The 144,179-nt window shown below is 35.6% G+C and overlaps 1 protein-coding gene and 1 long non-coding RNA gene across 6 annotated transcripts; one reads left to right on the top strand and one right to left on the bottom strand.

The window, feature by feature from the left end:
• Positions 1 to 28,752: 28,752 nt before the first annotated feature.
• Positions 28,753 to 95,043, bottom strand: LOC131504287 (uncharacterized). 2 transcript variants are annotated; one of them, XR_009257903.1, is made up of 4 exons: positions 94,933 to 95,043; positions 87,672 to 87,799; positions 29,899 to 29,951; positions 28,753 to 28,842 (listed from the first exon to the last, which is right to left on the bottom strand). It is a non-coding gene; the product is annotated as an uncharacterized LOC131504287 (long non-coding RNA). The 2 variants fall into 2 exon arrangements; XR_009257904.1 differs by lacking the exons at positions 28,753 to 28,842; positions 29,899 to 29,951 and adding an exon at positions 80,173 to 80,515.
• Positions 94,979 to 128,344, top strand: RNPC3 (RNA binding region (RNP1, RRM) containing 3). Of its 4 annotated transcripts, XR_009257902.1 has the most exons (17): positions 95,098 to 95,395; positions 97,053 to 97,100; positions 100,856 to 100,974; positions 102,186 to 102,269; positions 102,935 to 103,046; positions 104,363 to 104,431; positions 106,102 to 106,244; positions 109,898 to 110,020; positions 111,049 to 111,200; positions 114,403 to 114,564; positions 115,854 to 115,948; positions 116,037 to 116,095; positions 118,472 to 118,604; positions 119,521 to 119,592; positions 120,618 to 120,661; positions 121,334 to 121,412; positions 122,196 to 128,344. XR_009257902.1 is itself a non-coding variant. In XM_058716366.1 (16 exons), the coding sequence occupies exons 2-15, from the start codon at positions 95,201 to 95,203 to the stop codon at positions 119,578 to 119,580; spliced, it is 1,554 nt and encodes a 517-aa protein (XP_058572349.1). In that variant the 5' UTR covers positions 94,979 to 95,069; positions 95,187 to 95,200; the 3' UTR covers positions 119,581 to 119,592; positions 120,618 to 120,665. The 4 variants fall into 4 exon arrangements, 3 of the variants coding, with proteins under 3 accessions (XP_058572349.1, XP_058572351.1, XP_058572350.1); XM_058716366.1 differs by lacking the exons at positions 121,334 to 121,412; positions 122,196 to 128,344 and adding an exon at positions 94,979 to 95,069 and having other exon boundaries at positions 95,187 to 95,395; positions 120,618 to 120,665; XM_058716368.1 differs by lacking the exons at positions 121,334 to 121,412; positions 122,196 to 128,344 and having other exon boundaries at positions 95,097 to 95,395; positions 111,052 to 111,200; positions 120,618 to 120,665.
• The last annotated feature ends 15,835 nt before the right edge of the window (positions 128,345 to 144,179 follow it).

The following is a 144,179-nucleotide window of genomic DNA, read 5'->3' as shown; positions in this document are numbered from 1 at the left end:
TTGATTCACTAGAATCAAGACGAGACTACAGATTATTTATTACCTTAATTTCTAAAGTTGAATGTCTCAGTAAATAAATACAAGATTGAAAACAATAAAATAGAGCATGTAAATTAATACCAGGAGAATTGTAAAACTATATTTTATATTACCCCAGAGAAGAAAGACTGCCTATATTTTTTGAAGAAGCATGGCAAATAGGATTTAGCTAACTCTGCATCTGTGAGACTTCAAAAGTGGATCTCATCTGAGGACAACCTCAACCATAAAAAGTAATCAATCCTGTGTTCTTAGTATGGCCAGGAAAATCATACACATCCTAGGCAACCAAAAGAATTAATAATAAAAAAAAACCATGGGACTAGACTTCTAAAAATGGATTTTCACCCCTTCTTGACCCAGAAGAAATAGCACTGGTAATCTCATATATAATAGAGAAGATAATCAATGTCAGGGATTATCATTGTTTTCCTTCTCATGCACGGCACAGAAATATAGTTGTTCTAGTTTGATTAATTGCATTACTATTCTTATTACTTTGTGCATAATAGTGATGAGAATGAAATGTAGTAATTACATAAAGTTTCTCTTATTTTTTTATTGACTTCTTACTTATTTTTCAGCAAACCAAAAAAATTAAGACTTTTGCTTTGTTTGCCATAGCAATTCCAATGATCTGACTCCATCTACATTTTTTCAGTTGGTTTCTTTCATTTTCTGAGGTTAACTTTGCAGTGGTTTTTCAAGTTTCTGTTTCTACTTAAGAGTGCTTAGTGTTTTTAGGCAGTTCTAAAATTCTTAAAAACATATTTGATTTACCATATATGACCAAATTTTCATCTATGTGAATGTGTACAAACACACACACATAGCATGGACAAAGAAATAAGGAGAAGAAAGGAGAAGAGAAGGAAAGATAAAACTTATCTTAGAGTTCTAATTTGAGTTAAGAGGCCCAATTATTCATATGAGTGCTTTAGTTCACTTTGAGTTTATATTAATTTTGCTAATAACTTTTGCTAAGTTATTTCGCAGTAATAACTTAGCTTAAAATCTTAGTGGCTTACAAAAACAAAGGTTTATTTCTAGCTCTTATTTCTTGTCTTTCACAGTTCACTGTGCTTTGCTTCATATTGTTTTCATTGCAGAACCCACACTGAAAGAATAGCCCTATCTTGCTTTCATGGCAGAGAGTAAGAATAATGTTGGAACCATGAAAATGTTCTTCTAGTTTCCAGCCAATAGTCTTACATATCACATTTACTCATCTTCCACTGGTCAGAGCCTCTTGCATAATCAATGGGCCATGAAACAGCAGTACAATCCTCTCTCAGGGATGGATGTTGCAGGTCACATGGCAATGGGCAATAACGCATTCACACTCTCTCGGTAAACAATTAGAAATAACAAAGCATCTACTATAGAGTCTGTGTCAATATTTCTTCTTGATAGATTCTATTATAATTGTATTCTAGAGTGACTGGGAATGGGCCTAACCTGGAATTGGTTTTATTCATTATAAGCATATTGTTGGGGCCTCCTCGCTCTCTGTCTGGTTACTTCTGACTCAACAAAAGAACATTAGAAAATGAAAGGAAGATTAGATCAATATCCAAAGTTTTAGTTAGAGAACTTGCATTTAAAAACCAGGCTGCTCCTGGTATACGTTTGTCATGAATTGTCAGAACGTACTGAATGAAATCGTCAATATTACCTGCATAGGTGGATTAACACATAGCAGGAGGATAACTCAATCGAATTGTTTTCCTCTCTTCCTACTAGTTTAACAGGGTCTAATGGAGGTACTCCAGGGAACAGACTTTAAACTAAATGGGCCTCTGGACTTGAAAATCTCTGTATGTAAAAAGAGGTGTTGTTGGGTATCCCTCAGATATGTCAGAGAATCACCAGTCATCATCAGTAACATCTATTGCTTGTCACCTGCACCAAACACTAGTTGGGGAAAAAGCAATTTTATCAGCACTGACTTCATTCCAGTTAAGCAGCTAACTGGAAATAAAAAAAATTAAAAAATTAAAAAAAAAAATTCTTACCAATCTATGCTTGAGGAGTGTGGACATTTCTTAGCTTTTAGGGAACAATCAAGGTCAGTGTTCCCTTTTGCTTCTATAAGGGTAAGACCTAAACAGAAGGTAGGAAGAGAGAAGGATGACATTTCCCCCAACGTATGAAGAGAAGCAGTAAGTGTATGAGGATCAGCACTGCTGAGTCAGGCTACAGACTTGAAATGCTCCCAAGCTTTTCTCCTTCTAAACTTGTACTTCTATGAACCATGCCTTCTCAGGTTTTGTACTTCTTTTTTTTTCTTATAATGTTTATTTATTTTTGAGAGAAAGAGAGAGAGAGAGAGAGAGTGCAAGTGGGGGAAGTTCAGAGAGAGAGAGGGAGACACAGAATCTGAAGGAGGCTTCAGGGTTTGAGCTGTCAACACAGACCCTGACACCGGGCTCAAACTCATGAACCATGCATGAGATCGTGACCTGACCCAAAGTTGGATGCTCAACCAACTGAGTCACCCAGGAACCCCAGGTTTTGTACTTCTTTTCCCCATGGGTTTGCAAGGATGATGGCTGTGGTGGATAAAATTAATTTTATTTTCTCCTTACTCTGTCAACATAAAAGCACACAAAAAATAACATGTTATATTACTTTATAGTATTTAGACTAGAATTTTGTCAGAAAAAAAAGATTAAAGTAATGGAGTATCAGACACACTACCTACAACAAAGCTCAAAAACTATTACTTTCTTGCATCTATAACATTTGTTAATATGATAGGTATTAAATCTACCTTAATTAAAATATTACGAGGGCACCTGGGTGACTCAGTTGGTTACATGTCCCACTTCTGCTCGGGTCATGATCTCATGGTTTGTGAGTTGGAGCCTCGCATCAGGTTCTGTGCTGACAGCTCAGAGCCCGGAGCCTGCTTTGGATTCTGTGTCTCCCTCTCTCTCTACCCCTCCCCTGCTTGCGCTCTGTCTCTCTCTCACTCAAAAATAAAATAGACATTAAACATATGTTTTAAATATTACGCTCCCTTTCAACACCATAACTTTTTAGAGCTCTAATTATATGGTATATCTTTAATATGGCTCAATTTTTAGATAAGTCTTAGTTAACATCAAATAGAACATAAAAATAGTCATCAATTTTCTTCTGCTTTATATAAATAGCATTCCAATATCTTTAATTCTGTAAGCTTATTTTAAACAGTAAAATGGCACTTAATAATGTCATCATTTTGATTAAGTACCATATCATACCTTTGGATGAAAAATGTAAAACTTTAAGACTATTGCTGGAAGACTCTACATTATTTAATTTAATATTCATTCATTAACACTGGATAAAATCTAATTTCTCTAGGTTTCATTTTACTACAAAATAACCAAAAAATTGTTGCAGTGATTCCCATATTTTACAGTTCCCTAAGTCGTGAGAAAGTTTACACTGAGATCTCTGGGTAATTCCAAAGAAGGTAATGCCAAGGGAGTAGAAGAAGCATGGCCTAGCAGTTTAAGATTTAGATACTGCTTCTTGCAGAAAGAATACAGAAGAGCATAAGAGAAATGCAGGCCATCTCTATTTTAACAGTGCTGTTTAAGAGCACATTTACCCAAAATATAAAATATATGATGAGCCATAAAGAAAAGTATTCTTACAAATCAAATGTTAATGATCCTTAAAATTACATAATAGATTTGCTTGTTTTGTTTGCATTCTACTTTTCTTCTAAACCACTATTTTTCAATGTTTCCTCAAGAAATTAAACTTTGTCCCATAATAGTACCATCATGGATACCACCACATTGATGTCACTAGATTCATAATTGCCCAACAGGCTTTTATAGATAAAAATGAATAGTTACCAGGACTTCCTCTTTTTTTGCCAAAAAAAAACCCCAAAAACTACATCTAGACATATATTTTCCAAACTACAGAAGATTGAAGATTTAAAAAAAAAAAATCCTGAAAAAATCCAGGGGTGGGGGTGATATCTTACTTAAAGAGATGCAAAGAAAAGATTTACATCCAACTTCTGAGAAGCCACGTGCCACAGACTGAATGTCTCCCACTGAAAAATTCATATGTTGAAATCCTAACCCCTGATGTGATATAGTATTTGGAGATGAGGGTCTTTGAGAGGTGATTAGATCATGAGTGTGGAGCACTAATAAATAGGATTAGTGTCCCTATAAAAGAGACCCCATAGAATTCCCTCACCCTTTCCACCATGTTAGGACACAGTAAAGAGATGGCTGTCTGTGAACCAGGAGGTGGGTCATCATCACCAGACACCAAGTCTGTTGGTCCTTTCATCTTGGACTTCCCAGCCTCCAGAACTGTGAGAAAAATAGCTATTGTTTATGAGCCACCCAGTTTATGATATTTTGTTATGGCAGTCTGAAAGGACCTAAACACCATGCAAGCAAGAAGAGAATGGAGTAAAATATTTAAAGTATTGACAGCGAGAAAACAAAGTGAAATTACTCCTCAAAAATGAAGGAAAACTAAAGGCTGTCAGAAAAACAAAAATTGAAGGAATTTGTTGTTAGTAGATCTGCCTCGCAAGAAATATTTAGAAGATGTTTTTTAAAGAGAAGGAAAATGATGTATGTCAGAAACTCAGATCTATATTAAAAGAGTAAGAGCATTAACAAATGTATAAGAAAGGGAGGAAAATTATATCTTATTATAGTTTTAATTTGTATTCCTCTGAATAGAATTAAAGGTAAATATTTCTTTTTCCAAGTTAAAAAAATATATTCACTGGTAGCTTTTTTAACCTTTTAAAATTAATCTTCCTACAGCGAAAAGGTATACATTTTAGCAAATGATGTTGCAGCAATTAGACAACCATGGCCAAAATAAATACACAAGCCTTGATGTAAAACCTTACACTTATAGAAAAATTAACTCAAAATGTATTATAAATTTCATTAAAAGATAAAAGATTATAAAATTTTTAGAAGAAAATAGAGGAAAAAAGTCTAGGCAAAGGGTTCCTAGACACGACAGCAAAAAGCACAATCACTAAAAGAATTAATTTTTTCTACAAAAGACTCTGTCAAGTGTGTGAAAAACAATTTCAAAATTGGGTTAAAATATTTGCAAACTGCATATTTAGCAAGACTAACAAATCACAAAGGATTCAATTGGAAAATAGGCAAAAGATATTCACAGACCAAAGAAAATGTACAGATGGCAAAAAGCATGTCCAAAATCATTGAGCATTAAGGAAATACAAATTAAACGATAATGGAATATCACTATGTACCTTTTAAAATGGTTACAATTACAAAATAGTAATAATATCAAATGCTGATAAGGATGCAAGGAAACTAGCATCCTTTATACATTGCTGATGGGGAAATAAAATGGTACAGCCACTCTGAAATATCCTGTGGTAGTTTCTGGTAATACTGTATACACTTACCATATGATCCAACAATTGCACTTCTGCACGTTTATCTCAGAGAAATGAAAACTTAATTTCACATAAAAGCTTGTACATAAATCTTCATAGCAGTTTTATTGTCAATAACCAAAAACTGAAAAAAAAATCCTTCAATGGGAAAATGGTTAAAAAATGTGGTACATTCATGCAGTGGCATACTATTCAGAAATACAAAGAAACAAACGACTTATACATGCAACAATTTGAATGTATCTTAAGGGCACTAAAAAAAATAAATAAATAAACGGCCAATATCGAAATGTTATATAGTATATTATTCCATTTACATTACATTTTTCAGATGGCAAAATGGAATACCTTGAAAATGATGAACTTTTAGAGAAGACAGATTAATGATTGCCATCACTATCTTCTGGCAATCACTAATGTGTTGTTGCATGTATAACTAGTTTGTTTCTTTGTATTTCTGAATAGTATGCCACTGTATGAATGTACTACAGTTAGGTAGAAGAATGTAAACGTTGGAGAAGCTAGGTATAAGGTACATGGGATTCTCTTTACTATTTTAGCAACTTCCTACGATTCTATAATTATTTCAAGTTAAAAGCTTTAAAAATGTAAAATTTAACAAATTAAATTTTCCCAAACATTTATATATTGATGTAAATGTGTTTAATCAAATTCTTACATTGATTTATTTCTCATTTAATATATCAGATTATTTAAAATATTTCAGCCCTGTAAGAATTGGAACTTTCAGTGTCTGTTTAGTATGTAGTCAGGGGAAAAGAGTGTTGTGCCTCACAGTCATGAAATCAAGCCCTGGTCGTGGGGCCCCATGCTGAGCATGGAGCCTGCTTAAGATTCTCTCTCCCTCTGCCCCTTCCCTGCTTGTTCTCTCTCTCAAAACAAAACAAAACACCAACTAAAGCCCTAGGAAAAGAAGATGCATGCCCATTTCCAGGTGCCAATAATATTTATTTCAGCCACTACTTGGCTACAGATTATGTCTTTGTATGGTAAACACACACATTAAATGGACTAATTCCTTTTTCTAGGTACATAGGATAAAGTAAGTTTAATTCAAGGGAAGCATGCTAGTATATTATGGAACAAGCCATTCGTGAAATCCGAATACATCCCCAAAGTCACTCTGTAATAGGTAGGAAGAGATACACCAGTCTAGAACATATATAGAGTCATAGGATGTGGTAGAAATGAGATCAATAGCTAATTAGATCCAGGGGCGCCTGGGTGGCTTAGTCGGTTAAGTGTCCAACTTCGGCTCAGGTCATGATCTCACACTTCATGAGTTCGAACCCCGGGTCGGGCTCTGTGCTGACAGATTCTGTGTCTCCCTCTCTTTCCACCCCTCCCCCACCTCACCCTCCCTTCTGCTCACGCTTTGTTTCTCCCTCAGAAATAAATAAATATTAAAAAAAACTATTAAAAATAATTAGATCCAACATTATGGAAGGCCTTATATACCAAATAGAAGAGTTTGAATTTGATACAGAACTAGGTTCTCCTCAAACTGTTCTGCCTAACTGTCTCTAATAAGAGAGAGGAACATAAATATATGTGTCTCAGGATTCTGGAAGTTTGTTGAAGCTACCTGACATTTGCTAAAATTACTTTGAAGTCTCATGTGTTATCTTTAAAATTCAGCAGAAATTTATATGCTAATAATGAATATAAAATATATTTATTACTTATCAAAGTATTAAAATGCTGCACAAGTATTCATGAGGTATTGACAGTGTATAAAAGTATGTTGTGCTTATCCCGTGACACTATAGCATGTCATAATGTATACCCTAAAGCATAAACACCACAGTTTCAAAAGCCTGGCAGAGGCAATAGGTAGCCTTTTCTACATTCTTAAACAGAGGTGAAAGTGCACTTTTAAAAAGATTTACCTGAAAACTAATACCACAGACTTCATTTTTGGCAAAGTACATTCATATCTGACCCTTACATTAACCTATGGCAGTATGGCAGAGAAAGTATATTCATGTCCATTTATAAATAGATGAGGAAATTGAGACAGAGAATTTTAATTGCAGTTAGTTAGCAGCAGAGCCAAGAGAACCCATTTTGTGACTCTGAATCCAATGCCAATTCTATAATTCCTGATCACCCTAGAGCAAAATATAGGATAAAATCAATTTCGGGGCGCCTGGGTGGCGCAGTCGGTTAAGCGTCCGACTTCAGCCAGGTCACGATCTCGCGGTCCGTGAGTTCGAGCCCCGCGTCAGGCTCTGGGCTGATGGCTGGGAGCCTGGAGCCTGTTTCCGGTTCTGTGTCTCCCTCTCTCTCTGCCCCTCCCCCGTTCATGCTATGTCTCTCTCTGTCCCAAAAATAAATAAAAAACGTTGAAAAAAAAAATTTTAAATTAAAATCAATTTCTCTTGGATCACATTCAAGAGAATTTAGTTGTGCCAGTACTATAAGGTAGATTTTCCCCTTATAGGTCACCCTAACATATACTCTGAGGACAGCATTATGTAAGTTCTCTGGTATAGTAAGTTTTCATTTGCTACGTGCTATCTGCTACTGACACTGACGTCTTTTTCTAAGTGAAGAAATGTTATTGATTGTACTTAAAAGAATAAAATTGACCTGCTCAAATTTACTTGAAGGAAGGAAGGAAGGAAGGAAGGAAGGAAGGAAGGAAGGAAGGAAAGAAGGAAGAAAAAGAAAAATGTTCCCCCTCCCAAACCTCATTGAAAGTGGTCACTACGTCAGGGAGACACTTTTTTATAAATGATTTGGGAATTCTCACTGCTATATCCTTAATTTTTAAAACTTTAGTGAGCAATTACTCTGAATAACCCACCAGAAACAAATAAGGACTCAGTTACCTTCCTGTTCTGAGGTTGGCTATTTGTAAGATAACTAACCTACTCTACTTGCACTCACTGAATACTATGGTCATAGCTACCAACTTCTGGCTCTTTCAGAGGGTCCTCCTGCCTGGAGCCATTAAGAAAGTTGTTTATTTTTATTATTGTTTTTTTTTTAAACACACTTACCCTTTTGACTAGAGCCAAAAGCTTTGAAGTTAGTTGTTGATAACGAACCTGTACCTGATGGGCAACCTGGACACTCGACTGAATTTTCCACTAGGACTACCTCAAAAGCATTATCATACTAGTCTCTGGTTCCAGAAAAGGCAGACTTCCTGGAGTTTTCTGAATTGGATTCTCTTGGCCTACTGGGCACAGAAAATCCTGCCAAATTAGACCTGGGTTCCTGGACTCCTGATTTACGAAAAGTATAGCATGGCATATTTGATATCCATGACCTTCTTTCATATCCACTGATAGCAAAAGTTTCTTGTTTTCCTCTAATCTTATTAGCAAAATATCCTTTGAAAAAACAGAAAAGGAGTAGAGATGATAATAAGAGAATGAGATAAGTAGCTAACTTTGAAAGCAGTTTCTAAAAGAAATAAACAGGGATTTTTGCCTAGGAAAAAAGCTTTTTTCATGAATTGTATTTTTGTTTTTGTTTTTATTTTTATTGACAACTAGGTAGACCAAAATTAAGAACCTAAGAATTTAATCACTATTCTCATAGGGAGTATAACTGCCAATTTATTTTTTAAAAATTTCTGGCATACATGATTACACTGATAAAATCTACTAATTACGTTTAATCTTAGTTTCTATGTTCAGGGATAACATTCACTACTGTAAATAAAATTAATGGTAAGAAATTAGTTATAATATGTGTTAATGGTGCCTTAGAAACTTCTTCTGAAAAGAAAGAAATGTCAGGCTAAATTGTGATTAAAAGAACTAGTAGTTTCCAGGGCTCCTGGCTGGCTCAGTCAGTTAAGCATCCAACTTCGGCTCAGGTCATGATCCCGTGGTCCGTGAGTTCGAGGCCTACGTCGGGCTCTGTGCTGACAGCTCAGAGCCCGGAGCCTGCTTCAGATTCTGTGTCTCCCTCTGTCTCTCTTTCTCTCTGCCCCTCCACCACCTCTCTCTCTTCTCTCAAAAATAAATAAACATTAAAAAAAAAAAAGACCAGTAGTTTCCAAACTTTGCTCAATATTGTAATCACCTGAGAATCTTTATTATTTTTTTATCTTTTAAAAAAATTTTTTTTAACGTTTATTTATTTTTGAGACAGAGAGAGACAGAGCATGAACAGGAGAGGGGCAGAGAGAGAGGGAGACACAGAATCTGATACAGGCTCCAGGCTCTGAGCTGTCAGCACAGAGCCTGACGCGGGGCTCGAACTCATGGACTGTGAGATCATGACCTGAGCCGAAGTCGGACGCTTAACCGACCAAGCCACCCAGGCGCCCCTCACCTGAGAATCTTCAAAAAGTACTGATGGCTGACTCCCACCCTCACATTCTTATTTAATCCCTATGAAGTCCAATCTGAACATCAAGATTATTAAAAGTTCTCCAGTTCAACAGTTTATCTAGTGGAACCAAAAGTACACCACTAGAAGTCGGAAGTCCTTAGTTCAAATCCAGTCTCTTGCTTATTGAGACTGTAGAATCATTCAACTCAGATGACCTTTGCAAGGCTTTTTTTTTCTTATCTGTAAAAGAAGGATATTGATAATTCACTTTCTATCTTTATTATAGGGATTTTGTGGAGATTAAATAAGAAACTATACAGGAAGTCACTTTATAAATTATTATCAAGTAAAAGATGAAATGGTACATAAACATGAATTATATATATTATATTATATATAAATATACACATATACAAAGAAATTTATTATAAGGAATTGGCTTACAGGATTATGGAGGCCAGCAAATCTACTATTGACAGGGTAGGCTCGCAGGCCAGACACCCAAGAGAACCAATGTTCCAGTTCGTTTGAAGGCCATCTCCACAGAATTATGTTTTGCTCCTGGTAGGGGAGTGGGTAAGGAGGAATGTGGTGTTTTTGTTCTATTCAGGACTTCACATGATTGGATGAGATCCACTCACATTATGAAAGACAATCTTCTTTACTCAAAGTCTACCAATTTAAATGTTAATCTCATCCAATAATACCCTCACAGAAACAAATAATGTTTGACCAAATATGTGGTCATTCCCTAGCCCAGCCAAATTGACACATGTAATTATTCAACACAGTATTACTGTAACCATTTTTAACAGGTAACTGAAAAAAAAAATCCCATCGAAGAACTAGACCAATTAAAAATGTAGGTTTATCACTACTGAGTTGTATTCTTGGCCCTCATGTTCACCTCAACTTTGTCCCAAATATGTTGACAAATATGTTGTGAGTTGAAGGACAACAAACAGAACTTCTCTCAAATCCTCAGAGGAAAATCATTTTAAGAAAAAGGTTTTCAGCTATAAGTGATTTTTCCACCCTTAACCCCAGAGTTACACCTAGGGAAAAAAATGTCTCAGATTCCAGTGGCACCCAAGACTGGCCATATGAGTAGGTGGTATGATCTGAGAAATACCAAGAGGCCGCACCTGCCAAATATACCTTCCCTTAGGGACATTCCTGGAATTCTCATCATTAAAGACAAAACAGAAAGACCCTTTTAAAATGCATAGAAGTGCTAGGATACCATGGATTGATTTACCAGGTTGACTAGAACATGAATAAAAATAGCTTTTTAAGATGGAAAAAGTGCGTACTCTCTCATCTTTTCCCTGGCAAAACTATTTTTCTTTACCAGATAAAATTCAGCATCTCTAAATTAATGTACTTCTTTACCTGAACTCAGATAGAACATATACTTTATTGGCTATTATGGCTTTATTACCTGATTCCTTGCTACCTTGTCCATATATTTCTAGGTGGCCACATTGCCACATTTGGTTCTCCACAATAGGACCTACAATAAGCTTAAAAGAGATTTTTTTTTTTTTTAATTTTCTTAGTAAACACTGGTGGAGTTTGGGGGTTCCTTATCTTTATTGTTTAGAGAAAGCATAAAGTTCAGATTTTTAACCTTAAAAAATGTATATGAATTGCAAATAGAGAGCCATCAAAACAGTTGGAATATAATAATATTTGCAATTAAAACTCTAACATGAGGGGCGCCTGGGTGGCGCAGTTGGTTAAGCGTCCGACTTCAGCCAGGTCACGATCTCGCGGTCTGTGAGTTCGAGCCCCGCGTCAGGCTCTGGGCTGATGGCTCGGAGCCTGGAGCCTGTTTCCGATTCTGTGTCTCCCTCTCTCTCTGCCCCTCCCCTGTTCATGCTCTGTCTCTCTCTGTCCCAAAAATAAAAAAATAAATAAATAAATAAATAAATAAAAAATAAAACTCTAACATGAATAAGAGGTTTTTTTGAGGAATACATATATGATTTTTTTTATTGTTTACTTTTTTTTTGAGGGAGAGAGAGAGAGCTCATAAGCAGAGGAAGGGGCAGAGATGGAGAGGGAGACAAAGAATCCCAAGCAGGCTCCAGGCTCCAAGCTGTCAGCACAGAGCCTGATTCAGGGCTTGAACTCACTAACTGTGAGATCATGACCTGTGCGGAAATCTGACGCTTAACCAACTGAACAACCCAAGCACCCCAGGAAAATTATTTCCTGTGCTTATGAATACATATCTTATATTCCATGCAATCTGGGTAATCAAGAGTAAGGTTCACTTCCATCGTTAGCTCTTGAACCTAATCCTAAGTATTAGTCTTTGATGTTTTTTTTTTTTTTTTTTTTTTTTTTAATTTATTTTTGGGACAGAGAGAGACAGAGCATGAACGGGGGAGGGGCAGAGAGAGAGGGAGACACAGAATCGGAAACAGGCTCCAGGCTCCGAGCCATCAGCCCAGAGCCCGACGCGGGGCTCGAACTCACGGACCGCGAGATCGTGACCTGGCTGAAGTCGGACGCTTAACCGACTGCGCCACCCAGGTGCCCCCTAAGTATTAGTCTTTGAAACTCCCTGGGTAAAATCACCTGAGTCCAATTTAAAAAATAAGGATATTTTGTCTCCACCCACAGATATATGTCTCTTCCAAGAGACTGCTTTCTATACTTCTTGACCTCCTCTAAAACTACATTTCTTCTCTAACTTCACTGTGACCTTGGCTAATGCTGCTGTGCATTTATCACTTCTTTCTACAATTCACAGCCTACCACCATCACCTCCAAAGGTGACTCAAGAATCTAGTACTTCTCTGAGTGATAGACTTCTGCATCATGGGCATCCTAACATTATTAAATACATGAAACACATGGTGGGTTGTAAAAGTCCTGATGGTTGGACAACTCTGTAAATATACTAAAAACTACTGACTTATACACATTAAACGGATGGATTTTGCAGCAAAATAAATGAATAAATAAATAAATAAATAAAATTAAAAGTTAAAAAAAAAAACCTTAATGTGTGCAAATGAAACAAAAATGATATAGAGAATCTAGGGATCCCAGAATTGAAAGCAGAATGTTACAAAAGAATCTAAATATATTATAAATGTATGAGGCAACCATACTGAAGGAGGAGAGAAAAAAGCATTAATCTAAGATTTTTGAGAGTGAAGACTTAAAGGATAAAGGACTGTACATAAGCATTGTGTTCTACATTACATAGTTGTTGCTGATAAGGGTACAAATTAACAATTCTGAAACCACACATGTATATTGCCATTGAACAACTAAGCAAATAAATGGCAAATAATGGGAGCCAAGTTTCTCACTATTGAAGTAGGAGATTATATAGATAGTCAAAGAAAGGAAACTACAGTGACCCATGTAATAATGGACTAAAATTGGAGACATCAATATAAACTTAATATACAGACATACAGTTATATATAGATTTATAGACATGCGACTATACAAACATATTCCTCACTCTGACAGTTGAGAAGGTCTAGAAGCATTGACACGCCAATAACAACAACCCCTCTTAGTGCCTAGATCCAGGGTTCCAATACCATTCTCCAATAAAAGTAACCTGAGATCCTTAAAGAAATGGCTACCTGGGACAGAAAATATATAAGATGGTTCTGGAGCATCTTGTAGTGACACTATACTGTAGTACAGAAAATGTTTAAAAATCAAAACCTTACAGTGACAAGTGGTATGACAGATATAGAAGCCAACTAAAGAGCTCCCAAAGGCCAAATCCTTGAAAAATTTGAGCATTAAAATTAAATAGTATTGGATTATAATCCAAAGTAAAAATAGGATGCGTGAGTCCATGCTAATACAAATAAATAATTAAAGAAATTTAAAAATGAAGAGAAATACTCTCCCATAGGGAATATTGTATATATATGTGTGTGTATATATATATATATATATATATATATATATATATAATGTAGTTTTTCTATATAGTGATTATATATTACATTTAAATATAAAAATATATAGTAACATATTTTATACCATATTATTACATATTGATTTAAAAAGCTTTTTGATATTCCACACTCAAAGAGGAGGTATACAACTCCCATTTTTAGGAATGGACTGTGTATAGTGACTGCTTCCAAAGAGTACAACAAAAACAATTCTAACTAAAGAAATTCCACAAAATACCAATATTTCTTAAAACTGTTAGGGTCATCAAAAATAAAGTCTGAGGGGAGCCTGGATGGCTCAGTCGGTTAAGCGTCCGACTTCACTTTGACTCAGGTCATGATCGCGCTGTTTGTTAAGTTTTAGCCCCACATTGGGCTCTGTGCTGACAGCTCAGAGCCTGGAGCCTGCTTCAGATTCTGTGTCTCCCTCTCTCTCTCTGCCCCTCCCCAGCTTGTGCTCTGTCTCTCTCTGTCTCTCAAAAATGAATAAATGTAAAAAAAAAATTTTTTTTTAAGTGCATAAAAAATTAAAATTTAAAGAAAAAAAGTCTGAGAGGGGCGCCTGGGTGGCTCAGTCGGTTGAGCTTCCCACTTTGGCTCAGGTCATGATCTCACAGTTCATGAGTTTGAGCCTATGTCAGGCTCTGTGCTGACAGCTCAGATCCTGGAGGCTGCTTCAAATTCTGTTTCCCTCTCTCTCTGCCCCTCTCCTGCTTGCACTCTGTCTCTCTCTCTCTCTCTCAAAAATAAACAAACATTAAATAAATAAATAAATAAATAAATAAATAAATAAATAAATAAAGCTTGAGAAGCTATCACAGCAAAGAGGAGCCTATGGAGACATGGCAATTAAATGTAATGTAGTATCCCAGACAGGACTCTGGATCAGAAAAAGAACATTAGGGGAAAAGTGAATAAAGTATGAAATTTGGGTAATAATAATGTATTATTATTGATTAATTAATTATGATAAATGTACCATAGTAATATAAAATCTGAAATAGGGAAAAATGGGTTTAGGGTTGTATGGGAATTCTCTGTACTATCTTTGCAATAATTCTGTAAATCTAAAACTGTTCTAAAGTAAAAGCTTCTTGCACCTGACTCACTCAGTTGGTAAACCATGAGACTCTTGATCCCAAGATCAAGAGAGGAGAGTTTGAGCCCCACATTTGGTGTAAATATTACTTAAAAGTAAAGTCTTAAAAAAGCAAATAAAATGTATTAAATATACATTTATATTACTAAATTTTAAAATAATATTTTAAGGGGGTTAACTTATATGTAAGCATGTTGTGGTTGACATTTATTGTCACTTTAGCCCATCTATCATCATTGTTTCCTAGAATAAGACAAAAGAATATTTATAATACTTTAAATGAAAACAAACTATCCCCACAATAGCACTATAATATAAGTAGCATTATTATACCCCTTTTATAGAGACTAACATAGATAGTAATTGGTATATATGAGTAAGACCCAAATCCAGGTACCTCTGACTCTAAATTGTGTATTTTAAACTATCCTATCATACATACCTCTTCCCCAAACCATACACATGTGGTTAAAAGAATGGAAGAAAAAAGAAAGAAAGAAAAGAAAGAAAGAAAGAAAGAAAGAAAGAAAGAAAGAAAGAAAGAAAGAAAGAAGGAAAAGAAAGAAGAAAGAAAAAAGAAAAGAGAAGAAAAACTATCAAAGACATGTATTCAAAGAGAGTAATTTCTTCCTTGATGAATATGTGCATAATATTTTACATGCCAAAAATTGATAGTATCTATTACGTTGTGTCACATTTGAGCATAATATTTATGAAGTTCAATAGCCTTTACTTACTCTTTTCAAGATTAAGAAATAAGTTTGCACTTCTTTTTTGCAAAGAAATAATTTGTTTATTATATTCGAATGAAATTGTTCACTGTTTTTTGTATATACTTTATAATGCATAGATTGGTAGAAATAATTTTTTTAAATTAAACATTTTTTAAAAATATGTATTATATAGAAGCTCAAGAATAATCTGTAATATTATTTTACTGATTTTACTGACATAAAGAGCTATTTAGCTTTTAGCTAATATTTGGAGTAGATATGGCTAGATATTTAATATTTTTTCCCTGAACTGTATAGAATACAGTGTACCTTGTATTTTATGTTTTCTAAATTTCTGTACTTATTTAAATAAAATGCTACCAAGCCAAGTAAAACATTAGTTTGGTAAAGTTCAGTTCCAGCAAATGAACAAGAACCAGTTCTACAAATGAAAGGGGTCTGGTAAGATTCTAAGCCTTATTTTTCTCTTTATACAACTACTAATTAGGGGCAGAGACTGTAAAACAAAACCTAAAACTGTTCAGTAGAGAAATTTAATTAAGATTTCAACTTTATTCTTCTAAGAATAAATATGCTCAAAATACCTTATTTGATTCTTAATAAGCATGAAAAATCTGACTGACCCATTAACCCAGACTGACCCACTTTACAAATACAGTTGCAAATTTCAAATTTCTCCTGCTCACTTTATTATACTATGTTAAAATAAAAGTTAATAAAATAAAATAAAATAAAATAAAATGTAATCTCTTTTTTTAGATTATAATCCACGTGAAGACACAAATCTATTAAACTTGCTGGAACTCAAAATCTGCACTAATGTAATAACCAGAAACGACAATGAAAATCCCTTCCTGAACTGTGGTGGTCATTCTCTAAATGGCCCCAGTTGTGTTCAAAATAACCTAATCAAATAACTGGGGACCAACTACCTTCCTCTTTCTTTCAGAAAACAATTTGACCCAAGGTTAAATGAGGTTTTAATATGCTGTCATCCACAGAGAGAGGCTGAGATAATTTCTCTTTCAGTTATCAACAGTTCTAATCTCTCTCTATTTCTCTAGAGTCATTGCCATGCCCCTAAAAAATAAGGAAAATAATTTGTAAATGGGTCGAACTTTCAAAACTATTTCACAATTATTAACTATCAGGACCAATGGGATAGTAGGAAAAATCAGTACAAATAACAAGCACCGATGATCCACAGGGTCTCAGGGTCTTTCTAAGGCACATATAAGTACAAATTCCATGTGGCTATTTTTATCTGAGCTGTTGCCTTCAAATATTTTTAACAAGGCCCAAACCTATTTTAGTGTCCCTAATAATTGTTTGTATAATGTTGAAAAGAAATATTTATTGTCATTTGTCAAATGAAGGCATTGAAACAATGTAAATCCAACTTTGTGTTTAAAGTTACATAGATCTAGATCTTTCCTTATTCTTCGCCAAAACAGAATTTGTCATAATGGCAGAGAAGCAATATGATATTGCATGGTACATCGAATAACAAGGGTTGGTCTGGGTAATGACAGAATTTGACTCCAGCCATGGCTTTTTTACCCGTGCTTGCTAATTACTTAATCTCTGTGTTCCTCAGTATACTTATATTTAAAATAAAGGTACTGTGCTAAATGACTTCTAAAATGTCCAATAGGGTCACCTTGGTGGTTCAGGTCACGATCTCACAGTTTGTTAGTTCAAACCCTGCATTCTGGCTCACTGCTGTTAGTGCAGAGCCTGCTTGGGATCCTCTGTTGCCCTCTATGACCCTCCCCCACGTGTGCATTCATTCTCTCTCTCTCTCTCTCTCTCTCTCTCTCTCTCTGTCTCTGTCTCTCAAAAATGAATAAACAAACGGGGTGCCTGTTTGTTAAGCTCAGTCGGTTAAGCTTCTGACTTTGGACCAGGTCATGATCTTACAGTTTGTGAGTTCAAGCCCCGTGGTCTCCACGCTGACAGCGCAGAGCCTGGAGCCGGCTCCCTCTTTCTGCCCCTCCCCTGCTCACACTCTGTCTCTGTCTCTTTCTCCCTCAAAAACAAATAAACATTATTTTTTAAATGAATAAACATTAAAACTTTCTATACCAGTGGGGTTTTTTTAAAAAAAAATAAAAATAAAAGTAAATGTCCAATAGTTCTGGAGTTTTCAATGGAGTAGAAAGATCATAGTAAATGTAACTCCTAAGTAGGCTAAAAGAATTCCTAAAAAAAAGTCATCAAAGGCAAGATAAGAAAAAATGCTGTACTTCTTTTGTTAATATTATAAGGAAAAAAATCAATAAATAGAAAAGAATAAATTAGCAAATTTCAAAAACTTGAAATTTTTACTAATAAGGCAGTTTTTCTAGGATAGTGTATATTTAGTTAAGAAAATTCTTGTTTACAGGTGCCTGGATGCCTCAGTCAGTTGTGTCCAACTTGGCTCAGGTCATGCTCTCATGGTTCACGAGTTCGAGCCCCATATGGGGCTCTGTGCTGACAGCTCAGAGCCTGGAACCTGCTTCAGATTCTGTGTCTCCCTCTCTCTCTCTGGCCCTCCTCCCTCTCTCTCTGGACCTCAAGCTTGGTCTCTCTCTCTCTCTCTCTCTCTCACTCTCTCTCTCTCTTTCTCTCTCAATAAATAAAAACATTAAAATATTTTTTAAGAAAATTCTTGTTTCTCTAGTCTAAACTATAAGTTCCTAGAGGACAGGTACATTTTCTCTTCTTTTCGTTTTTATCATCCAAGTCAACTTCATTGTATAAGGTTGCTGTCAGTCTGTTTCTCACCATTTACTCTGAAATATTGGCACAAGCACAAAGCCACCATGTCATTCTCCCCTGAAACCTAAAAAAGTGTAACAAGTTCCCTGCTTGATAACTCCTGTTGAATGTCTAATAGGCATTTTGAATCTAATATGCCCCAATTGGAAACCTTGCTTGCCAACTTCATTAGTTTTTTGTTGCTATGTAACAAATCACAATAAACTTAGTTACTTAAAACAACACCCATTTGGGGCTCCTGAGTTGCTCAGTTGGTTAAGCATCTGACTCTTGATTCTGGCTCAAGTCATGATTCCAGGGTTGTGAGATCGAGCCCAGGGCAGGGCTCCATGCTGAGTGTGAAGCTTGCTTGATATTCAATCTCTCTCTCCCCCCTGCCCGCCCTTCTCCCCTACCTGCATGACTCTCTCTCTAAAGTAAATAAAAAAATAAAATTAAAATAAAACAAAAAAACAATACCCATTTACCATCTCACAGTTTCTATAGGCTAGAAGCTTAAACTTCTCAGGAGTAGCTGAATTCTCTGTTCAGGATCATGTAGGGCCAAAATCAAGGTGTTGGCTGGAGCTATGGTCTCACATAAATCTTGGGGTACCCATCCAAGCTCATTTATATTGTTGACAGATTCAGTTCCTTGTAGATGTATTATTACTGAGGTCCCTATTTTCTTGGTGACTATCATCCAGGAACAACTATCAGCTAGTTGTTCAGCCTAGAGGCTCCCTCAGGTCTTTGCTATGAGATCTTTTCCTGTCTCAGTTATCTCAGTTTGCTGCTTCTTTGAGGTCAGCAGAAAAGCATCTCTCTGACATTTCACTTTCCTTTAAAGGGCTCACCTGGTTAAGTTAGGCCCACATGCAATAATATCCCTTTTTATTAATGGAATATGAACTGATTTGTAACTTAGTTATGGGAGTGATATTCTATCATATTTATGATCCCTGCTCACTCTCAAGGAAAAGAGTTTACACAAGACATGTATACAAGAAAGCAGGGATCTTGGGACCAATCTTAGTATTCTGCTCACCATACCAACTTACTTCCAAACTTCTCTTATGCAGGTCTTCTTCCAATGACTAAACTGTTCTAGCCAAAAGTCTAAGAGTCTTATTTAATCCTTCTTTACCTAACAACCTATAATCAAGATATCATGAAATTCTGTGAGCTCTACCTCCAAAGCATATGTTTGTCTCCTTCTCTCCATTAATTTCCTCTATAATCTTTTCTCCATGAAAAGTGGAATGACTTTTAAATTTTACTTTTTAAATTTTTAAAATTTTATTTATTTTTAAACATTTTTTAAATATTTTTTAAACTTTATTTTTTATTTTTTTTTAATGTTTACTTATTTTTGATAGAGACAGACAGATCAAGCGGATGAGGGGCAGAGAAAGAGGGAGACACAGAATCCAAGGCAGGCTCCAGGCTCTGAGATGTTCACACAGAGCCTGATGTGGGGCTCGAACTCACGAACTGTGAGATCATGACCTGAGCCGAAGTTGGACACCTAACTGACTGAGCCACCCAAGAGCCCCTATTTTTTAAATTAAAAAATTTTTTTAATGTTTATTTAGTTTTGAGAGAGAGGGACAGAGTGTGAGTCGGGGAGAGACAGACAGAGACAGAAACACAGAATCTGAAGCAGGTTTCAGGCTCCCAGCTGTCAGCACAGAGCCTGACACTGGGGCTCATAGTCATGAAGCCTGAGACCATGACCTGACCTGAAGTCAGTCACTCAACCAACTGGGCCATCCAGGAGCCCTGGAATGACTTTTATTAAAAAATACTACTCCTCTCTCTGTGCTGATGTTGCCTTCAAGCCCTCTCCCAGCCTGATCCTTCTCCAGAAGAGTGGATCTTAACTCTCCTATTGTGTCCTCCTAACCTTTAACCCCTCCTCCATTTTGTGGGCTAAATTACCTATATTTTATAGAGGAAACTCTAAATTTATAGAGATGAAAGGCCCAGGATGGGCCTGTGCCTGTGTATAAATTGTGCAGACTGTGAAGAAAAAAAAATTAATCACACCATGCTATCCTTCTTTGACTTCATTTCCCATTTTGACTAAAAGTCAGAATCCTAAACAAGGCCTACTAGGCCCTATGTGAAGGCTTGTTTGAGGGGATTCTATTTAACATTTAAATGACTGACTAATGGAGAGAGCCTTGTGACCATCATAGGAAAGAATATGTCTGGCAGAGAAGGTGGTTAATCCAGAAATCCTGAGGCAGAGATAAACTTGACATGTTTGAGGAACTGAAAGAAGGGTAGTAGGACAGACCACTTGCAGCGGGAAGGAAGTAAGGTAACCATAGTTTCTGACTCTTCTAGGAAAAATAAGTGTCAGGAAAGATAATATGTAACTTGTACCAATGTAATTTAGCATTGGTTTCCTCTGTCCGTGTTTAAACTGCTGCTACATGGGGGTGCTTTGTGGGTTCTTTGGAAATCTCTGATCACTGTGGTCTTACACCAATATCTCCCTTGATGAGAGTAAATACATTCCCATTGGGTGGTTGATTTTGATACCTCTCCTTATTATCTCTTTCTCTTACAGTAGTTGCCTTTTAGACAGGACTCTTAGAGTAAGTCTAAGGCAGCTCCAAGGCTCTTTATAAATGTCCCACATCTGGAGCAGAGGAAACATGCAATCCTAATACACTTTTGGTAGGAATGGAGTTACTTCCTACCTGCATCCTTTAATATGTTGCCACAAGCTGCTTCAGCCAGATTTTGTTGTTTAGATTTCTTGCATCTCTGTCCCAAGTTGCAAAGGGCATTTATGCAGTTCTGCTTGTATTCTATTCTTCTTAATGTACCTCTCACTTGACTTGAGGTAAGTGAGAAGCAATCCACTACCATTCATGGGAGACTAACACTCTTACAATTATTTTCAATTTCCTACTTTCTGCTTAATTACTGATCTTCACTTATATAAACACTGACCTTTCCAAAGCTGATTTTTAATGATGTGCTTTGTAATTCTAACATGGGTTGTTCTGTAGTTCTCTTTAGATGCTGGCAATAGGAATATACTTAACAGAACATACACTGGTACTATTATGCTGGGGTGTAGCTCCTGGCTTTATTATTCACCATAAATGTGACCCTGGTTAAGTTACTTAAACTTTCTGTGCCTTAGTTCCTTCATCTGAAAAATACAGAAAATAATAGCATAAATCTCACAGGGTTATTAAGAAAATTAAAGTAACTATATACACAGGCTTATATACAGTCATATACATATCCAGCTATGTAAACACATTTACACACAAATATACACACAGCTGAGCATGTATATGCTTGTGTATATATATATATATATACACACACACACACATATATATATACATATATATTTATATACACATAGATACATATATATACATATATATACACATATATGTTTGTATATATTATTTATCAGCATATACTTGTATATATTTTACACCAGTATTTATGTACAAGTATATATATGTATTTATATTCACTAATAAATATTAGACGTGCTTATCACCTATTATTTTATTGTCAATCTTTGTAGGCCTTAAAATTGAGACAAAAAATCTCATTTTGAGATTCTGTCAAAAAACAGGAAGAAATAAAATGATAAATTTTCATGATAAATCACAAGTAAAGGATGTGTGTGTACTACACACATTGTTTCAAAGTGTTTCACAGTGTTGCAAAAATGTCTGAAATGCATATGAACATAAACATTCAAATTTATTTATTTTTTTATTTTTAGTTTTTTTTTTACATTTATTTTTGAGAAACAGAGTGAGACAAAGTGTGAGCGGGGGAGGGGCAGAGAGAGAAGGAGACACAGAATCTGAAGCAGGCTCCAGGTTCTGAGCAAGCGGCAGCACAGAGCCTGATGCGGGGCTCGAGCCCACAAACTGTGAGATCATGACCTGAGCCGAAGTCAGATGCTCAACCGACTGAGCCACCCAGGTGCCCCAAACATTCAAATTTTTTTTAAAAAAACTAAAAAACCAAAAATCTTTCCTTTAACAAAATAGCTTGAGTTCATAAAATGCCCTAAGAGAGTGGCCATTATTATTTTTAACAATATAATACTATATATGTATTGCACTTAAGTGTTCAAAATGTATTGATTACATTATCACATTTGATTTATATTAGCTCATTTGAAGCAAAAGCCATTTTACATAGCATTATTACATTTTTATTTATTCTTACATGAAAAAAAACTGAAATTAAGAAACATTGTGATGTAAGGTGACCCAGTAAATAAAGGTAATAGAGCTAAATATAAAACAACGCTCCAGCAAGTCCTTGTTTATACTGCCGGACAATGCTCCCTATCCAAGTACAGGAGTAATTTACCCACTATTTATTTGTGATTGCACAGTATTTTGTGCATTATTTGTAAGATATATAATTAGTATACTGAAGATAAGACTTATAGAATAAAGTAACAATTCTGTTTTATCTTCAATACTTCCTTAAAATTTATTCAATGTGGGAAATCTTCCCTGCCCTTGGATGTAAAATTGGCTAGGTCTCATTACTTTACAGCTTACTCTTAGGTAGTAAGCAGTCCTATGATCCCTTAAGACCCAAAACATTGTCTCACTTCAAAAATCATAATATATACAATCCAGATTATTAATCAGTGTTTCAATAGCTATTCAAATTGAGACTTCTTCTCCTTCCCAAGGCCAAGGTCTATAGTTGGCTGCCTCAAAATAATTAGAATGCTTGATTGTCCTTTGCTCTTTTTCCTCATATGCCTTCCTCCTTCCTCACTGGCTAGCAGCTTTTTCAGATTCTTCCAGGGCCAAATAAAGCAGGAAATATAAAAGAACAAATGTTTTTTCCTTGGCTGATTGTGCCATATTCTCTGTGCTTGATATGTAGTTAAAGCCCTAATTTCTGATGGGATGATTGCATAGATACTTTGGAGGTTTCCAGGAGCTGTGGTGTTTCATTCTCCTGGCTGAATACTCTTTATCCAGTCTCTAATTTCCCTGGAGACTCCCTCCCACAATCTCACACTATTGGAGTCCCTTCAACAATCCAGGCTGGTCCTCTTTAGCAGCCCTTAAATGGCTTCGACCCAGCTCTCTTTCCTAAGGGCCCATGACTGGTCCATTCACATATCCTTTGCCATAGCAGGTTCTAGGAGAATATGCTAGTCTCAAAGCAATAGCAATAATCTCCTGCCTCTACACCAAGCAGCTAGTCAGCCTTTTTTCATCCTCTAAGGTGAGCATCTGCCTCCAGGCTTGGGGCACCACTAGATAGCTGGACGTTCTAATGTGAGTTCAAATAAGGTTGTAGGACAATAAGGATAAATGAAGCAATGAAAAATAAAAGCAGTGAACTTAGATGTCCTTCTTTGAATTTTGTTCTTTATAATAAGTGCAGAGGGTCTGACTTCTAATCCTTAAAATTCAAGTGTGCAAAAGTACTAACTTTATTTTTCTATACATAAACAATTTCTATTCTGTGCCCCCCTCCCCCCTGTTTTGCTGGGTAGTAAAAATAATCTTGGTCAATTTAGAGTAATCTCAATCATTTTAGTTACTTACCTTTGTACCTACAAACCCTTCACTGAGGTTACATCTAAGTTGCAAAGCTCTTAGTATCACACAATTAGAAAGTTTTATATGGTTCTTAATGGTCACTTCACACTAATTTCCATCATGGGGTACTTTTTTTCTCTTCTATATTTTCTGTCATTTGCCCTTGTGTATGACAGCTGCATCTTCCTCAAAATAACCCCTCCTACCGTCTGTTGGTTCCTTGCTCCCTCCCTGTGCTGCTCTCAACTTAATGGAAAAACATACTTTTGCTCTCTAGACTATATTAAAGAAGCAAGAGATTCTAAGAGGCTATCTTAGAGCTGTGTCTTGAATACTCCATCCATCTGTACTCTTTTGTTCCTCTCCATGCAAGGGGGAGAGTGTATAGATGAGGGTAGAGGAAGAGTAGGGTAGATACAAAGTATACAGCTTGACACTCTCTAAACTCCACTTGAGAAATATCAGGTCTCTTAGAATCCCAAATTTTTGAGATTGATCTATTGTTAATTCCCATTAACCCAAGAGTTGGGGAAACAAGGTACATAGACTCTCTTATCAAGTGATCCACCAATATCAAAATGTTCTTTATCCTCTGCTTTTGTCCTCTTCTCCAACAAAAAATTTTTCTTGGTGGGTTGGGAAAACTAGTTTTGATTGGTATAGTTAGTTTATTTTTGCACCTTGGCTTTTTTCTCCTATTATTTGCTTTGTGTGTGTGTTTTAAAAATTCCTTTTTATTTTTGCATTTGAAAGTCAAACACCAATACTTTCATTTTATTGTTGTTATTCTATTGTTTCATCCCTTTTCTAGGATATAAGCTCAGAACACTCTGGTTGCTGCTAGAATTGGGGCCAGGGTTGAGAGGGGAGCATAGGGTGGGGGAGTATACACCATATAATAACCAAAATATCAGGAAAAATGTTTCAAAATATTATATTGTTACATAATGACCAGGTTAATTAGGTTTATTAGAAAAGAACTATATAATTTAGAGTGACAATTTCATAAAATGTTCTATTATTTATTCTTAAGTAAAAATCAATTATTTTCTGAGTCTTAAGTAATTTATGTCTAAAATAAGTCTTCTGTTAAATACTGGGTGCATTATCAATCTTGAGGCAGTTATTAAGGATTATTAAAACAAATACAAATGGAAAAGTTCAGTTTCTTGCAGAAAGGAGTGCCTAATAAAATGTATTTTATTAATGATAAATATCACAATCTGAACTTTTATTATTTTCTCACCCATGTAACTGAATACTAAAACCCTCAGTTTGGGGTGCCTGGGTGGCTCAGTCAGTTAAGCGTTGGACTTCAGCTCAGGTCATGATCCCATGGTTCATGGGTTCCAGCCCCATGTTGTGCTCTGTGCTGACAGCTCAGAGCCTGGAGCCTGCTTCTGATGGTGTCTCCTTCTTTCTCTGCCCCTTGCACACTTGCACTCTCTCTCTCTCTCAAAAATAAATAAACATTAAAAAAAGATTTTTTTTAACCCTCAGTTTATCTCACTCAATCACTGAAAGGTCTAGTCAAATAAGTTTCCATAAAACCTATGAAATACATCTGATATTAATTGTACTTCTTAAGTGTGGTGATCAATATGCCCAAATTCTTTCAAATTGGATGTTGTCTATACTTTCATATGGGATTCCAAAATTATCTGAACATTTCTGAATTTTTAAATTATTCAATTATAATATAATTAGGCCTAATTGAAAACCATTTTGGAAAGGATACAAGGTAAAATTATTACATATATATGTAATTATATATATTTCTGTAACTGTATGTAATATTTTTACCCTGCATGTTTTCCAAAATCACACAGACGCCCCAGCAACTTAATCTTTTTTTAAATAATTTCTAATGTTAGTTCCTAATTAAGGAAAAACTTGAATACTGCTCTTCCTTAACACATGTTACAAAATAAAACCCCATTTCAGTGATTCTGTAGTCTGCTCTTAAGAAAATCTAGAAAAAGAGTTGCAATGTGAGTCAAAGACAGAACACTGAAATTGATTCATATTTCACAGAGATCTGCAAAACTGTGGATCTAGATTGCAGCTCTTAGCCACTAGCCAGCTTTGCCTGCATTTCCATGATAGGCTCTGTCTTCACTTTTTAAAATACTAACAGGCTTCTTGTGGGTGGGATCAAATGACTGCCCCTCTCCCTTCACCTGTGAAATTTCAGAGCCTATTTGAAAAGGGCCATTGTTTCCCAGGAATGCCAGGCCTAGTCCAGGAAAGAAAGTCTTCATTTCAACAGGAATTTGGAGGCTGCCTGAGAAGGCCAGCCAGTTTACTTGGTGAAAACCAGCAATTCATTTAAGTTCTGAACAGTTACTATCCTGGCCTTACTCTCTTACTCTTAACTCTTAAGCTTTATGACAAATGTGGGTTTTTCCCCCTAAATTATAGGTGCGTGCGTGTGTGTGTGTGTGTGTGTGTTTGTGTGTGTCACAGCAGAAAGAAATAAGTGTGTACGCAGTGCAGCATGCGCATAGGCAGTGAGCTGATGAAGGAAACCTCTCTCATCAGTGAGCTGCAGCCATGAGTATGAGACATAGGTTCCTCTGTTCCAATTTCTGCCCCTACAGTTACAGCACTCGACTACATTAATGTGACTAAGCTCATATGTTTAACAAGCATTTTGAAATAGGTTCCCAATAAAATATATTTGCACAAGAATACAAAACAAAGATATAATACTTGCATTCAAGACCTGGACAGAAAGCTCCTGTCTGAAGCATATCAAAAATAATTTCTAAAGTAAAATTAGGACCAGAAGCCAAAATAATACATTGTTTTAAAACAAACAAACAAACAACAACAAAAACAAAACATCTCATACAGAGATACAGAGTCACATCTTTCTTATTACAGTCTACAGGGACTGACTAAGAATTTACTACCTAAAATTCCTACTGTTTAGAGTTCTCTGACATTTTCTACAAAATGACTTGGACATTTTCCAAGATTTGTTCATTCTACTAATCAGATATTTAAGTTCACAGAATCCTTATTAAGAAAATCTACTGCTGCCCCTCAATAATTTCAAAACATCACTCAAGCATTCAAATTGACTAAAATGTAAAAAAAAAATTAAAAACAGTAATAATGTCAATGAACTTGAAAGCAAAACACTCACCCTTATGTGTGTTTATTAGCAGAGAAGGAAGTAGTGATGCCAATACAGCCTCAGGATAGGATTTTGGAAATATTTTTTCAAGGCGAGGGCAAGAAGTGTTAAATATGAACTTACATTAATTTCTTCATTCACAACCTTCATTATGGAAAGCTTTTTATTTTATTTTTATTTTATGATTCTTGACACAACCCAGGTTTAATCTCTCATTTAACAATAAAGTACCATTAGTTTGTGATAAATTACCATGTAATTATTTCCAAAAAGAATGTTCTAATATTAGAAACAGAGTTAAACAAAGGCTAATCAAGTCAAACAACATTTTTTTCTTTGCTTCTCCTTCGTCAGATGTTTCCTGTGATCTTGTGAAAAACCTGATGTTGTAACATTATTAGTCATTGGACTTTAGGAAAGATGGGGCACAAAAGGAAGCTTGTCCTTTTGAGACCTGGTTTTGAATCGGTTACAGACGACAGAAAAATACTCTTTTGTGGCTGCTAAAGTTCAGGAATGAATTCTGGCAGTCTTACCCAATTCCCTAAAGCAGAGTCCACATTACCAACATCTAATTGGCAGGCTTCGCTTGTAACTCCCACTAGGGGCCAGGGTAATGAATGGATTTAGCGAAGGTGTCCTGAGTCATCTGTAGAGTGGCTGGTCTGGACACTGAGGCTCTTCCTTATAAACTCCCCAGACATGTCACTCAAGGAAAAGAGAGAGGCCTAGGAGTTTGTATAACAGTGACAGCCTCGGCAGTTTTATTGAATTGTATTCCTAAAATGCTTATTTTCTTTATTTGATCTAGAAAAGCAAAGGAAATTTTAGGAAAGAAAACATTCTTGTTGGATCACTTCATTCCTATATTTCCACTCCAAAATCTTTTATATTTGACTTGAATATGACTATAGTTGAATGTGACTTCCCCTAGGCCTATGACAAGTTATTTTTTAGGTAGTCAGGGAAGAAATTTGGCCTATTTTTGCCTAGAAAGCAAAAGATTAAGGGTGACCCAAAAGTCAGATTCCTACTCTGACAAGGTGAGGTTCTAAGAATAACATTATGTAATTTCTTTTTTAGTCCTTAGGCTTGCTCTATGAGGATTTACTTTCATGCATTAAGTAACTTTTATTACTATATTATTTGTTTACTCCCTCTAGTTCTATATATATCAATAGCATTAAATATTTAATATTGATTCATTTTTATCTTGTTAAGTCTTTAAATCATTTATGCCAAATTCTATCTGAAATATCTTTATATCTGCCTCTTTAGCAAAGTTCCAACAGTCTCCCAAATCTGGCAATCAAGACTAAATACTGACTACACTTCAGTGGTAATACTACTGTCTAGTTGAAATTAGAGAAGTAGGGAGAGTTGAGAACAAAAACAAAATGGCAGTCATGCCAAAAATAATGACTGAATGTTGAAGAAAGCACTCTCACTTTCTATCAAGAGACTTATGAAGAAGTAATATTATTTATTTTCTTAGCAAACATTTTCAACATTGATTCCTCTTGAACTAATTCATAAGGCATTGTAATCTAATAGTTGCACAGAATTATGTCATGAGATCATTTTCATCCTTTGTTATGTTCTTAAGTCCCTTCTCTTTCTTGAAATAACCAATGAACATATACACTACATATACTACATTTTTTTAAATGAATAAAAAGATAAAGAGAAGTTTCAATAACAAAATCCACATTGCAAAGTTAGGTGCTTTGAACTTTCTCATCACCTTACCAGGGTTTCCGCATGGGCAGCCTAAAAGACAACTCAGCAACTGAATGGAACGGCAAACAATGGCTCCTTCACAAGTGGGTCTTTAATTGATTACGGCTGTGTTTATGGAAGCAGAAGAGAATTTACACAAGATGACAGATTCCCTTCATTTTAAGGGGGTTTTACTGGCATTCGCGTGGTAAGGGTGGTTTCTCTATTGACTAGTCCTGCTCTTTCCCCACATATACCCACCTGATAACTACCCATATGAATGAACATTAAAAATGATTACTTTATACCACTTTTTATTAGAAATATCTCCTCAGGTTTTTGTTTTTAATAAAGTAAAATTTACACTTTATAAGATATAGCTTGTGTTTAGAGAATCCAAACAAGGTCCTGCTTTCATCTATCTTTTTGCTGTATATTCTTATAAATATTATACAAAATATTAGACAAAATAAACAACAGAAAATTCTTAAAACTAAATTTAAGGGGTCTTTATTCTTTCAATTTGTTTAAGAAACTGCAGAGATGGGAAATTTTAAATCATATGATGTGACTCTCTCACCCAAGTAGTAAGATTTACTTTCATCATTTAATTATCTAAAAATTTCTGATTTAAATTTTTGTTACATTTTTATAATATCTTTATGCAAGGGAGTACTATGGTCTTTCTAGTAATTTGGGACACACACAATTTCAGATTTAGCTATATTAACCTATAATTCCAATATGCTTTTCATTTGTCTGTTAATAGTGACCTCTACAGGTCTACTATAACAACAACATAGTATCTGTAGGTAGCTGCTCTGAGTCAAAGGTTTATCCAATGAAGAACAGTGGTATAATTGTAATATTAAGTTTAAAATATTAGACACACTGTGCCAGTTTATATTTTAAATCTTTAAACCCCACACAAATCAATGGGTTCCATAAATATCTGTGTATTCCAATTTAAAAACAAAGTGATATCTGACAAGGTTTTAGCTGATTTATTCAAAAAGATTAATAAATTTTGACAACTCCAAAGAAGAAAAACATAAAATGTATGTTAATGGCAATATTTTTGTTATGTAAAATTAAGAAAAAAAACATTATATTATGGGTATGACTTCTTTTTCTAAAAAAAGTGTGAACATGAGTTGATATAAAAGAATAAATCTGTCTTACCTTAGAGCATTAACAGCATATTCTTCCTCATTCACCATGGACTTCTTTCCAAGCTAAAAGCACAAATGAGTACTTGTAAAACTTTCTTATTTTTAATAGATTGTATACATTTATTTTATTAACGCAGTATTAATTCGTTGATTTTAAATGACAATATACTTTGATAAATCCATGAAAGATAAAATTTCATTGTTTGCAGTATTAAATTTCGTAATTATATACAAGTAAACTGGGAAATATTTCAATATTGATTAAGTTACAGTTACCATTATGGATATTTAAGGTAAAACTTTCTGACTCAAGTCAGCCAAAAAAATTAATCAATCCAATGACTAGTTTTCAATCCAACTTCTTAGTTTTAGTTATTTTCCTCTGTTTAAACTAGACATTCTAATGAACACTTGAAAATTATAAATTAATATATTGTAACTTTCTGACTCCAACCTCTTATCTTTCCATTTATTCACTTATCTTTTACCTCACTGAGTGCTCAAGATTATTGATATACCTTTATTTTCCCCTTGCTATGGCCTAATACTTCAAACACTTTCTTGTCAACATCTTACACTCCTTGGCACTTTTCCACTACATGCCAGTAGGCTAACATAATCCTAACTTCAATGATAACTTTCTGTCTGATTTACGTAGGCCTGTTCTCAGAGGAGCTTGGCAATTATAGAATGTTTGAGCTATAATGTCCCCAGTAACAAACCTGCAGGTGGCAGTAGTGCAGGAAGACCCTCCCCCAGGGGATCAGTGAAGGACCAAACCCTTGGATCCCTAAAATTTGGAGTTATGGAGCCTAGCCACAGACTTGACATAAAGCACAGGAGTGCTGTGCTGCCTGGCAGGCGGACAGTTCAGATGCAGGCAGGGTGAAGGCAGGGTGAGGCCAGGGACACATGGAAAAGTGAAAGTCTGCTCTTCCGTGAAGGCTTCTTGAAGGGTGGTGGGCATGAGCTCCCCACTCAGGGGTCAAGCAAGCAAGGCAACGCCATTTTCACACTGTCCATAGCACTGATCAAAGTCAGGGACAAAACAATGCCACCTAGTGGAGGCAGGAGCTACCTACACCAATCTCCCTGCACCCTGCAGGCGTGTCTACACTGGGGCAAGTCTCTCTGAGAATCAGTGCAACAGGCTCTTCCCCGGAAGACCAACACAAACCCTTTGTATGCACCAAGTCTTCGGATCATAGAGCACTGCAAAAGCTTTAGCTCTAGGGCAAATAGTATACAGCTTCCATTTTATTTTTATTTTACTATTATCATTTTTTTAAATTTTATTCTCAAACTATTCCAAAAAACAGAAAAGGAAGAAAAACTTCCAAATTTATTCTTTGAGGCCAGGAATACCCTGACACCAAAATGAGATACAGAATCCACTAAAAAAGAGAACCACAATATCACTGAACAAGGATGCAAAAATTCTCAATAAAATATTAGCAAATTGAATCTAATATTAAAAAACTCATTCACATGAGCACCATGATCAAGTGGGATTTATTCCTGGGTTTTAAGAATGGTTCAATAATTCAAATCAATCAATGTGACACACCACATTAATAAAGGAAAAGAACCATATGATCCTTCCAATAGATGCAGAAAAAGCATTTAACAAAGTTCATAATCCATTCATGATAAAAACCCTCAAAAAAGTAGGTTTAGCTAGAATATACCTCAACATAATAAAGACAATATACAAAAACCCACAGCTAACATCGTCCCCAATAGGGAAAAACAGAGCTTTTTCTCTACCATCATAAAATGGATAAAGACAATTTATCAATTTATCAAGAAATCATAAAATTGATAAGACATGGATGTCCACTCTTATCTCAGGGATGTCTTATTTTACATAGTACCAGAAGTCCTAGCCACAGCAATCAGGCAACAAAAAGAAACAAAAGGTAGCCAAATGAGCAAGAAGAAGTCGAACTTCCAGTATTTGCAGATAACATGATACTCTATATAGAAAACCTGAAAAACTCCACAAAAAAACTGCTAGAACTGATAACACAAATTCAGTAAGTCGTGGGATACAAAATCAATGTAGAGAAATCTTGCATTTCTATAACCAATAATGAAGCAGCAGAAAGAGAAATCAAGGCACCAAACTGCACCAAAAACTAAAAGAGATCTAGGAATAAACCTAACCGAAGAGGTAAAAGATCTGTACTCTGAAAAATATAAAACACTGATGAAAGAAAATGAAGATCACACAAAGAAATGGAAAGACATTCCATGCTCATGGATTGAAAGAATAAACATTGTTAAAATGTCTATACTACCCAAAGCAATATACACATTTAACGTAATCTCTGTCAAAATACCACAAACATTTTTCACAGAGGTAGAACAAACAACCCTACAATTTCTATGGAACCACAAAAGACCTCAAATCGCCAAAGTAACCTTGAAAAAGACAAGCAAAGCTGGAGGCATCATGATTCCAGACTTCAAGGTATATTACAAACCTGTAGTCATCAAGAGAGTATGGTACTGGCACAAACACAGACACACAGATCAATGGAACAGAACGGAAAACCCAGAAATGGGCCCACAACTATATGGTCAACTCATCTTTGGCAAAGCAGAAAAGGATATCCAATGGAAAAAAGACCGTCTCTTCAACAAATGGTGTTGGGAAAACTGGACAAGTCATGCAAGAGAATAAAACTGGATCACTTTCTTACCTCATACACAAAAAAATAAATTCAAAATGGATGAAAAACCTAAATGTGAGATAGGTAACTATTAAAATCCTAGAAGAGAACGTAGGTAGTAACCTCTCTGACATCGGCCATAGCAGCTTCTTTCTAGATATGTTTCCTGAGGCAAGGGAAACAAAAGCAAAATAAACTATTGGGATTTCATTAAAATAAAAAGCTTGTTCACAAAAAAAAAGGAATCAATGAGCAAAACTAAAAGGCAACTGACAGAATGGGAGAAGATCTTCACAGATGACATATCTGATAAAGGTTTAGTATTTAAAATATATAAAGAACTTATAAAACTCAACACTCAAAAAATGGATAATTCAATTTAAAAATGGGCAGAAGACATGAATATAGATTTTCCCAGAGAAGACATACAGATGGCCAACAGACACATGAAAAGATGCTCAACATCACTCATCATCAGTTAAAAAGCCATCAAAACTACAATGAGATATTACCTCACGCCTGTCATAATGTCTAAAATCAACAACACAGTTGTGCCTGGGTGGCTCAGTCAGTTAAGCATCCAACTCTTGATTTTGGCTCAGGTCATGATCTCACAGTTGGTAAGATCAAGCCCCACATCAGGCTCTGTGCTGAAAGTGTAGAGCCTGTTTGGGATTCTCTCCCTACACCTCTCTCTGCTCCTCCCCTGCTCACACATGCACATGCATGTACATGTATTCTCTCTCGAAATAAACAAATAAACTTAATAAAAAAAAACACACAAGAAACAACAGATGTCGGCAAGGATGTGGGGAAAGGGGAACGCTCTTGCTCTGTTGGTGGGAATGCAAACTGGTACAGCCACTCTGGAAAATGGTATGGAGATTCCTCAAAAAGTTAAAAATAGAACTACCCTATGATCCAGCAATTGCACTACTAGGTATTTTCCCAAAGAATACAAAAATACTAATTCAAAGGGATACAAGCATCCTGATGTTTATAGCAGCATAATCAACAATAGCCAAATTATGAAACAGCCCAAGTTTTCACCAACTGATAAATGAATAAGAAGTGACATATATATTATATCTATAATATATATATATATATATATATATATATATATATATATATAATGGAATATTACTTAACCACAAAGAAGACACACATTTGAGCCATTTTAGAACTCTGGGTGTGTGTGCATGTGTGTGATAATCACCAGGTGTAGTACTGAAGTGATGAATAACTATATTGTACACATGAAACTAATATTACACTGTTAACTAACTGGAATTTAAATAATAAAAACAAATAAAATGAACCATGTGACTAAAAAAAGATAAAATATTATAGCTCAATAATTATCATGTACTTTTCATATCAAGTTTGGGTCATATTAAAATTTTTGTAAAAGTTCAAAAACATAAAGTGTCTTGTAGTCACTATTAAAAAAACAAAAATAAAAAATGAAAAAACAAAATAAAAAAGGGATTCTGTCAAAAAAAGAAAGGAGGGGCGCCTGGGTGGCTCAGTCGGTTGAGCGTCTGACTTTGGCTCAGGTCATGATCTCACGGTTTGTGAGTTCGAGCCCCATGTTGGGCTCTGTGCTGACAGCTCAGAGCCTGGAGCCTCTTCAGATTCTGTGTCTCCCTCTCTCTCTGCCCCTCCCCAACTCATGCTCTGTTTCCGTTTCAGAAATAAATGAACATTAAAAAAAAAAAAAAAAGAAAGAAAGGAAATAATAAGATTAAAAACAAAAACAGATGATGTTCAATAAAAAAAAAGTTGGTCTTGCAAAAATTTATAAAATCAAGAAAAGTCATAAAATTGATCAAGTAAAAAGAGGTAAGGCCCAAATAAAGAGGATTGGAAATGAAACGGGGACATAACTAATTGCACTTGCTGCTGGCATTAAAATTATAATAAAAGATATAACAATTATTTTTACAACAACTTTGAAAATAGGTGGACTAGAAAAATTCCTAGAAACATCCTACTAAATCTGAATCAAAAAAGTGAATGAAAATAGAAAAGTGCTACGATTATTTTAAAAATTGGATCACAATTAAATCTTTCAAGAAAGAAAACTTTAAGCACAAATAATTAGGCCAGCAAGTTCTATCAAACATTTAAGAAACAAATAATTATAGGGGCGCCTGGATGGCTCAATCAGTTAAGTATCTGACTTTGGCTCAAGTCATGATCTCACGGTCCGTGAATCTGGGCTCTGCATGGGGCTCTGCACTGACAGTTCAGAGCCTGGAGCCTGCTTCCCATTCTGTGTCTCTCTTTTTCTCTGCCCCTCCCCAGCTTGTGTTCTCTCTCATTCTCAAAAATAAATAAATGTTTAAAAAAAGAATAAATAGGGGTGCCTGGGTGGCTCAGTCAGTTAAGCATCCGACTTCAGCTCAGGTCATGATCTCACAGTCTGTGGGTTCGAGCCCTGCATCAGGCATTGTGCTGACCGCTCAGAGCCTGGAGCCTGCTTCAGATTCTGTGTCTCCCTCTCCCTGCCCCTGCCCTGCTCATGCTCTGTCTCTCTCTGTCTCAAAATAAATAAAAAGCATTTAAAATTTTTTTTAAAAAAGAATAAATAATTATAGTCTTTCACAAATATAATTTTAGGTATAGAGAAAAGAAGCACCCCCATTTTCCTTTATGAAGCTAATAAAAACTTGATAACAAACATTACAAAGACAGTTCTAGGAAGTAAACTGTGGCTTATTGAACTCACAAACATGCATTCCAAAATTATAAACAAAATATATCCAAACTGACTCCTACAATGAATTTTAAAAATAAAATATTGTAGGGTGCTTGGGTGGCTCAGTCAGTTGCATGTCTGATTTTGATTTTGGTTCAGTTCATGATCCCAGGGTAGTGGGATTGAGCCCGACAATAGACTCTGCACTGAGCGTGGAGCATGCTTGAGATTCTCCCTCTCCTCTCTCTGACCCTCTGCATCTTTTCCCTGATCATATTCTCTCTATATAAAAAACAATTTAAATTAAATTAAATTAAATTAAATTAAATTAAGTTAAATTAAAATAATTGTGATCAGTTAAGTTTATTCTAGAAGCACAGAGTAGTTTTTTGTTTTGTTTTGTTTTGTTTTGTTTTGTTTTACGCTTATTTATTTTTGAGACAGAGAGAGACAGAGAATGAACAGGGGAGGGGCAGAGAGAGAGGGAGACACAGAATCTGAAACAGGCTCCAGGCTCTGAGCAGTCAGCACAGAGCCCGATGCGGGGCTCGAACTCATGGACCATGAGATCATGACCTGAGCCGAAGTCGGCCGCTTAACCGACTGAGCCACCCAGGCACCCCTCAGAGTAGTTTTAAAATTACGACTAAAAGTTTCAGAAAGATCGTCACACTCAAGTTTTTAAGCTGGAAAACAATTTTCTGAAAATATAATGGTACTAGCAACAAATGTTTATCAGGATAATAAAGATTATTACTGGCTTGGTCGGAAGATGGCAGCATAGGAGGACGCTGGGCTCACCATGTCTTGCGGATCACTTAGATTCCACCCACACCTGCCTAAATAACCCAGAAAACCACCAGATGACTATCAGAACAGATTCTCCAGAGCCAAGCATTGATGAGAGGCCCACGGAAGAGGGTAGGAAGGGCAGCGAGGTGGTGTGCTCTACACGGACTGGCGGGAGGGAGCCGGGGTGGAGGGTCAGCCCGCCAGCAAAGCAGAGCCCCCGTCTGGCTTGCAAAAGCGGAGGGCCAGACGGAGTGTGTTCTGAGAGCAAACGGGACTTAACATCTGGAAGGTTATTGGTTAACAGCTCTGCTCAGAGAGCGGGAGGGCTGGAGGACAACGGGAGGGAGAGTTGTTGAGCCTGGGACGACAGAGCTCAGCTTGGCAGGGAGCAAAGGCGCTCACCAGCACCATCTCCCTCACTCATCCCCCAGCCAAATCCCAAAGGGACCCAGTTCCTGTCAGGGAATTTGCTTGCACAGCGCAAACAGCCAATGCTGTGCTTCTGTGGCTCTATCCCTACAGCGGCAGGTCTGACTCCCTCCCAGTGCGGCAGGGCCCCTCCTGAAGCAGATCACCAAGGGGAAAGCGAGCAGACCCTGCCGGTTCTGCCCCCGTGCACCTTGTCGATCCACCCCAGCTAATACGCCAGATCCCAAGCACCACAAGTCTGGGAGTGTGCAAGTAGCCCGGATGGGCCACACCACCCCACAGTGAATCCTGTCCCTAGGAGAGGGGAAGAGAAGGTACCCACCAGTCTGACTGTGGCCCCAGCGGTGGGCTGGGGGCAGACATCAGGTCTGACTGTGGCCCCGCCCACCAATGCAAGTTATTCAAGATGGCACAGGTGAAGTGCCCTGAAGTTCCGCACCACTCCAGGGACTATCCAAAACGACGAAATGGAAGAATTCTCCTCAAAAAAACCTCCAGGAAATAATGACATCTAACGAACTGATCAAAAAGGATTTAAACAATATAGCAGAAAGTGAATTTAGAATAATAGTCATAAAATTACTCACTGGGTTTGAAAACAGTAGAGAGGACAGCAGAGAATCTATTGCTACAGAGATCAAGGGACTAAGGAACAGCCAGGAGGAGCTAAAAAATGCTATCAATGAGCTGCAAAATAAAATGGAGACGACCACGGCTCGGATTGAAGAGACAGAGGAGAGAATAGGTGAACTAGAAGATAAAATTATGGAAAAAGAAGAAGCTGAGAAAAAGAGAGATAAAAAAATCCAGGAGTATGAGGGGAAAATTAGAGAACTAAGTGATGCACTAAAGAGAAATAAATTATGCATAATTGGTATTCCAGAGGAGGAAGAGAGAGGGAAAGGTGCTGAAGGGGTACTTGAAGAAATAATAGCTGAGAACTTCCCTGATCTGGGGAAGGAAAAAGGCATTGAAATCCAAGAGGCACAGAGAACTCCCTTCAGACGTAACTTGAATCGATCTTCTGCATGACATATTATAGTGAAACTGGCAAAATACAAGGATAAAAAGAAAATTCTGAAAGCAGCTAGGGATAAACGTGCTCTAACATATAAAGGGAGACCTATAAGACTCGTGACCGATCTCTCTACTGAAACTTGGCAGGCCAGAGAGGAATGGCAGGAAATCTTCAATGTGATGAACAGAAAAAATATGTAGCCAAGAATCCTCTATCCAGCAAATCTGTCATTTAGCATAGAAGGAGAGATAAAGGTCTTCCCAAACAAACAAAACTGAAGGAATTCATCACCACTGAACCAGCCCTACAAGAGAGCCTAAGGGGGATCCTGTGAGACAAAGTACCAGAGACATCACTACAAGCATGAAACCTACAGACATCACAGTGACTCTAAACCCATATCTTTCTATAATAACACTGAATGTAAATGGACTAAATGCACCAACCAAAAGACATAGGGTATCAGAATGGATAAAAAAAAACAAGACCCATCTATTTGTTGTCTACAAGAGACTCATTTTAGACCTGAGGACACCTTCAGATTGAAAGTGAGGGGATGGAGAACTACTTATCATGCTACTGGAAGTCACAAGAAAGCTGGGGTAGCCATACTTATATCAGACAAACTAGACTTTAAATTAAAGGCCGTAACAAGAGATGGAGAAGGGCATTATATAATAATTACGGGGTCTATCTATCAAGAAGAACTAACAATTCCAAATGTCTATGTGCTGAATACAGGATCCCCCAAATATATAAAACAATTACTTACAAACATAAGCAATCTTATTGACAAGAATCTGGTAACTGCAGGGGACTTTAACACTCCACTTACAGAAATGGATAGATCATCTAGACACACAGTCAATAAAGAAACAAGGGCCCTGAATGATACATTGGATCAGATGGACTTGACAGATATTTTTAGAACTCTGCATCCCAAAGCAACAGAATATACTTTCTTCTCAAGTGCACATGGAACATTCTCCAAGATAGATCACATACTGGGTCACAAAACAGCCCTTTATAAGTAGAGAAGAATTGAGATCATACTGTAAGGGTTAAATTGTACTATAGGGCTAACGCTTAGCTTGAAAGATAACAACTTTGTTCTGACACTAAAGGTCAAAAGATAACAGCCTTGCTTTTACTCTTGTAAATTATACTTCATACTCTTGTGAATTAGGCTTTACCAATGAAGGAAACAAAAGCTCAAAAAACAGCATCAGAGACAAGGTCAAGGAGATCCACTGGTTGCAACTTAGCGGCAGAAAGTCTAAAATAATCACCTCATTCAATAACTGTTTCTGACTCATCTGGCAACTGTTTCTAACTCATCTGGGAACTGTTTCTCTGTTCTGTTCCCAGATAATGATAAGACGATGTGATCGGCTTTAAAAACTCTGTACCCCGGCTGTTCAAGGCCACACTCTTATCAAGAGTGTTGTCCCGATCAGTCGGCCTTGCCTCTCATTGTAATAAACTTTGTTACAACTGTCACTGGTGCCCCATAGCATTGTTTCAGGAGTCACGTGGATGCAACAATACCATGCATACTTTCAGACCACAACGCTATGAAGCTTGAAATCAACCACAGGAAAAAGTCTGGAAAACCTCCAAAAGCATGGAGGTTAAAGAACACCCTACTAACGAATGAGTGGGTCAACCAGGCAATTAGAGAAGAAATTTAAAAATATATGCAAACAAACGAAAATGAAAATACAACAATCCAAACACTTTGGGATGCAGCGAAAGCAGTCCTGAGAGGAAAATACATTGCAATCCAAGGCCTATCTCAAGAAACAAGAAAAACCCAAATACAAAATCTAACAGCACACCTAAAGGAAATAGAAGCAGAGCAGCAAAGACACCCCAACCCAGCAGAAGAAGAAAAATAATAAAGATCAGAACAGAAATAAACAGTATAGAATCTAAAAAAAACTGTAGAGCAGATCAATGAAACCAAGAGTTGTTTTTTTGAAAAAAATAAACAAAATTGACAAACCTCTAGCCAGGCTTCTCAAAAAGAAAAGGGAGATGACCCAAAAAGATAAAATCATGAATGAAAATGGAATTATTACAACCAATCCCTCAGAGATACAAACAATTATCAGGGAATACTATAAAAAATTATATGCCAACAAACTGGACAACCTGGAAGAAATGGACAAATTCCTAAACACCCACACACTTCCAAAACTCAAACTGGAGGAAATAGAAAGCTTGAGCAGACCCATAACCAGTGGAGAAATTGAATCAGTTATCAAAAATCTCCCAGCAAATAAGAGTCCAGGATGAGATGGCTTCCCTGGGGAGTTCTACCAGACGTTTAAAGCAGAGATAATACCTATCCTTCTCAAGCTATTCCAAGAAATAGAAAGGGAAGGAAAACTTCCAGACTCATTTTATGAAGCCAGTATTGCTTTGATTCCTAAACCAGACAGAGACCCAGTAAAAAGAGAACTACAGGGCAATATCCCTGATGAATATGGATGCAAAAATTCTCAATAAGATACTAGCAAATAGAATTCAACAGCTTATAAAAAGAATTATTCACCATGATAAAGTGGGATTCATTCCTGGGATGCAGGGCTGGTTCAACATTCCTAAATCAATCAACGTGATACATCACATTAATAAAAGAAAAGATAAGAACCATATGATCCTGTCGATCAATGCAGAAAAAGCATTTGACAAAATTCAGCATCCTTTCTTAATAAAAACCCTCAAGAAAGTCGGGATAGAAGGAACATACTTCAACATCATAAAAGGCATTTATGAAAAGCCCACAGCTAACGTCATCCTCAATGGGGGAAAAAATGAGAGCTTTTTCCCTGAGATCAGGAACAAGACAGGGATGTCCACTCTCACCGCTGTTGTTTAACATAGTGTTGGAAATTCTAGTAGCATCAGCAATCAGACAACAAAAGGAAATCAAAGGCATCAAAATTGGCAAAGATGAAGTCAAGCTTTCACTTTTTGCAGATGACATGATATTATACATGGAAAATCCGACAGACTCCACCAAAAGTCTGCTAGAACTGATCCATGAATTCAGCAAAGTTGCAGGATACAAAATCAATGTACAGAAATCAGTTGCATTCTTATACACTAACAATGAAGCAACAGAAAAACAAATAAAGAAACTGATCCCATTCACAATTGCACTAAGAAGCATAAAATACCTAGGAATAAATTTAACCAAAGATGTAAAAGATCTGTATGCTGAAAACTATAGAAAGCTTATGAAGGAAATTGAAGAAGATATAAAGAAATGGGAAAACATTCCGTGCTCATGGGTTGGAAGAATAAATACTGTTAAAATGTCAATACTACCCAAAGCTATCTACACATTCAATGCAATCCCAATCAAAATTGCACCAGCATTCTTCTCGAAACTAGAGACAAGCAATCCTAAAATTCATATGGAACCACAAAAGGCCCTGAATAGCCAAAGTAATTTTGAAGAAGAAGACCAAAGCAGGAGGCATCACAATCCCAGACTTTAGCCTCTACTACAAAGCTGTAATCATCAAGACAGCATGATATTGGCACAAAAACAGACACACAGACCAATGGAACAGAATAGAAACCCCAGAACTAGACCAACAAAAGTATGGCCAACTCATCTTTGACAAAGCAGGAAAGAACATCCAATGGAAAAAAGACAGTCTCTTTAACAAATGGTGCTGGGACAACTGGACAGCAACATGCAGAAGGTTGAAACTAGACCACTTTCTCACACCATTCACAAAAATAAACTCAAAATGGATAAAGGACCTGAATGTGAGACAGGAAACCATCAAAACCCTAGAGGAGAAAACAAGAAAAGACCTCTCTGAGCTCAGCCGTAGCAATTTCTTACTTGACACATCCCCAAAGGGAAGCGAATTAAAAGCAAAAATGAACTATTGGGACCTCATGAAGATAAAATGTTTCTGCATAGCAAAGGAAACAATCAACAAAACTAAAAGGCAACCAACGGAATGGGAAAAGATGTTTGCAAATGACATATCCGACAAAGGGCTAGTATCCAAAATCTATAAAGAGCTCACCAAACTCCACACCCGAAAAACAAATAACCCAGTGAAGAAATGGGCAGAAAACATGAATAGACACTTCTCTAAAGAAGACATCCGGATGGCCAACAGGCACATGAAAGGATGTCAACGTCGCTCCTCATCAGGGAAATACAAATCAAAACCACACTCAGATATCACCTCATGCCAGTCAGAGTGGCCAAAATGAATAAATCAGGCGACTATAGATGCTGGAGAGGATGTGAAGAAACGGAAACCCTCTTGCACTGTTGGTGGGAATGCAAACTGGTGCAGCCGCTCTGAAAAACAGTGTGGAAGTTCCTCAAAGTATTAAAAATAGACCTACCCTATGACCCAGCAGTAGCACTGCTAGGAATTTATCCAAGGGATACAGGAGTACTGATGCATAGGGGCACTTGTACCCCAATGTTTATAGCAGCACTCTCAACAATAGCCAAATTGTGGAAAAAGCCTAAATGTCCACCAACTGATGAATGGATAAAGAAATTGTGGTTTATATACACAATGGAGTACTACATGGCAATGAGAAATAATGAAATATGGCCCTTTGTAACAACGTGGATGGAACTGGAGAGTGTTATGCTAAGTGAAATAAGTCATACAGAGAAAGACAGATACCATATGTTTTCACTCTTATGTGGATCCTGAGAAACTTAACAGAAACCCATGGGGGAGGGGAAGGAAAAAAAAAAAAAGAGGTTAGAGTGGGAGAGAGCCAAAGCATAAGAGACTCTTAAAAACTGAGAACAAACTGAGGGTTGAAGGGGGGTGGGAGGGAGGGGAGGGTAGGTGATGTGTATTAAAGAGGGCATCTTTTGGGATGAGCACTGGGTGTTGTATGGAAACCAATTTGACAATAAATTTCATGTATTAAAACAAAAGATTACTATTACTAAGATCATTTCACTTTTTGTGAAGTGACAAAATATTAACTTGAAATATGCTGTGATAAATTAAAGATGCATATTGTAATCTGTAGGGTGAGCACTTAGGAAAAAGAAACAGGTACAAAGAGGAATATCTAAAAGCTATGGGAGGAATTAAAACAAAAGTCTGAAAAGTAGCTAACATGGTTAGTTACTGAGGGTTTAAACGTGGGGTTCATGAAACAGAATTGGAAGAACTATAGTGTATACTCATCTTAATTAGAGGTGAGTAATCAGCAAATGCATTGGATACTATATTGTCACTCTTCAATATATTATGTTTATTTTTAAAATCTTTGATTCTTTCAGTTCTCTTTTAGAATTGATTGTAGTGACATGATGAATGAGATAAGACTTGATATGTAATATTTACATTTGTCTAACATCAGAGACGCTATCCTTGGTGACAAGATTTTTGTCGAGAGCCAAGAATATATCTCTGTTAACAATTGTGTGCTGTAGGTCATAAAATGCTAAAAATATATTAGAAATAAAAAAAAGATCAGTTGATAAAACCCTGAGGAAAAACACCTTTGAATATAGGGCAAAGCTTCCATTTGTAGGCCCACTCTTTCAAGTCTTCTGAGTACACTGATACCATTATGATTAATGGGGGAAGGCTAAAATTGGAGGGGATCTGGGAAACATACTAGATATAGACAGGATTTTAAATTTTTAAGCAAATTGACTTGTAACTTGGCATAAGATATCCTTTAATGACTAATTTGATTATGTCTTGGGGAATGGCTTATGTCAATAAGTTTACAGAAGATTCAGAAGTCAGACTAAGTAGTGATCCCTGCTATACAATTCAAGGATCTCAGAGAGACTAAAAGTCTTGTGAAGAATCAGTCCCATACATGGGATAGTAGGGCCATTGTTTGAGGCCACACAACTGAAGCACTCCATAATTTAGAGTATCTTATTTGTCAAGGCCATTTGGGCAGGGCCTCTCAAGCCCAGCCCAGCACCCACAAAGAAGTTGATCCCTACTTTTCCCCTTTAGAGAACTCTCCAACTCTCTATCCTTGTTTTTGTTTGTTTGTTTTGTTTTGTTTTGTTTTAAGTTTATTTATTTACTGAGAGAGAGAAAGAGAGGAGGAGGAGGAGGAGAGATAGAGAGAGAAGAGAAAGAATCCTAAGCAGGCTCTATAGTGTCAGCACAGAGCCTGACATAGGGCTTGAACCCATGAACTGTGAGATCATGACCTGAGCCTAAATCAAGATTCGTACACTCAACTGACTGAACCACCCAGGCACCCCTCCAACTCTCTACCCTAAGTGTGGTCTTGAATAGATGGCATGAGTAGTTTTGGGTTTATACTTATAGGAACCATAGTTGGTCTCTGTTTCCTGGAAGGTGGCTTAGCAAACCAATCATTTCTACTGGCTGGGGTAGTATTTATTTAATGTAAGATTGGCCTCCAGAATCCTATTGATATAATTTTTGAGGGCATTTCAAATACAGGCCAAGTTCAAGGCTATGAGCTATATTAGTCTTTCACAGAACATTGGCCTTGTGCATGGATATCAATTATATATAGTTTAACTGCTGTGCCAACAACACCCAAGGGAGGTGGGACTGGCAGCAGACATTTTTTACTCTGAATATCCTGCCCCTGACATCCTGGGTGTTTACTCTCTTTGCCGACTCCACCCACGTGTTAAGCCATCTTATCCTCCAGGGGTGGCTATTCATATCTTCTTTGAGGGCTTTCAAAACTATTGTTCTGTAATACCAATAGGTTCTTTCTTCTTCTTTTTTTTAATGTTTATTTATTTTTGAGAGAGAGACAGAGAGAGATAGCACAGAAGCTGAGGAGGGGTAGAGAGAGGGAGACACAGAATCCAAAACAGGCTCCAGGCTCTCAGCTGTCAGCACAGAGCCTGACGCAGGGCTCACACTCAAACTGGGAGATCATGATCTGAGCTGAAGGTGGACGATTAACTGACTGACTCACCCAGGTGCCCCCAATGGGTTCTTTCAATCAACGTCCTCTCTTGCCTTTAATTGATGTGATTTCATGCTCTTCCAGGTAAGTTTTAAGTCTTTCTAGGTGAAGAACAGACAATCAATCATTGTACAACTAGAACAACTTTTCTTGCACTGGTCCTAATGTTCCTCATCTTTCCTCTCACCACTGCCAGTATATGTAGGTACAGGTGCAGTCTGCATAAAATGAGATCACATTTTTAGATCTGCAATTATTGTGTCCTAGAGTTTAAGAGAAGACATTGTTATAAATGGGTTGCTCTACATTTATGCTATAAAATTCTACATGGTAAGCTTAACAAAACCAAAAAATAAATTATCATTATATTTCCTGCATGCTCTGAATAAGACTTGCATGAATGTCATCAAATAAAACACAGTTTGAGAGAAGAATTGGAAGTCACTATTTAGAGCAACATTATGGATGAGAGAGCAACATCATTAAGTAGTGACAAATAAATGGCATTGGAAATAGAAAGGCAAAAAGACCTGGATTGTTTCAATAAAAATATGTTCCAAAGACCATAGCATTGTAAAAAATAAGTTGCTATCTTTGTCTTGTAGTGGAAATATGACACTGGACAGGAATCACACCTTTGACAATAAAGAATGAAAAGAAATAGCTCCTGAATTAAAAAGGAATGCATAATGCTTGAGCACTGTAAAGAATTTTTATTCATACTATTGACAATAAACAAATATGATTGTGTATTTTTTCTATCCACTGTTTTCAATCTTCAACAAATCATAATACCTCCTATGGGCCCAGAAATTTTGTAGTTCTTAAAATCAGATTACTTATTTCTATAGTAAGTTACACCAAAAATATTTTCTTGGTGTCTCATTTATCCTAGGAATGATCCTACTTTTTGAAAAAGGCTGGGGCAGAGGATGGGTGTAAAGGAGTAGGAAAATAGTAGAGTCAACTAATTTTGAGTCTTTGTATTAGATGTTTTACATTAATTAGACATTTAATCTTCACAATTGGCCTATAAAATAGATATTTATTAAGTGCTTTCTAAAAGTTTACTTATTTTGAGAGAGAGAGAAGGCACAAGCAGAGAGAGGTGTAGCAAGAGAGTCCCAAGCAGGCTCCATGCTATTAGCATGAAGATCGAGATCTCAGGCTGAATCTCACAAACCTCGAGATCATGACCTGAACCAAAACCAAGAGTCAGATGTAACTCACTGAACCACACAGCTGCCCCTACATTGGGTAATTTTTTTTTTTAAGAATACATCTCTTTTTTTTTTTTAAGTTTATTTATTTATTTGTTTATTTATTTATTTATTTTGAGAGAGAGCGCAAGCACAAACATGCACAGGGGAGGAGCAGAGAGTGACAGAGAGAGAGAATCCCAAGCAGGCTCAGTGCTGTCAGCACAGACCCCAATGCAGGGCTAAATCTCACAAACGGTTAAGATCATGACCTGAGCCAAAATCAAGATTTGGATGCTCAACTGTCTGAGCCACCCAGGCGGCCGTACATTGGGTAATTTTAGAACCAACACAAATAACTTAGTTCTATCAACAAGAGTTTATTTCATGTGATATTTCTTGGAAAAATAATACAACATAAATACATTTTAACAATCTACATGACTATATAATCTGTCCTTGTGATTTTTCAGGTGTCCTTTAAAATTTTTTTTATATTTTATTTATTTTTATAGACACAGAGAGACAGAGTACAAGTGGGGGAGGGGCAGAGAGAGAAGGAGACACAGAATCGAAGCAGGCTCCAGGCTCCAAGCTGTCAGCACAGAGCCCGACGTGGGGCTCCGACTCACAAATTGAGAGATCATGACCTGAGCCCAAGTCGAACGCTCAACCGACTGAGCCACCTAGGCACCCCTCAGGTGTCCTTTTAAATGTTCTTTGCATTTTCATCTTTAGGGAAAACAAGTCTTTAACAACATGAAGCAAACTTTAGTGTATCCATTTCTAGTCCTGTAATAAGGGAATATAACAATGACTTTAAATTTGAATTTGCTATCACCAACGAGAAATTCAAAAGATCCACTGAACACCCAATTTAAAGAGAAGAGTTAATGTGGATGTAGGAAAAGTCATTAAAGATAATGCTGATCTTTAATCATAATTGTTCAATTAAATAGAACAATTGGAAAGGAGCCATCATACTTTGTTTTCTGGTAAAAAATAAATGTATGCAGCAGAGAAATAAAAAATGCCTGATGGAATTTTCTGTGATCACCAGGTTGTTTCTTTCAGGGCAGATAATCCTCTTTCTGGTCAGTCGTAATACAAAGGAGATGGTATAACAAAAGTCTAACATTTATATAATGTTAATCATACACTTGACACTATTCTAATGTTCTACATGTATTAACTCATTTAATCCTTATAATGTCCTAATGGAGAAGATACTATCTCTATTATTCCTATCACCATTTTGCAGAGGGGACCATTGAGACGGAGAAATTAAATCACTTCTCTAGGTCCACACAACTGGTTAATGGCAGAGTGGAATTTGAACCCAACTGATCAGGCTTCTGTGTCTATGTTTTAATCACTATGCAGCATAGCTTCTCTATAGAGTACAGTGGTGGAGCATAAATGTTGCGGCCAGAATGCCTAAAATAAAATTACAGCTCCATTAGATACTGAATATGTGAATCTCAGCATAATTTCTCTCAGCCTCAGTTTCCTCATTTGCACACTGGAGTACATGATGTAAATCTTTGTCAGGATTGTATGAGGTAGTCCACAAATAGCACTCAGTCTAGTGCTCAATAACTGGAGGCATTCAATCTTTATGAGCCAATTATGATAATGAAGCCATTCTTCCTTTTCCTATTATGTAAGTAGAGTGATGTAGATTCATTGAGGAATAGCCTCAAACTTTGGCCTGATGGGCAAAAGGGATCAACCAATATATGGGTAGTTTAACATATAAATATTACATATCCTTAACTTTGTGCTTATATTTTTAATATGCTTGAAAATAATATTAGGTCATGGAACACATAATAAATTATGATATTTTATTTAATCTAAGATGCTATTGATTATGTCCCACAATCTTTTATGACACAATATTAGCAAAATGCTCCCAGTTACATGGAGATAAATTGTTTTTCACCTATAATTTTTATTGAACATATTTTATATTTATTCAAACATAGATTTTTAAATATTTTTAAATTTTATTTTAAAGAGAGAGAAAGAGAGTGCAAGCAGGGGAGAGGGGCAAAGAGAAAGAGAGAATTCCAAGTAGGTTCCATGCTAGCATGAAACCTGACACAGGGCTCAATCCCATGACCCTATGATCATGACCTGAGCCAAAATCAAAAATCAGACACTCAACTGACTGAGCCACCCAGGCACCACTAGACATAGATTTTTAACATATATCACATGAAGAAAAATGCTAGAAAAAGAAATTTGTTTGTTCCTAGAAACTTCATCATAAAGCCTGACTCTACTATATCTGTTTTTAACTTGGAGTCATTTCTTTCCTTATTTTTTCAACACAGTATTGTTCTCTGTGCCATCAAAATTGCTGGTGATGCAGCATTTCTTAAAAGATTCTTATCTACATGATTTTTCTTTTAAGTTGCTGATATACACTCTGAAAGTTGTGATGCTAGTGCCATTCTATCTGAATAAGCTCATAGTTTTACTTTTTTCCTCATTCAAATTACATTTTTCTGAAACTTAGGCACCTTTTGTTCAAACAGAAAGCTTTTAAACAAACATGTGTTTCAATACTCTAACAATAATCTTGCATGATTTGTGAAGTTGGTCATTCCATCCTTTTTAAGATTTGTTTTATCTATTTCAAGACTTCATAATCTCTACAGTTACACTATGTAGTGTGTAGTAACAATACACGTAGTTCCAACAACACACATAACTCAAGGAGGTGAGTAAAATATGAATAGCTATGCCAAATTTGCATATGTGCAGGCATTAACTAGTACATCATGATCGACACTTAGTTGATAGCAGTTGTAAAATGCATCCCAATTTTAAATATGTTAGTTATTTGGAAAAAAATAATACGTCTTCAATTTGGTGAAATGCCATGATTTACTACATTGTTCATCTGATTACATAAATATATCTGTCATGCCTCCAGTGTCACGAATTCCACTATGCATAGCTTTTTCATCCTCTCTTTCTTTGCATATCCAAACAGGAAAATTTTTAACTTCTCCCAAACTTCAGTTTAGAATAGCGATAACAAGCCTTCTGGCACAGGGCTACCAAGAGAAATATTGTCTACTAACTAGTCTATGAAAACCAAGATAAAAGCTTGTAAGTTGTAGTTAATCAAAAGTCAACCTATTCTTCCAAATGTTTGTGTTCACACTTCCTCCCTACAACTTACACCCATTGTAAGAGTTAATTACCTTATGTTTTGAAGGAATAGAATGTACTACAAGAATGTGCTCAGCTCTTTTTAGACCTGTAAGGCCCAGTTAGACTCATTGCAGAGGTTCAAGAGTATATTACAAATCTACAGAGCTGTGATAATTTTGTCACCAATTATTTGCTCTTTTCTGTCCAAAGCTTCTGAAAAAGATTACACGAAGTTTAGAATTAGAATTTAACCAAACCTTTGCATCTCCAGTGTAAAAGGCATTAACCCTATTCTTCTGGAGAGTGACCATTAAGATCTTGACATTTATCCCTTTTAAATATATACCTTTATATATTTTCTGCTCCAAGTTTTAAAGCTCTATTTTAATACTATTTGTTCTCTGAAATAACCAAAAGGCAATGTAATTTTTTAAGCAGAGAAACAATTTACAGATAATAGAGGCTAGAGATTAAAGAACAAAACATTCTGATTAAAACTTAAATCTCAAATTGAAATTTAACAATCTTTCATAACAACCTAAGTAATTCACTATTCTTAAATAAATTAGAAGAGAAAAATCTCTTAGGATTTGGTCTATAATTATATTTATAAATATAATTTTTTTAGTGAAGCTTTGTTTTCTCAGACATAAGACTCTTCCAAGTTTTTTATAAATCAGAGGAAATGTATGCAGCAAATTCCAGTTTATTTATTGACATATCCAAATATATTTCTGTGCAGAGCATTCTGCTATAGAATATGAGATTGAAAATATATATAATTCTAAAAATATGCAACAAGAAAAGATGAAAAAATGGAAAGTTGAATCATATAGGTACAAAATGTGATTAGGTGTCATTTTAAGAACACTGTATTCCTTTAAGAACTAAAAGACCTTATACATCTATTGAGTTATAACTATTCATAACTAGTTATAATTAGGTTTGACTTATATAAGAGAGATTTAATTTCAGTGATCCAAGACAGAAATGTTCTATTTTTAACATGCATCTGCTGAGGACATCGTAGGAAACGTCTTTATTCCTATTAACAGAAAAAACAAAAAGAACATGGAGGATCACCTGTGGGAATTTTGTGGGTCAGCCCTGGAAGGACTACAGATCACTTTTGTATTCCACTGGTTAGAACTCAACCACATGACCACTTCTAACTACAAAAGAAACTGGGAGAGAACTCCCAGCTGAAAAAGAAGAGGAGGCTATGGTTTGGGTGAGCACTTAGAAGTTGTGTCACTTCTCCTCAGAGGCTTTTTTTTGATATGTGTGTGACCATTAAATGAATTAATACATATGGATTACTTTAACAATTCCTAATTTGTGGTAAGTGCTCAATAAATGTCCATTCTTATTATTTTCAATTCTTTTCCCACAAATTTTTGTCCTTTAACTCAGAATAACTAAGTCTTACCAAAAGCATCTTAAAAAAAAAGAATATTTATTTTATTTCTTTATGTTTCTGCCAAATAGAGTCTAGTACTGTTGACCTATAGTGGTGAATTTAAAAGATCTAGTTGAGCTAAATATAAATTTAATTTTGTATGAAATTTCCACACTTTCATTGAACATATTATTGTCCATATAAACTATTACTTATTTTAAACATAAAATATATTGCCTCATATTGATGTTACATATAAATTTTATGACAAAGTAGGAGAAAAACATAAACTGATCTTTGGTAGATTAAACAGTGTATTTGTAACAAGTGTGATAGGAGTAATACTTTTTCTTCTGCTCCCTGACATTCAATATAAGAATTTGGAAAAAAAATTCCCTAAACTAGTTTAATTAGTGTAGGTAAAATGGTGAAAAAGGAATTAATGAGAAATTTTCCCTAGTAAATTAAATTTATAGCTGATAAAGAGCACTAGAAGACTCCATTTACTTAAATGTTTATCCTGTTAAATATTACTGTCCTTGGAACTAGTGATTAAACAATTATTCCAGGCAGTGGTTCAATATGGAAATTAGTGTAACTAACTACATCTTACTTTATCCTACTAAAAAGTACAGCATTATAAAGTTTTCACATTGTACTCTGAAATCACAAGTCATTAACTGTCTCAGCATGTTACTAAATGGTGCATTCCAATTCAGAATGTGGTTCTAATGAGCTTCTTAATTAGCTTATCTTAAATAAAGTAAATAGTATCTAACAGTATTTGTTTGAAAAACACATTATTTGAGAGATATTATTAAATAAAAAAAGAACATGTGTGACAATCACTAAATGAAGAAACAGACTGAATTTAAAAACTTTTTTGTATTAAAATATAACTGACATTTAACATTAGTTTCAGGTGCACAACATAATGATTTATGTATGTAGTGTGAAAAAGTCACACAAGTCTAATTAACACACATTGCTACACATAGTTATTTTTCTTGTAATGAGAAATTTTAAGATCTATTCTCCTAGCAACTTTGAAATATACAATACAGTGTTTTTAACTATAGTCACCATGTTATACATTACAATCCAGAACTTATTTATTTTATAACTTTTTACCAGTTTATTCCTTTTCACTTATGCCCACTCCCTCCTCTGGCAACCATCAATCTGCAGAACTGATTTTTGAAGGCATACAACTATATATAACTATATAAAATTTAGAAGATTTTAATATTAAAAGCCCATCTGTGACAATGTAAAAGTAACCTCAATATTCAACAAAATGGGTAACTGATGTTGAGTAAAAGTAAAGAATTTCTGGGTAGGTTGACAACTTTTATATTCTGTCAATGCCTTCCAGTCAAAGACCACTAGGAACATACCTAGAATTAAATTAAGTTTATTACTTGCTACCATTAAGAGAAAATGCATACTATGAAGAACTGTGGGACTTTTCAGGTAGGAGCAGTTAGAAAAGACTTATTGTAGGATTTGGGTTATGATTGATTTGGGTGAGGGTACAACAAAGAATGCCCTGAATTGAGTTCTTTCAGAAAGCAGGACAATTTTATAATTGGGTTTCTCAATAAATCTCATTTATATAGGAAAGGTATACTAGAGTGAGGCTAAAGCAATAATTGGTTAAGAAGCAACAGCCATTCATATTAACTAGGAAAGGGAAGTGTTTGCTTTCTTGTGGCTTTCATAATTATTCATGTTTTGTGTTCAGACAGGATTATAAGGTAAGCTTGTTTTTGTCTTGTTCTCTTATGGTCTCTCATGACCTTTGCCATCTACAAAATTATTCCATGCTCAAGAACACCAACACTTAGCTGTAAAAGGCCGGCTGACAGGACCACCAAAGTCTGATTGATAGTATCAGGCTACCCACAAATTTTTCCTTTCTCTTTCTTAGTATCAATTGATTAATTGATTGATTTTATTTTTAGGTTATCCCTACACCCAATGTGGGGCTTGAACTTAAAGGTCAAAATCAAGAGTCACGTGCTCTACTGACTGAGCCAGAGAGGAACCTCCTTAGCATTCTTTTATATAAACAAGTAATTGCTTTGAACTCAATAAATATGTGGCTTTGTTTTTACTAAATTCTGCTGCCTATACCATCATGTGTATTGACATAGATGTGCTGCTAAATAAGTGATATGGCTGGAGTGAATTCAGCATTAATTTTCCTAAGTTTAACTTTTTTATTATAACTATGATATGATCTTCAAAAAATATAAGTTTTAATAATATTTGATGGGCTTCCAATTTACATTACGGGTCACATAGAGAAAATTTTTCCATCAAAACTAATAATCCAGTAGGATTTGAAAAAATATATATGGAGAAGCCAGTTCTGTGGCATGTAGTGGAGTATATATAGAGAAAATAAAGCTGAAATAGGAACTGGGTTTTTAATTTATTTTAGAGAATCAAATTTAGATAAAGTAAAAATAATAAAGTAAATAAAGTAGAAATAGCTAATGGTTAACATTTATTAACTTATTAAATCGATAATATTAACTGACATTTTGAATGTTTACTATGGACTAAGTAACTGACATGCATTAACTCATTTACTCCTTGCAACAATGACATGAAACAAATTCTAGCATTATCCCTATTTCACAGATGAGGAAAATGTATTCTACAACTTGCCTAACTTAGGTTAATATATAATACACATATATATGAAATCATGTCTGTCTGAATTTAGAGCCATGTCCTCAATTTTTATGCTATTACTTTACCTTCTAAGGAGGCTCTTCTAGGAAAACCATTAGTTATAGGGGTTAAGATTATGAGACATCAGAGTGCCCATTCAGTATGACAGAGATAATATGATGCCAATTATTGACGATGAAATTAGTTTAGCCAAATAATACAACAAAATATTAGTATAAAGTATGGGAAAGCTCATAAATAGTTTTCTACTGTGAAAAACACAAGAACATATCAATAGAGTCACGAATTTGAAATGATTTATCACATTATGTTCAGGCTATGTTGAGGCAATGAAACGAAGATAATTGTTCAAAACAAATGTAATTTCTAATGATTTTTTTTTTTTGGAATTTACTTTTTAAGCAATCTCTACACCCAACATGGGGCTTGAAATCACAACTTTGAGTTCATGCTCCACCGACTGAGTCAGCCAGGTGCCCTGAAACAAATGTAATTTTTAAATTATGGCTTTAACCCCAAAATAGATAATCCAGTAAAGAAATGGGCAAAAGACATGAACAGACACTTTTCCAAAGAAGACATCCAGATGGCTAGCAGACATATGAAAAGATGCTCAATATCACTCATCATAAGGGAAATACAAATCAAAACCACAGTGAGATACCACTACACATCTGTCAGAATGGCTAAAATTAACAACTCAGGAAATAACAGATGTTGGTGAGGTTGCAGAGAACCTCAAAAAGTTAAAAACAGAGCTACCCTATGACCCAGTAATTGCACTTCTAGGTATTTGTCCAAAGGATACAGAAGTGCTGATTTGAAGAGGCACATGCACCCCAATGTTTAGAGCAGCACTATCAACAATAGCCAAAGTATAGAAAGAGACCAAATGTCCATCGACTGATGAATGGATAAAGAAGATTAACACAGGAACATACCTGTGTTAATATATAGCATATATATTACTATTATGCTAAGCAATATATATATATATATTGTATATATATATATATTGTATATATATATATACATATATATATATATTTATATATATTTATATATATATTTATATATATATAAAACTTGGATTGTCCATAAAACTTGGATTTAAATAAAATAAAAATAAAAATAAAAATATGGTTTCAATGAATAGATCTTTCAGAATAAAAGGGGGGTGAGTACTTTTCATAATGTGCCTCTATTTTGCTAAATAAAACTTTTTAGTTAAAATGAAAGCACAAATCTAGATTTCTCTCTTTACATTTGGAATTAAATTTTAATTTAAGACTCATATTCTCAGGACTGCTATCTTCCCCTAGATCATCACTAGATGATAAGTAAAAAGGATTAACAAAAGCAATGTTGTAAAATGATATGATCCTTCCAGAAATTTGCCAATAACTTGGCAATTGAAAAATCTTAAAATTTTCATACCCTGCTTCCTTATTACTCACCAGAAATCTACCTCCAAAATGCAGACAAAAATTTATGAACAAAGAATTTAATCAACCTAAGTTTTATAATGTTGGAAACAAGCCAAATTTGCAATATTAGGGGAATAGCTAAGTGAGTTATACACTCAAATAATTTAACGTGAGGTGGCCATTTATAGCTTGTCTTTTAGCATTTTTAATGATGTAAGGAAACTATGCTGTATCAAGAAATAACAAGAAAGCAAAATAAAAGTATATAAATGCACACATGATCATAACTATAAAAATGCATATTAAAAGACTGAAGAGAAATATAGTGTACTTTTAATATTGAATATTTAAGAGCAGTAATGATATATTATTTAAATATTCCTTAAAACTTGACTTTTAAAATTTTTAACAAGTATAGTAGACATGCCTGTCATTTCCTCTCCTAGACACTCATTTTCTAGAATCTACTATAACCACAGACCCTAGAGAGACAGATTTTTATGACCCTTTCACCCATCTCCTCATGATCAATCATGAATAATCATCTAGCCCAAAGCCCGTCAAGATACTGGCAGTCCAATGATAAATCTGAGTCTTTCAAGAATTGAACTGAGACAGAGAGATAGTAATCAATTACTAATAAGAACAGATACCAAGTATTCATAATTTATAGCTGTTACTGGTGATTCTAATTGGCATCATACTAAATAGGTTACAAGGTGGTAACAGAGAAAGACACAGAATAGTTCAGCGTCAAAGAGAAAGCTAGAAAAGCAGGTTTTAGAGTCCATAGGGCTCCTGAGAATAACAAAGACTGGTCTCTGTTCCTGACATCCCAAATCCAGGTCCCATGAGGTCCAACATTATTCATTTCCATTCTTTAAAATTATGAGACATCCATGGCTTTATAATAAACAACTTTTTACTTGACCCAGTTTAAGTTGGTTCCCATCCCTGAAAACAAAAGAATTTTACAGAATAAATGAAAGGAAATATGCCATAACAACTTAATATACTCCCATTCTTATGAAATAAAAAATGGAATAGGAATCTGAGCTAGAAAAGCACAAGTTTCAACTGTGTCCCTACAATTTTTTTCATTTTGAGTTCTGAAGTTAACATGTTTTCTTTTATGTGACTAGTCGAAGTTTTACTTAAAAGCAGAAGAATGAGTCAGAGAGATTGGCAAAAGGAGAAGTCTGAGAGAATCCAAGCATGAAAAGCACTCAACACACTGACGCTGGCTCTGAGATGAAGAAGAAAGATTTCTTTCAAAGCCAGGGGCAATCCCTAGCTGAGAGCCAACAAGGAAGGAGGACCTCTGCCCTACAACCATAAGGAACTAGACTCTGCCAACAACCCAAATAAGCATGGAAGTGGATTCTTCCTAGAGCCTTCTCATAAGTGCTCAATTAGCCAACACTTTGATATTGGCCTTGTGAAATCTGGATCATAGAAACCAGCTAAACCAATACAGCCTTCTGATTTATGGAGTTATGAGATAATAAATTTGCACTGTTTTAAGCCACTAAGTCTGTGGTAATTTATTATGGCAGCAACAGGAAACTAATATACCACTTTAGAACATCAACCCCTTGTTGAGTGTTGAGATGACTACAGTCACATATGATACCAGCTGAGTCTAGCCCAAATGCTGATCCAGAGAGCTGTTTGATGTCTTAAGCCACCAAATTTTGGGGTGATTTGTTAAGCAGTAATAAATAACCAATACAGAAATATGTATTGAGAACTAGAGTCTGCTGTATTCAAATTTGAAAGCCAATGGTATTGACTGTAAGATTAGGTCAAAGGTAGAGCCTTGTAAAGTAGAGAGGAAATGCTTAGTGAGGCAGAAAAAAAAATGGTGATGAAATTGCCATAGGAAGCTAACCTAGAAACCATGTGCCTAGATATTATATTCCAGTAAGATATGTATAGTGAGAAGAGCACAGTCAAATCCTTGGGAAGCAGAAACATGTAAGGGGTCCAGAGAGAAAGAAGCTATCAGTAAAGGAGATTGACAAGCAGTGTTTGAGAAGATAGGCTGAGCCAGGAAAGAGCGATTCAAGTAAATCAATAATCAAGGTTGGCAGGGGTGTTCAGAAAGGTGTGTGTGAGAAATTTTACCATCTGTCTTCCGGACTTTAAAAATATGTGTATATTTTGATTTAGAGTTATGCTTTTAGCCAATTATCCTAAAGAAAATCACAGCATTATTTTAATAGCTAAGGAAAAATTCAAAAACAACTGAAACATCTGACAATAAATTATTGGTTAAATAAATGATACGGCCATTTTGTGCAACCATTAAACCATTAAAAATTATTTTGTTAGAAAGTGTTTATTGACATATAAGATAGTAACCTTTCACTGACCAGTGAAAAAAAGTAGATTACAAAATTTCATAGACTTTGCATTTAAAAAAATATGTATGAATATCTATGAATATTCATAAATATGAAAGTATGTGAATCAGAGTTATTCTGAAAGTATATACAGTGAAATAGTAATGTTAATCACCTCTGAATCGTAGGATTACTCTTGATTTTTTTATTAGTGTTTTCCAATTTTCTTATTACAAACATGTGTAAGTCAAGATTTTTTCACTAACATTAAAGAAGACATCTTTCTCTAAAAATAGTGCTCAGAAATACTAAATGCCACGACTAATTAAAAAGGAAAAAAATGCTAACTTAATCTGACATTCAATAGATTATTCACAATTTGAGAAAAAACATTTCATTTGAATTTGGAAGCTCCATGGAGGTTGAGGAATGAATGGGGGCATCCACTTCACAGAGATGTCATGAGAACAAACCAACAGCATGTGGCTTAAGAGCTTAACCAATGCCTGATACATATTAACAGAGTAGGCATTCAGTGAACAGCAGTTAATTTTAGGGAGGATGAAAATATCTATATTCTAGTGTACAGACTTTGGGTTTAGATTATGTTCAGCAAGTGCTTTAACCTGTCTCAACCTCAGTTTCCTCATCAGTAAATAGGGAGTAGGAGATATCTACATATATTTTGTCAGACAGTTAAGAATTAAATTTGACAGTCTGTGTAACACTCGAGCTTTACATGCTGGCTTAGAAATGTCTCTAATTACTAAATAAAGGAGTGGAAAGAACAATCTTTTAAAAAGCCTTTGCAAGAAGCTTGGCTGTGAAATAAAGGAATAAGTGTGATTGGAGTACACAGGAGTAAGGGAGAGTATTTTGAGAACAAGAGAAATCAAGTATACACATGTATTTTCTGGAGAAAAGGAAATAGTTAAAGAGAGACAAAAATGAAGCTTTGAAGAAGAAATGGATTAATCTGTGAAAAAATATCCTTGAAGAAATGCAGGTAGGTGGGGTCTACAGCATAGGAGAGGCATTTATTTTAGTCATCTTTCCTGTGAGCCAGAAGGTAAGAACAGGTATCAATATCTTTAGGAAATCTTTAGGAAATTATTTTCTTGGTATGTCCCACCTTGAGTGGGCTTCTCCCTGAAGCTTGGGGAATATTCATTTTTGACCCACAAGTTTGAAAGCAGCTATTATTATTATTACTATTATTATCATCATTTTTTGTCTTCCTTCATGTATTAAAAAAGCATCCCTTCCCTCACAAAAAAAAGGGGGGGGGAGAAACTTTGAAAGGTATTTTACTGAATTAAGAAAAAAAACATTGAGAGAAAGACACTTACTTACTTGAGTAGTGCCTTATCCAAACACCTTACCCAAAAATTATTGCTAGGCCCTAGATATCTTTATACAATTAAGCCTCAGTAATGTGAATTCCCACTCCAAATAAACACTGGTTAACACAAGGTATGCGTTTGTTCCCTTAGTACTTTGAATTAACATTTTGAACACTTTTCACTTTTTGGGCTCTGGAAAAGGAACATTTTTAAGGTATTTTTGGCAGGTGCTTTGGCTAGCTTCACTGAATCTATTCATTAGTACAAGGGAGCATTTTCCACTGGTTGCAGACCAAACCTAAGGTAAAACTTACTGGGTAAACATTTCTGTTTACCTGTCATGGTAAATTATTTGATTTATGGTTGAATTAGTTCACTATACACAATAGTTTTGTTTGATAAAGAAATTAAGAAATAACATATGGGGCCAGTATAGATGGTTGGTAATATGTTGAGGACAATATAACACTGAGGTTTAAATAAAGTGGATCATAATATAATCTGTATAGCTATATTCCAATTATCATCATCATTTTATTTTCATTTGAAATAGAAGTTTCCCCTGCAAAATGAATACGAACATACTTCATATTTAGTAACTATTTGGTTGTGCCCTTGAATTAGGATTATCCAGAAAAATAGAACCAATAGTATGTATGTATATAAAGAGATTTATTTTGAGAAACTGGCTTACTGGATTATGGAGGCTGGCAAATTCAAAATCCACAAGGTAGGCTGGCAGGTTGGAGATCCACTGCTATAGTTCAAGTCTGAAAGCCTTTTCCTGTGAATTCTCTCTTACTCAGAGGAACTCAATCTTTTGTTCTATTCAGGTCTTCAACTGATTGGATGAGGCACAACCACCTTGCAGAAGGTAATCCACTTTACTGAGAGTTTACCTGTTTAAACATTAATCTCACCCCCCCCCCCAAAGTCTCAGAAACATGAAGAATGATGTTTGACCACATATCTGGGCACCATAGCCCAGCCAAGTTAATGCATAAAATTAGCCATCATACGCTTCCTTAATTGTAATCAAGTTTAATGCAACTTTTAAAATTAGGCTAGAAGGATACATACCTGTGAGAGATAGAGTTGGTACAAAAAGTGAATACCAGAGAGAAAACTGTAAGTGTCTTTCCTCACCTCAGTCACTTCTGTTTTGCTGGTAAATAGGCTGCGTGCAATACATGCCACCCTGCCTGTCTCGGATCTCCACTCCCACTCTCTAATTGTTACCCCTATCTGGAGGAGCCACCAGTATTTGTCTGCCTTTGGCCTTACTCAAAAATGTAGGCAGACGGTATCCCGTACTGTATTTCTCTTCTCTCACTCTACTTCTCTCCTCTGCTTCCCTCCTTTCCCCCTTTCTCTTTGGAGGTCTCCAAACCCAGGGACTCCCCTCATTTAGCCTATGCCTGAGTGGGTAATAAACCTTTAAATTACTTTTAATCATTGGCTCTGGCGAGGACTGTTTGTCATCTAGTATTTTGCACAGGAGGTAATGCAGACATGACAACTGGCCCAGTCATGCAAAAGCAATAACACCAAACTGTTAAAATGATCATTCCTAGACAGAAGTGCAGAGGTTAAAATTTCTAGTTTCTAATCAATGTATACGTGTATTAACAAATAAATATTTCATATTTAAAAAATTCATTTTAAAAGTAGGCCATCTAATTAGAGTAGCTCTGATGAATACTATATAGACCATGCATTTTTATTATATACATTTCAAATATAGTATTACCAACTGCATAAACAAGAATGAAGTCTATTTTCACACAAGTTAAAGGCCCTTGCAGGTATGGCAGTTGTACTATACGAAGTAATCAGAAGGTTAACTTCCTTCTGTCTTGTGGTTTGTCCATCTCTGGAGTCCCAGACGGCTCATTACCACTTGTACAAATTCTAGCTAGCAGTAAAAAGGAAAGAAGGAAGGAAAGGTATTTTCCTTTCTTTTAAGGGTATTACTTGTGGGTGGCAGAGATTAGGTCTGCTCATATGCCATTGTCCAGTACACAAGCACAGCTAGCTTGAAGGGAGACTGGGAATCTTTAGTCTGCATGATCTAGTGCCTAGTATTATAAGAAGAGGGAAAATGGTTGACAGGGAATAAATAACCAGCAGAGTTGACCACATATGTAAGCTTTAGCTTAATAATTAGATGGATATGTATTTGTATGTACGTGTGTGTGTGTGTGTGCGTGTGTGTGTGTGTGTGTGTGTGTGTGTGTGTGTGTAGGGAGAGAGGGGAAGAGAGAGAGAAGTGGGGAAGGAAGTGAATAGTGTGATTCATAGCTTGAAATTAACTAAAATTGTAACTATCCATCTGCTATGATGGTAATATAATTCAACTCTGTCAATAGGATTTGCTTTATGTCATAAGGCATACTAGATTCATTATGATTGATTATGAAAATATGTACGCACTAGAAAATTTTTCTGTGGATATAAAATAAACTGTGTGGTTTATTCATGAATTAGTCATATTAAAAAAATCTCTTCATAGATAAGTTTCAGCTATTGCCACAACTGTGCTTGTAACAAACTATCCTATGACTCTGAGGCATAAAACAACATTTATTCTTGCTTACACATTTGTGTCCCATAGAGGTCGGATGATTTAGGCTGACCTTGGTTCCAAACTATAGGTTAGGTTCAAGTCTGCTCTATCTTTCTTGGATCAGTGCAACTAGTGGGTTACCCAGGACATGTTTTTCACATGACAATAACAGAAGCACAACAGGGCAGACTCAACTACTTTATATAAGTTCTGTCATGGCTGCTAACAGTTCATACCCCACTGCTAGTCAAATGTGCAAGCCTTGAATTAAAGGCTGATGAAGTACTTCCTGCCTACCTGGAGACATGGCAATGGTGTGGATATATATTACTATTATAAGGAAGTGAAAATTTGGATGATTACATGTAATTTCACATGGCATATCAGACTTTTTCCTTTAAATTATTTTATTGATCCGATACTTACTTGGCTCCTATTATGTGCAAGGTACATTTTTTTTTTGAAAAAAAAATACACTTCCTACTCTAAAGAAAATTAGCCTGGTGGATGATTACAACAAACTAAAAAACAATTATAGTATAATGTGGTAAATTCAGTGATAAAGATATGGAGAGGGCAATTCACAGACACAAAGGCATCTGTTCCAGCCTAAGAAAAAGGAAGAATATTGGGAAGATTTCCTGGAAGAAATGTCTTGAAAAGCTATGTAAAAGAGAATTAAATTCTATCAATTATCTTTTGATGCATTAAAACTGCCCAGAAAACCTCTCAGAAGTTTTATTCACATGTCTTTGGGTTTGCTGGAGTGGCTCTACTTCACATGATGTTCATTCCCCGCCTGGAGCCAGTAGCTAGCCAGGGTATTCTCCTCATGGTAATGGTAAGAAGCTGGACGGAAAGCCTGAATATACAAATACATTGTGTTATATCTTTTAAAATCCCACTGGCCAAAGCAAGTCATATGACTGAGTAAAACATTAAAAGATAGGGAAGAAAGTATACTCTTTCATGTTTGGGAAGGAGGGTAAAGTTGTAAAGTTACAGGGCAAATGATTACAGGGAGCAGGCAAAAGAACTGAAGCAAATAACTCAGTCTACCATAGAAGTAAAACAAACCTCCAAAAACCGCATTTCCTACAAACACTGATCTGTCTACATTAATATATATTCATATATGTCTAATATTATAATAAAAACAAATACATAAAATGAATAAATGCAATTAAATATACATACTCAGTTTATATTGTGATTAGTCCATATTAGATGTGATTTAGTCCGTATCAAATGTTGGGCACTATGGTATGTGTTTGGATATGTTAATAAATATACACCATACTAATTCCTACAGGATTGGGAATGCTCCCTGTACCATGGTCCACAATGATAACATTTATTTAGTATTTAGTTATCCATTCTTTACATAAATGTTTATTTATTTATTTTGAGAGAAAGAGAGAAAGCATGAAAGCAGAAGGGGCAGAGAGAGAGGGAGAGAGAATCCCAAGCTGGCTCCACGTTCGGCGCAGAGCCTGATGTGGGGCTTGGCTCGATCTCACGACTATGAGGTCAGGACCTGAGCCAAAATCAAGAGTTGGATGCTTAACCAATTGAGCCACTCAGATGCCCCTTATACTTTTTATGCCACTTTTCTATATTTTCACAGAATTAATTTGTGATATAACTATATAGATACATTAATTAAGCCCTTTATTAAATTCTCAGTACCAATTCTGGTGGTTATTTGTTGTTGTTATTAAACATAATAATATAGGACTTAATTTTGTAGACTGACTTTAGTAAAGTTAAAACCAGTGGCCATTAATAGGACATTAACAGTAACTAACAGGTTTATGTATGTGTGTTTTAAGTTCCATGGAGAACAGGACTTTGCCTTTGCATTACAAGGGGAGTTTAACAAAGTAGTTTCTCAGGTGTCATTCAAGAGAGTCTGGTGGTGTAGGCTTTTTTATGGATTCAAAAACACCTAATACAAAATTGATTAAATCATTTAATACATGTTATAAAAAAGCAGTCAGTTGATACAGGTAGTCCTAGAATCCCCATTTGGGAACAGGTTTTGGGTTTAGGAACTCTGGAGAAAAGATATGAAGACAGATAATAATGGACAAAAATAGTTCTCAATTCTTGGCTATTTATTTTTTCTGGTATGTACTTTGAACATAAAATAAGAAATGCAGTAACTCCTGGAATCATTATTGCACCATAGCCTAACTAACTTGGATATAAACTTAACAATAAATAAATAAATAAATAAATAAATAAATAAATAAATAAAAGACATGCACTAGATGAGTGTGTTTAAAGCACACTGAAACTGGTAAATGAAGATGCATGCTATTTTGTATATCATTAGTATTTGCAATGAATCTGTGGATATTTAGTAGAATTGCCTAACTGTAAAAGTCATAATAAGGTGCTTTTCAGACTCTCCTTGATTATTAATTAGAAGTAAAGACTTTGAATAATTTGCTTTCTTGCTCTGTTATTAAGATGTCCTCAAGTCTCATGACTGATAGCCCTAATTCATATTATTTTCTAATATATCTAATCCGCTATAAGAATTAGTATAGTTGGATAAGCCAGGCAGGATTTTCAGCTTCCTTGCTGTCAACACTCTATACAAATGAATGCCACCAATATTCTTAAATTGAGACATCTGATGTCAGAATCTGGTAAGTGATTACTTAATGGAATATATAAATCCAACCTTGACTGGATATGCTTAGTGTCAAATTTAACTACAAAATTTAGCTTTCAACAAAATTTGAAAGTTATAACAATGCAGTAAAAACCAAACATTATTAAATTATGCCAAAGTTCATCATTCATTCATTACAATAAGAGTAGCTAACAGTTATTGAGCTCTTATAGGCACTTTACATACTTTATTTCATTAAATCCTCAAAGAAATTCTTAAGCTTGATATTATAATTATTTTACAGATGAGGTTCAGAAAGTACTTTCTCATGATTATACAATTAATAATATGAGCTTTTCCTTACCTATTTATGTCTATCTATGGCTTAATAGTATAAACATAAATATGCTTTTCTTCAATCATCAAATATTTCAGGCAAAATAACCCAGATTTTTTTTTCTACTAAGTTATAGTGCTCTTAATTATTTTGTTCATTTTTCCCTCAGGTAATAATTGAACAATTAGAATGTGTAAGAAATTGCCCTAGAAATTGTTGACAGAGACATAAAAAGGAAGATATGGTCCACTACCTTCATGAGTTTCTTAGTCTGATGATGGTTTAATAAATATTCACTGACTGATTGAATGGCTGACTGATGGCAGTGAGCCTACCCATTTTTCTCCTTCAAATTTTTGTCAACTGTTTGCTTGAAAACCACAAAATGGAGGTTTTTAGAATCATTCATAAACTAAAGATATGTATCTGAATAAGAAACTAAAGACATAGCCCCAATAAACTAAATCAATAAGTTAGAATTCTTTTGGTTGCAAGTGACAGAAAATGCAACAAAGCTAGATGTTACAAAAAAGGAGGGATACTGGCTAACATAAAGGAACACTGTAGGGGTAAATCTATCTCTAGTTCAGAAACAAAACTGCACCAGGATCAATTTTCAGTCTCTACTCCCCTTGAGGCTCTGATCTCAGGCCATGGTCCTCCAATTAACAGAATCCAAGCCACTCACATCAAGTCCAGTGTTGAAGAGAAGATCTGCCCTGGTATTCACAGCAACAGTCCTGAAGTTTACTTCAGTTGGACTGGCTCTTCTACTCATGTATGAAATAAACTCAGTGGCCAGATGGCAACCGCTTCAAGTCAATGAGTCTAGCCCTGAAGTACCTAGGGGTAACTCAATTCAAACATGAAGTCTGAGGAATGGCTGAGCAGAGAGCAAGTTCCCCAGATGACTATCAAGAGACTCTTGCCAGTATTTTTCTGATGGGGGCTATGCTTTATTTTACATAGAATAGGTTGCCAGGCTGCTTAATTCTAGAAAATTAGAGTATTTTCTAGAATTACTGAGCAATTCTACTCACCAAAATCATTTATTTAGCAACTATTGACTGCCACGCTTTGATTGGTTAGCTATACTATAAAAATTATCCAGAAGAGAATAAGATATCATTTTTAATCTTAAGAAATAGCTATTTTCTCTGACTTTATAAACTTGGTTTATCTAAAATTATCTAAAAATAGTTAAAACTGTTTTAAAACATGATAGAAGCAAAAGAACCCTTTAAGCAAAAAAAAAAAAATCCTTTTTTCTAGAAGTAGAGAAAATTTACTTTAAATGAGGCTTTTGATTAAGAAAAGGTAAAGCAAAGATCCTATTCTGGAATGAAAAGTTTAAAAAGACAACAAGTCAGGGGTGCCTGGGTGGCTCATTAGGTTAAGCATTGGATTCTTGGTTTCAGCTCAGAGAGCCCCATGTGTGTTGAGCTCTGTGCCGACAGCATGAGTTTGGGATTTTCTCTGTCTCTCTCTGCTTTGCCCCTGCTCATGCTTTTTCTCTCTCAAAATAAATAAATTTTAAAAAATATAACAAGATAGTTGTTTCATATAATATTGTAAGTGCTTTCTTTACTGTGAAAGGAGCTGCATTGATATAGGTAGTCTCCGTTATGAAAATGAATCTTTGCTAAATTTGGATGAAGATGATGTTTTTGAAAACTATTTATTTGGGGGAGATGTGATACCTACATGCCTGCCTATCCTTATCCAAATTGTTACTCGTAAGTGTTACAGATCAAAACAAGACACCAGATAAAGGCAAGAAGGAAAAAGCTGACCTCAAGTAGATGCAAAAAATTCTACAGGGGCAGAACTGTGAGTGCTGGAACCCAACCTACATTGTTCAGCTGTACTTGCTCACATGGTATTATATACACTGAGGAATTTGTCAATGTATAGTAATCATTGTTAGGCAATGTTTTAATTTAGAAGTGAGGTAGTAGATTCATGGATGTCCTTTTTATTATTACTAGGCTCTATAACATTTATATTAGGTATGTTATTTTATATCTATCTAATAGTATATTCAATATATATTAAGGGAAAATAATAAAGGGATAGGTTGAATTCATGCATTGGGATACTATAAAACATGATTTGAAGAACAGTATATAATTATATAAGATGTTTGTAATACATTACTAAGAATTACAAAGTAATATGAATGATAAACTTCAATTTTTACAAATACATGTATATAAAATAGGTAAACAAGTAAAAGGAATATACAAACTGTTAACAGACTTTATCAATAGTTGATGGGGTTATATTTTATCATTCTTTCATTTGCTAATCAGCACAGTTCAATATAAATATATACTACTTTTAGAAAATATTAACTTATTAATTTCCAGGATGGTATAGTTGTTTTTTTAAATATGTGAGTTGTTAAGGTGACTTAATCTGGGATATTTGTGGGACAGTCATATATTTGAAAAATTTACTTGGGGGAAGCCTTCTTAGTATAATAGCTCGACTCATAAATCCTCTCTCAAGTTGAATATAAAATAATTTTATGAGTCAGGTTTGAAAGACAATAGAGTAGAGACATTAGAGAGAGGCAGAAGTCAATGCAAGACTCAGAATTCATGCTACAAGTCTTCCCATGATGTAAGAAATCACTGTACTGAATGTGTTTTTCCACTTTGAATCGTTTAAACTGAGAAAGACTTTTAATATGTCTGAATTCCTTCCAACATTGCTAATAGTAGCAAGGTGTAAAAAATTAATATTAATAATTAAATAATTTATATTCCTTTCATTCTAAGCCACTGTAATTGAGACAGTTGAGTAATAGATAATCACCCTTCTTACTAAGCATAGAAAAGGAAGAAAAAAAATCATTTCTTCAGCAGTTGAAAGAAAGTTAATCAAGTTTCTTTCTTATAGCCAACAACATTTCACATCACATTACAAAGGGAAAAATAATAAGACCACTCTCTTAAAGTACTATTATTCATTTTACATGTCCACATTTTGAATATATTTTAGTAAATTTATTTTACCAGAGCATCTGCATATATTTAACCAATTTTAATTAATGGATATTTATAAAATTAATTTTCAGAATAAAAAAATTTGATCATTTATTTGTAGGCTCTTCAACACTTTCTTTTCTTTCTTTTATACCAGGTGCCTGTTAATAATTTTGTTAAACAAAAGTAAAGTTGAACAAACACAATGGCATTGAACCCCACAATTTATTTTCCCAAGATGATATATTAGTAGCTAGAAGAAAACAAAAATGACATATGGTTCACATCAGTGTGAGTGACCAATAATCAAAATAAAAGTTAAAGTTCTTGTATAAGAATGAGAAATGGAGGGTATAAGATATAGAGTAACTCATGTCTCAGCCAAAATCATAATGGATTTTTAGAACCAGCAGGCATAGGTTTTAAAGGAAACTTTTGTTAATAATAAATACTATAATAAAACTTTCTAAACACTGTTTTGTAATAGACAATTATGAATAATGCAACAAGGAGCTAGTAGAATGACAGAAATGCTAAAAATCATCACTGCAAAAGAAGCTGGTCAGAAGGGTAGAACATACAATGGAATAAAGCAGAATAAAATATAGGCAACTCTTCTTATTTTATTATTAAACTTTCATCTTCCTATCATCCTGCCAACCTAAAAAACATACATATGACATTTCCCCCTCTCTTGCACTTTCACTCGGTTTCATGAGGCCTGATGCCAGCAACATTTGCCTTGCCTAAAACAAGTTTGCCATCTACTGTCAATTACTAGTAACTACAGAATATGAGAATGCATTCAGTGCATACAAATATGCATTCATTACCTCAAAACTTATACCATTGCTTTTTCTTTTTTCAACAGAATTTATAGAGTTTCTATTATGAACTGGAATCTTGGGATACGGTGGTGAGGAAAAAAAAGACAATATGGTTCCTAAAAGTCTCATGAGGAAGACAGATGTTACTCAATCACCAATTAACGTAAAAAAATATCAAATATAACAATGAAGCACTGACTCTGTGCCAGATTAATTCATATAATACTCATAAAAAGACTATGGGGAAGATATTTTCTACATTTTACTGATCAGAAAACAGAGGCAGAAAGTCACATTACTTCCCCTAGGTCACACAGAACAGGAATATAAACCCAGACTGTTTCACTCTCAAATCTGTGTTTTTAAACACTTCTGAACGTGGTGGTTAAAACTGAAACTTTGATATATGCAAGAAAGACAAATATATGATTGGAAAGCACTCATTAATTCACTATTTTGGGGGCATCTGGGGGCTCAGTCAGTTAAGTGTCTGGCTTTGGCTCAGGTCATGATCTCACAGTACATGAGTTTGAGCCCCACATTGGGCTCTCTGCTCTAAGCACAAAGCCTGCTTTGGATCCTCTGTCCCCCTCTCTCTCTGCTCCTGCCCTGCATGCTCTTTCTTTCTCAAAAATAAGTAAACATTTTTAAAAAATTCATTATTTTTGGCCTGTGAAGAAGCAAATACTAAAAAGACAAGACAAACACACTTAACTTCTTAAAACTTATATCATAAACACACACACGCATGAACACACTCATATATATGAGCACTAATGTATAATGCATATGCTGTTATATGCCCAAAATATAATACATCAGGATAAGTGATTAGTGATGGGAAGGTGAGGAGGTACACTATTTCCAGGAAAATCCTCTCTGAGGAAAGGACATCTGAATAGACATTGAATAAATGTGAGTGATATGAGCATCTAGAAGAATGCTAGAGAGGTAGAAAACACAAACGCCATTAAGAAGGATTCTATTTTGGGGCGCCTGGGTGGCGCAGTCGGTTAAGCGTCCGACTTCAGCCAGGTCACGATCTCGCGGTCCGTGAGTTCGAGCCCCGCGTCAGGCTCTGGGCTGATGGCTCGGAGCCTGGAGCCTGTTTCCGATTCTGTGTCTCCCTCTCTCTCTGCCCCTCCCCCATTCATGCTCTGTCTCTCTCTGTCCCAAAAATAAATTTAAAATGTTGAAAAAAAAAAAAAAAAGAAGGATTCTATTTTTCATTCTTTGTCTCCACCCTCCCACTCCCCTCCCCATATGAAACAAGGGTGACTAAAGGGGAGTGCATAAGAAACATAGTAGGATTATATGAGATTACAGAAGTACCTTAAAAAGCTTTAGAGGACATGGTAAGGACTTTATATTCCAAGTGTGATGGGAAACCAATTGAAAGGTTCCAACAGGGAAATAACATAATCAAATTTGTCTTTTTTTAACGTTTATTTATTTTTGAGAGAGAGGCAGAGAGAGAGAGAAAGAGTAGGGGAGGGTCAGAAAGACAGGGAAACAGAATCCAAAGTAGGCTCCGGGTTCTGTACTGTTAGCACAGAGCCTGACACGGGGCTCGAACTCAGGAACCGGAAGATCATGGCCTGAGCTGAAGTCAGATGCTTAACTGACTGAGCCACCCAGGTGCCCCTCAAATTTATGTCTTTTAAAGATCACACTAATTACTGTGAACAGAGTAGCTTGTAGGATGTATAGAGTGAAAACAAAAGAAATTGATCAGAAGGTTATTGCAACTTTCCAGGTAAGTCACAATTATGAATCTAAAAATCAGGGGTGCTGGCTGGCTCAGAAGGGAAAGGATGCAACTCTTGGTCTCAGGGTTCTGAGTTCAAGCCCTACGTTGGGTGTAGAGATTACTTAAAAATAAAAATCTTTAAAAAAATTTTTTTAATCTAATAATCAAACTTACAAATAACTGTAATACAAAAGAAACTATAGGTGTCATGGTAGAAGTTACAAAGTATATAGGGCATCAAAGTTTGTATTTGTATGAAGACCAAGAAACTCATCACTAGGGGCCAGCATACACAAGCATACTTAAGTACACAGAGAATACGTGAATGTGTTCAAGAAAGAGTAAATACACTTTACTATGTAATAAGGTGCATGGAAGGGTGAAACATAAATTAGAGTCAAATAATGGAGCAACTAAAAGGACTAGGGACATTAAAATTAGTCTCTTTATTTTTTTTCTTCTCTGCTTTCTTACACAGCTTCCTGTAACAACTCAGTTACATGCTAGTTTCCATCTGTCATTGTGGTTGGTCTATGTCTTTTTAAATGTCCTTGAGACTGTTGGGGAGAGAAAATGTTGTTCAAAAATGGTTAATAAATCTGTTCAAAGACCACCAAACTGTACCACATCTCTAGTCTGACAAACGTAGGTGTATTTGCTGCCAAAAAATTATACATTAGCAAGAAATGCGAAGATTTCACCAAAACAAAGGGAGAGCCAGTGGTCTTATCAATTTGGGGTTAAGGTAGAGTTTAACTAAAATTTACTTTTTCATTTATTTTAATTCCAGTGTAATTAACACACACTGTTATATTAGTTTCAGTGTACAATGTAGTGGCTTCAACAATTCTGTACATTACTCTGTGCTCATCACCATAAGTATACTCTTAATCGTCTTCGTCTATTTTACTCATCCCCCTACTTACCTTCCCTTTGGTAACCATCAGTTTGTTCTCTATACTTAAGAATCTGTTTTTTTGTGTGTGTCTTTTTTCCTTTCTTCATTTGTTTTGTTTCTTAAATTCTAAGTACGAATGAAATCATATGGTATTTGTCTTTCTCTGACGTTTCACTTATCATTATACCTTATAGATCCACCCACACTGTTGCAAATGGAAGATTTCATTTTTAATGATTAATAGTCCATTGCATATATATAAAACACCTCATCTTTATCCATTCATCCTACTGATGGAAACTTGGATTCCTCCCATATTTTTGACCATTATAAATAATGCTGCAATAAACATATGGGTGCCTATATATTTTCACCTTAGTGTTTTTATATTCTTTGGGTAAATGCCCAGTAGTGTGATTACTGAATTGTAGGACAGTTTTATTTTTAATTTTTTGAGGAACCTCCATACCATTTTCCAGAGTGGTTGCACCAGTTTGCATTCCCACCAACAGTGTACAGGGGTTCCTTTTTTGGCATATTCTTGTTGATACCTGTTTCTTGTGTTTTTTATTTTAGCCATTTGGACCGGTGTGGGGTAATATCTCACTGTGGTTTTGATTTGCATTCCCTGATGATTAGTAATATTGAGCATCTTTTCATGTGTCTGTTGGCCATGTGGATGTCTTCTTTGGAAAAATATCTGTTCTTCTCTTCTGCCCATTTTTAAATTGGATTATTTGTGCTTTTTTGGTGTTGAGTTATGGAAGTTTTTTTATATATTTTGGATTAGCCATTATCAGATAGGTCATTTGCAAATATCTTCTCCCATTCAGTAGGTTGTCTTTTAGTTTTGTTGATTGTTTCCTTCACTGTGCAGAAGCTTTTTATTTTGATGTAGTCCCAATAGTTTATTTTTGCTTTGTTTCCATTGTCTCAGGAGACATTATCTGGAAACATGTTTCTATGGCCAGTGTCAGGAAAATTACCACTTCTCTTCTAGGATTTTTATGGTTTCACCTTTCACATTTATGTCTTTCTTCCATTTTGAATTTATTTTTGTTCACAGTGTAAGAAAGTGGTCCAGTTTCAGTCTTTTGCATGTACTTGTCCAGTTTTCCTAACACCATTTGTTGAAGAGACTTTTTCCCATTGCATATTCTTGCCTGCTTTGTTGAAAACTAATTGACCATTGGTTCATGGGTTGATTTCTAGGTTCTCTATTCTGTTCCATTGATCTATGTATCCTTTTTTTTGTGTGTGTGTGCCAGTACCATAATATTTTGACCACTTTATAATATAATGAGAAGTCTGGAATTGTGATGCCTCCAGTTTTGCTTGTCTTTCTCAAGATTTCTTGGGCTATTTGGGGTCTTTTGTGGTTCCATACAAACTTTAGGATTGTTTGTTCTAGTTCTGTGAAAAATGCTGGTGGTATTTTGATAGGGATGGATTAAGTGTGTAGATTGCTTTGGGCAGTATAGACATTTTAACAATATTTGGTCTTCTAATCCATGAGCATGAACTCTTTCCATTTCTTTATGCTGCCTTCAATTTTTTTCTTCAGTATTTTATAGTTTTCAGACTGTAGGTCTTTTACCTCTTTGGTTAGGTTTATTACTAAGTATCTTATTGTTTTTGGTGCAGTTGTAAATGGGATTGATTCCTTAATTTCTCTTTCTGCTGCTTCATTATTGATGTATAGAAATGTGACAGATTTCTATAGATTGATTTTATATCCTGTGACTTTACTAAATTCATGTATTAGTTCTAGTAGTTTTGTGTGTGTGTGTGTGGAGTCTTTTGGGTTTTCTATATAGAGTATCATGTCATCTGCAAATAGTAAAAGTTTGATTTCACTATTCCTTACTATTGGATACTATTGGATACTATTCACTACTTCCTTACCTATTTGGATACGTTTCATTTCTTTTTGTTGTCTGATTGCTATGGCTAGGACCTTTAGTATCACATTGAATAAAAGTGGTAACAGTGGACATCCTTGTCTTGCTCCTGGCCTAAGGGGAGAGGCTCTCTGTTTTTCCCCATTGAGGATGATGTTAGCTAGGGGGTTTTCATATATGGATTTTATTATATTGAGGTATGTTCCCTCTAAACCTACTTTGTTGAGAATTTTTATCATGAATGGATGCTGTACTTTGTCAAATGCTTTTATGCTTCTTTTGAAATTATCATATCATTCTTATATTTTCTCTTATTGATGTGATGTATCACACTGATTGATTTACAAATATTAAAACACTCTCACAACACAGGAATAAATCCCACTTGATCGTGGTGAATGTTTTTTTTAATGTATTGTTGGATTTGGTTTGCTATTATTTTGTTGAGGATTTTTGCATGCATGTTCATCAGAGATACTGCCCTGTAGTTTCTCTCTCTCTCTCTCTCTCTCTCTCTCTCTCTCTCTCTCTCTGTGTGTGTGTGTGTGTGTGTGTGTGTGTGTGGTATCATTATCTGGTTTTGGTATCAGGACAATGCTGGCATCATATAATGAATTTGGAAGTTTTCCTTCTGTGTCTATTTTTTGGAGTAGTTGAGAAGAATAGGTATCGACTCTTCAAATATTTGGTAAAATTCGCCTGTGAAGCCATTTGATCCTGGACTTTTGTTTGTTGGGAGTTTTTTGATTACTGATTCAATTTCTTTGCTGGCAAATAGTCTGTTAAAAATTTATATTTGAAAATTTCTTGTTTCAGGTTTGGTAGTTTATATGTTTCTAGAAATTTATCCATTTCTTCCAGGTTGTCCAATTTGTTGGCATATATTTTTTCATAATATTCTCTTAATATTGCTAGTATTTCAATGGTGTTTGTTGTTATTTCTCCTTTTTCATTTGTGATTTTATTTATTTTGGTTATTCCTCTTTTTTTTTTCTTGATGAGTCTGGCAAGATGTTTACCAATTTTCTTGATTTTTTTCAAAGAACCAGCTCCTAGTTTCATTGATCTGTTCTACTATTTGTTTTTAGTTTCTGTATCATTTATTTCTGCTGTAATCTTCATTATTTCCTTCCTTCTGTTGTTTTTAGGTTTTACTTATTGTTCTTTTTCTGGCTCCTGTAGGTGTAAGGTTAGGTTGTTTGAGACTTTTCCTGCTGATTGAAGTAGAACTGTAATACTATAAACTTCCCTCTTAGAGCCTCCCAAAGATTTTGAACCACTGTGTTTTCATTTTCATTTTTTTCCAGGTACTTTATTTCTTCTTTTACTTCCTGGTTAACCCATTCATTGTTTAATAGCATGTTATTTAACCTCCATATATTTGTGGTCTTTTCAGATTTTTTCTTGTATTCGACTTCTAGTTTCATACTGTGGTGGTTGGAAAAGATGCATGTATGACTTTCATCTTTTAAAATTTGTTGAGGCATCTTTTGAGGCCTAATATGTGATCTATTCTGGAGAATATTCCATGTGCACTTGAAAAGAATGTGTATTCCACTGTCTTAGGATGGAAAGTTCTGAATATACCTGTTAAATTCATATGGTCCAGTGTGTTATATAAAGGCATTGTTTCCTTGTTGATTTTTTGTTTAGAGAATCTGTCCATTGATATAAGTGGGGTTAAGGTCCCCTATTATTATATTATTGTTGATTAATTCCTTTATGTTAATTCCCCTGTTAGGTGTATAAATATTTACAATTGTTATCTTCTTGTTGGATTGTCCCCTTTATTATATAGTATCCTCTGTATCTCTACAGTCTTTGTTTTAAAGTTTATTTTGTCCAATATATGTATTGCTACTTTTTCTTTTGACATCCATTTGCATGATAAATGTTTTCCATCCCCTTTCTTTATTATTTTATTTTTTTTTAACATTTATTCATTTTTGAAAGACAGAGAGACAGAGCATGAATGGGGGAGGGACAGAGAGAGAGGGAGACACAGAAACAGAAGCAGGCTCTAGACTCCGAGCTATCAGCACAGAGCCTGATGCAGGGCTTGAACTCACAGACTGTGAGATCATGCCCTGAGCCCAAGTCAGCCACTTAACTGACTGAGCCACCCAGGTGCCCCTATATCCCCTTACTTTCAATCTGCATGTGTGTTTAGGTAAAAAATGAGTTTCTTGTAGGGAGCAATAGATGGGTGTTGTTATTTTATCCATTCTGTCACCCCTATGTCTTTGATTGAAACATTTAGTCCATTTACATTCAAAGTAACTATTGATAGATATATATTTATTGCCTGCCATTTTATTACTTGTTTGTGGTTGTTTCCAAAGATTTTCTCTGGTCCTTTCTTGTCCTTTTCTCTTTCATAGTTTGTTGGTTCCCTTCATAATATATTTGAATTTTTTTTCTCTTTATTTTTGTGTATTTGTTAGTGGTTTTTGACTTGTGGCTACAATTAGGTTTGTAATAACATCTTCCACATATAGCAGTCTATACATTTTTTAATTTTTTTTAACATTTATTCATTTTTGGGAGCATGAGTCACGTAGGGGCAGAGAGAGAGGGAGACACAAAACCCAAAGTAGGCTCCAAGCTCCCAGCTGTCAGCACAGAGCCTGATGTAAAGCCCGCACCCAAAACCCAGAGATCGTGACCTGAGCCAAAGTCAGACACTTGACCAACTCAGCCACCCAGGTGCCCCATAGTAGTCTATATTATGTTGACAGTTGCTTAAGTTTGAACCCATTCTTTACTCCTCTCCTCCCCATATTTTAGGTATATGGTGTCAGATTTGCATCCTTTTGTTTTGTGAGTTCCATGATGGAGTTTTTAAGCGAAATACTCATTTTTCACTCCTTTGTGTTTCCTACCTTCATACTGTCATTTTTGTTCTTTCCTTTCCACTCTAACAGTCCTCTTTAATATTTCTTGCAGGGCTGGTTTAATGATCAAGAATTCTTTTAACTTTTGTTTGAGAAACTCTTTATCTCTCCTTCTCTTCTGAATGATAGCCTTGCTGCATAAAGTACTCTTGGCTGCAGGTTTTTCCCATTCAGTACTTTGAATACATCTTGTTGCTCCTTTCTGGCTTGCAAAGTTTCTGCTGAAAAATCTGCTGATAGCCTTATGGGATTTCCTTTGTGTGTAACTGTCTTCTTTTGTCTTCTTTTTTTTTTAATGTTTATTTTTTGGGGGAGGGGAAGGGCAGAGAGAGGGAGACAGAGGTCTAAAGTGGGCTTTGTGCTGATAGCAGAAAGCCTGATATAGGGCTCAAATTCATGAACTGTGAAGTTGGACGCTTAACCAACTGAACCACCCAGGTGCCTGTGTCTTGCTTCTTTTAATATTTCTTTCTTTATCACTATATTTTTCCATTTTACTCACAATATGTCTTGGTGTGAGTCTGCTTTTGTTGGGGGTTCTCTGTGTCACTTGGATCTGGATATCTGTTTCCTTCCTTAGATTAGGGAAGTTTTATTTCTTCAAATAAACTCTCTGGTCCTCTTTTCTTTCTCTTCTTTTTCTGGACATTTGATTGAGCCATTGAATTCCCTAACTATTCTCATTTTGCAAAATTATTTTTCTCTTTTGTTCAGCTTGATTACTTTCTATTACTGTCTTCCAGTCATTAATTCATTCCTCTGCTTCTTCCAGTCTGCTGTTCACTCCATCAAGTGTGTTTCTCATTTAGTTTATTGAGTCCTTTATTTCTATTTCCTTCCTTATCTTTGTGTTAATGGTCTCACTGATGTCCTCCACTCTTTTTTAAAGTCCAGTGACGACATTTAGGATCATGTACTTTAAATTCCCCATCAGGCATGTTACTTATATCTGATATCCTTTGGTTAGATCTCCAGCCATGGCCTTATTTTGTTATTTCATTTGGGACAAATTCCTCTGTCTTCTCATTTTGTCTAAGTCACTGTGCCTGTTTCTGTGTGTTAGAGAAGTCAGCTATACCTCCTGTTCTTGAGGGTAATGGATTTATGAAGAAGAGGTCTTAGAGTGCCCTGCAGTATAGTGTTCCTTGTTCCCCAAGGACTGGTGCTTCCAGAAGTATATCCAGTTGTGCTGTGTGCACTCTGCTGTTGTGTCATGGTTGCTTTATCCTTCAGGTCAGTCACCAACAGAGGTTCTCTGACTGTTGTGGGCAGTATTTGGTCCCTGGCCTAAATGTGGCATATTTTAATTAGGTGGGCCCTGGTCTGCTTGTGAAATGAGACCTGCTGCTGGAACCAAGATCCTGAAAAACTCTAAGGTCAGGATATGCAGTGTTGGCAGGGGTATGGGCCAATCTTCTAGGGGTGGGGGTCCACAGTAAAGGGACTGAGGTATGCATGACTAAGAAGGGTGTTTCTTACAGAACATGGTGTGGGGTGGGGGTGTATGCAAGTTATGTAGGGAGAGCCAGCACTGCACTGGTTCCTGCAGGTGATTCTGTGTTTATGCTAAAGGGCAGATAGAGGGAAAAGGTGCCTGTCAATTCCTTTATTCCTGGAGTGTTTTCTCTGTGAATGCTGCCTCTCTGGGAAACACTCCAAGATGAGCAAGATGGGCCACTCTGTGCCCCAAGCATAGAACATAGAACAGATGACTGCTTCTATGTTGTATGTCTATGCGCTGTTTGCCTGCCTTCTTTCTAAGAGCAGTCCCAATGTCCTCCAAGCTCTCTTAGAGCCAAGCACACTGACCTTTAAAACTCCAGGCTTTAAGCCCTGCAGGTTGCAGGAACTTACAAAATTCAGGGTCTCTCACTTTCCAAGCCAATTTGCTATGGAGATTCATTTTCCCCATGCACTCTCTTGTGTGTTAGTCTCTCAAGCTTCTCCATAACCATGGATCCCTCCTCACCACAGTGACTACCTTCTTCAATGTGGCCTCTTTTCTACCTGTAATTGTGGTGTTTGTTCTTCCAGTCTTCAGATCAATTTCTGGGATAGATAGTATGCTTTGATAGTTACATAATTGCATTTGTGGGATGAGGCCAACCTAGGGTCCTCCTATTCCTCTGCTATCTTCCCCTCCCCAAATATACTCTTATTATAAGACTAATATATAATATAACATATATTCTTCAATATGTATATAAAGCAAATTTAAAATCTTATAATAAATAAAAGCTATATATTCACATAGAGAAAATACTTATTTTGAGGAATTGGCTCATGTGAGTATGGAGGCTGTAAAGTCCCATGATTTTCCTTCTGTCAGCTAGAGATCCAGGAACGCTGGGTATATAAATCACTCCAAATTTGAGTGTCTGAGAACCAGGGAAGGTAATGGTATAATTCCCAGTAAAGGCCAGAGGTGAGATATTCCAGCTCAATAGTAAGGCGGGAAAAAAAGGGACAGACTCTTCCACCATATACTTCATGTTCCATTCAAGCTCTCAAGGGATTGTATGATGCCCACCAATATTAGACTAGGCAAACCACTTTACTGAGTCCACCACATCTAATGCTAATCGCATCTAAAACCACCCTCAGAGACAAACCAAGAAATAATGTTTAACCTGGGCATCCTGTGGCCAGTCAAGTTGACTCATAAAATCAACCATCAGAGTGTATTTTTATTCATAATAGAATTTGCTTTGCTATGGTTAAAAAAAATAATAACCCTAAACTATCAGTGCATTAACATAATAAAAGATATTTCTTAATTATGGAAAGTTTGGTGGGAGTCAAGTAATTTTGTAAGGCAGTTGTCATTTAAATGGTGACTGTGTATTCTGTTATGTTTACCTGTCTACTTATGTTTAGCTTATCTCTATAATCTCAATGTGTGGTCCCCATGATCACTGCTTTCACATCTACTCTTCCATGCTATGGTCTGGAATTGACACATGTTGCTTTCACTAACAGCCCATTGACCAGAATGAACTGCATAGTCATACCTAAGAACAAGGGAGTTGGGAAATGAAGAACACATGGAATAATTGTTGAGCCTTTTTGTGTCTGCTCAAGGGGCAAGGACAAAAGTAGAATGGCCATAAGGCCACTGCAATTTCAGAAAGTTCATGGTGGCTTTAACAAGGGTGGTAACAGTGGGGATGGAGAAAAATGGTCCAATTTTTGATACATTTTGAAGGTACAATAAGGGTTTGTTGAATGGAGAGTCATGGGGTATAAAAGATAAAGAGAAATCAAAAGTAACTGAGATGGAAAAAACTTGAGAGTTTTAAAGAATATCAAGAGCTCAGTTTTATTTATTTATTTATTTTACTTATTTTTGAGAGAGAGAGAGAGAGAGTGAGCAAGTATGGGAGGGGCAGAGAGAGGGAGAGAGAGAATCCCAAGCAGGCTCAGTGCTCTCAACATGGAGCCCGATGTGGAGCTTGAACCCATGAACTGTGAGATCATGACCTAAGCTGGAATCAGGAGTCAGACATTTAACCGACTGAGTCACCCAGGAGCCCCAAGAGCTCAGTTTTAAACAAGTTATGTTTTTGATGATTATTATATAACATGGAGGAGGTATCAAAGCAAGAGGTTAGATATAGGAAAGAGGTATAGGCTGGAGATACTAAATTAGGAGGCATCAATATATGGATGGTTTTAAAAGCCATGAAACTTGATAAATTACCTGTAGGATGGGTAGAGTAAAAAGAAACTCCAACATTTGGAGGTCAGGGAGATAAGGAGGAACCAGCAAAAGAAACAAAGAGAGTGATCAGAATGACTGAGGGAAAACATTGCAAGTGTGGTACCCAGTAAGTCAAATGAAGGGAGCTTAGTTTGGGAGTTGTGCTTTGTTTTGGTTGTTTTTACAGCAGAGAGTAAATAATTGTGTTTAGTGATATTGATAGATCAAGTAGCATAAGATCTGAGAAATTACCATTGGATTTAGCAATGTGTTGGTCATTAGTGACCTTGAAACGGGCAATTTCAGTAGAATAGTGGGGTTGCTCACTTGATTAGAATAAACTGCTAATGAAAAAATTCAACTGAGTAAATTTGAAGATCTAATTGGCTTTATTAAGTGATTCATGAATCACTTAATAATCAGGCAGCATCCGATCTAACAAGCAGGTTTTTATAGGTAGGGGGCTGAAGCAAGAAGTTATTAGCAAAAGAAAAGAAAGGATTGTTCCAGACAGGTTTACCTTCCCTTAGGGGAGCTTAGGCAGATTACCTCATCTTCTTTTCCGGGGCTGAGAGGGTGCATGTGACAGACTACCTAATTGATGCTTAAGAGAAAACTCTTGATTTTAAGACTAAATTTCTGGGGGAGGTTAAAACTCCAAGTAGGTTATACATTAAGCTTTGATTTGGTGACAGCCTAAGTGAAACCATTTTGGGCCTGTGGTTTTCTTTTTAACAATTCCCCTCCTCCCCCCACCATTGATCAGACTCAGTGTAACTAAGAGATATGATAAAAATGTAAGGCATCAGCACCGCTCTTAGCTACTGCTCTAAAATTCTTGCAATTTGTGTTTTTCCTTCAGTGTGGTAGCCATATGTCATGCTTAACCTCCATGATATTCACAAGTCATGGTTTCAGGCTCAAATTCTTTAAGTCAGTCATTTTCTTGGCTTCTCCTCCAAGGTTTCACTCTCAGGAAGATCATCTGCTTGGTAGTTAGCAGTTACAAACATGCATTTCAAGTTTTTGAGAGGATACAATATGCCAAGGAGATTATAAGAATAGTTCCCAATGTTCAGAGTGCACTTCAAAGCCATAGTCCCCAAGACATAAGTATAATCATGAAATCATAAACCTAAATCAAAAGTAAAAATAAGACTTCCTTGAAGAAGTGAACTTTTTAAGCCAAGTGGCTTGCTCCATGATTTAATATAATGAAGTTTTAACTTCCCCAGAAGTGTTAATCCAGATACAGCAAGTGGTGTTGGCCACAGCTCAAACACCTCCTTGCTCAGTGGAAAGATAATTATGGGCTATCCTATTATCAAGAACTTTGGCCAGAGAGTCTAAAGACCTTTTTGGGGCCACCATTACTTCAGCAGGTGGTTCTGCAATAATTAAGAATTAAGGAGAGTTTGTTGGTCATAGCCTCATTTGCATTTAGCCCTAACCAGGGAAATAGAGACCTGACAAACAGAAAGAATCCTAAATCATGAAAACCTCCTTAAGAGGTCCTTTCTAACTCAACAATGTAAATTCAGGGGAGTCAACCAATGAGAGATCTTATTTTGCTTGTGAAAAGTTAGGGGCACAATTAGATTTTCTCCTAACCTGAAATAAATTCTAGATTACCACCTCTTAGCAATGGCCTGGGAGATATAGATGATGGCATTATCTTTCCAGGCAAATGCCAAAGTACAAGAAAAGAAAACAAGGAGAAAGGGTTTCATCTTTAAAGTCTGCAGTTGATCCATTGTCATGGGCAGAATCAGTTTACCTTGATGTCACCTACTTCTCCTCCTTGTCAATGTGATTCAGAGGTCTCCAGTGTCTTATAGTTTCACAACAGTATCAGTGGTTAGGAGAACTTGGTAAGGTCCCTTTTAGCTGAGCTCAAGAACTGTCTTCCTTTGATAATGTTTCCAGAATACCCAGTCACCAGGCTTTAGACTGTGCCCAACAGGTTCCTCTGAGTTGGGATCCAGAAAGTCTTCTATAACCTGTTGACAGGTTTCAGCATAAGACATGGAAGATTTACTGTAGTTGGTCATACTAGCATGAGAAAACAAGGGATCTACAGAAGGCTGTATGCCAACAGACATCGGTCTGCCTGTGACTATATAATGTGGTATGAGTTTATGCTTCCCAAAGGAAAGCTTCTAATAGTAAGACCAAGGGCAATACCTTAAGACAGAGAAGTCCAGTAGTTTTGGCAAGTTTAGAAATGTTCAGTTTGAGGATCCCATTAGTTCTCTCAACCTTGTCTGATGATTGCAATGATATGAACAGTGATAATTCCAAAAAGTTTTCAAGATTTCCATTAAGGCTCATGTGATTTTTCTCCGTGAAATAGATGCCTTGGTCATCAGAGATCATGGAAGGTATGTTAAGTAGGAAACACATTTTCTAGCAGTTTTTTTAGCTACCATGAGGATATCAGCCTTATAGGAAAAGAAAGCTTCAATCTATGTGGAAAACACACAAAAAAGAACAGGAGCATATTGGTAAACTATACTAAGAGACAGTTGAATGAAGTCCAGCTTCAGGTATCCAAAGGGTCCAAAGGGAGGAAGTGTGAATCCTCTTGGAAAAAAACAAGTTTCTCCAGGATTATGAACATGACAGGTCAGACATCATTGGTAGACTATTTTTGCAATTTTATAAAAGTCTTCCCTTCAATGTCTATTAATAATTTGAGACATCTTGAATGCATGAGAGTGGTTAAAAAAATGTAAACACCAAAAAAATGGGGCATGCCAGGGAGCCAGAAAGAACTGTGCAGTCATCTTGGGTTTCCCATAGCCTTAATTTAATTTTTCTATGTTTATTTTTGAGAGAGAGAGAGAGAGAGACAATGTGAGCAGTGGAGGGGCAGTGAGAGAGAGGGAGACACAAGATCTGAAGCAAGCTCCAGGCTCTGAGCTGTCAGCATACAGCCTGACACAGGGTTCAAACTCACAGACCGCAAGATCATGACCTGAGCTGAAGTCGGACGCCCAACCAACTGAGCCACCCAGGCACTGCAACCCCCCATAGCCTTAATTGTTCATTTAATTTACAACTATTGTTTACCCATCTTAATTTCTTTGTTTTAGAAGTAGGCTGTTGCCATGGGCAAGGACATCAGGATGGTAAAAGTCTGGCATCAAAGGGTCATTTTCTGCAGAGGCAGAATAGACTTCATCCACATATGCCACAATCTTTATAGATTCTGTTGCTGCTGCCTCTGCATGAAAGTCAGCTAAAGCATTTCCTTGATACTCAAGTTTAGTCCTTTTAATATGAGTCTCATTTTTGATGAGACACTTCAGAAGGTGAAAGAATATTTTCAAGTGGTAACATACCAGGACACATATTTCTAGGAATTTCACATAATTTCTAGAACTCTTATATATTTATACAAAAACAACATAAAAAAAGAATAGTATTAGTTCTTATTTGACAATACTTCCCATATAGTTTAACATATGAAATAAGCCTAGTTTATTAACAAATCCCTTGGAATGTTCCAAGGAAATATCTAGAAAAATTCCAGTTTCTTCTAGGACTAAAAGACTTCACTTAGAATTTGATTTGGGGAAGTTTGTAAAAATAGCACACAAAAAATTTTTTTAGGTGCTGACCTGAGTAGTATCACAGACCATTATAAAACTTAATTACCTATTAGCAAAATTTAGCTTTTTTTTTTAATATCCATTTATTTTTGAAAGAGAGAGAGAGACAGAGCACAAGCGGGAGAGGGGCAAAGAGAGAGGGAGACACAGAATCCCAAGCAGGCTCCAGGCTCTGAGCCATCAGCACAGAGCCCGACACAGGGCATGAACTCATGAACTGTGAGATCATGACCTGAGGTGAAGTTGGACGCTCAACCAACTGAGCCACCCAAGATCCCCCAAATTTAGCTCTTTTAATATTAAGAAGACTCAGGGGTACCTGGCTTTATCACTTGGTAGTGCATGCAACTATTGATCTTGGGGTCATGAGTTTGAGCCTCATATTGGGGACAGAGATTACTTTAAAAAGAAAAAAGATATATACGTACATACATACACACACACACACACACACACACACATATGGAAAACTCAGTTTTCCTAGGTAATCAAAGACATGATAAAGACAGTAGACACAGGAAATTATTTTTTATAAAACACAGAATATTTGTTTTCTAGGCAAATCATTCAAAAGGTAAAGAAATGTTCATAATCTATTAACAAAAGCAGACCAAAAATCCAGCAACTTTGTCCTTTTAATGGAGAAAACCAAATTCCAATTTTGTAAGTTTACTTTTGATATAAAAACTTACTCATTCCAACCTCCTGACTGATGGGATTTTGGAATGGTGGGGGTCTGTAGCCCATGGCCAGGAACGAATTCTTGAGACATCTTTGGTGCAAAAAAGGTGATTTTATTAAAGCACAAGGACAGAGGACAGGCTCCTGGGCAGAAAGAGCTGCACTGGGGTTATGAAGAGTGACTGGTTATATACTATGTAATTTGAGGGAAGTAAAGGCAAGAGGGAGGCCTCCAGAAGGACTTTCATATGTTAAAGAGAAAAAAAAATATATGCTAAAGAGGACTCCTAAGATACCTGAGTCCTTGCGTTTGTGAGGCTAAGGTTGTTTTCCCCCTAATAAGGGATTAACATTATGACAGTAGGGGGTTCCTGGAGAAATATTATACTCTATTTGCCTCAAGTATTTATTTGTCAATGGGCTGCAGGTTATAAAGAAATTTAACTTTACCTGTCATTTCCTTCTTGCCTTTGTTCCCCACATCACTATGGAGGGGAGGGTGATATTGGGGCTACACGTTTCTAGACATTAGGCTATTGATAAGATTGCCTTTTTCTTGTAATTTACTAAGATATTTGAAAATTGTCCTGTATGACTGTGATCTCTATCAGTTAATTGTTTGTTTTCTTTCCTTTCCTTTGTTCTTGGGCAGCCAGGAGTACCTGAGGAATATCACACATATACCATGGGTGGGGGTGGCTATAGGGTGTCAGCTTGCCTTATGGTCCCTTATCACTGACCACATATAAAATTATTTTCCAAAGTTTCCTTTTTAACAAACTTTCTACAATTTTCTTTTTTATATTCAGATTTTGTCTATTTTCTCTTTAAACAACCAGTCTCATTTTAGGACAAAATTACTTTCTTTTTCCTCAACAAAAATTGCATCTCAATTTTTTGTATCTTTTACTATCGAAAATACATCCTACTTTCTTGGTATGATAGGAAAAGATAGGATAAAATAAGCAGAGAGAGAAACTTCCTGAGGTCCCTTGGTGGGGAAAAACACGTATTTTGGAACAATGCTGGGAGTATCTGACCACAGCAAACCCCCTGGGACATAAGGTTCCTCTTAAGAATGTAACAGACACCACCCCCTTAGGTTTTTCTCAGGAATTTGACAAAAGACCTCACTAAAAATAAGTAGATCATAAAACCTATGATTCACAAGGAACAGGTATGGCCTTAGACCACCCCTTATACAATGGAAATGAGTCAATCAGGAATGGACAACCCAGCACCTAGCTATCCAGTCAATAAGAGTAGAACCTGAGAAGGAATAAGGAGGAAGGGTGTGGGGGTGTGGGGTGGTGGTGACCAGAACCTTATAAAACAAGGACCCCTGCCTATTGTCCATAGGTATGATGACTGAGCATGAGGCAGGCTGAGGGCAAAACACAAGCCAGAACCAACCTTCCCTCAAGGTGGGACATGTGTGATACTCCTTGGACACTCCTGGCTACCCAAGAACAAAGGAAAGGGGTTTAAGTGCTTGCCATGATAATGTGGGAAACTAAGGCAAATGAGAAATTAAATTCCCTTACTGCCTACAGCCCATTAACAAGTTCTTGAAACCAGCAGAGTGACCTCCCTCTAGAAGCTCAGTGATGACACTTGCTGGGGGCAAAAGAGAACCTTGGCTTAACATTGTCCCAACCTCACGGATCCTGTAAGTTTACCTCCTTTATCTTAACTGCCCCAAGATATATGCTGGCAATCATACTCCAAGCTTATAGCCCCCCCAATATGCATCTGAAGGGTCTTATGACTGAGGTTTTATTAAAATGGTGATGAATGGTGTTTCGCTAGCAATAGCTAGCCCCTCAAGGTCCTGGAAACCTTGTTTCCAAAATTCTTTAGAGACTTACTCTATCCCTGATCTCCTCCCAACCTGAGGGTATATAATGAGTTACCCATCATGACTCCAGTGCAGCTCTTCCTGCTCATGGATCCTGTCCCCATGCTTTAATAAAATCACCCTTTTGCACCAAAGACATCTTAAAGAATTCTTTCTTGGCCATCGGCTCCAGACCCCACAAACCCCCCATCATCCCAAAACTTTATCAAGTATTCACCTTCGAATGCCCCTCTCTGTAAAGAGAGCTTTCCTACTACTCTTCCTTTCTAATCTTATATTCTAATAAACCTCTGCCTGCTGCTCATTCTGTGTCCACCTCTTCAGTTTTCAAAGCAGTGAAACAACGAATCCCAGGTAATGAGGTAAAAAAATCCTACAACATAAGGAGATATTTTCCTTATTATTTCTAGTTGTTATAATCACATATTAATTAGAATTCTTAACTCTTAGAAACCTTAATTTCTAGTGAAAACTAGAAGTAGGCAATTGTGAACCTTTATACCAGCATTCTTTACATTGGAAAATTTATGAATACATTTCATAATTTCCAGAAGCATGTGCCTTTTCCAATGTAGCATTAACACATCCGAATATCTTAGTTTCTCTGTTATAAAAAGCCAAAAGTAGAGAAATCTATGTTTAGTAATTAATGTTTTATTACTTTATTAGGAAATGATCCCAATATTCAACAAATTTAATTCATCCCTTAGCAAAACTTTAACGTTTTGAGTTACCAAGAAGATTTGGGGAAATAATTTTTAAAGTCTTCCCAAAACGTTATCTGTTCAATCTGCTCGTTTTTAACAATTATGTTTAGATTATGTATAAAAACTTCATAAGACACCAGATAAAATCAACTATAATTCTAAATTATTTTTGCTAACAAATTGCAAATGATATTACATGAATTTAACTAGTAAATAAATTTAACTAGTAGAATAAAATTTGTTTATCAGAATTATATTCAATGTTGATAACTCTAAAGACATGCCTCTTTTAATTAAACCAGTGAATTTATTGAGCTAACTTTAATTTACTGAAGATTATCCCAGAATACAATGATGTAGAGAATAAAGGTAAAAGAAATATAGATAAAATTAAATCTCCTTAGGACTTATAGCCCATTGACAAGTACTTGGGACAGCCAGAGTGACCTTCCTCAAGGAGCTTAGCTGCCTCAATGATGATAAAACTTTGCTAGAGGCAAAAGACAACCTAATCTTAATATTAACAATATTAACCAGACCGCCAAGATCCTGTAAGTCTTCTTTAACAAATGAAAATCCTTTTGGAAACTTCCTTTGTCTGTACTTCCCCCAACTCCAAAGTATAAAATCAGCCATTTCTCACAAGTCCAGTGCAGCTCTTTCTGCCCAGGGGTCTTGTCCCAGTGTTACAATAAAAACACCCTTTTGCACTTTTCAAGAATTCTTTCTTGGTCATTGACTCACAGACCCTAGTTCAAACCATACCAACAAGAACCTGAAAAACATTTGGGTTAGTTTCTATTACATTTTTGAGAACTTTTATGTACACTAATTTACATAAGTGCTAGTTTGTTTAAGCCAATTAAACAGAGCTTTAGCAAATTAATTTTGGCAATACCATCTGGAGGTAGAAAATATCACACATCTACAAGACAGATATAGACACATATGAACTGTATGTTCAGATATACAGAGACCTTATAGCTTCCGTTTTAAAATTACTGCCATGAGGTGTGCCTGGTGGCTCAGTCCATTAAGCATCCAACTCTTGATTTAGACTCAGGTCATGATTTCATGGCTTGTGGGTTCGAACCCCATGTTAGACTCTGAGCAAACAGCATGGGATCACCTTGGGATTTTCTCTTTCTCTCTTTCTCTCTCTCTCTCTCTCTCTCTCTCCCCCCTCCCCTGTTCACATTCTCTCTCAAAATAAATAAATAAACTTTTAAAACAGAGATAGCTGTTTAATAGCCTCTTCAGAGTAGATATAAGTCTTATAATCTTTGTTTTAGGTACATTTTCTCTATTTTTTTATTAGACATTTGCAATGAATCTTCCACTGAAACTATTTTAGAAGTTTGAAAACTTTTGGAGACTTCTGCATGCAAATTAAAATAAGTATCCCATCCTATTTAATTTGGGGACTGTTAATTTCAAGTATTCTTCTTAAGTGATCTTATCTAATTATAATGTTTCCCATAATGGCCATTGTAATTTTAGGTTGTTCTTAGTAAAACTGTTCATCTTGCTAGATATCTGCAACTTTCAGGACTATAGCTCTTAGATATAGAATAAGCAGGTGTGTGCTCAACTCTCTAGATCTAAAGAATCCTATTTCTTTAAGCTAGGCCTTTTAGTTAGGATTCTTGGAGGCAAACTCACACCTAAGAGGGATGTGCCATGGGGTTGGTTTTGGGGAGGTATTTTACAGTGTAACTCATTGTACAGATATTTTCTTAAAGCTGGCAAGTAACCTAGTGTCAGTCTAACTTATTCCATAACCAAGTTATCCTACCATGGGAGTCTTCTTGAGATGGCAAATACTCCAAAAGCTTTTAAATGCTCAACCTATGTCTATCAACGTTTGCATCTTTATTTTTGGCTTCCAATATTCCCATTAGCTACTAATTTCTATTTAAAACACCAAGTCTCACACTAAATGCAATCCAGCTTAAATCAGACCCAGTCCAATCCCGGACTCATTCTAGTTCTTAAATCAGACCCTGATTCTGAACTCAGTCTGGTTCTTAAGTCCAACCCAGTCCAACTCTAGCTGGTAACTACCAATAATTCCCAATACAGACCAAACTAGAAAACTCCAGTAAACAGGGACTGCAGACTGGAACTGGAGAAGGGATTCATATATCGCATTGTGGACTGAACCAAGGGTTGACTGACGATCTGTTACAGCTACTTTTAAGTCCAGAATGACTTATTAACTCTGGACAAAAAAAAAGGCCAATTAGGTCACAGTTCAAATGTAAAGAGAGCAGAGCTGAAACTGAGAGGAACTCACCAAGGGCATTTGGAAACAGCGAGAAAGACAGTGAATTCAACAAGGTTCATAGAGCACCATGCTTCTGTTTCTCATTGTCCCTGAATTTTGATGGAGGTTTGCTTCGGATCCCACTGCTGCCACCAAATCTGTTAAAGAACAAAATTCAACTGAATAAATTTGAAGATCTAATTGGCTTTAGTAATTCATGAATCAGACAGCATCCCATCTAGAAGGTGGAGGGGAGCTCCAAGGAATTGCACAAAATAAAAGGTTTTTATAGGAAGGAAGATGGAACAAGAAATTATTAGCAAAAGAAAAGAAAGAACTGTTCCAGGAAAGGTTGCTTTCCCTTATAGGGAATGGTAGAAAGTCTTTACTAAGTAGACCACCTCATCTTCCTGTGGGGGCTGGAGAGGGCCCATTTGACAGATGCTTAACAGAAAATTCCTGATGGACCAGTTAAGATTATATTTCTTGGGGAGGTTGAAACTATAATTACGTTATATATTAATCCTTATTTCAATGACTTGGCCTAAGTGATGCCATTTTGGGCCTGCAGTTTTGTTAACAAAACTGAAGAAAATATAGGAGAAAAAAAGTGGAGACAACAAATATAAATCCTATTTTTAGAAGTTTTGCTATAAACAGAAAGAGATGGCAGCTGGAGAGGGAAGTGGAAACAAAAGTTGTTTTTTTTTTTTAATTTGTATATTTGCTGATATGACATGTTGAGGTTCAGTAGTGAATGTTCAAGAAAGAATTCTTGAAATGTCTTTGGTACAAAAATAAAGATGGTTTTATTAAAGCACAGGGACAGATTCCTGAAAGAGTTGCACTACAGTTGTGAGGAGTGACTAATTATACACTTTCAAGTTGGGAGGGGGTTAGGGATAGCATAAGTCTCCAAGGAATTTGCAAGCAAGGTTTCTAGGACCTTGAGGGGTCATTTACTACTGTCTAGTAAAACCTTAGTCATGAGATCCTGCAGATGTATTTCAGTGGGCCATATGTTTGGAGGGCTATTGCTAACATATATCCTCTGCAGGAGGAGGAAGTGAGGGTAAGAGATAAAGGAAGGAAGTTTCCAAAGGGATTTTTATATGTTAAAGAAGACTTATAGGATCCTGGAGGTCAAGCTAATGTCAAGCTAAGGTTGCTTTTGTTTTTTGCCTCTAGCAAAGTATTAAAGGTAAGGCACTTGAGTTACTAAAGAAAGATCACCCTACCTGTCCCAAGTACTTGTTAATGGGCTGTAAGTTGTAAGAAATTTTAATTTTTTTCTATATTTCTTTAGCCTTTGTTCTCCAAATCATTTACTTTGCTTTTTTTTAATTTTTTTTTAATTTTTATTTTTTGAGAGACAAAGAGAAACAGAGCATGAGCAGAGGAGGGGCAGAGAAATAGGGAGACACAGAATCCAAAGCAGGCTACAGGCTCTGAGATATAAGCACAGAGCCTGATGTGGGGCTTGAACCCATGAACCATGTGATCACAACCTGAGTTGAAGCTGGATGCTCAACTGACTCAGCCACCCAGGTGCCCCTGCTTTGCTTTTTCAAAAAGCAAAATGATAATAGCATACATACTGAATGAGAATGGTTCAGAGTACCCAAGAAGGCAGGGGATCCACTTCTGAGGTGAGAGTTTGGCTTAACCAAAGAGAACAAATATAAGTATGATTGATGGGTATGGGAGTCCTCAATTTTTTTCAATGAGATTAACAAACAAGGTTGTAATATAACAGTAAAAGTGGAAAGAAAGTTCAAAGTTAGGGGACAGAGTGAAAAATAAGGAATTGAAAATTTATTAGAATCAGGTTAGAGAAAAAGTGAGCTAGAACAATAAGAGAAATGGTATATTTTGAAAACCAAGGGAAGCTGATGCTTCAAAAAGAAAGTTGTCAAATGTTTCAAGTGCTGTGAACAGTTAAAATGACACTGAAAAAGTCCACTAGATTTAGAGATTTGGAGGTATCTGTTGACCCTAGTGAGAATTACTCTAAGGACTAATGGAATCAGAAGTCAGATAGAAATGCATTTTTGAGTGAGTAGAAGGTAAGTGAATAAGGATAATTTATGTTTCTCTCTAGATGTTTGGCTATGAAGCAAGAGGAGACTGTTTTTAACAAAAAATTTGGGAAAGAATTCATGAAACTCAATAGCAAAAGAATATACAATAATTCAATTAAACATGTGCAGAAAATCTAAGTAGACGTATCTCCAAAGAAGACATACTGATGGCTAATGGATACACAAATGGATGCTCAACATCAGTAATCCTCAGGGAAATGCAAATCAAAACCACAACGAAATACCAACTCATGCCTATTAGAATGGCTATTATCAAAAAGAAAGAAAGAAAGAAAGAAAGAAAGAAAGAAAGAAAGAAAGAAAGAAAGAAAGAAATAACAAGTGTTGGCAAGGATGTGGAGAAAAAGGGAATCCCTGTGCACTATAGGCAGAAATGTAAACTGGTATAGCCATTATGTAAAACAGTATGGGGCCTCCTCAAAAAATAAAAGAACTACCATATGATCCAGCAATTCCACTTGTGGGTCTCAGCTGAATAAAACTAACTCAAAAAGATATATGTATCCCCACATTTACTACAGCATTATTTACAATAGTCAAGATATAGGCTAAACAACCTACACATCCCTTAATGAGTGAATGGATGAAGAAAATGTGATATGTAATGAAATATTATGAAATATTTTTCAGAAATAAAAATGAAGGAAATATTGACTTTTGTGGCGAAGTGGATGGATCTCAAGGTCATTTTGCTAAATGAAATAAGTCAGACAAAGAAAAATGACATCTGATCTCACTTACATGGGACTCAAAAACAAAACAAAACAAAACCAAGCTCAGAGATACAAAAAGTGGTTGTCATAGGCCGGGGGTGGGGGTGGTGGGGGGTGGGGGGAAGATGGGAGAAATGGGTGAAGGATGTCAAAAGATATAAAGTTCTAGTTATAAAATAAATACTGGAGATGTAATGTACAGTATGGTAACTAGAGTTAATAATATTGTATTGTATATTTGAAAGTTGCTAAGAGTAGATCTCAAAAGTTCTTGATCATAAGAAAAAAAATTTGTAACTATGTAAGATGATGGATGTAAAGTAGACTTACTGTGGTGACCATTTTGTAATGTATACAGACATCATATCATTATGTTGTATACCTAAAACTAATGTAATATTCTATGTCAATTATATTTTAATTTAAAAAAAAGTCTGAAAAAAAAGAGTAAATTCCTTTCTCAGGTTAGTTCTTCACAGCCTTCCAAAAATAGCAGAAATAGGCCCCAGCAGTGCTCCTAGCTTCATGGGAAAAAATAGGGAGCTTGAAAATGGAAAGGAATGCAGATAAACTAGGGACAGAAACCAAAGTAAGGGCCAAGGAGCAGGGAAAGCTATTCTTATCTCAGAAGGTACTCAGTGATAGAGGGGGAATTGATGAATATGAGCCCCTAAAAACCACATTAGCAGAGGCTTCCATCCACAGAAAGATAGAACCAGAGAGAATCAGAGTGAGATAAAGAACCAACATTTGGTCAATGAAGTAAGATACTCCCAACCTCTAACATTCCCTCCTTCCTTGCAATGAAGAAAATCAAAACCAAAAAGAAGTTAGAGCCACAATTCTCAAACTGTACGCTGAGGTGCCCCAGGTGCCCCGGCCACCTCACAGGAGTGCTATGGAATAATTTATTTTGATTTTTAATTAATTAATTAATTAATTATTGTTTTAAGCAATCTCCACATGCAACGTGGGGTTTGAACTAATGACCCCAAATCAAGACTGAGCCAGCCAGATGCCCCTGCTATGGAATATTTTAAATATTTGAGGGAAACAACAACACTCAATATCTGCCAGACACTACATGAATCACCAGCTTGAAATATTTTTGAATCGGGGCGCCTGGGTGGCGCAGTCGGTTAAGCGTCCGACTTCAGCCAGGTCACGATCTCGCGGTCCGTGAGTTCGAGCCCCGCGTCAGGCTCTGGGCTGATGGCTCGGAGCCTGGAGCCTGTTTCCGATTCTGTGTCTCCCTCTCTCTCTGCCCCTCCCCCGTTCATGCTCAGTCTCTCTCTGTCCCAAAAATAAATAAAAAACGTTGAAAAAAAAAAAAAAAAAAAAAAAAAAAAAGAAATATTTTTGAATCTAAAAATGTTTGGTGGGGTGCCCATTGTCTCAGTCAGTCAATTCAAGCCCCATGTTGGGTGTGGAGCCTACTTAAAAATAAATAAATAAATAAACAAACAAATAAATGAAAAAAAAATCTTTGCAAAGCTGGGTTTTTGTTTTTTTTTTTTTTTTACCCCTGTTGCTTTGAGAAAAAACAAGTGCCTCTTGAAAGTCAAGGTGGAACAGGAAGCAAGGAGGCACCAAGGGATGTTATGAAAAAATTATTGAGACAATAAAAGCAACATGAGTTCAGAAAATTTGGGAACTCTGCAGTATAACAAGAAAAGAAAATGAGAAATGTGCAACTCAGAACAGAGCACATCCACTTCTACTCAAACATGGGAGAAATAAAAGCAAATTATATCTTCCTCCTATCTCTCAGGTTAAGGCTAATATGAAAAGAGGGTAAAAAGTGAGGCCTGAATGTAATTTAGAGTTGACATTTCAAGACCACTGGGACTATTAACTGAAAGTGACTAAGAAATTATGAAATCTGTCTGAGCTATTGGCAAGAGAAGGATAAGACAGATTTAAGTGAGTGCAGATAAAAGTAATTAAATTAAATGGTAAACTATCCCAATGAGTTGTGATACTCAATTATAATATATAAGGACCATTAAATTTATGTTGATGGCTGATGGAGCAATTTTTGACCATAAGAAGCAGTTATAAATATTAAGGTTAATCCATTCCTGAATTCATTCCTTGAACAGATATTTATACATTATATGCTCATCATTTAACTAATGGTAAGAGACACAGCAAAAGTTTGCAAAAGACAGTGTTTAAAGCAGCATGCCTTCTCTAATAAGTTTATCCCTCTACCCTGTCTCTATTTTTTTTTTTTTTCTCCAAAGCACATATAACTCTCCAAAGGAACTTATTTACTTATCTACATGTTGTGGTCTATCTTTACTACTAGAATATAAGTGCCAAAAGAAAAAAGAATTATCTTGTTCTTTCTCCTCTCCTCCATTTCCCAACATTGGCATGCTCCATAGATCAATACTGGGCCCCCTTCCCCTGGCCTACACTATCTCTCATCCCTTGGATAGAAACATTATGTGTGTTGATGCTATATGTGCATCTCCGGTTGATATTTCTCCAGAATACCATATTTACACATCCAATTTCCTACTTGAAACATGGATACTGAATAGGTACTTGAAATTTAACATGTATTCCTCCATTTCCCACCCTTCCCTGCAGTCCCTAATCTAGTTAACATTTTAGTTGCTCTTCTCATGCTCAGTAAATGGCACCATCATCCACCTAGATGGTGAACAGTTTAGCGCTCAAGCTGAAAACTCAGAACTATCCTTAATCACTCTTCTTCATCTAAAAGTCTATCAATTCTACTTCCGAAATATGTCTCAATTCCAATTTCTTCTCTCTATATCTACTGTTACCAAACTATTTCAAGCAATGTCTTGTGCCTGGGCTACTATAATAGCTTCTACTGGCTTCTACTATATTTTTCACACTGCAACCAAGAGAAATTTTCATATCCAAAATTTAATCATTATACATAGACACACACACCCATACTAGAAAAATCAGTCAGTTTACAATTAGTCTCCATATAATCAAGACTCCAAAGAAACATACTGGAGCATCAAGGTCTGACTCTACGTAACTGACATTTGGGGGTTTTCCCATGTTTTCCTAGTTTTTATTAAAATCTGTCCCTTCCTGGGAAAAAATATTTACAAACAGAGAGGGATGGAGACAAACCACAAGAAACTCTTAAATACAGAGAACAAACTGAGGGTGGATGGGGGGGTGGGGTGGAGGAGAGGTGAAAATGGGTGATGGGCCTTGAAGGGGGGCCTGTGTTGGGATGAGCACTGGGTGTTGTATGTAAGCCAGTTTGACAATAAATTATGTTTAAAAAAATCAGAAAATCGTCGAGTACTACCAAATACTAATACTAAATTAGAGCCTCCTGAATTGCTCATAGTGCTTAATACAACTATAGAATTTAGACGTCCAAGCTTTATTATGATAATAAACATCAGGGATTTCATGTTAAAAAAAAAAAAAAAGTCCCTTTCCTGCTTCTCCAACAATGCTCCATGAAAGCAGAAGTTTAGTATATTGCTTGCTGTTATATCTTTAATACCTAATTAAGTAGGAAATAAAAAGTAGGCTCCATAGGCCCCTAGACTATAGCAGCACCTGTACAGAATGTAGCCGACTGTAACCAATACCTCTCTCTAGAATCCTCAAGGAATTCTAGAGAGAAATTTTCATATCCAAAATTTAATCATTATACACAGACACACACACCCCTACTAGAAAAATCAGTAAGGAAGATTTCTGATTGATTTCTTGGGATGATCTCTCCTTCACTACATTCAGAAACTAGGCAGGATAGTGGATCAAAGTGTAACGCCAGTCACGCTAACAGGGTCGAATCTCAGCTTTGCCATTTATTAAACATCAATGCCCTCATTGTATATCAATGCCCCCTGTACATCAACGTCCTCACTTATAAAATCGAAATGAGTACCTATCCCCTTAGGGTTGTTATGAGGATTAAACGTAAAGATCTATCGCTTTATCTATATAATCATTTATTTACATTAGAGTATATCTCCCTAGAGGCCACCAATTCCGTGAAATAAACAGTGGCCAGAGCCTATGAGGCTGCTATATGCACGATGACTCAAGAAAACAAAACACATTTCTTTGTTAACTTTTTGTTCCTTAAACTGAGTTCTAAGGGCACTTACTGAAGGAAGAACATGCTATCTTTAGGTTTTACTTTTCCAAGACTGTAAGCAACACCCCCCCCCCCCCCCCCCCCACCGCCGGCCAGCCAGTCAATACGCTTTCGCGATTGGCCAGGAAATAGGAATCCAGTGAACTCAGCTCCCGCCCAGGCCAGCGCCGCGTCCAGTCTGGCTCCCCGCCTGCGCTGTCGCGGCGGTGGCTCTTTCATTCCCTGGGTTTACGTTCTTTCCCCTTCACGCGACTGGGACCCCCTCATTCCTTATCTGATACATTTTTAAATCCTCACCCTTCTCTAGGGCAAAGGTTTTTTTTTTTTTTTTTTTTTTTTTTTTTTTTTTTTTTTTTTAATACCTTCAGCAGCTACCTGTAATTTAAAACCACTTTGCTTTCCCTTCGTTTGGAACCTAGTTCTTCTTTTCTAGAAACCGGTTTCCTAAGAGACATCCGTCGCGGATGCAAGTCTCGCGAGAAAGTGACCCTCTATCGCGGTATTTCTCTGTTTCCAGAATCCTTAGCGCGAGGCGGAAAAATACTCATTTATCCCCAGCTTCTGTTGATTAGCTCATTTTCACTGCGGCCTCTTCTCTTCGCTTTCCGTGTTGCAGTTTCTCTGAGGGAAATGGCGGCTCCCGAGCAGCCTCTACCGCCGATGGCAAGAGGATGTCAGAGCTATGCTTCACTCTCTCCGTCACGGGGCGACCGAACCCTTCTTGTGAGGCACCTGCCAGCCGAGCTGACTGCTGAGGAGAAAGAGGATTTGCTGAAATATTTCGGGGCGCAATCGGTGCGCGTCCTGTCAGATAAGGGACGACTGGTAAGGGCGCTCCTGTCCCAAGCCGCCGGGGAAGGCTCTTGACTCGGGGAGGGGGAAGCTTTGACAGAAGGAAGACAGAAAAGAGTGGGAAAATGCGCTTGTGTAGTGAGGGCGTGTCTGTCTTTCCTCTTTAATGTCCAGATGTCTTGCGTACCATGTGAAGTTTTAATTGGCTTGAGCCTGCATTAGTCACAGCGCCGCCGAGAAGAGCAGGCAGAAGAGTGGCTTACGTTCCCTTTTCTGATCCATCCGGGGAATCTCAAAACTCCTCTGAATTTGAGAGCATTTCTTTTAGACTCAGTACTCAAATATAAAGTACAAAGGACTTTGCAAAAATGTTGGTTCACGTATATGCCACTGTGAAGATATTCATTAAAATAGAGGAGAAACTACAATAGTAACTTCAGTAAGCCAGTTATAGAATTTCTACTAGACTTTTTACGAAGAAATTATTCATAAAATCTTTTTCTAAAGTAAAGTGAAAAAAATAAAAAGGGGGCACCTGGGTGGGTCAGTGGTTGAGGCTTCATTTCTTGATTTCGGTCAGATCGTGTTTCGTGGGAGGTGAGATGGAGTTCCTCTCCGGCTACCCGCAGAGCTTGGACCCCGCTTAGGATTCTCTCTCTCTCCCTCGCCCCTCTGCCCCGCTCATGCTCGCTTGCTCGCTCTCTCTCTCTAAAATAAAATAAAAATAAAATAAAAATTTATTTCTGACGGAATTTTTGGGGAACAATATTTTGAGACTGCAGGAATTTACTCAATAACTTCATTTGCTTTTATGCCTGAAGATGTTTTAGATGGGTTTCTCTCCATTAAAACAGTACGGTGATGTTAAGTTTCTGCAAGATGGTCTATGATGCAGCGAAATCAGTGGTTTTAGTCTCCTCTGGTGATTCTAATATGCAGCCAGGGTTAAGAAGTACTGAGAAGAACGACCAGTTTTGATCAAAGTGTCATGTATACCAGCAAGTACAAGTATTCTGTGTTATTCAGTTTAAATACACTCTTATTAGGTCATGTTGGATCAGATCTGACAAAATTAGAATGTATGATATAATATAAGCAACTCTTGACAACAACTCTTTCACAGCATAAGGATTCATTTACTTTTGACTTATGTTTTTTTCTGATGGTTTTTAAACTATTTACAGTTTATATTGAAAAATAGACTTCTCCCATTGAACCCTTATTACAAGGATAAATCACAAAGGAAACATGCACTTAATGATTTTCTGTTGGTAAACATTTTTAAACTTCGCATTTATCTTATAGAGGAAAGTTTTTAAGATCTTCATATATATTATAAATTGCAGATATTTGTATATTGAGATAGTTTAAGAGTTTTCCTGTGTATAGTAGGGGTTTTTAAACTTCTGGTCTATTGAACTATTTAAAAGCATGTGTAAAACATACTGTATATGTGTGTACACCTTCGTATTTAAAAGGCTACATAGCTGTCATCTCAAGGAACTCTGAAGCAAAAAAGATTCAGAACCACTGTACTGAAAATCATTATCAGTTAAAATAATCTCGATTTTCCATCCTTTTCCATGACTTTATTAATTTTTGAAATCACTGTCAACTGGTGAAGTATCAGACTTCCTTATGGAAGACTGAAATTATGTTACAAATAATTTGTACCTTAATTATTTTTCAGAAACATACAGCTTTTGCTACTTTTCCTAGTGAAAAAGCAGCTATAAAGGTATGACTTTTTTATTTTTATTTTTTTTTACTATTAAAGTTGTCAGCAATTTCCTATTAACTTATCTTTGTTCAAAAATGAAATGTGATGTTAAACCACAGTTTTCAAAAGCAAAAGGGTCTGTATTTCAAGAGTTTTCCTCACAGACTGCATTTGGTTTATCAGTTGGCAAATCTTCTCCAATGTTTAGGTATTTGGAAATTAGAATAGATTCACTGGAGAGGCGCCTGAGTAGCTCAGTCAGTTCAGCATTGGACTCAGGTCATGATCTTGCAGTTCGGGGGTTCGAGCCCTGTCAGGCTGACAGCTCGGAGCCTGGAGTCTGCTTCAGATTTTGTGTCTCCCTCTCTCTCTCTCACAATAAATAAATAAATAAATAAACAAACAAACAAATAAACATAGATTAACTGGAAAGCAAATTAAGATTGAATTGTAATTTCATATGTAATTAAAAATAAATTTTAAAGGATGCAAAGATTGATAACTCTCTTTAACTGCAAGGTAAGATGTCTTAAGTATTAAAGGGAAAATACATGTATTTTAAAAATCCTAGGGATTCATTCACAAAGAAGTTGACCTTTGAGATAGACCTTTAAATGATTAGTTGGATTTTGAGAAGAAAACAAAGGGAGATGGGCCCTTTCAGGTTGGGTGAACACTAAGTGAAGCTGTCAAACATGGAAAGTTGTAAGTAGAGCAAGAATTAAGGGTTGAAATGGAACTAGGACTTGGAAAATAGGTTGAGATCTAAATTTGGGTGGGAGGGAGGGACTGAATTTTGTTTAGTAGATATTAAGGCACTGATAGTTTTGAGCTGGCCAATAATATAGTCAGATCTGTGAAAATATCTGGTAGAGTTCATGTAATGGATTAGATGGGGAAAAACTAAAGGTAGGAAGACCAAATGGAAAGCCAAGACAAGAGAAGTGTTATAATGGGCAAGGCAAGATAAAAGGTCTGAATAAATCAATAAGAAGACAAAGGAAGAAGTAGGTATACACTTGGTAGAGATTGGGTTTGTAGGTCTTGTGATTCCTATACATAATTAGGTTTGAGATTTTTGGGCTGAGGTATTAGGTTATTACATTAGCTGACATTAAGGGCAGATTTAAAAGATACTTGCAAAGGTAGATAATGAATTCAAATGCTATCTGTTAACTTTGAGGAGTCAGTGAGCTACTTCTGTGGAAGTATTTTTAATACAGTTAAAAATATGGCTTTAGAGCTGAGACAAGCTCAAAATGGAGTTTTTTGAATCAGGTGAATGGGTATGGTTGCCCAAGGAAGACAGACCAGCAAAGGAGAATGAGAAGAAGAAGTTGAAAAGGAAGTAGAACTACAAAGTAAGTAGCTGAGAGAGGTGGGGGAAATTAGCTAACATTAAAAATGAAAAACCATATATCCTTAAAGAGAATATGTATGACATCCATTTTGTGAGGAAGAAAATAATAATAAAGATTTATGTTCTCATTGAGGCTCACATTCTCTAAAGGGGAGGCAGATTATAAATAATAAACATAATTGTTTAATATTCTAGAAAATGATAAATGCTATGGAATACAAAGGAAAAGGAAATAGGATCAAGAGTGCTAGATGGGAATGGTTGAGTTGCTGTTGAGGTGATAAGGGTCATATTTGAGTAACGATCTGAAGGAGGTGAAGGACGTTAGCTAAGAGAGTACCTGGGGAAAGTACATTCCAGTCAGAATAATGGCTGGAACAAGGGCTGTAGTATGGGAGAACGTCATGTTTAAGTAAGCCAAAGTGGCTGAAGCAGACAAAATGAGGGAGAAATAATTGGATTTGAGGTTAGAGAAGTAATAGAGGCCATATCATGTAGGTACTTTTTTTTTTTTTAAAGTTTATTTAGAGAGTGAACAATAATAAGCAGAGAGGTACAGAGTGAGAGGGAGACAGAATCCCAAGCAGACTCTGTGCTGACAAAACTCACGAACCCTGAGATCATGACCTGAGCTGAAATCAAGAGTTGGACACCTAACCGACTAAACCACCCAGGCAACCCTCATTTAGGTATTCTAAGGATCTTAGATTTTACTCTGAGTAAATGGGGAGCAATTGGAATATTTTGAGCAAAGCAGTAACATAATCTAACATATCTTTAAAAGGATCACCTTGGGTGCTGTGTTGAGAAGAGATGTAAAGCAGGGAAGAGCAGAAACAAGGAAATCTGTAAAAAGGTTATGGTGGCAATTTAGTTCAGAGATGATAGCTGTTTGGAATGAGGTGATAGAAGTGGTTAGATGCTGGATATATTTTGAAGATAGAAGCAAACAATTTCTTGATGTGGGAAGAAAACTTACAGATGATTTCAATATTTTTGACATAAGTGAGTAGAAGAATGGAGTTATACCAGCAACTGAAATGTGAAAAGTCCCAGATAGAAAATATTTGAGGGGATGAGGAGAGAACATTAGTGGCTCAGTTTCTGAAGTGTGAGAAGTTTGAGATGTTTGTTTGACACCTAACGGGAGCCATCCTGTAGTTTGGATATGTTTTCTTGGACTTCAGGACAGGTTTGCACTGAGGTTATGAATTGGGGAATTATAAGCATAGTGATGGAATTTAAATTTAGGATGCTGATTAGATCACCAAGATAGTAGCTGGAAAGAGGGCCCATAATAGAACTCTGGGGTGTATGCCAACATTTAGAATTTGAGAAGGCACAAGCCAAGAGATTAAGCAGTAGAAACCAGTGAGCTAGGAAGCAAACAGCAGGAAAGTATGATGTCTTGACACCAAGTGAAGAACATGTATCAAGGAGGGAGTGATCAACTGTGTTAAATGCAATAAGATGATGATTGAAAGTAGACCATTGGCTTGGCAGTACAGAATTTGTTGTCTTTGCTAAGCAGTGCCAGTGGACTGAGTTGGCGACTGGATGGGAGCAAAGGAATTTTAGGTAAAGGGCTTAGGTAATTCTTAAGGAGTTTTACTGCAACAGTAATTAAAGGAGGGGAGAAGAGCAAAGTGGGATCGATGGATGAAGAAAAACAAATTAGGATGGGAGAAATAGAAGCATATTTGTGTGCTAATATGGACGATTTAGTAGAGGACAGAAAATTAAAGAAGACTTCCCATACAGTTTCAGGGAGCAGAAGAGAGACTCTTGAGTAGATGAGAGGGTGGGATTTAGTATACAAGTCAAGCAACTGGATTGAGATTAAAAACATGACTAGTTAATTATAGCAGAAGGTAGAATATGTAGATGCATATGCTGGTAGATGGGAGTTATGGTGGGAATCTGAAGTTCTCGTATAGTTGTTTCAGTTTTCCCAAAGTAGGAAGCAAAATCCTAAGGTAAAGAATGGGAAAGGAATGTTGTGAGGGTTGAGGAACCAGGAGAAAGTACAAAATAGTCTTAGAAATTAGTAGAAAAAATGAACTAAAAATGAGATATGTATGGCATCATTAAGTTCCACTCCAGATTTGTGGTTGTGGTCGTGAATTTAAAGTGAGTCCAGGTTGATTGTGTTTGTTTTTCTAACCTTTTCAGTTGCCTAGGTATAGGCAGATTTGGATTTCAGCAGATTTTAGTTTTGGTAAGTGATAGGAAGCAGTCCCTTAATAAACGACAAAGGCTAACCAGCCTGACATTAGAAATGGGTAAGAAATAGCCAAGGAAATATTAACAGCATTAACAAAGAACATGTGTAAGTTATTATATAGATGTTCTCTGACAAATAATTTTTGGTGAAATTATAAAATATTTTTTACTCTTGCTTTTCCAACTGAAGGCATTGACAAGACTACATCAGCTGAAACTTTTGGGTCATACTTTAGTTGTTGAATTTGCAAAAGAACAAGATCGAGTTCATTCCCCATGTCCCTCTTCAGACCCTGAAAAAAAGAAAAGGTATGTAGATAGGTTTTCCTAAAATTTTAAAGTGTTTTTAATCAATTGTGTTTCTATTGGGTTGTCTTCAGACTAGCAAGTAAATGATTTCAGATAATAAATGATACATCTCTTGAATCTAGTATATTATATTTATGTTTGTTCTTAATTGTGCATTAGGAATCTTGAGTGTTGATTTAATATTAAGAATTTAATCAGTGTGAAGTGAGAAGAGGGTAGGGTGAAAAGTAATCAATTTTAAGTGGAGGAAAAGTAATCAATTTTAAGTGGAGGAATATAACTAGACTTCAATTTTAAGTGGAGGAATAAAACTAGTATAAGTCCTTGTATTACAGATAGCAGGGTGTCATGAAAAGGCATGGCCTTTGAAATCAAAGACTTGTATTTAATTCCCAACTGTAACTCTTTGTAGTTATAAAACTTACAAATTTGCTTTGCACTAGTGGTTCTCAGAGTACTCCCTGGACCGGCTGCATCATCTGCACCCCAGATTCTTGGGGTGCCTGGGTGGCTCAGTTAAGCATCCATCCAGGTCTTGATTTCAGCTCAGGTCATGATCTCACTATTCCTGAGATTGAGCCCTGTGTTTATTATCTGTCAACACAGAGCCTGGTTGGGATTCTCTGTCTCCCTCTCTCTGCCACTCCTCTGCTCACTCTCGCTCTCTCTCTCTCTCTCTCTCAAAATAAATAAACATTAATGAAAAAAGAAATACAGATTCTTGGGCCTTACCATAGTCCTACTGAATTTGAAATTTGGTGGGAGGAAGGGTAGGAAGGGGAAGATAAAGCCCAGCAGTCTGAATTGTAACAAACTCTTTAAGTGGTATTGATACATGTTAAGAAATTTGAGTACCACTATTGTATACCGTGTGAACTCCAGGGGTATTTTTTTTGCTTTTTGTTGTTGTTTTTTTGTCTGTTTTGTCAATGAGATTTGTCATACCATCTTCATAGGGTTTCATTGAAGAGTAAAAAGACTAAATGAAAATGTGTGCCTTGTATAATGTCTAGGATAGAGAAGGACGTTTACTAATGTTGATTACTATTTACCTTTCTTTTGCTATTTGAGAAATGGTTGGAAGTTTTATTTATTATGGAACTATTTTCGTAATACAGTACCATGTTTGAAAAGGTAATATGTCTTTTCTGTATGCAGTTTTTTTACTCTATTTCTAAAGATAAGATCAACTTTGATTCTGTATTTTTTAGATCTGATGATCCTGTGGAAGATGATAAAGAAAAGAAAGAACTTGGTTGTTTAACCATAGAAAATGGGATTGCACCAAACCATGGGTTAGTATTTTTTGTTAGTGTCTTGTTTTTTCAGTTTTGTCATTCAGAGTGTGTGTGTGTGTGTGTGTGTGTGTGTGTGTGTGTGTGTGTGCGCGTGCGCACGTGTGCATGCCTGTATTGCAAATAAGATGTTCTACAGGATATTTTATTATCTGTCATGTATATTTTTAACATGTTGATTGAACATTTTCAGCAGTTAGAGTTTGTCACTGAATTTGGGACCATTAAAATGTTAAGAGCTATAAGGGCACCTGGGTGGCTCAGTTAAGCATCCAACTTTGGCTTAGGTCATGATCTCACAGCTCGTGAGTTAGAGCCCCGCGTCAGGCTCTGTGCTGATAGCTCAGAGCCTGGAGCCTGCTTCAGATTCTGTGTCTCCCTCTCTCTCTGCCCATCCCCTTCTCACACTCTTTCTCTCTCTCTTAAAAATAAATGAACATAAAAAAAAAATGTTCAGAGCTATAAGATAAGCTCCGGTAAGAAATACCTTTTTTTAGTGCAGTCAGAAAGCAAGTTTCTTTTTAAATGTACTTGTTTGGGATTATTAGGAACAAGGTAAATCTAAAAGTACTGAATTATGTGAGCAATTTTGTATGTTACCTAAAAGTGAGTTATTGATATGAAATTTGCTAAAACATGATAAACATTTTAAATATTTTTTTTAGGCTGACTTTTCCTCTGAATTCATGTCTCAAGTATATGTACCCACCACCTTCAAGCACAATCCTAGCAAACATAGTAAATGCTTTGGCAAGTGTGCCTAAGTTCTATGTACAGGTAAGTAGAATGAAACGTAACTTTCCTCAAAGTAAATGCTTAAATGACTTGATAAGTTATTCTCCATGCTAATTTTTATACTTTTCATAATAGTATTAATCAGGCTAATTCCAACATGCAATGTATTATAGTAATTAAAGGTGTCTTAGTTTGGGTTGCTATAACTAAGTACTGTAGACTCACTGGCTTATAAACAGAAAATTATTTCTCACAGTGCTGGGGATTGGAACTCTGAGATTAGGGTGCTCACAAGGTTAAGTTCTGGTAAGGGCCCTTTCCTGGGATGCAGATGGCTGTTTTCTCTTTGGATCCTCACCTTGCCGAAAAAAGGTGAGAGAGCTCTCTCGGGTCTGTTTTATAAGGGATACTAATCCCATTCATGGGAGTCTACCCTTATGACCTAATTACTTCCCAAAGGCCCTACCTTCTAAGACCATCCATCACACTGAGTGTTAGGATTCAGTATATGTATATGGGTGGAGGTTCAGTCCGTTGCAAAAGGTAATGAAGTGTTACTGGATTCAAGTAGAAGTTTTTCTAAACTGTGGTATAAACATAGTAATATGCTTACTATTAATAATACTAATAAACACAATGTAATTTGGGAAATATAATTTCTGGTAATTTTTGTTACTTAAGCATACACCTTTAATGTAGATATTCTTTCTTAAAGAAAAAGGCATAGTAGACCCTTAAGCAAATGCTTGAAAGTATTGATAGTAGTAAGATACTTTGAGGTACAAAATGTAGATGATATTTATTTTCTTTATTGTACCTTCTGTTTCATAATTCTACAATAATTAAGGGGAAAGACATAACATTTTGATAGCATTCACATTGCAAGAACATGACATTTTTAATAATGAGAATAATAGTATTTGTAGAATTGACAAACATTTCAGGAAGGCTAATCTTCTGAGATATACCAGCACCTGGTATTATCCCTGTTCTGGGATAAGGCAAGAGGTGGCCAGCCTTTGCACTAAATCAGGAGTGTTATTGCAAAGTTTTAAATTACATAAAATATAAGATGTGAGTTGAATCGGGTGCCTAGGTGGCCCAGTTGGTTAAGCATCCAACTTCGGCTCAGGTCATGATCTCACGGTTTGTGGGTTCGAGCCCCGCGTCGGGCTCTGTGCTGACAGCTCAGAGCCTGGAGCCTGCTTTGGATTCTGTGTCTCCTTCTCTCTCTGCCTCTCCCCCACTTGTGCTCTGTTTCTCTCTATCAAAAATAAATAAATGTAAAAAAAAAAAAAAAAAGATGTGAGTTGAATCGTCATTTTATTATATGATTTTAAATGTGTTTCTGCTTTAAGGTTCTTCATCTTATGAATAAAATGAATTTGCCCACACCTTTTGGACCAATTACTGCGCGACCTCCCATGGTAAGAAATCTCTTAGAATTTTAAAGATTTACAACATCTCTTCTGAGGTGGGATTATTTAGGATAAAGTTCACAAATATTGTTCCAGTAACCTCTAATGTGCATTGAAAATAAGGGACAAATACAAAGTTAATAGAACATTAGTCAAATGAACAATTAAAAGTGGAAAAAAGCCAGAACATGAAAGAGATGCATTTGGTAATAGAGGCCATCATTTCTGTGATATCTTTTTTTTTTTTTTTAAACATTTTTTTAAATTAAGTAAGCTCTACATCGTGGGGCTTGGACTCATGCCCTTGAGATCTAGTCGCATGCTTGGGGTGCTTGGGTGTCTTAGTTAAGTGTCTAACTCTTCATCTCAGCTCAGGTCTTGATCTCTAAGGCCATGAGGGTAAGCCCTGTGTTGGGCCCCATGCTAGGAGTGAAGCCTACTAACAAAAAAACAAAAAGAGTGGCATGCTCTACCTACTGAGCCAGCCATTGGCTCCCTAGAGGCCATCGTCTGCTGCCAGTGTTGTTGTTCAGTCCTCTGATCCAGAACATTCTGCCATTTTATAAAATAATTACATTCAACAAATATGAAAATTTCCATTGTTTCTGGTTTTACTGCATATAGAACTTCATTTGCAAAAGACAAGAAATGTTGCTAATAATTTTTATTAGAATTTACTGTGCAAACCTATCAGTAATTTAGATCATCTGTGTCTGCTGTTGAATAATTCTAGTTTCTATTTTGGTGTAGTACTCTTAGTATTTGTTTAGACAGTGGCACTGAGAAATTATTTTGAATCCTAACATTTAAGTAGAACATTTGCTTTTCTACTATGTATTGCATATTGGCTACTTTTCTAATGTCTATACTATTAACCTTGATAATATTTTGTAATCCCAACATCTCAATACCTGGCACATTACAGGATTATTAGTTAAGATTAGGCTAACTGTTGGGTGCATGGGGGCTCAGCTCAGTTGGTTAGGTGTCCAACTCTTGATTTTGGCTCAGGTCATGATCTCGTTGTTTGTGGGATTGAGCCCTGAATCAGGCTCTTTGCTGAGAGCGTGGAGTCTGCTTGGGATTCTCTCTCTCCCTCTGCCTCTCAGCCCCACAAGCTCACATGCACACTCTTTTTCTCTCTCAAAATAAAAAATAAACAAAGATTAGGCTAACTACTGTTAACATAAAACTCAAATCTTAGTCACTTAATACAGTATAATTTATTTCTTATGCATGTTAAGTCCATCCCAAAATGGACAGAATGGTGTTGTACTCTACTGAATCATTCAAAAGACATAACTTCATTACGTGCATTCCCATATCAATGAGGGTATTACCATACATCTTGCAGATCAAGAAGGAAGAGAGGATTATGGGTGGATTTTTTTTTTTTTTTTTTTTTTTTTTATGCTAGCATTTTGTTGGTTAAAACTATTGTATGGTGAAATCTAACTGTAGGAGGTTTGGAAATTTAGTCCAGCTAGGTGTGAAGGAGGAAGAAACAAGTTTTGTGATCAATTAGCCATCTTCTGTAGCAGGTGTTACTCAATGTTGCATGTGTAAAAGAATATCGTGAGGGAAAGAGATCTGAGAATAATGTGTCTGGATGGAAATGGTTTTTCTGTTCTATAAATATCATAGATTGCTGTAGTCTTTTTGTTTTTTCTTTTAATTAGTATGAAGACTATATGCCATTACATGCACCTCTTCCACCTGCATCTCCTCAGCCACCAGAGGAACCTCCTTTGCCAGATGAGGAGGAGGAATTATCAAGTAAAGAATCAGAATATGAAAGTAGTGATGATGAAGACCGACAGAGGTTTGTAATATCAAATAAGATTTGTTTAGATTTGAAGAAACAGAATGATTCACTTGCTCTTATTAAATTTTGCCTATAATTGTTCGTAATTTGGGGTGATTAGAATTTGTCCCCAACCCTCTAACTCTTGACCATGCATATTAGGTACAGATTGAGACCTGGGACTATATATTAAGACCTAAGGAAAAATTTTTGGATTATGAGTGATTTTTTAGATTGACGATTATGATACTATAAAGTACAATTGATCCTCATTATTTGTGGATTGCTTATTTGTGAATGTGCCTACCTGCTAAAATTTATTTGTAACACCCAAATCATTACTTATAGATAGGGCTTTTATGGTCTTTTGGCAATGTGGGCATGGTGCAATGATGAAAAATTTGAGTTGCTTGACATGTGTATTCCCAGATGAGGTATAACAGGGTGACATTCTGCTCCCATACTGTTAACAGGTATCCTTTTCATGGTCTATTTAATACTAATCTTTTCACATTTTTATGCTGTTTGTTGGTGATTTTGCTGTTTAAAGCGGTCTCCAACCATAGTGTTGTAGTTCTGTCTAATGTTTACAAGATCAAGGAGGCTGTGATGTGCCTGATGGAGAAAACACATTAGATAAACCTTGTTCAGGTTGGAGCTGTAGTGCTGTTGACTGTGAGTTCAGTGTTAATGAGTCAACCATATTTAAAATAAGGTGCCCTTAAACCAGAAACACATAAAACAAGGTGTTTATAGATCAGTTGGTGAAATGTTAGAGAATAGGCTTGCAGGAAACTAATTCTGACTTTCCCCTAGGGGCATTGATTCATTCATTATTCACTAATTCTTTGTGGAGACTTTTTTTGGCAGAGGGGACACTTTATAAAACATAACTCTCTCGAATAACAAGAATAAGAATAGATTGTATTCATATTTTTTCAGCTTATTCCGTGAATTTTATTCACCTCTGAGTATTTCCAGAGCATTTCTGAGGGATTTATGCAAAGCCATTCATAGTTACTAATGCAGATGAATTTATTGGTTGTTCTTGACAGCCTACATATATTTTATTTAAAGATTCTGGTGAAAAGCAGTAAGTTGTTAACAATGTCCAGGTGTATAATCCATAGCATAGCCTAGAATAGGAATTGCTAAACATTTTCTGTATAGGGCTAGAGAGTTCTGTTATAGTAGGAAAGTAGCCATAGACAAACCTAAATGAGCAGATTTTGTTGTGTTCCAGCACAACTTTCTGTTTACAAAAACAGGTAGCTGGCTGAATTTGGTCCTAAGGCTGTTAATTGGCCAATCCCTCCTCCAGCAGACTAGTATGTGCACATGATGGGGATCTTTTTTTTTTCTTGTTTTTTAAGATTTTTATTTATTTTTAAGATTATTTATTTATTTTTAAAGTTTAATTGTTTTGAGAGAGAAAGACCAAGTGTCGGAGGGGCAGAGAGAGAGAGAGAGGGAAGGAGAGAATCCCAGGCATGCTCCACACTTGAGTGTGGAGCCTGACATGGGGCTTGAACTCAGGAACCATGAGATCATGACTTGAGCCAAAATCAAGAGTTGGATGGTCAATCAACTAAACCATCTAGGCGCCCCTAAGATTTTTTATATTTAAGTAATCTCTACACCAAACGTGGAGCACACCAACTGAGCCAGCCAGGTACCCCATAGGTTGGGAATCTTAGGTAACTGTGTGCAGAAGTCAGATACAGGAATGGTTGACAGGAGTCAAAACCCAAGCAGAGAATCTAGGCAATATTTACAAATAATCAGTAAGAATTTCACTATTATTGAGTCAGTGTTCACTTAAGTAGTGGCTCAATATATGTATTCTTTCAAGAGAAATAGTTAAAATCAAAGTGTAGGTGGAGCCAAAACTACATAAATGGGGTGACTAGAGTGTCTTCAATAGAGACATTTTAGGAAAGCTGACAGCTCTTGATAGACTATAACTTTAACTTGTTACTGAATAAAGAACAGCATAGAGTGTTGCCTTGTGTTAATTCCATAACCTCTGTAAATTTTACTTTCTTTGTAAAAATTATGCAAACTGGTGAAAACTCTGTTGTTTTATTTAGGTTTTCATTTAGGGATATAGTGAGGAATTCTCTAAGTAATTCATCTTGAGTAATGAGAAACAGTCTCTGGTTTCTGCTTTTCTAGTATCTTCTGGAAATTAAAAAAAAAAAAAAAGAAAAACAAAAACCTGTACTGTTCATTCAGCAAATATTTGTTGATTACCTACCTAACTTATGCCTGGCATTGTTGTAGAGGCTTAGTGTACTTTGAGCAGTTTGTTAACAGAGGCATGTTTTTGTATTACTAGATTTATTCATAAAATTTTGGGTAAACTATGATTGTTAAGAGGCTTTATGTTTACATAGCATAAGTTTACATTTTTCCTCACTTAGACTTAAAGCTTATGTTAACGACTTAATTCTCTTTTCTTGAATTTTGTGTGCATGTTTATTTTGCTTCCAAATTTCACAAATGTAACTATAGATATAGAGCTATCTATGACTAGTGGTTTTTGAGCTTGTGCTCTGTGGAAACACCATGTCCGATCCTGTGGAAGATATAAAAAAGCCTAGACAAGATCTTTTCTAAGTATTATTCACACTCACAATGAAGATAAACTACATACAATGTATCAATTGTTACACCTTGATAGTTATTTATAAACTACTTCAGAGTATAGTACTGTATTTGAAAACATTGTTCTCAAGTAACTTATCTTGTTTGTGTAATGATTCATGTGCAACAATTATACACAAAATGCTTTAAAATAAAAATACTTCAGTTTAGGCTATCTTTAATTAGAAGAAAAGTCAGTCAAGTAAAGAGAAAAGTTACATAAGTTGTTGTATTACTGTATCTTGTTTTAACTGTTTGGCATCAGGTGTAGTCATTTTATTTGAACAACTAATAATTTTTATACTAAAACATATCTTTTAGAGATAAATTGAAACTAAGTAAATTTCCAATTCCTTTTGGGGCGCCTGGGTGGCGCAGTCGGTTAAGTGTCCGACTTCAGCCAGGTCACGATCTCGCGGTCCGTGAGTTCGAGCCCCGCGTCAGGCTCTGGGCTGATGGCTCGGAGCCTGGAGCCTGTTTCCGATTCTGTGTCTCCCTCTCTCTCTGCCCCTCCCCCATTCATGCTCTGTCTCTCTCTGTCCCAAAAATAAATAAAAAACGTTGAAAAAAAAATTTAAAAAAAAAAAAAAATTTCCAATTCCTTTAAAGATGAAAGTTGACCAAGGAAATTTAGAATATGAGCTTATTTTAAATTATTATCTTAATTGATGGCTTAGAAACTGTACTTAATGGGGCCCTGGGTGACTCAGTTTGTTGAGTGTCCGACTTCAGCTCAGGTCATGATCTCGGCGGTTCATGAGTTTGAGCCCCACATTGAGTTCTGTGCTGACAGCATGGAGCCTGGAGCCTGCTTCGGATTCTGTGTTGCTCTCTCTCTGCCATTCCCCCACTCGCACTCTGTCTCTTTTAAAAATAAACATGAAAAAAATTTAAAAAAACAGACTATACTTATGCTACATAAATCCTAATTTACTAGAATATGTCATTTATACTTCTAGCTTAATTTATATTATATGCGCCTACATGAGGAATTTTTTGTTTTTATTTTTCTTTCCCTAATGTAGAATGACCAAACTAATGGAACTAGCAAATCTTCAGCCCAAAAGACCAAAAACAATAAAGCAGCACCATGTTAGAAAAAAGCAAAAAATAAAGGATATGTTGAAAACACCATCTACTGCACACAGGTAATTTTGTTTTGGGTTATGAAATAAGCATTTTCTGTGTACTTTGTCTACTTGCTTAACTCATGTCATTTAAAAACAATTTATGGCAGATATTTTACTTGCCTGTTTGCCATGGAATTCTATGCATTTTAATATCTTAGATAAAATTATCATTAATTGCAATTTTAGTTTTGTTTTTTTTTAGCTATTCTACAATATAATTTCCCTTGAACTTGTAAGTAACTTCATAGAGAGTTTGCTAAAAATCTTTTTTCCATTTGAAAGGAATGAGTCTTATTTTTTTAAAGTTTCATATTAAGTATAAATATGATGTATGTTTCTTACCTATGTATGTCTAGATACCACAGTCCCATGCTTTTAATCTCTATAGCAGCACAAATAACTAAAGATAAGTTATGTAAACCAAATTCAGTTTTCCAATAGCCACATTAAAGGAGTAAAAAGATGCAGATGAAATTCATTTTGATAGTATATTTTATTTATCCCATAATATCCAAAATATTATTTTAGCTTATAATTAATATAAACAATTATTGACATTCAACATTTTTTTGTACAAAGTTGCTATATTCTTGTGTGTATTTTATATGCTTATATTTTAATTTGGAAAGCAGTATTTCAAGTGCTCATTAGCCACATGTTTGGCTAGTGGAAATTCTGTTGGACAGTACAGCTTTATTGTACAGCATATAGAATACAGTACATAAAAATGCGTATATTAAACATAGAATGAACTTCTTTGTGTATTGGTAAATATCCTCAAGTTTGGAATCAGTAGTCCCCAAGTACTGTCTCTATCATCTAATGAGTGATATCCCTTAATGTCAATCTCCTTGTCTAACTAGGAATTTAATAATACTCATATTAGAAAATTTGTTAGGATTTATTGAAGTATTAAGTGGAAGTTACTTTGTGTAATGCTTATAGTATTATGAGCACTTTATCATTGTTATGGTAAATATGAAATGAAGTTTTACTCAGGATTTTATCTGCAATTACAAAGTAATGCTGTCACTGTTTATAAACAGCAGTTTACATCCAGTGTTGTTACCTTCGGATGTATTTGACCAACCACAACCTGTAGGTAATAAGAAAATTGAATTTCATATATCTACTGACATGCCATCTGCATTTAAGAAAGATCTAGGAAAAGAACAAAATTGTGAAGAACAAAATTATGGTAAGTATATTCTAGTTCTTTAATATGCTATGTAAAAATTCTTAATCTGCTTTTTGTGTTAGAATTAAATATTTGAAATATGCAGACTTCCTTAATATCATGAAATACTATCCATTTTGAACTTTTTCCTGTAATCAAAATTAGTCCTTAATGATGAGACCATCACTGTTGCCTTTTGCTAGTAATGAACTATGGGGTGAAATTTAGTCTGGTTTTTGCTGATGTTTACACTAAAAATACAATGGAAAAGTTTCTTCTGTTGACTTATGTTTTCACTGTTAGATGTGATGTTGTATTATTGATTAGGAAACAAGCTATGTGACTATTGTGTCTGTTGTAGATTTCATGTAAATATTTTTTTTTTTATCCAAAAGACATGGAAGATTGTTTACTAAGATGGTGTTAAGTTTAAAGATTATTAACATTACAGATACTTTTTCTGCTTACTTTAGGCATTAATTTGATATTATAATGACATTCCTTTTTTTTTAATCTTGTTTTTTAATTTTGGAAATAATACGAGCTTATAGAAAATAAACATATAAAGTAACATTTTAAGAGTTAACACCTCAAACCCCACTGTTTGAGGTGGGGTATATAAAATATATACCTTATTTTGTTTTATGGTTGCATAATACTACATAGTCTAGTTGCATTAATCTTTATTTTTATTTTTTTTTAATGTTTGTATATTTTTGAGACAGGGAGAGAGAGAGAGCATGAGTGAGGGAGGGGCAGAGAGAGAGACACACAGAATCCGAAGCAGGCTCCAGGCTCTGAGCTGTCAGCACAGAGCCTGATGCAGGGCTTGAGCCCACGAACTGTGAGATCATGACCTGAGCCAAAGTTGGATGCTCAACTGACCGAGCCACCCAAGTGTCCTTCATCAATCTTTATTTAACCATGCTCTGTTGGTAGAAGTTGAGGTTGTTTATGTTTACTATTTGAGAAACCACTGGAACATAAATTTTTGCACATGTGTTTTTGAGCACTTATGTGAATATATGATCAGAGTTCCAATAACTGTTAGAAAGTGAGTGGAAAAACTGCTTTTAAGTCCTTTCTCATTGTTAGTGAGAAGGCATTTCCTTTTTTTTCTTCTTTTTTTTTTTTTTTTTTAAGAGAATGGTATGATGCTTCCATCTGTACTCTTGTCCTGGCCCTGCTGGCATTAGGGTTGGGCTTGTGTCAGCCATCTGACCATAATCTCCACCAGAGAGGCAGCATGTGCAGTACCCTGGCCCCAGAGCACAGTTCCCATCACAGAAGAGGAGATAATAAATATTGTGAGAAACAACCAAGATGATCCAAGTAAACTGCTTGGCCTGGTCTAAATGTCTAAATATTAGCTATTGTTGTTTAATAAATGAACAGTAGGTAGAGCACAGATAGCTCCTTTTTTGCTTATATATATATATATATATGTGTGTGTGTGTGTGTGTGTGTATGTATATATATACATACATATATATATATATATATATATATATGTATGTATATATATATATATATATATATATGTTTGTTTAGAGAGAGAGAGAGAGTGAGCCCAACCAGGGGAGGGACACAGAAAGAGAGGGAGAAAGAGAATCCCAACCAGGTTCTTATGCCATCAGCGTAGAGCCCGATTCAAGACTCAAACCCACAAACTGAGATCATGATCTGAACCAAGATCAAGAGCCCAATGCTTAACTGACTGAGCCACCCAGACACCCCTGTATTTTTCTTTTTGTATATTTTTCTTTCTTGTTTCATGTTAGTCACCCTTACATGCAATATTTTTAGTTTTTAAGTTTAATTTTCTCAAAGGTTTAGACCTGTATGAGAGGGTAATAGTCTTCCCATTCTACATCAGTGCAAGTAGTAATGTTGAAGTACTAGTAGAAGCAGTCTTAAAGTTTTTTTTTTTCTTATTGATGCTTTCAGGCCACAGGAGATCTGTTTGTACAACAATTTTTCAACATTACGTACAAACTTTTATAATTCTAAATATGGCATATTCTTTGCACTATTTACATAGCTTTTTAGTTTTTTGGTAGTATGACTAGAATTTTTCTAGTGAACGTTTAACCCTAACCCTATCCTTCCCATACCAGTTTAATTTTTGCTGAAGGTAAAATTCATGTTTTGTAAATGAAATCTTTAATGTTCCTATATAAAATTTAAAATTTGCCATGTTGGGGCACCTGGATAGGTCAGTTTGTTAAGTGTTAGACTTCCAACAGTTCAGGTCATGACCTTGCAGTTTGTGAGTTCAAGCCCCACATTGGGCTTTGTGCTGATAGCTTAGAGCCTGGAGCCTGCTTCAGATTTCGTGTCTCCCTCTCTCTCTGCCCCTCCCTGCTTGTTTGTTCTTTCTCTCTCAAAAATAAATAAACATTCAAAAAATTTTTAAAAATTGCAGTGTTTTTTAATTTTCCTAGTCAGTAATCTCTTAAGTATGAGTACTTGTTTTTCTGTACTTCTTGCAGGATTCAAGAGTAGGATTGACTTTTTTTTTTGGTGGGAGAGTGGGGAGAGGTTTAATGAAGTTTTTTTGGTAACTTCGAATGAAAGTGTCTTATGATTACATCAAATGTTCTGATCTTAATCTTTTAATAATCTTTGATGGTTGTTTTCTAATATTCTGATGTAGCATTATGAAGTCATCAAATGCATTGTATAATCTTGAATGACCACATGCCATTACAGAATGCCTTTGATAGTTATGTAATTTATTTAATGAATTGCAGATTTCTTTCATGTAATTATTCATAGTTCAGAGTGGGTAGGTTAAACAAAATACTGTTGACACCCCCTCCCCTCCAACACACGTTTCTGCTTATCTTGCTCACCACATTTAATCAGCTATCCCCTCTGGCACCTCAAACTAAATTCCTTGAAAATAAATTCATTTTCTTTCCACTTTGCAGGCCCTTACAGGTAGCAACACAAAGCAACCATTTGACTGTTTAGCTTTTGTCTGTGTCTGTTTCATGTTACAGTGACAGAGTTTAATAGCCATGATAAAAACCATATGGTCTGCAAAGCCTAAAATATTTGCTATTTGAACATTTACAGAAAAAGTTTGCCTACAGAAAAGTTCTAAAGCATTGAGAAAAACACTACAGAGTTTTAGTGCCAGAAGATACCTTAAAATGGAAAACAAAACCTGTTTGAAGGGAGGGAATTTTTAATTGCTGTTGTTAACGTTAACTTTTAGATTTACCTGCTACTGAGGGTGATGCACCCAATGTAGGATTTGGAAAAATCTTCCCCAAACCTAATTTGAACATCACAGAGGAGATTAAAGAAGACTGTGATGAAATGCCATCAGAGTGTATTTCTAGAAGGGAGTTGGAAAAAGGCAGAATTTCTAGAGAAGGTAATTTTGTGAAATAAACCAGTGCTCATTCCATTTCTTTGATGCTTCAGAAACAAAACTTTTCATGTTCTTTACCATATTTAAGGCATATCCTTCAAAACATCTTTCCAGTTAATGTTTTTAATCACTTTTTTTGATTTTTAATACCCATATTCGGTAGGGAGGAAAGTGTCTCTCAATACAGTGTTTTCAGTCTATATATAATTGGAAGAAATTTTTGTTTTCATTCCTAAAACTTTCATATGACATTTAAAAAAATCAAGTGGCCCATAATTTGTAGTTCTATATTCCAAATACAGTAGATATATCATCACAATATTGTGTCTGAGATGCATGCAAAGCAGTTGTTTGTTTTAAAAAAAAAGTTTCAATTTTGTAGTGATTAATGGATTAATGTGTTTATGGATTTTATTTCCTAACATGATAGTTTTTTATTTCTAAAGAATTTTTCCTGTTTTACTATATTTTAGGAAATTAGGGGTTTTAATTGACGTGTAGCATGTTAATAATTTTTTCCATAATAATGGGAAATAACCCTCCAACTAGCATTTTTGCATAGAATGTCAGTTGTTAGGAACTGATAATTGACACTTAATAGGAGTAACTGTATAGGGATTCAGAAGCCACAATGTGTATGAAATACTTGATTATCAGGTTTGACTAAATTAATACTTACATTTGACTGTGTTTGTGCCTGGTGGTTTGGGAAATTGACTTTAAGCAAAACAGTGACACAAATGGTTGATAACATTAAATTGCTTCAGTCTTTTTAATAAAGTAACATCATAAAGGAGCCTCAATAATATTTTATTGGATAAGTTTTGGTTATTCTAGATGCCTGAAGTTCTTTTTTTTTTTTTTTTTTTTTTTTAATGTTGATTTATTTTTGAGAGACAGAGAGAGATAGAGCATAAGTGGGGGGAGGGGCAGAGAGGAAGACCCAGAATCTGAAGTAGGCTCCAGGCTCAAAGCTGTCAGCACAGAGCCCCACGTGGGGCTCGAACTCACAAACTGTGAGATCATGACCTGAGCCAAAGTCAGATGCTTAACTGACTGAGCCACCCAGTGCCCCTAGATGCCTGAAGTTCTTAAATTTATTTTCATATTATCAACTCACATTTTTAGTGGGTATTTTTGTTAATAATACTGCTATTAATGGCTATAGTTTTGACAATTTCATATGCTTTTTTCATCTATTTAACATTTGTATTTGTTATTATGGTTTTTCTTTGAAAAAAATTAATGAAAAAATACTAATTTTATATTGTTTTGTTTTCCTTTTAAATAAGAAATGGAAACACTTTCAGTTTTCAGAAGTTATGAACCTGGTGAACCAAACTGTAGAATTTACGTAAAGAATTTAGCTAAACATGTTCAAGAAAAGGTAAGTTGAAATTTATAAATTGGCTTTTTATTTTACCTTTTTTTTCCCCTGAACCTTCTTATTTGTCTTTTTCTTATTAAAATTCTAGGACCTTAAGTTTATTTTTGGGAGATACGTTGACTTTTCTTCAGAAACACAACGGATAATGTAAGTGGAAGCATATTCTTAAATTTTTTTATTTTATCTGTTACAAATTAACCCCTTTTTATCCCAGCATTTTCCCTGTTGCATAAGTTTTAGATATCTAAAGCTGTAGTCAGCAAACTTCTTTGTAAATGGGCAGGTAGCAGACATTTTCTATTTTTAATTTATTACAGGTCATAAAGCGTCTGTTGGAGCTACTCAGTTCTACTTTTGTAGTATGAAAGCAGGCATAAACAATACATAAACTATTACTTATGGCTGAGTTCCAATAAAACTTTATTTATCCAAGTAGCATAAATTCCAGTGTTAATCCCCAGTTGTAAAGCAGTGGTTCTCAAACTTTACCCTGAGTAAAAATCACCTGGAGAGCTTGGTAAAAACAGTTTCTTCAGTCCATCGGGGTTGAGGTAAGACCCATGAATTTGTACTTCTAAAAAGCTCATGGATGATGCCAAAGCTGCTGGTTCAAAGACTACACTTTGGAAACTACTGCTTTAATAACTCATGCAGGAATATATAGCAGTCAGGCCTAATTTTCAGATTCTTAACATTGGTAGTAACTTCCCTTCTTTTAATTAGTCTGCATTAAGCAAGTCTCCCACTTTTGGTGAGAGCAAAAGAAATGGATGTGATTTGTAAATGAGTTAAAAGCTAATGTTTAGAGTTAGAATATCATTCTTTAAAATGCCATCATTAGTGAACTCAAGTATTTAAGACCCTCAACCATATAAATTAGAAGTAGGGAAAAGTAGAAAAGGCAAAGAGAGAGACTTGAGTAGAGGTAAAAGAGTGGAGATAAAAGAGTAACTGGAACTAGTTAGTCTTGTTTTAATCTTTTAAAGTCTGTCTGGCTTGTTTATACTTGTCAGTGGCAAATATCTCTTATACTATACCAATAGTTTCTGTTGCTAGGCATGCAAAATACTGGTTCTTTTTCTTGTTTCTACTTTTGAATCATTATAAGAAACAGAAGAATATATGTATGAAATGTTTAGTGTACATAAATACATATGTGTGTGTGTGTCTATCCATTTCCTCTGTTTTTTTGTGTTGCTGCATTTAGAATTTGAGGGGAAAGATAATTCTATATGGAGAAAGCTGTATACGTCAAAATGATCAATTAATTGTTTTCCATGGGACTAGTCATGTGAATTAAAAAAAAATTACTGCATTTTTAAAATGCTTTGTATGGACTGTCACAGTTGTAGGCAGTACTTTAGTTGTAAATTACAGTTTGGTTTTTCCGATTTTCTAATATAGTTTTCCAAAAAATGTTGAAAAATGAATATGCTATAAAATAATAGAATACTACACTTAGAATAAAAAAAATCTGATTTCTGTTTCACTCTATCTGTATGACCTTGAAGAAGTCACTCATTCTCTGTAGGCGTCACTTGTAAAAATGATTTTGACTAGATAATAAAGTCCGTTTCTACTTTGAAATTCTATGTTACTTTTCTGTGGTACCTCTCAGCCTTTCTGTTCTTGGTTATGTAGTTGTTTTTTGTCACTTGGGTAGATAGTATTGAGTTGGCTGTATGAAATTTTTTAAAAATAGAGCTACAAAATAAAAATTTAAATTTGTTTTCATAGTTTCTAGCAATATAATTTTTAAACTATGTAAATACAGCATGGCAGAGTATCTCTTTGACAAGCACACGTTGGGAAACAGTGATAATGAGAGCTAAGCCTTAGGCTGTCTTCCCATCGCCACATGGGTGACTTCCCTGGTCACCGAGGCAGTGCATGTATGTTGGGGTGACATTTTCCCTTTTCTATAAGTTGTACCAAAACATCTACTTAACTTCCTTCATTTGTAACATTCCTTCAAACAAAGTAATTTGGTACACCCCAAAAAATAAATAAAAATAAACTACCTAAATACATTTAACATAGCTTTAAAAAGCTAGATATAAGCACATTATCGGGGCGCCTGGGTGGCGCAGTCGGTTAAGCGTCCGACTTCAGCCAGGTCACGATCTCACGGTCTGTGAGTTCGAGCCCCGCGTCAGGCTCTGGGCTGATGGCTCAGAGCCTGGAGCCTGTTTCCGATTCTGTGTCTCCCTCTCTCTCTGTCCCTCCCCCGTTCATGCTCTGTCTCTCTCTGTCCCCAAAAATAAAATAAACGTTGAAAAAAAAAAAAAAAATTAAAAAAAAAAAAATAAGCACATTATCAAACTTATATTACGTAGAATCAATTTTAGAACAGAATACAAAACATAATTTTAAGAAGTCTCGAGTAATGTTCTAATCAGACACTGTAGTAATTTATACTCTGAAATAGAAAAAATTTTAGTTGTTTGACACATTTCTATTCCCCTCATCAAAATTGTTTGACATTCTTTAAATCAAAACCTCTTTTTCTTCCTTGACTTCTAGGTTTGATATACGTTTGATGAAAGAAGGTCGCATGAAAGGACAAGCTTTCATTGGACTTCCAAATGAAAAAGCAGCAGCAAAAGCCTTAAAGGAAGCTAATGGATATGTTCTTTTTGGAAAACCTATGGTGGTTGTATCCTTTAAACAGTCTGTTCCAAAGACAATGTGTCTTTTAAGCAGAAGGGTATACTTCCAACTAATTTTTATGTTATTGTTAAGAAGTCTCAACACTTGGCATTCTAGCTCCAGATGCTCAGTTACAAACATACTTAGCTGGATCAGGTGGTTGTTTAGATTTTTATTGGAGAATAGAGGAACCTCAGCAGCATGGGGTTATTAAAATTTAGCCATGTTTAAACATTTCATTTCTACAGCTCAGTAGTACATTTTTATGCTAAGCCTAAAAGACTATAGTATTCACAAATCCACTAGGAGTCATTAAAAAAAGATATGATTCACTGCAGTTTTACTGTTTTATTTTGTAATTCATATTTCTATTTGAAAATTTACCAAAATATATTATTGATTAAACATTCTGCTTTTAGTAGTTAATGCAGTTTGCAAGATGGAAATCAGAGGGATATATGTAGTGAAGGTCCAGGTGTAAAAAAAATGACTATAAAGAAAAGGTAAATTTTTTACTTTTGCAAATCATGGGGAGCAAGTAGGCACTCAAAAAAATATTTGACAAATGTCTGAGAGTAGGAAGACAAGTATAAGAGATACATTTTAAAAACTGTACTTCTTGAGCGCCTGGGTGGCTCAGTCGGTTGAACATCCAACTTCGGCTCAGATCGTGATCTCAAGGTTCATGGGTTTAAGCCCCACATCAGGCTCTGCGCTGACAGCTCAGAGCCTGGAGCCTGCTTCGGATTCTGTGTCTCCTATCTCTGCTCCTCCCCTGCTCACGCTCTGCCTCTCTCAAAAATAAATAAACATTAAAAAAATTTAAAAACTGTACTTCTACCCTATATTAGAATGTTCTTAATAATTATTTAGAGAGGATTACTGTCATGTTTGTGAAGGAAACCTTAATTTTTAAATATTAGCAATTTGCTCGATCTGCTAGACCAAAACAAGATTCTAAAGAAGGAAAAAGAAAGTGTTAAAAATTAATAAAGGTAAGTGTGGATATAACATAATAAAAGAACAAACTGTCTTGAGATAAAATTAAGGAAAGATAAAAGCCTGATAGTGATAAATTCAGGTATCTCCTAAGGTTTTTAAAGGATGTGAATCAATTGATCGATCCACCCATGTCTCTATCTCTCTGTGTCACTGTGCAGTTAATTCTCAGTGAATTTCAAAATTATAACTACCTTATGAATAAAGCCCATATGTATGTAAAAATTTAGTTTGGAGAATGAATTTATGAGAGGAATGAGTCTTTGTCTTAAATCTTTTTCTAGCTAGAGGAAAGCAATGCTTCTTAAACTTTAATATGTATTATGGTATTCTGAAGGTCTGATAAAACAGTTTGCTAGGCTTCCCCTCACCCTCACCCATTTTCTAACTCAGTAGGTCTGGAGTAGGGGTCTTGGGTAGTCAGTCATCCCAGTTTTCCTGTGCTGAGACTGGGAAAGTGTCTACCAAGCCAAGACAAATTGGTCACTCTTAATGGGCCTAAGAATTTGCATTACTAATTATATATGTCACAGAACTATTTACATATTTTTTGAGGCATGAAATTTTTTGCCTTTCCAATAAGTAATTTTAATGCGTACTTAAAAATTTAATGATTAGAAGTGGTAGAATTAACCATTTTAAGCTTCAAAGTTTGTGTTACATTGTTTGATTTTAGGAAATCAAATGAGTAGAAATACATTCATTTTGTTTTATTTTAAATCTTCCTGCCTTTATAAACTGGAGGAACATGAAATAACTTGGTCAACTTCACTGGTGTTAAGCTGAAAAAAATATAATTAGGGAAAATTTTGCAAAATGTTTATTCCTTTTGTGAAATGCCATGATAATTTGAATTTTGTGAAGTATATATCCTGATGTAGTCAGAATTCTTACAAATACCTTAATGGACCAGTTAAAAATAAACAATTTTCAGTGTGTGTTTAAAAAAGTAATTTATTTGTAAATATAATGTGAAAACTGAGAAAAAAAAATTAAACTGAATTCTGCTGTTCTTCTTTAGAAGCATTCCTGCGTAAATACTGCTGTAATACTGTCATACAAAGTGTATCCTTTCTTGTTGTATCCTTTTTGGGGCAGTGTTTTTTGTTCTTCCTAGAAATGTTTTGTCACTTTCCAACTCATGGATTCAGAATAAGCAATAGTTTTTTATAATTTTATTCAAATGAGTTATTTTTAAAATTATCAACATTGATTGGACAAATCATTTATGTGGTTTTTTTTGTTGTTTTTTGGGGAGTTTTTTTGTTTTTTGTTTTGTTTTGTTTTTTTTGTTGTTGTTTTTGTTTTTTTGGTTTTTTTGCTTTGTTGCTGAATTTTCTATGCCATTCTTGAGGTTATGTAATTTTTCCAGGGAAAGTTAGTGAATCAGGTCAACGTATTTACTTGGAGAATGTATGCATTTGCTTTAACACAGAAATTAGTCTTGTTTCTTATATTTATGTATTTCCTAAACCTAATTCAGTAACATGCCTTCTGTTTTGTGATGTATCTGGTTTAGGTATTCTATGTAATGTGTTGTAAATTTTGTTTGGGGAAAGGATTTTTTTCATTTAAAAAAGTACACATAATGAAAATTAAAATAACTGGATTTCCTTGTCAGTTCCAAATAAGAGGAGCAGACCTCACATCTGAGGTTTTAATATTGATATGTCTTTTGAGATAGATAGCAAGCAGAAGTATCTTTTTTCCTCTTTCTTTTTCTAAACAAAACAAAAGGAATAAGAAAAGAGGAACAGAGAGGAGAAGACATAATGTTGACTCAGGGTAGCACATTAATTGAAAAGAAACAATACTGGTAGGTATACATAATAACAGTGGTTTCCAGACTAGTTGATGACCGGTATTACCCAAAAACAGTGGTTTTTAATCCTGGCCACATTTTGGAATCACCTGAGAAACTTTTCAAAAATACTGATAAAGAAAAAAGAAAACAACCCTGAAAAATAACACTATTGCTTAGGTTTCTCTCCATTTTGATTTAATTGGTCTGGCGTACAACATAGATACTGGAATTTTTCAACCCTCCTAATGTGTGACCAAGGTTGAGAACCACTGAGGAAGGATTTTTACATATAAAGGTTCCTGGGCTTTCTCCTAAAACTAATAAATCAGAATTTCTGTGAATGAGACCAACAATCTAATTCGAAAAGGTTCCTTCAGTAGTTACAAGGGCTGACCAGTTTAGATACTACTTAGATTAGAATGGTTAGATGCCTAGCCATCCAACCTTCTACAAGTAGGAAAATCAAGAATTAGAGCTTCTACATTTCTTGCAAATCCTGCTATTTACTAGTACTATGAAAATAATTCAAAATTCTGTTAATAAATTATCACTCTAAGAGTATGAAAATTTGCTGATGTTGAAACTGCTATTTTTTAATAGAGACAGTTAAAATGTTTTATTTTCTAATGTTATAAATCCGTTTCCATATAAGCTGTTTATGTTGACAATCAAAAATTTGTAGTACTGACATGATTCACTAATTTTCTAAATATAAATGTTTTAGCTTTTAGTTATTTTAAAACAATTGAAATGTTTTATAATCATTATTTTTAATGAATTCTTATGGTGTTTTAGGTTCCTTTTGCTTCCATGTCTTCCAACTGCTTTCCAACTTTGAGGAGAAGAAATTGACACCTGGACTATGGAACTGTGCGTAACAGCTTTTAAAGTATATTTAAAAATTAAATCTATATGCATTTAAATCTGTTTATTGGGGATATATTACATGTATTTTAATCATCTTCCTCATATATAATAAATTATTTTCTTTCCAATAAATAATGTTCTTAATTTTTCTTTATGTTTAATACATTTGGAAAGTGTAATTTGATAATTACATAAAAAATTTTTCAGGTAAAAAAAAATTTTTTTTCAGGTAATTTTACAATACTAAATAGAAATTTTCTTTTATGATTACGGATACAGCTTTTTTTTCATTCTTACCTGGATACCACTGCACTCACATACTTTTTTTTTTTTTTTATACTAATGTTACTTCTTATTTCTTGTAATTATTTTAGGAGTGGTTTGTTTGGCTATGAGTTTTGCTGTTTTTTGTTGTTGCTTGTTTTGTTTTAGTAGTGGGAGATTTTTCCCACTTCAGGGGATTTGTATTCTTGTTCTTAATTGTCTTTTATTTTGGTGCCCCCAAACCTTAAAGGTGTAAATGTTTCCCATACAAAAGTATCCTGTTGTCTTAGTGAAATTAGTTTCAGCTATGTGTTAATATAAAACTTTGATATATTTAATTTGTTTATTAAAAGTGTCCTGTGAATATGTAATAGTAGCTTCATCTTAGAATCACTGCCCAAAGACTTGGGTCTTTGTTAGAATGCTGTTGTGAACCACAGTTTATTCCTCATAGCATCGTGAAATAAAGAAAATAGAAATTTTAAAGGTAAGCATTAGAAGTATGGTGAAGTGAATCCGGGAACATGCTCGTGTTTAGATGTCAAATATGTAAAGAAGACTAAGGAATAGGCAGAAGACAAATGAAGAAGGTATCTCAAGTAGGAAGGGGTGGTCAACTACATCAGATCTGTTCTTAACACACCTCTCTCCTGACAAACTGATTTGATGGATGGAAGAAATGAGAGAAGGTATTAGAATAGTAGAGAGGAATTTTAATATAGTGAGAAATGAAGATGACTGTTAGAAGAGTCTTGCTCTCAAGGGGAATAGAAAAATGTTCTCTTAATCTAGGGAGATACAGTATCAAAAAGGTTTTTGATTTTGTTTTGTTTTATAAAGATTTAGGATATAGCACGTTTGTGTGGACTAATCCAGTAGAGGAAAAAGCAAAACCAAGGATGATATAGGAGGGAAAGGGATATTGCTGGAGGTACAGATATGGTGTACAAATAGAAGAGTTAGTTTTAAAGATGGGCATGCAAACATCTCATTAATAGCAACAGAAGGGACAGATTGTGTAAGTCTAAATGGTTATAGTTTGGTAGATACATAGTAGGAGCATGTAGAAGTTGTGTTCTATTTTTTTCAGTGAAATAGGAAGGAAGTAAGATCTTGAAGAGGAAAAGAGTGTTGGATCCAGGGGCAAAAAGGAAGGTGTAAAATAGACACTTGAATGGCAGAGTGAATAGACTTAGAAGGATGGCTAGAAGGTACTTAAGTGGTGTTTTGAAGTCTGTTGTTAATTTAAGTGACACTAGTCAAATAGTTCTGTGTTCATTTCCAAGTATTCTAGAATTGGTGCTATCACTAAGTAGACAGAATTGAATTTAATTAGAATTGGAATATTCCTAGGTGAATACAGCCAAGTGGGAGAAATGAAAAAGTGTTGATACACTCAAGGGAATGAGTATAAAGAAGGGGTGTAGAAAGAGATCTGCGTAAAGAGCAAAGTGAGAAAATGAAGGTTAAGACACAATGGAGAAATGGTATGATCAATTACAGATTGCAGTATGATTAAAGATATGTTGGAGTTATATACTAGAGTAAGAAGTACAAATTTGGGAGGTTGAAATAAGAGAATAAGGTGACTGCAATTGACAATAGTAGAGAGAATACGGTAATTAGTGACTGCAAGTTCCAGGATGTGGACATGGTAGTTGAGTGAAAGCAGAGTCATGGAAAGAGATTAATTAAAGATATTGAGAAACTTGGGTATTAAAAGAAATATCTAAGTGGATTTTGAAATTATTAAGATTTATGACAGGAGCAGTGAGCTAAGAGCTAAATAAAATTATTCCTTAGAACATGTAATTGTGTTAGGTATGCAAAAAACAGTTTTTAAAAATTAATCATAAAACTTTTCTACAGTGACAGGAAGTTCAGGTTAATTTACTGAAAAGTGGTATACTGCAGTGGTTTTATAGATGTATATTCTAACATCACATCTTGTTTCTAAGGCTTAATTGCTTTATGGCCTTGGTCAAGTTATTACCTTCTCTATCAGTTTCCCTGGGCATAATCATAATACTTAGGGTTGTTGTAAAGATGTGTGATGAATATAAAATACTTAACGAGTCTGATATATGTATATCTATATTGTATTCAAATTCTCCATAAATATTAACTCTTGTAGTAGTAGTTGTGGTGGTTCTCAACTCACACCGATTCCAAAGGTGACGTAAACATTCTGAGATCTTAGACAGTCAATTTCTCCACTGTGATGACCAGAACTTCTATTGCCTCTGTTCAGCAGGAAAATTTCCTCTATTATTCAAGTTTCTTCTAGCTGATCTAAGAATTAAATTGACATGAGACATAATTCATAATTTCAAGAAATGTGCTTCTTCAAAATATAATCTTTCAGTAAAACATAAAATGTTCAGTATCAGACTCAAGCTTATCTTTAGTTTCTCTGTAACAAGGAAGCCAAAAGTAGATAAATCTATGTTCAGTAATTAATGTTTCATTATTTTATCATACTTGGAAATGATTTATTAGATATTCCTTAAATTTACCTTAACTCCTCAGTTAGCAAAACTTTTAGGTTTCAGATTACCAAAAAGATTTGGGGACAATATTTTAAAAGTTTACCTAAAACCTTTTTATCTTACCTATATCTGTCTAACTTACTTGTTCTTAACAATTATGTGTAGGTTGCCCACAAAAACAACTCTGTCTGCAGAATCTGACATTATTCTCAGTTTATATTGTTTTGGGCTGACAAGTTTTGCAGTAGAGATTACATGAACTTATTTGACTTTCAGTAAACCCAGGTGGAATAAAAGTATTATTTTAATGCTGATAACTCTAAAGACATGTCTATTTTAATTAAACTAAAACCTTCAGTTAGTTTTAATACCAAATACTTTCCCAGATCACATGAAGTTGAAATTCATTTGGATTTTCTTTTTTCTTTTTGAGAAATTTTAGGAATTCAAAATAATTATGTGCTTAATTTTCTTTAAGCAAATTAAACAGAGGTCTTTTACAAATTAATTTTAGCAATACCAACTGGAGGTAGAAACAGCCATATATCTACAATAGATACATATACTGACAAAGGCAGAAGCCTTACAGTTAGCAATATTTGAAGAGAAAAAGGGGCAAGAGAGCCCTTTTGCAGTGTACTTTTTAAAAAGAGCTGCTTTCAGGGGGTGCCCAGGTGGCTCATTTGGTTGAGCCAAATGACTCAATTTTGACTCAGGTCATGATCTCCTGATTCATGAGTTTGAGTTCCACATAGGGCTCTGTACTGACAGCTCAGAGCCTGGAGCCTGCTTCGGATTCTTTGTCTCCCTCTCTGCATCTCCCCAACTTGTGCTCTGTTTCTCTCTCTCGAAAATAAATAAGAATTTAAAAAAAAAAAAAAAGGCCTGCTTCCTTCTTTTTTTCCTTTGCCTTGGTAGTTGTGGGCTGTATTTACACTTCAGAGATACAAGATTTATGACTTTAAGGGACAGAAAAAGAATGTAAATTGTGTGTGTGTGTGTGTTTTCTAGGAGTTACAGGATAATTGCTGTTTAGAATTTACCTTTTTCTAAAATACAGGACAATTTTGCTTCAATATCCTGATCTTTATAGTATCTATAAACGTGTCAAGAGGAATAGGTGAGGTTTTGGAATTGGTAGAGACTGCGGGGGGGGGGGGGGAGGGGGTGATTTGCTTCTAGAGTTGCATTTTTGGTTTTGTAGAAATTTGGCAGGCAAACTTGTTTCTAATTCCCACAAAGAACTGAATTACAGCTAGAATATCAGGATTGATCAGCCATTTTAACTAAACTTGCCTCTTTAGATCAGGGAGATTTCAACTAAAGTGGGAATCAGAAGATTTATATCTTTGTAAAAAATTCTGTAAAAATTATTTTAACAGAAGCCTTCACAATTCAATGTTGGCTTCTGTTAGCCCCTGAATATCAGCCTCCTGCTGTTCATTTGTAGGAAGGCCAGAAGAAATTATGGGCATCTGTTTATTCTGTAGTGGGGAGGTTGTGAGTGGCTACTAATCTTCTAATTTCTTTCTAAATTTGGTGGGCTCTTCTGAAAGTGGAGGTAAAAACGGGCTTTGTAATTTTTAAGATTTACTGCTCTCCTAGGGACATGAAATTTTTTTCCCCCTGGGTGGGGTGGTTCAGGATATATCTACAAATGATATTGCATAGGAATGCCTACAGCTGGCAGAGCCTGATTACAGAGCTCTGGAAAGTAGGAGTTCTTATGAAACAGGAAAGTGAGCCGTATCACTTGCTTCAGTGCTTTTGTTAAATTCCACTTCATGGGTTTTTATTTAGCATTGACATAAGTAACCTATATACTTTGAATCTAGAGTTTAGGCTGGAGTACTTTTTGTAGGGAAAGGGAAGTTAAAATAGGCAGATGGGGCCAGATTTTAAGAAGGGGAATTTACTTTGAATGTAGACATCAGTATTTGTCTTAGGTCTAATTTCTCTTTCATTTTGTCAAGGGAATCCCTAAGGCTCGCAATTATTATACTATTAAGACAAGTAAGAGCTCTATATAAAGAAGTTTTTTTGAAACAGCCAATGTGAAGGATTTATTGTCTCACCATTGATGAGTAAGATTTTATTTTTTTATTTAAAAAAACTTATTTTTTAATGTTTATTTTTTGAGAGAGATAGAGACAGAGCATGAGCGGGTGAGGGGCAGAAAGGGCAGGAGACGTAGAATCTGAAGCAAGCTCCAGACTCCAAACTGTCGGCGCTGAGCCCAATGCAGGACTCGAACTCATGAACTGCAAAATGATGACCTGAGCCAAAGTTGGATGCATAACCGCTGAGCCACCCAGGCACCCCAAGATCTTACTAATTTTAATAGCAACTCAAACCGATAAGCCTTTTTATGGAAAGACTCCTAGGTGACTTTCTAGGCTTAGGCCATGAATGTGAGAGGCATATCTAGAGGGCATAGATGATAGATACAGTTCTCATGATCCCAAAGTTAGCTCCCAGAAATAGTCTAAGGAAGCAAAAACCTTTGTTACATAGGCAGTGTGGATGAGTTTAGTGAAAACAGTGTCTTTGATAGCACACAGAAACCTAAGATACCTCTAGTCATAGACCCACTAATCTGTGACACCAGGCAGATGCTACTGGAATGGGACTTTTCGGCAGTAATAAGCAGCAAACCACAAAAGTCCCTTATGGACTGGGACCTTTTATGACTTACCTTTCTGAGAGCTGGCTTGGCTGGACAAAGAGAGTGCTGCTTTCAACTTCGTATCTCACATCCTCACTCTCTGTGGCTACCAAGGTGCACCCCAGTAAGTACACCCTCCAGAGTGGTGGAGACCAGAGAGAATATATTCACAGATCACAAATCCAAGTTCTCAAGACATAAAGCAAGACAAAAGGAAAAACCTCATCCAGTTTTTACGTGGGAGACCCACACAGCAAAGTTTGTCAAAACATATGCCAGTCTGATGAGAATTGTGAACTCAGAAGTCTGTAATACTAGTTTGAACAGCAGACTTGTAAGGGACTTTGCTGATATTCTTAACCTGTAGTAATTCCTTTTTATAACAATGGAGCGATGATCTCTGGGAGGAAATCAGTAAAAACCAAGAGTACTCTCTACCAAATTAATTCGAATTGCTAAGCCCAAGCAACTATTTCCAAAAATATTTTCTCTCGCTCCTCTAAATTTAGAAAGAAAAAGGACTCATGCCGCTTGTTCCACCGGACCTTGCAGACAGATTGCAGGAGGTTGACATGGTAAGAAATCTTACCTTTTGCCAGCTGTCTCAGATGTGCCAGGATTTCTCAACTACAGCAATCTCAGGGTGAGCAATATTTAGCCAGTTAAAGTTTATCCTGCCAACTAGCCAACTGTTGGGGAGGAAAAAATTTCCTTCAAGATTCTTCTAACTGGTCTAAGAATTAAGCTGACATGAAACAAATTCATAGTAGGAAAAAAACAAATTTTAATTAATGGAGGCCCAATAATAACATGAAGTCTTAAATATTCAAGTTTTATGCTTCTGTACATTTTATGCAGATGTTGCTAGGTGAACTGGGGAGACCCAGGGAGATTCCAGGCCAGGGGGGCCTCAACCTAGCTGAAGGAGTTGTCAAGAGCTGTCTGTCTTGTCTTGAAAAAACTCAAGGACAGGCACACAACACAGTGGATGAGCGACATAAGCAGGAAAGTTTATTAAACTGAAAAGTATACTCTGGAGATATGAGAGCAAGTGAGCTCAAGAGAGAGCTGTGTGCCTTAGGGGTTGGGTTTCTAACTTTTACTGACAGTTGTTAACTAGGGGGTGGAATATTTATTACTTGGGGCAGGAAGCAGGCTTTTATACTTTTTCTTAATAATTTGGTCAGGGGTTTCCTGTCATGGCATCTGCCATCTTGGGCCTGTCTGGTTTGATCCAGATTCTTGTGGACTGCTACCAGGACAGGCCTCTCTCTGACGTTTCTGATAGCTGGCCATGACTTCCTTGTTGCTGGCCTCCAGGTATCCTGTTAGAACCTAACTGCTTACTCCAACACAGACATAAATCAATGAGGAATTGACAAGATAAAGACGTTTAACCAGCTGCGCCACCCAGGCACCCCTGACAAGATAAAGAAAACTTAATTTGGGAGCTTCAAATAGTGAAGGATTCTAAACAGAATTTAGGCTATGGCTGTAAATTACTAAAACTAACAAGATATGTTCACACAACCTTCATAGCTCTGAATTTCCTATCTCTGGTGATAAAAATACCTCAGGGAGAGTGCCTTTCATTTATTTCCTGCTTTCTGGAGACAATGTGGGGAGGGGGAGAGCATTCTTAATAATTAGTATGCCAAGGTGGCACATTTTGTGGACAGCCTGTCCTTGGCCTTCACACTTCTTGCCACACTTGGACGATGAGACTTCTTGGCAAGTTTAAGAACTTTGGTGTCCAGGAATTATTAACCTGTTTATGGATAATGCACAACCATCCCACCACTGTGTCTATTTCATAAATTGAGCATATGACCTGAATAGGTCCAATTAGAAGGATTTCCAGGGCTTATACAGATCTTCCTTCCTTCCTTCCTTCCTTCCTTCCTTCCTTCCTTCCTTCCTTCCTTCCTTCCTTTCCTTCCTTTCCTTCTTTCTTTTCTTTTCTTTTCTTTTCTTTCTTTTCTTTCTCTCTCTCTCTCTCTCTCTTTCCTTCCTTCCTTCCTTCCTTCCTTCCTTCCTTCCTTCCTTCCTTCCTTCCTTCCTTCCTTCCTTCCTTCCTTCCTTCCTTCCTTCCTTTCAACTGGATAGAGCTATACCTGGAGCTGCTAAGCATTATCCTGGTAATTGTGATAATTGTTTGTTATCAGTGAGTTTTTTTAAAAAATCATGGAGAAGTACTAATAATTTAAACCTATACTAAAAACCCTAACAGCTAGTCTGTCATTGAATTTTTTAGTTACTATAAACAAAGTAAACTTTAAATAAGTACTTTTTCCTTTTGCTGGAGGGATTTGGCACCCTTATGGGCTGACTATGGGTCATATATGTTACCCTTAAAGCATAAGGAGTGAAGTTTCATATAAACCACATAAAGTGAGAGTTAGAAAGGGTTTGTTCTTCAGAGGAAAAGCACAGTGCTATGAAATTAAGAAAGTAGGTACTTGACAGCCAAAATCAAATGTTTTACTACAATATACAATATATACTTTTATTTCCATGTGATTTTCCATTTATGCCTTCTACAAAGGATGGGATTAGTATGAGGGAAGTGAGACCTATAGGGTATAAAATTTAAGTAGTCAGGCACAGAATAATGCAGGTGCTCCTCATCCCAACCTAGCATGGCTCTGCCTCCTACTATAGTAACATAAATGGAATCAGCATAATCCTGATTAGGTAAATCAAAAGGCAGTAGCATTCAGGTTTCTGCTTTAGATGATTTGGAAAGTATATGCTATACAAATAAGACTCCTTTAAAATCAATATCAAGATATATCAAGGCTTTTAAAAGAAGTAAGGGAAAATAATATTTATTGAGCACCTGTACTTACAGTAATTATTTGATCTTCATCACCCTATAAGAAGAGAACATTTCCCATTGTGAGCAATGGAGGAGTTTTTTGTTTTTTTTTTTAATAAACTTTAGCTGTAAGTTAATAAGATATTTGTTTTATTTATAACTCACTAATACATATAAAACAAAGAATATTGACCTCAGTATGATTGCTCAGGAGAGGTGATAGCCAACCACATATGTTAGGTACATAAGAGAACTGATGATCTCAGGAGGAATAGTGTTCTCACTCTATTCAGTTCTATCCAAGAACTGAAGTTACTATATATCCTACTCTGACATTTTCTGAAAGGAAGCTGTTATAGAGGTATTGGATTCACATAAAGGCCAGTAAGAAATCTAAAGTAAACGGCTCAAACTCACTAAATATTGAAAAAATACTGGGAAAGGGAGGACCTGTATGCAACAAGCATAAGCTTTAATGCCTTGGGGTGAAGTTAGGAGATGAATCAACATGTTAGAACATCTGTGATTAAAAGGGGTTACATCTATTAGAAACTACATCAACTGAAAATGAGAAAAGGGGTATTTGACTATACGAGAAATGTTAATTTTTTTAAATTATGATATAGTACTGATACACTAGGATATTTGAAAATCTTAAGAATTCAAGAAGCAAGTCTGAGCAAGAGGTAATTTATTGTATGAAACTTCAGAGCTTAGAAAAAGATGCATAAAATACCATTAAATAATATTTATGGAGGCATTTAATATCTTGCTGTGGGAGAAAAGGGTGGAAGGAAAGATTGAGGTTTGGATAGCTCTATATATTGTACATTTCTTTTAAAAAGTTATTTGAAGAATATTTTGGTAAAATATTAACATCTGTTAAATCTGGGTCTTGGGACATGGGGTCTGTAATTTGTTGTTGTTGTTTTGCATCTTTCTGTATGACCTATGTCACAACTTAAAATAAAATAGTGGAACACCTCTAATCCAGTGTTTTGCAGCTATGTTTTCATATGCCCTCCCCAAAGGAACATTTTTAGAATTTTTTTCACTAATCACTCTACATGAAATTTTAATATCACAGTATACTTTTTGTTTTTGAACTGTATGTTTACCTGTTATGCATAAATAGTAAGATTTTTCTTCCTTTCCATCCCAAGAACTAAACAACAGTGATTCATTTGGAAGACACATGATTTGGTACTGATAAAACATTAATAAGTTCAAAACCTTAACAGATCATATAAAGTATATTGTCTGACCTTAGTTGAACTAAATTAGGTATCAGTAACAGAAAAAATGTGAAAAATGTTCAAATTTCTGGATATTAATATTTCTAAATAATGTGGATCAAGACAATTCTTAATGGAAATTAAAAAGTATTTGAACTGAATGAAAGTGAAAATTCCTAAAAAATTTGTGGAATATACCAAAAGAGTGTTTGCTTATCTTATACCAAAAGGTGAGAATTTGCTTATATTAGAAAAGAAGAAAAATCAGATTTATGATTCAGTTTTCCACCTTAAGTAACTAGAAAAAGAAGAGCAAATTAAACCCAGAACAATCAGAAAGAGGAAATAATAAATCAGTGAAATTGTAAGAACAGTAGAAAGTATTGTAAACAAAACTAATGCCTAAAAGATCAATAACACTGAGAAAGTTCTAGCCAAATTGCAAAGAAAAAATACCCCCAAAGTTGTAAGAAAATATTTAGAATATTTTGAAAATGTGTTTCCATAAATTTGCAACTTTGATGAAATAGGCCAACGTCATAAAAGTGACAAAATATCAAAGCTTGTTCAAGAAGTAGGTAACCTGAACAATCCTATAGCTACTTAATAAATTTACTTTGTAGTTAAAAATCTTTCTGCAAAGAAAACTAAAGGCCTAGATAGATAGCTTCACTGGTGAAATTTGCTAAACATTAATGAGGAAACCAACAATTCTATACAAGAGAATACTTCCAAATTCATTTTATGAGTCCTGTATTACCCTGATGCTAAAACAAGACAGGATATAAGAAAACTACATATCAATATTTCACATGAGTGTAGATGCAAAATAATTAAGTTGAATTAAGTAATGTGTAAAGAGTTTTATAAATCATGACCAAATGCAGTTTTTCTTGGGAAATACAGGCTAGCCCAACCTTTGAAAATCAGTAAAAGTAATCCATATCAAGAGGCTAAGGTGGAAAAAAAACAAAACATGATCATCTTAATAAATGAAAGGAAAGCATTTGATAGACATTCATTCTTAATAAAATCTTAGTAATAATAGGACTAGAAAAGAGCTTCCTAAATCTGGTAAATAGTGTTTACAAAACCTACAGATGTCCTGATGGTGGTTAAAAACTAATTCTTTCCCCCAAGATTGAGAACAAAATGAGAAAGTGTACACTAATCTCCCCACTTCAATATCTACTGATAGCCAGTGCATAAAACAAAAACCATACAAATTGCAAATATATAAAGTCCCCATTCAGAGATGACTTGATTGTAGAAAATCGCAAAGACTTAAAAAGCCTACAACTAATAAGTGAGGTAAGCAAGGTTGCAAGGTTAAAAGTCAATGAACAACTGGATATTGAACTTTTTTTCTAAAAATACCATTTGCAATAGTATCAAATAATAAATCTACATAATATGTACTAATCCTACAACCCTTCACCAGTTTTGATAATGAAAAGTGACTATCTAAATAAATGGGGAGAGATAGATACTGTGTACCTGAGTCAAAAGACTCATGATTCTTAAGATTATCAACTCTTCCCCAGTTGATTCATTACTACTCAAAAATCCTAGCAGTATATTTTGTGATATTTCCAACATGATTTAAATTTCTTTAGAAAAGGAATAGAACTAGAATAGCAAGTGCAATTTTGAAAAAAAAAATTCTTTTAAATTGCATAACTTAGACTACCTAATTCTAAGACTTATTACAAAGTTATTACAAGACTTATTACAAGTCTTGTAATAATAATAAATTAATATTTATTAATAAATATTATTAAATATTTAATAATCTTAAATAATAAATCTAAGACTTATTACAAGTTAGTGTGGTATTGGCAAAAAGATGGACACACATATCATCGGAACAGAAAAGTCCAGAAATAGACTCACACATGTACAGTAATTTTTTACAAAGGTGAGAAAACAATTCAGTGGAGAAAGTATGGTCATTTCAACATGCTGCTAGAATAATTGGACATCCATAAGCTAAAAAATAAAAACCTCTGTACATTGCTTTCACTTTACACAAAAGTCTCTTCAAAAATGAATCATAGCCCTAAACATAAAGTGTAAAACTATAGAACTCCTAGGGGGAAAAAAATAGGATGAAGTCTGTATGACCTTGCTTAGACAAGTTCTTAAGTACAACACGCTAAGAAGGAAGGAAGGAAAGGAAGAAAGAATTGGTTTTTGTTAAATAAAAATCTTGTATTTTTCAGAAGACAATGCTAAGAAAATGAAAAGGCAAGCCACAGACTGAAAAAGTTTTGCAAAACATATATTTGAGTTTTATCCAGAATATATAAAGGACTTTCAAAACTAAATAAGAAAAAAATAGCCCCCCCAAAGGATAATAAATCTGAAGATCCTTTACCAAAGACAGATGGCAAATAAGCACATGAAAAGATGCACATCATTAGTCCTTAGATAAATGTAAAACAGCCGCAGTAATATAGCACTGTACACTTATTAGAATGGCTTAAAACAAATTCCGACGGTAGCAACAATTGCCAAGAATGGAGCACTATAGCTTTCGTACATTGCTGATGGAAGTACAAGATGGTACAGCTGCTTTGCCACAGTTTGAAGAAATTTGTTATAAAGTTAAATGTACACTTATATGTGATCTAGCTTTCACACTTCAGACTATTTAAAAGGAACAAAAAACTGTGTTCTCACACAAAAAACTTGTATGTGAAAGGATTCTGGAAACATGGTAGAGTAGGAAGCACCAGGAATCCATCTCCCCAACTAGATGGCAATTGCACTGGTAAGTATTTATTTGATGTAACTATTTTGGAACTCTGGAGTCTATTGAAGCCTTGCAACTTAACAGGGGAAAGCTCTCACAGTAAATAACAAGTTAATTCAGTTCAAATTTAGCTCTTAACAGAGTAGCAGTTACCTATTAACCAACCCCAGCCATATAGCCACCAGCTCTGCATGTATTCCTGGAGCAGCTTGTGCACAGCTAGTGGGAGCCAGAGTAGACAAAAAGAACCTTCACCTCCAAATATTGGGTATCAGTGCTGATGGCTGATTTCTGTTTTTGATATGGAGGTAAAGAATTGAGAAACCATGTTTGTTCTACCTCTTTCCATTGTAAGCAACCCCCCAACCCCTTATGAAGTGACTTCCAAGGGTATAAAAGGACTGATCCTCCTATATTCCCCCTGTTTTTGTTTTCCTTTCTGTTTCTGTTTCTTTTCCTTTCTTTTTTCTTTTTCTTTCTGTTTGTCTTTTTTTTTTTCCCCCCTTTAGAGAGCTAGACATTAAAGACTAGATATTCAAAAACCGCATATATCGGGGCGCCTGAATGGCTCAGTCGGTTAAGTGTCTGACTTCAGGTCATGATCTTGTGGTTTGTGAGTTTGAGCCCGCCTCAGGCTCTGTGCTAACAGCTCAGAGCCTGGAGCCTGCTTTGGATTCTGTGTCTCGCTCTCTCTCTGCCTCTCCCCTGCTGACACTCTGTCTCTGTCTCTCAAAAATGAATAAATGTTAAAAAAATTAAGAAAAAAATGCATATATGGGAAAAATTAGAAATTGACCACAAATACCCAAGGAAAGACTCAAACAATATCTGAGAAGACCTTAGGTTTTATACCTCACGCTGATCCTTAGCACAGAGACAGCAAAAAACAATAAAAAACTAAAACAGTAACAACAACAACAACAACCAAAAAACCCCTCAGTAAATCCTAGGGAAAGAAAAGAATCTGATTTTCAGAATTAAGATATTGTTAGGTTAAAATGTCATTTTCAACAGAAAACCAGAAGACAGAATAAAAATCAGGAAAGTATGACCTATTCAAAAGGGAAACAAAAAACAGAAACTGTCCCTGAAGTAGACCTGATGGCATTTACAAGAGAAAGACTTTAAAACAACCTATAACGACGCTCAAAAGATTAAAGGAAGATGCACAGAAAGCTAGGAAAAAAACAAACCTGACTGAAAAGGACAATAAATGGAATGAAAAAGTCTCTAGAGGAATTCCAAGGAAGATGTGAGTAGGCAGAAGGAAGAATCAACAACCCAGATGAGAGGACAATGATTAAGTCTGAAGAACAGAAGCAAAAAAGATTGAAGAAAAATGAACGGAGCATAAGGGATCTGTGGAACACCAGCAAACAGATGTATGTACACTATGGGAGTCCCAGAAAAGGAGAGAAAATGACAGAATATTTGAAAAATAATGGCTGAAAACTTCCTAAATCCGATGAAAATTATGAATATAGAGATCCAAGAGCTCAACAAATTTCCAGTAAGATGAACTCAGAGACCCATATCAAGACACACCATAATCAGACTTTCAAGACAAAGAGTGTTGAAAACAGCAAGAAAGAAGTGAATTGTTAAATGCGGGGGATCCTCAATGAGATTATCAGCAGATTTTTTTCTCTCAGAAACTTTGGAAAACAGTAGGCAATAGGCTGATAGATACAAAGTGCTAAAAAAAGAAGAAAAAAAAAAAAAACCTCTCAACCAGATATCCTATATCTAGCAAAACCATTCTTCAAAAGTGAGGGAGAGGGCTCCTGGGTTGCTCGGTTGGTTAAGCATCCCAACTTCGGCTCAGATCATGATCTTGTGGTTTGTGGTTCATGTCCGTGCTGACAGCTCAGAACCTGCTATGGATTCTGTGCCTGTCTCTTTCTGCCACTTCTCAACTCATGCTCTGTCTCTCAAGAATAAATACATGTTTAACAAATTTGAAAAAAAGGGAGAAATTAAGACAATCCCAAATAAACAAAGTTGAGAGAATTTGTTACCATTGGACCTGCCCTGCAAGAAATACTCAAGGGAGCCTTGCAGAGTCAACTTAAAAGACACTAGACAGTAATTCAAAGCTGTTTGGAGAAATACAGATCTCAATAAAGGAAAATATATGGGCAATTATAAAAGCCAATATTATAATAGTGGTCTATAACTACACCTGTTTTCTACACAATTTAAGAGACAAATACATTTTTTAAACAATTATTAATTTATAAACCAGCATTGTAACTGTGGTTAGTAACCACAGTTTGTTTTCTACATACTTTGAGACGAATGATATTTAAAATAATTATGTTTTGGGGTACACATGTATGAAAATGTAATTTGGAGGACTTCAACAATGAAAAGTGACGACAGAACTGTAAAGGCAGAGGTTTTGTATGTTATTGAATTTAGTAAGTGTTAAAACTTTAGAATGTTAAATGTAAACCCCATGGTAATTACAAAAGCTACAGAATAAACTCAAAAGGAAATGAGAAAGTAAACATGTCACTATAAAAAATCAACGTAAGACGTTAATAAGGCAGGAAATGACACCAAAAAAGCCATAGCGCATATAGAAAATAGGCAAAATGACAGAAGTCCCTCTTTCTAGTAAGTACCTTAGGTATAAATGAATTCAACTCTTCAAAACTCAACAGTTGCAAGAATATACGAAAACACAATTCAACTATATTATGTCTACAAGAGACACTTTAGATCCAAAGACACAAAAATATTTAAAATGAAAGGATGGGAAAAGATACTGCATGCAAATAGTAATCAAAAGAGCAGGGCTGGCTTTACTAATATCAGACAAGATAGACTTTAAATCAGAAAGATTGCAAGAGACAAGAACATTAAATTTTAATAAAAGAGCAAAAGGATATAGCAACTGTAAACTTTTATGCACCTAATGACAATCAAAAAATATATGAAATAAAACTGACAGAATTGAAGGGTAAAATATTCAATTTTACACTAATAGTTCAAAACTTTAGTACTCCCCTTATGACATGGATAGAATGTGACAGAAGATAAGGATATAGAGGACTCACACAATAAACTAACTAGAACTAACATATACGGAACACTCTACCTAACAACAACAGCATACACATTCTTCTCAAATGCACATGGGACATTTTCTAGGGTAGACCATGTATCAAGCTACAAATTAAGTTTCAATAGATTTATAAAAAGAGACGTACAAAGTATGTTGTCTGACTACAGCAGGATTAAATTAGAAATCAATAATGGAAGAAAAGTTGGAAAATTCACTTTACCACTGACATTAAATGAAATTCTTGAACAACCAGTGGGTCAAAGAAGAAGTCACATGGGAAATTAGAAACTAGTTGAGACAATTGAAAACCCAAATAATGTACCAAAACTAGGGGATGCAGCAAAAGTGGTGCTAAAGGAAGAATTTATTGTTATAAATCACACTAAAAAAGAAATATCTCAAATCAACAAGCTAACTTTATAACTTAAGGAACTAGAAAAAGAATCCAAAGCTAGTAGAAGGAAGGAAATAATAGAGATAAATGAAATAGAGGATAAAAAAGTAATAGAAATCAATGAAACCAAAAGTTAATTGTTGAAAAACATCAACAAACTTGACACACTTACAATGGGTAGACTAATAAAGACTTACTAAAATCAGAAATGAAAGTGGGTACATTACTCCAGATTCTACAGAAATAAAAAGGATTATAAGAGTATGATGAACAATTCTACTCAAACTGGATAACTAGACAAAATTGACAAACTCCTAGAAATACAAAACTTACCAAGACTAAATTATGCACAAAAATAGACCTATAGCTAGTAAGGAGATTGCACTGGTAACCAAAATCTGACAATGAAACACTGTGGAACTGATGGCTTTACTTTTGAGTTCTAGCAAACATAAAGGAGAGAGAATGCCAGTCCTTCCTGACCTTTTCCCAAAAATTGAAGAGGAGAGAACACTTCTTGCCTCATGCTATGAGACTAAAATTACCCTAATAGCAAAGCTTACTCACTACAAGAGAAAAAACACAAACCACTATCCCTTATGTACATTGATGTGAAAAAAATTTTTTTTTCATCCAAATACTAGCAAACTAAATTCAGCAGCATATTAAAAGAATTACACATCATGACCAAGTGGGATCTATTCCTGGAGTGCAAGGATGGTTCCACATATGAAAATTTATCAATGTTCATTAAATACAGCTCATTAAAAAAATGAAGGACTAGGGTGCCTGAGTGGTTCAGTAGTCTAAGCATTTAACTCGATTTCTGCTCAGGCCATGATCTCGTAGTTCATGAGTTCAAGCCCCACGTCAGGCTCCATGCAGTCAGGGTGGAGCCTTTTTGGGATTCTCTCTCACCCTTTCTTTCTGCCCCTCCCCTGCTTGCAGGCATGTGTGTACTCTCTCAATCAATCAATCAATCAATCAATCAATAAAGGACAGAAACCACATGGTCATCTCAAATTATATAGAAAAAGCATTTCACAAACTTTAATACTTTCTCATGATAAAAACATTCAACAAACTGGGGATAGAAGGAAACTGCCTCAGCATAATGAAAGCCATATATGAAAAACCCACAGTGAACATCATACTCCATGCTGAAAAGCAGGGAAAAATTTTCCTCTACAATCAGGAACAAGTTAAGGATTCCCACTTTCACCATTTCTCTTCAACATAGTGCTGGAAATTCTAGCCAGGGGTGTGGGGATGGAGGCAGGGAAAGCATTCAAATTGAAAAGGAAGAAGTGAAATTATCTCTGTTCACAGATGGTATGGTCTTCAGCATTATTGAGTTATAATTGAGAAATAAATTTTTAAAATAGTTAAAGTGTACAGTGTGATGATTTAATATACATATACATTGTGGAAAGAATCTGCCCCCCCAATTGAGTTAATTAATATATCCATCATCTGACATATTTACCTTTAAGTTCTGTCCACAAATTTCAATTACAGAGTGTGTTACCAAGTATAGTCACCATGTTATACATTAGGTCCTCAGACTTTATTTATTCATTTTGTAACTGCAAGTTTATACTCTACCAACTGTTTTTGTATTTCTGCCATCCTCTAGTTCCTGTTAACCACTTTTCTACTCTCTGACTATAGTTTTGACTTTTTTTTTTCCTTTTTTTTAGATTCCACTTACAAGTGATACTATGCCGTATTTTTCTTTCTGTGTCTGGCTTATTTCACTTAGCATAATGCCCTTCACGTTCATCCATGTTGTCACAAATTACTGGGATTGGTGGATCATATAGTAATTCTATTTTTAGTTTTTTGAGGAACCTCCACACTGTTTTCCATAGTGGTTGTACTCCTTTACACTGTCATCTACAATGTAGAGGGGTTCTCTTTTTTTCACATCCTTGCCAGCATTTATTATCTCTTATCTATTTTATGATAATCATTCTAATAGGTGTGAGGTATTAGTTCTCTGTGGTTTTGATTTGCATTTTCCTGATGATTAATGATGTTGAGCATCTTTTCATGTACCAGTTTCCTTTTTGTAGGTCTTTTTTGGAAAAATGTCTATTTAGGCCCTATTTCCACTTTTTGTTTTATTGAGTTTTATTTTATCAAGTTGTAAATATCTTATATTAGAAAGTCATAAAGATTCCATTACAAAACTTGTCAGAATTAATAAATTCAGTAAAGTAGTAGGATACAAAATCAACATGCAAAAATCAGTTGCATTTTGGGGTGCCTGGATGACTCAGTCAAACATCTGACTCTTAATTTTAACTCATGTCATGATCCCACAGTTCATTAGTTTGAGCCCTGTATTGGGATTTTTTCCAAGCCCAATCCAAGCCCTGCTTGGGATTTTTTCTCTCTCCCCACCCCCACCCGCCGTCCCTCCCACATGTTCTCTAAATAAATAAATAAATAAATAAATAAATAAATAAATAATAGGTAAACAAATAAATAAATAGGCAAATAAACAACTAAACTTAAAAAAAATCAGTTGCATTTCTGTATACTAATGAACAATCTGAAAAGGAAATTATGGAAAAAATTACATTTGTAATAGCATGAAAAAGAATAAAATACTTAGGAATTAACCAAAGAGGTGAAAACTAAAATGATAGAAACTATAAAACATTGCTGAAAAAAGTTAAAGAAGACATAAATTGAAACACTTCTTATTTTCATGGAATGGAATACTTAATAGTATTAAAATGTCAATACACCCAAATGTGATCTACAAATTCGATACAATCTCTATAAAAATCCCACTGGCTTTTCATTTTTAATAGAAAATCCTATCCTAAAATTCATATCTTAAGGGACCCTGAGTAGCCAAAACAATCTTGAGAAAGTAGAACAAAACTGGAGGACTCACTTCTGGTTTCAAAACCTACAACAAGGAGTACCTGAGTGGCTCAGTCAGTTAAGTTTCCAACTCTTGATTTTGGCTCAGGTCATGATCTTACAGTTCATGGGATTGAGCCCACATCAGGCTCTGTGCTGACAGCACGGGGCCTCCTTGGGATTCTGTCTGTCTCTCTGTGCCTTCTCACTTGTGTGTTCATGCTCTCTCTCTCTCAAAATAAATAAACATTTTTTAAAAACCTACTACAAGCCTATAGTAATCAAAACATTGTGGTACTGGCATAAAGGCAGACATATAAACCCATGGAATAGAATAAAATCCAGAAATGTATCCTTACATACATGTTCAAATGGTCTTGACAAGGGTGATGCCAAGACCATTCAGTGGGAAAGGTCTGTCTTTTCAACAAATGGTGGTGAGAGAACTGGGTATCCACATGCGAAAGATTGAATATGGACCTTTACCTAAGACTGTATATAAAAATTAAATCAAAATGGATCAAAATACATAAATTTAAGAACTAAAAAACCTCTTAAAGCAAAAGCTCACAACATTTGATTTGACAGTGATGCATTAGATACAATGCCAAAGGCATAGGTAACAAGAAAAAATAGACAAATTGGACTTCACAAAATTTTTAAAAATGTGTATATCAAAAGATGTACACAGAATGAGAGAAAATATTTGCAAATCATAAATCTGATATAGGATTCATATCCAGAAAACATAGAGAACACCTAAAATTCAACAACAAAAAAGTCAACCTAATTTTAAAATGGGCAAAGAATTTGGGGTGCCTGGGTGGCTCAGTCGGTTAAGCATCTGACTACAGCTCAGGTCATGATCTTGCGGTTCATGACTTAGAGCCCCGCGTCAGGCTCTGTGCTGACAGCTCAGAGCCTGGAGCCTACTTCAGATTCTGTGTCTCCCTCTCTCTGTGTTCCTCCCCTACTTATGCTCTGTCTCTCTCTCAAAAATTAAATAAACACATTTAAAAAATTATTTAAAAAATGGACAAATAATTTGAATAGAGTTTTCTCCAAAGAATATGTATAAATGTTTAATATGCACATAGGTACCACCTCACATTCAGGATGTCTATCAAAACAAAAACAGGAAACAAATGTTTATGAGGATGTGGCAAAATTGAACCCTGTGCATTGTTGGTGGGAATGTAAAATGGTATAGCTGCTGTGGAAAATGGTGTGGCAGTTTTTAATAAATTTAAAATAGAATTACCATATGATTCAGCCGTTCCACTTCTGGAATATATACCCAAGAGAATTGAAAGCAAGTTCTCAAAGTGATATTTGTGCACCCATGTTCATAACAGCATTATTTATAATAGCCAAAAAGGTGGAAGCAACACAAGAGTACATCAGTAGATGAATGGATAAGTTGCATGTGGTCTATCCATACAAGGGAATATTATTCAGTCTTTAATAAGAATGAAATTTTGCCATATGCTAAGTGGAAATAAACTTTGGTGAAATTATAATAAATAAACTAAGCCACTCACAAAAAGACAAATGTTGTATGATTTCACAATATGGGGTACTTGGAGTAGTCAAAATCACAGAGAGAAAGCTGAATAGAAGTTGCCAGGGGCTGGAGAGAAGGAGCAGTGGAGAGTTTCTAGCAGTTTGTTTGTTTGTTTGTTTGTGTGTTTCAAGTGTTTATTTATTTTGAGAGAGCATGAGCCAAGGAGGGGCAGAGAAAGAGAATCCCAAGCAGGCTCTGCACTGACAATGCAGGGCTTGATCTCACAAAGCATGAGACCATGACCTGAGCTAAAATCAAGAGGTGGACCCTTAACAGCCTGAGCCACCCAAGTGCCCCTCAAGTTTCTGTTTAATGGGTAAAGGGTTTCAGTTCTTCAAAATGAAAAGAGCTATAGAGATTGATGGTGGTGATGGTTGCACAACATTGTGAATATACTACACTGAACTGTACATTTAACAAAAATTAAGATGGTAAACTTTTTATATGTATTTTACCACAATATAAAAATTTTAATAAAAAAAATAACCTGTATGTGAACATTTAGAGTGGCCTTATTCATCATTCTCCAAAGTGAAAACAACCCAAAATGTTCTTCAAGTATCGTACCTCTATATGAAATACTAATGACTGATACATGTGACGGTATGGATATATCTCAAGTGCATCATGTTCAGTAAAAGAAGCCAGACTCAGAAAGTCACACAGTGTGTGGCTCCATTTTCATGAAATCATATAAAGATAAAACTATAGTACAGAGACCTGATGAGCCAGAGGCTAGGTGTGGGTGGATGAATTGACTACAAAGGGATGAAGGTATTTTGGGGTATGATGGAATATTGCATATTGTGGTTGAGATGGATATATGTACACATTTATTAAAACTCAGATTTATACATTAGAAAAAAAAAGAACTTTACTGGATTACTTATAGGTTGCTAGTGGGAGTATAAAGTGATACAATCATTCTGGAAATAGTTTGACTATCTTTATAAACTTTACATATACTTAGTTTTTAAATTTTTTTAAATGTTTTTATTTTTGAAGGAGAGAGAGAGAGAGACAGAGCATGAGTGGGGGAGGAGCAGGGAGAGAGGGAGACAGAATTCGAAGCAGGCTCCAGGCTCTGAGCTGTCAGCACAGAGCCCAATGTGGGGCTCGAACCCACAAACTGTGAGATCATGACCTGAACCGAAGCCGGATGCTCAACTGACTGAGCCACCCAGGTGCCCCCACTTTACATATACTTATAATAAGAATGAACACTTTTACATTTAGGTATTAATCCATGTGATATGAAAATACATGTCTATAAAAAGTCTTGTTTATCCTTGTTCACAGCAGCTTTATACATCATTGCCAAAACACGTAAATCTAAATGGCCATCAACACATTAGATAAACAAATGATGGTACATGTATATAATAGACTACCACCCAGCAATATAAAGAAACGGACTACTGTAATATATTTTTTATAAATGCTGTCTGATCCAATTTTGAGGCCCTGACTACAGGTCAATCAGACTTTCTTGGGCATCTGATTAAGTCCACATCCCAAACAACTTCCCTTATCAGACTTTCACACTCTGGGTCACGTCACTGTATACCTTCCCTAATCACCCAAGGGCCAGGTACTAGACAACCAGGAGTATCTTTCTACCCTGGAACCCACTGAAATTATTAAAAGTAGACATCCTAAGCTTGCCTACCCTCCTTCACCCATTTCTTCCTGTAGAGACCATAAAAAAGGAACTTGCTCATAGTTTCCTTTCCTTCTTCTGCTTGGTGACCAACTCTGGTGCTTCCCCTGAGTGGCCCTGT

The sequence above is a fragment of the Neofelis nebulosa genome, chromosome 2 (genome assembly GCF_028018385.1).
Source record: "Neofelis nebulosa isolate mNeoNeb1 chromosome 2, mNeoNeb1.pri, whole genome shotgun sequence".
NCBI classification, from domain to species: domain Eukaryota; kingdom Metazoa; phylum Chordata; class Mammalia; order Carnivora; family Felidae; genus Neofelis; species Neofelis nebulosa.
This window is presented reverse-complemented; position numbering and strand designations above follow the sequence as displayed.

Excerpts from the sequence above, each read along its gene's own strand:
- RNPC3 (XM_058716367.1), top strand. The coding sequence starts at position 95,201 with ATGGCGGCTCCCGAGCAGCCTCTACCGCCGATGGCAAGAGGATGTCAG. Across the intron at positions 102,270-102,934 it reads GGGATTGCACCAAACCATGG|GCTGACTTTTCCTCTGAATT; the intron begins GTTAGTATTTTT and ends TATTTTTTTTAG. Across the intron at positions 111,201-114,402 it reads TTGTGAAGAACAAAATTATG|ATTTACCTGCTACTGAGGGT; the intron begins GTAAGTATATTC and ends GTTAACTTTTAG.